The 144,179-nt window shown below is 38.3% G+C and overlaps 3 protein-coding genes and 1 long non-coding RNA gene across 10 annotated transcripts in view; 3 read left to right on the top strand and 1 right to left on the bottom strand.

Annotated features, from left to right (window-relative positions):
- The window catches only part of LOC144246008 (uncharacterized), a 2,493-nt gene extending 118 nt beyond the window's left edge, over positions 1-2,375 (bottom strand). Inside the window, exons 1-2 of the long non-coding RNA XR_013339608.2 lie at positions 890-2,375; positions 1-209 (exon numbers count right to left, since the gene is read on the bottom strand). The exon at positions 1-209 is cut by the window's left edge and continues 118 nt beyond it. This is a non-coding gene — a long non-coding RNA (uncharacterized LOC144246008). The remainder of the gene's footprint in view (positions 210-889) is intronic.
- Positions 2,376-2,442: 67 nt separating this feature from the next.
- CDC50A (cell division cycle 50 P4-ATPase accessory subunit A) lies at positions 2,443-13,900 on the top strand. Its single transcript, XM_021553734.4, has 7 exons — positions 2,443-2,741; positions 7,972-8,088; positions 8,691-8,798; positions 9,052-9,139; positions 9,586-9,729; positions 11,336-11,542; positions 12,401-13,900. Exons 1-7 carry the CDS (start codon positions 2,475-2,477, stop codon positions 12,592-12,594), a joined length of 1,125 nt encoding a protein of 374 aa, XP_021409409.1. The 5' UTR covers positions 2,443-2,474; the 3' UTR covers positions 12,595-13,900.
- Positions 13,901-19,309: 5,409 nt separating this feature from the next.
- Positions 19,310-23,080, top strand: COX7A2 (cytochrome c oxidase subunit 7A2). The gene is made up of 4 exons (XM_021554280.4): positions 19,310-19,362; positions 20,385-20,474; positions 21,926-22,010; positions 22,861-23,080. Exons 1-4 carry the CDS (start codon positions 19,345-19,347, stop codon positions 22,917-22,919), a joined length of 252 nt encoding a protein of 83 aa, XP_021409955.1. The 5' UTR covers positions 19,310-19,344; the 3' UTR covers positions 22,920-23,080.
- A 13,236-nt stretch (positions 23,081-36,316) lies between these two features.
- Positions 36,317-134,326, top strand: COL12A1 (collagen type XII alpha 1 chain). Of its 7 annotated transcripts, XM_085576409.1 has the most exons (68): positions 36,318-36,454; positions 36,626-36,725; positions 39,281-39,388; positions 44,831-45,531; positions 47,545-47,661; positions 48,331-48,474; positions 49,347-49,403; positions 50,069-50,332; positions 50,446-50,610; positions 51,058-51,231; positions 52,058-52,348; positions 52,567-53,169; positions 54,542-54,814; positions 57,071-57,343; positions 58,274-58,546; positions 70,032-70,301; positions 72,167-72,433; positions 74,405-74,597; positions 76,090-76,211; positions 78,813-78,962; positions 79,049-79,168; positions 79,681-79,845; positions 80,035-80,181; positions 80,798-80,937; positions 82,071-82,200; positions 83,227-83,372; positions 83,639-83,768; positions 84,546-84,685; positions 85,420-85,549; positions 86,923-87,062; positions 87,347-87,479; positions 87,581-87,607; positions 87,918-88,060; positions 90,177-90,306; positions 91,160-91,299; positions 91,690-91,819; positions 92,503-92,645; positions 93,444-93,573; positions 94,474-94,616; positions 96,009-96,138; positions 96,331-96,450; positions 97,173-97,319; positions 98,066-98,182; positions 98,611-98,757; positions 98,845-98,919; positions 99,458-99,597; positions 101,359-101,482; positions 101,677-101,820; positions 103,628-103,792; positions 106,447-106,485; positions 106,580-106,718; positions 108,837-108,979; positions 109,346-109,455; positions 114,493-114,642; positions 115,050-115,127; positions 115,717-115,803; positions 116,647-116,700; positions 117,219-117,314; positions 118,712-118,765; positions 119,686-119,739; positions 120,916-120,969; positions 122,057-122,128; positions 126,578-126,613; positions 126,714-126,780; positions 128,336-128,524; positions 129,547-129,615; positions 130,650-130,820; positions 133,243-134,326. In XM_085576409.1, the coding sequence occupies exons 4-68, from the start codon at positions 45,513-45,515 to the stop codon at positions 133,422-133,424; spliced, it is 9,315 nt and encodes a 3,104-aa protein (XP_085432535.1). In that variant the 5' UTR covers positions 36,318-36,454; positions 36,626-36,725; positions 39,281-39,388; positions 44,831-45,512; the 3' UTR covers positions 133,425-134,326. The 7 variants fall into 7 exon arrangements, with proteins under 7 accessions (XP_085432533.1, XP_085432535.1, XP_085432531.1 ...); XM_085576405.1 differs by lacking the exon at positions 44,831-45,531; XM_085576406.1 differs by lacking the exon at positions 44,831-45,531 and having other exon boundaries at positions 36,351-36,494.
- The last annotated feature ends 9,853 nt before the right edge of the window (positions 134,327-144,179 follow it).

Genomic DNA, 144,179 nt, shown 5'->3' with positions numbered 1-144,179 from the left:
GTCTTGTTGTGAAACATAATTAGACAAATTTAACACACCCTTTCTTGCCAGTCCTCTTGCACCTGAGAGCATCAGGTCCCAGCTTCCCAACATCGCCCCTTGATTTTCCTGCTGCTAGGGAAATTTCTTGCCCATCTCTCACCACAGGTTTACAAGCTTTCCTGATCCCTTGAGATCCCAGGTTGCATCTCTCTGGATCCTCTGTGACACTGTGGGAATAAAAATTACTATAGCTGAAGGTAATAATTGCAAACAGAAGATAATAAGGAAAGCATGGTACTAGAGACAATGGGCTTATCCAGGGGGAATGGCAGCAAAAGTTTGGGTCCACAAGACAGTGGAAAAGATGAATTTGGAATGAAATACAGTTTTAGCATAGATTCCACAAGGAATATAATTAACTTTTGTAGCCTATATAATTATTTAGGCACCAAATTAATACTTATCTTTTCGATATTTATCTATATACCCAAATTCCCTACACTATGGCAAGGAGGCCTTTTGTGCCTCTATAGTGAAATACATTTGCACAAGTCAGGTGCTCCCCCCAGTGGTCTTGGCTGATGCTCTCGCTGCTCCAGAGAACTAAAAGGCATTTATTTTACATCAACTGTTCCATAGCCAGCTAAAAAGTCTTCAGATTGGACTACATTATAAACTTATTTAATTAAATAGTTCTACTTACTTTTTTCCTTGAAATCAAGTAAACACATAAATATTTGCTGAATGTGGATTTGGCAGCACTCTAGAGTGACTGCATAGGAAGTCCTCACAAAACAGACTTTAATGCAGAAGTGCCAGTGAAGTGAGAAACATGAAATTCCAAGGTTGCATTAGCTTGAGCAATGCCTGCTAAAGCAGGTCTTCTGGGATGCAAGTACATACTCACACATTGCGTTCCACAAGGTGACTGCTTCTCCATGAAAGGGTTTTAACCACTGAAACAGACGGCCCTGGAGGGGTGGTGGAGTCCCTGTTCCTGGAGGTGTTAAAGGACAGACTGTAAATGGTAGCAAGTGTCATGGTGTAGTTGGCACGGTGGTGTTCAGTCAAAGGGTGGGCTCAATGACATCAGACGTCTTTCCCAGCCTGATTGATTCTGTGATTCTGTTTAGCACAGTCAGATTAGCTCACAAGGGGAAACAACAACATCCATATGTATAAGTATCTAAAGGGTGGGTGTCGAGTCAGAGTGAGCCAGACTCTTCTCAGTGGTGCGAATGAACAGAACAAGAGGCACCAGGCACAAACTGATGCATAGAAAGTTCCACCAGAATACGAGGAAGAACTTCCTCAGTGTGTGGGTGACTGAGCACTAGAAGAGATTTCTCAGAGAGGCTGCAGTCTCCCTGACTGGAGATATTCAAAAAACATCTGGATGCAGTCCTGTGCCATGTGCTCTGGGATGACTCTGAGCAGGGGAGTTGGACCGGATGACTCTCTGTGGTCCCTTCCAGCCCTACCTGCTCTGTGGTTCTGTATTCACTGCACTGATTCACTCACACCGACAGCAGAGCAGGAGGACAGAGCAGAACCACTCCCAAAAGTGGTGGTCGGCACACACAGCTCCATTGACAGCAGCTCTCAAAACTCTCATGCATTATTACATCTCTACAGTGGCACTAATCCTATTTATGAGGCTAGGAAGCCGAAGCTGACTTCTCAGTTTTTGACCCAAAGGACACTGCCTTGGGTCAGCACATGCCAACAGGGAGGATGAAAGGCAGTGCTCCTGGAGCACTGAGTGGGGGATGCCAAGGCTGCGGGCCCGGGTCTTACCCCAACCCTGGGCACGAGGTGCCAGGACCCCTGCCCAAAGTCTGGAATCCTCATCCTCACGGAGCAGAGCCTGCCTGGCCAGCACATAGAACACGTTCTGTGAGGAGCCCATAGAACACGTCCTGTGAGGAGCCCATAGAACACGTCCTGTGAGGAGCAGCTGAGGAGGCTGGGTGTTCAGCCTGAAGAAAAGGAGGGTTTGAGGGAGGACATTATTCTCTCTACAACTCCCTGAGGAAAGGTTGGGTTGAGGTGGGACTGGTCTGGTCTGCCGTGCCTGCAGTGAGGACAACAGGAAATGTCCTTAGCTGAAACAGGGGAGATGCAAATCAGATATTAAAAAAAAATATTCACTATTACGGTGGTCATTGGAACAAGTTGCCCAGGAAGGTGGTAGTCACCATCCCTGGACGTGTTCAAGAGGTGACTGGATCTGGCACTGGGTGACGTGGCTTAGCGGTTTAGGGGTCACAGTGGCAGTGCCGGGCGGATGACCGGACCGGATGATCTAGCGGGTCTCTTCCCATCTCGACCACTCCGAGCCTCCATGACGCCCAGCCGCCATCATCTGCGCAAGCGCGCGGCCGTGGCGCGTCACCGCCCGCGCGCCGCCGTGCCCCGTCCCGCGGCTGCCGCGGCCGAGTGCGCAGGCGCGGTGCCCCCGGTCACGTGTCGGCGGCGGCGGCGGCGGCGCCATGGCGGTGAACTACAGCGCCAAGGAGGAGGCGGACGGGCACCCCTCGGGCGGCGTCGGCGTGCCGGGCGGCGGCGCGGTGGGCGGCGGCGGCGCCGTGAAGACCCGCAAGCCTGACAATACCGCTTTCAAGCAGCAGCGGCTGCCGGCTTGGCAGCCCATCCTGACAGCGGGCACGGTGCTGCCGGCCTTCTTCATCATCGGCCTCATCTTCATCCCCATCGGCATCGGCATCTTCGTCACCTCGAACAACATCCGCGAGTACGAGGTGCGCGGGGCGGTGTGCCGGGCCGGGGCTTTGGGATAGCGGGGCTCGCCTGCCGGGAGGCCGCCTGCGGCTCTGGGAGGTGCGGTCGCCTCCGTCCCCTCCCGGCCTGCGGCGGGGCCCGGGCGGGTTCTGTGCGGAGCGGACGCGGCCCTCGGGCGGCTCCGATCCGCCCAAGGTCTGTGCTCGTCAGCAGCGCGCCCATTAATTACCCTGGGCAGGCACCGAGCTGACAGCCATCTCCGCATAGCTCTTCCGTGAGTTCTGTCAGTGCTCCCGAGGGAACTTCCAGGGAAGTTACTGCCTGCATTCCATCGACACAGCTCAGTGCACGTTTTTTTCCTCAGCAGTACCGATAGTAAGCGCATCATCCGTGGGATAGTCTGTGGTTGTCTATTATTTGTCTTCAAATGCTCCAAAGTAATTGTATTTTCAGGACAAAGCTCTGTGGTGAATCTGTTGCTGTTATTCTTACCTGCACCGATGATTTAATGTTGCTGGTGCTGTATGGGAGACCAGGATTGAAGAGTATGGCTTTTTCTAAATAACACAAACTCGAGTCTGAGTTTATCTGATTTACATTTGATAACCAGCCATGCTACTGTTGTGAAAAGTTGCTGAGCCTTAGCTGAAAACTGAACTGTATATCACAGATAGATCCAGCTGATAACAGAACTGGTTTGTGTTGAAAGGAAATAACTCACAAGGCTTAGGGGTGGACAGCCTTGAGAAGCAATTGACAGCTATTATTAGTTTTGGTGAGCTAATATGACTGAGATTGATTGTAGGGAAGAAGGTGTGTGGTTGTTCTTTGTGTTTTTTTTATTGGAGAGTATGAATTTTTGTGCATTAAATCACTCTAGTTACTAGACCAAGCTGCCACTTTCAAATAAGCAGTGTTTAAGACAGTAGCTTGGCTGGCAAGTTGTCACTGAAGCCCAGTTAGCTAAAGAAATCATGAGGGAGGGAATGGATGGTGTTTCCATATTTCTCTTAAAGTGCAAATAAGGTTATAATGAAACCAATTTTACCCCCTTTTATGTTAGGATCTACAGTTAGGGAGAAAAGCAGAAGGGAAAACCCCAAAAGCTGAAGTGTATTTTACAGCATCCTAATTTGTATGTAAGCCTATTTTTTAGAAAATAGTTGTTTCTTATAACAAGTGTTCAGGTTATGCTGAACATCTGAAAATTGGCACAGGTGCTTCAGAAAACATGGCCTACTTGTCATGGGCACATAAGTTTTTAAATTGTCATGTTATAGCATATTTAAGGGTTTTCAAGACTCTGGGGAGAGAAGTATAAAAATATCCATGCTAACTCTGATTTTTGTTGACAACTGCATTTGAAATAGTCATTTCTATAGTAAAGCAGTATGAAGTTTTAGATAATTGTAATTGGACAAATGTATCCTTTTTCCATTATAACTTAATCTGCGTTGATCTGTGGGAATAAGAAGTGCATCAGTTTCATGAGTCCATAAACATACATGATTTTGTGCCTATATTGCTGCTGTGTGCTTATAAAGGATTTTTATATACTGTTGTTGCTTAAGCAGCTCAGTCAGGTACTCCTGGTAAGTTCCAGTAGAACCCAAAAATCAGCTGTTCCCACCTAACATTTGGTATAAAAGTCGTAGGTGAGCTGGGAGCATTACCAATGCTCCACTACACAGTCAGGCTGTGCATGTACAGCAGCACTAACCATTTGTAGTGGAGACAGCTGGCAGGTCCTCTCTAATCTTCAGATCAGTATATTCAGTCCTCTCTCATCTCAAGATACTCAAGACTGGAAAGAATTTAGTTTGTTTTACTGTATGGAATTACTCTTTCACCGTTTGAAATTCTCAAAAAATTCTCGGCTTTTGTGAGGACAGAAGGGACTTTTGGAGTCTGTGGTAAGTCAGAAGGGGGAAACTTGTGTTCTGTTGCCTGATCCTCATACATGTTTTATGAAGTGCTCATCCAATGGCATTCTACAAGTGAGATTATAATCCTAAAGGCATCTGAATTAAAAAAAAAAAAAAAGCAAATTTAAATCAAAAGAGGTGCAGCCACAAAACACATATAAAGCATTTTACCAATTAGGACCAACATCTGGGCTCTAAACACTGCTGAGGGATGCAGTTTAAGACACTGCTATAACATACATGCTTAGATGACATACATCCCTGCTTAGAATGCTGGCTTTTGTTATAAGCTCCAAAAGTTATTCACAAACAGCTGTAAGTTTAGCTGTGGGAGAGAAGACATCCAGAAGCTACATGCAATGACTAAGCTTTTTTAGAAATGTAATTGGGGGAGGAAGCACAGGTGGTTATTTACACCTGCCTCCGAGGCAATAGCATACCTCTCAAATCTGTAAACTTAGTGTATTGGAATTGAATAGGATGTATAATTTGGGACCCTGAATACCTATTTAGGTTCAAGTCACTCTTTCCTGAAATAAGGTGTGGTAGCCATTAGTATTTCTATGGACTGTGCTGTTCTTCTACAGGTGCAAGGACTGAGCAGCAAAATGTACCTCTTCCATTGATTTCCTTTACAAGATGTCTTGAATTCAAGTGGAAGATTTCCAACAGTTTAGGTGACTAGATCTATCGGGTTTTTGTTAAATTTTCTCTGGCTTCAAAAGGGTATAATCAGTCATTTATCTTGAGTCTGTTGTTAAAATAGTTCATTTGGGTGGAAAATTAATCAGCTATGTAAGTGTCTTTTTGCGTGTTACTAAAGGATGAGAGAGTTATGTATTTCCTGGAGGTGTTTTTTTTTTCCTTTTTTTTTTCTGAATATATGTAGAGTGAATAAGAAGCAGTGACAGAGCATTTTAATATATGAGAAAATGTCAGGAATATACAAAGTATTAAATGTGTAGGAAAGAGATCTTTGTGCTGTGACTGCTGCTATGAAATGCATAATGATAGATAAAAAGCCAGATTGATTTAAGACATGGTTAGGAATAGATAACTGAAAGTAAGTACATTACTGCTGCCTACGTCTTCAGCCTTGGTGCAGTTCCTGTAGTCCTATGTCAGAAATCATACAAAATTAATTAAACCTACAAAGATGAACAGATTTATGGATTGCCTTTTATACAAGAAATGGTTAAGCAGAGTAGCAAAATCACAAATAGTTTGGAGAATATGTGTATGCAGTAATTATGTTATTTCTGTAGGTGTATGTCAGCTGGCAGCCATCAACAGCCTGAAAGGCCGTTGGTGTGGAATAACTTGGATATACCCAATGTCCTTAAATCTGGAGTTTTTTGGAAGGGCTCACTGTGTCTAGTTGTCAGATGTTGGCTGATCCCAGGGGGCAGAACAGTGTGGTCAGGCAGGTTCTTGCTGTGGACTCCACAGTCAGTCCTTAGCTCTCACAGTCAAAGGTATTACTTTGTCAAGAGGTGAAGATGGATGCCTTCATCCTTTTAGAAAAAGCTCTCTTGAATGTAATCTGTAAACGTGGATGCAGAAAAATACACTTGTATTGGCAGTTACTGTACAGGAAAGCTCTTTGATAGCATGCAAGCTGGTAAGTGCATCAAAGCATGGTACTGCTTCAATATACACCAATTTCATACTCCACAGAATTAAGTCAATTACATTTTTAAAAGTGAAGTCTTTAGGTCTTTTGCAATCTTAGTCTTTAGTGTGCACTCTTGACTTGAAACACTTCTCACACTGGCAAGTTCTTTCTAAAGGAAATGCTTGCTTCAGCTTGCTTTAGCAGAACACACCCACCCCTGAGTTAGCCTTCAACAAAGGAGATGCATTGTTCATTGAGAGCAGCAGTGGGGTCTGTCTGCTGCAGCTAAACAGAGCTGGACATGGCTGCTGCAGCAGTGCTATTTCTAGATCAGCCTAAACTTAATATTGTGTTCAGCTGAGCAGCAAAGATCATGATCCTCTCTCAGTCTCCTTCTCTCTGCCTGGTAATAGCTTCTGAAGCTGTCTAGTTTCAGCTAGGCTCATTAGCATGGAGGTTTTGTCTGTCAGAAATCTGGCAGCAGAGCAAATGCCAATCAATAAAAGTGCTTGCTGATGGAGCTGGTTGCAGCTTAATAGATATTGCAAAAATCACCAGAAGAGAGTCCCTGAAGAAGATGCTGAGGAAAATAGGCTTCAGTTCTTTCTTGAACACATCTTGTGTGTTTATTTTAGCTAACCTTAATATGGGTATTGGGACCCATCATAAATCACTAGTTCTTGGCTATGCCTTTCACTACAAACATAAATGAGGACAGACCACTTGCAGCAGCCTTTCATATAATTGTGTAGAAGTTCTAGTTTAAATGCTACTGCTGCTGCACAGTTTTTTTGCAGTGAGGTATATATTCCACCTGACTCTAAATTCTAAAGCAGGTAATTTATGGTAAGTGTAGAAATACATCTTTTATAGGCAGGTGTAAGCTTTCTCCTGCCACACATGCTGGAGCTACACATGAGAAGAGTCATGTGGTCAAGCTACTGATGTGGTCAAGCTACTTGACTTGGCTTGGACTGTAGGGTGAGCTTGTGGCTGCTAAGGCTGAATGTACAGATTAAAAAAAAAATGCTTTTTATGAGATACAATATTCAAGACAGAACATACTGTATAAGCCAGATTAATACTGATCATCCTTCTTGTCCATATGCTGACTATTTTACTATTTCTGACGAAACAATATTGGTGTAATAATCTTTCCTGTTTTAGGACAATATTTTGGGCATTAAGTGATTTTTAAATTTTTTCTTCTAATTAGGTGGCTAAAAATGGTCAACAAAGCAAGTTTTCTAACGCAGTGCTTTTTTTTATTAACTATCTAGACTTTGAAAAGCTTCATCTCTCCAGAAAGCATGTAAAAGCTGAGATCTGCTTTTCATAGTATGTGTGTTTGGAAACATCACTCCAGAGAGTGTCTGCTGATTTTGTTTCGGTGTGTTTTCTTTTGGTTGGTTGGTTTGGGGCAGGGTTGAGGCTGTCTGGGGGGCTTGTTGGTTTTGTTTGGTTTTGTTCCAGGAGTAGTTTCACCTCAGTGTTCAATTTGTTTGCATCTGAAATCAAGCATATGGTCAGAATCAAAAACTCATTTACAGAATGGTTAAGGTTGCAAGAGACTTCTTAAGATTGTTAGATAGGCCTGAATGTGCTCTTGATGTTGAGATATGATTGCAAAATAAATGCCGCAACAACTCTTGCTTAATAATTTTTCTTTACTCTCCCATTGTAAATTAATGACTGCTTTTCCTGTTACAGATTGACTATACGGGAACAGAACCTTCTAGTCCCTGCAACAAATGCTTAAATGTGTCCTGGGACAGCACACCCCCTTGTACATGCACCATCAATTTCACACTGGAACATTCATTTGAGGTATACTGTCTGTGCGGGATGAAGTCTGAACAGTTTATATGATCTATTTCATGTTGAAAATGAAATTTTTGTCACGTAAATATTTTTTTTCAGTTTTAGAGGATTACTTTTAGTTTTTCTTCAAACTTGGATCTGATTTTTGTGTTCCCTTTTTTATCAGGAGGTATGAGATGTTTCTTAATGCCTCCGTTTATCTGGAAATGTAAAACATTAAGTGGAATGCTTGTGTTTTACACATTCGGAGTTACCTTATGGGTCACACAGCTGGAGAGTAGATCAGCTATCCCTGCATGATACAAAAAAATCTCAGTTTACCAGGAATTGGAAATACCAGATAAGTACTTTCTGGAGGCAAATAAGGCTTATGGGTTCTACATCGGACAAGATAGGTTTTGGGATTGGTGCTGGTGAATATCATTCTGATAGCTGGTGGCAAAATTTTGACTTCAACTTTTTAGGATAGTACTTTTATGTACTCAGTATGAAGTTTGAGGATTGAGGTTTTTACTTTATGAATGTTGCTATGAACCTAAGAGTTTAAGAACTTAAAATTGCAGGTTTGTTTGAATGAAGTCCCTGTTTCCCCATCTTGCTTTTTGTAGAGCAATGTATTCATGTATTATGGACTTTCCAACTTTTATCAAAACCACCGTCGTTACGTGAAGTCTCGAGATGACAGCCAGCTAAATGGAGACAACAGTTCACTACTTGTAGGTATTCATGCTTGGATGTGAATGAGCAACTAATTTCTGACTATTGCATAAATCACCACTTAGAGTATTAGTTTCATGGTAATGAGGTACTAGAATTTTTGCATAACACTAGGCAACCATAAGGAATTGATATTTTGTTTACTGAAAATAACTGTAAAGTATTATATTTCATGTTGATCATGTTGTAAAAAGCAAGTTTGTTATATAAACTAGCACAGACTCATTTGCCTTTTTTCTTTCTAACTATCAGAATCCAAGTAAGGAATGTGAGCCTTACCGCACAAATGAGGACAAACCCATTGCTCCTTGTGGAGCTATTGCCAACAGTATGTTTAATGGTATGGTCACAATTTTAAGTTATCATTTATATGTATGTTTTTTGTTGTGTTGCACATTATTCTGGATAAAGATACCGTGGGCTTTTTTTTGTTTTGAAATGCCACATTTTCATTGTTCAGAATAAAATAAGTATCTTGTACTGCTTGTACTTGTTAAAAAAAAATTAGGAGAATTAATTTAATCTCATGGCACACAAAGGATGGAAATACCTGTTGTGAGAATCTGCTACTGCTGTGATGTAGAAACATATATGGGTAATAAACTGCTATCTCATATACACTGATTCTTACAGAACAGTTTGTTATTGTGTCAGGCAGATAGTAAATGCCTTGCTTGGTTATTTTTGTTTTGTTTTCTCCTGGAGGTAATTGTTTCAGTGCTTATCACGATCATCTATCTAATTAATATTTCTGCAGCTGGTCTTCTAATTTGATTTTGTCTTTAGATACACTGGAGTTATACCGCATTGACAATGACACAAGGACTCCGATTACTTTGATCAAAAAGGGCATTGCATGGTGGACAGATAAAAATGTAAAGTTCAGGAATCCTACAGGAGATGGAAACAACTTAACTGCACTTTTTCAAGGTAAAAAAAGAAAAAAAGTGAAATTCTAAGAAAGGCAAAATGCATCAAACACCTTCTGATTTCAGAGTTTTGCCTCACTGACATTTTATTGAATGTGCTAAATAAATGTTCTCTGAAGAAATCCAAGCTAAGGACTACTCTGCTATTTGAAAAGCTGTCTTTAAATAATAAAAGCTGCAAGTCTCTGATAAACGTGTTTGGTTTTTACCTTTACTGTAGTCATTGATTTGGTAGTTTTTAATGTCTAAATTTTTTCTTGTACCCTGAATACTAAAAAATGTGTGATGTACACTGCTGGGATTTAAGCCCACTTGGCAACTAAGCGTCACACATGCCCTTGCTCAGTGGAAGGGAAGATTTGGAAGGCTGAAGGTGAGAAGGCACATAGGTTACGATAAAGACTGTTCAGTAATTAAAAACAAACAACCAAACCAAAAACACAGCAAGGAGAGAGGAAAATAAAACCCAAGAAAAACAAGTAATGCAAAAGAAAATAATTGCTCACCATCATCCGAGTCCCTGAGCAAAAGTAGACCCTATCTCTGCCTTCCCTTTTCTGTGGTATGGGATATCTCTTTGGTCAGCTGGGATCAGTTATTCCATCTGTGTCCCCTCCCAGTCTTTCCTGGACACGTCTCCCATCTCCCCACAGGTGGAGTGAGGTGAGGAGCAGAAGAGGCCTTGATGCTGGCAAGTACTGCTTAACAATAACAGAAACATCACTCTTTATCAATGCTGTGTCCAGCACAAATAGAAAACATTGTTCCATACAGGCCACTGTAAAGAAATTTAATTTTATTCCAGCAAGACCAGTACAAGTTCTATCATGTTTGGATTTCACTTACAAAGAAATCATGCAGTTGTTGAATGAAACTCTTCGTATAGAGATTTCATTTAAATGTTTCTTTGGCTAGGTTATGCTGTTCTCTGAAAAAACGGATTCTTTTTTTTTGTTATTGGAAGTGACTGTGTCTCATTTTTTAGGTTATACACAGTTTGGCAAATAAGTTTCCTTTGGCTACTATGTCTGAAAAAGCTGCTTCTTAGGGCTGTAAGAGCATGTGTGTTTATGCAAGGTATTTAATAACCTCAGGCTTAACCTGATGTGGGTTTCTTGCTTAGTCACTGACATGTTGTCAGTGTGATGGCTACCCTTGGAAAAGCAGATAGTGTACCCTAATACAATGTGGAATTGTATTTCCAATAACAGTAGCAAAAGCATTTGGATATAATTGGAAATGATGTTTACAATATTACGTGCTCATGGTTCAGGAAGTGATTCTCAAATTCTACTCAGGGAGCAGAGGGCCTATCATCTTAATGAAAAATTACTCACCAAGCAGTGCTTTGAGACATGACTTCCCACCTGCATGAATTGTTTAAACAAGTGAACAGTGCTGTTATGAATTATGTTATTTATTTATGGAATCCATACTATTTAAACTGTAAAATAAAAAGTTCTTAAACAGCCCAGAGTGTTGCAATAGTAGTGAGTCAGCCTGTCTTTTCATACTGTTTTTTGTGACAGGAGAATGGATTTTGATGAGCCAGTGTGTTACTCAGTCCTGTATACAAAATATTTATTATTATTTTTGTTTAATCCTAGGCACAACAAAACCTGTGAACTGGCCCAAGCCAGTGTATATGCTGGACTCAGAGCCTGACAACAACGGCTTTATCAATGAGGACTTCATTGTGTGGATGCGCACAGCTGCTCTGCCAACATTTCGCAAGCTCTATCGTCTCATCGAAAGGAAGAATAGCTTTCAGCCTACCTTACAGGCTGGAAAATATTCTCTGGATATTGCTTACAGTATCCTTTGAAAGCAGGCCTTAGCTGGATTATGTGAATATATATCTGCAAGTTATCAGATGGAACTAGCCTTTCTTACCATCTCTAAAAAGAGATGGTATTGAGCTGTGGTTGAAAACTGGCACTGAGACCCAGATAGACTGTTACTATCTTTTGTGCTAATTTTATAGCATTAATAGCATCATAGAGACAGGGAAATCAGATTGGTTGGGTGCTGGGAAGGAATTGAGAAAAGCATGGGAAAAGAGGAAGGAACAGAGGTAGCTGGTAGCTAAGGAATTTAAGAACTGTAACTTCGAGATAAAATGATACTATGTAATGAAAGACTGACTCTGAAGGTCACAAAAATGACAAAGCTGTGGATCAAGTGAAGGAGTGCCATTGTGTGTCATTCTTTTTTGAGGAGACTAAATATTAGGTAGAAATGCAGGAGACTAGAGAAGGAGGATTGTCATAGTTACTGAATTCTGAAGAATTCAGAAGCGCTTAATGATACTTTTTATATAGCTACTGCAGTGTTTTTCTTTGCCGTAAAACTGAGAGAATTTAAAGAAAAATTTCGTAGTAAAATAGACACAAGGACTAAAATTTATATTTCCCTCACTTTATTGAAGCTACTTTCATAAACGCACAAAATCATGCATTTTACTGTTCCTCAGGGTTAGTGTCTCTTAACATGGCTTTTGTTTTGAAGTAGCTGATAATGCCCAGATTAGTTTTATCCAAAAAGAACAGCTGAATGTTTTCAGAGGCAGCAGTTAGTATTTGTAATCTGAGTGAAATGACCCAATATTTTCATGTGCCCACTTATGCTGGGTTTGGAAACTTGCTTCTTGTTTTCCTAAATGTTTTTTTCAGATTATCCTGTACACAGTTTTGATGGACGAAAAAGGATGATCCTAAGCACTATCTCGTGGATGGGAGGCAAAAATCCCTTCCTGGGAATTGCTTACATCACTGTTGGGTCCATATGCTTCTTCTTAGGAGTGGTATTGCTGTTCATTCATCACAAATATGGCAATCGAAACACCAGTGCAGACATTCCCAATTAATCTTGCATTCTGAAAATAAATGTACTGCATGTGCATCAAGGCCAGTCCAGAATGGACCCAGTTTTTGAAAAACAAATCGCTGCTTGCTTCTGTCATTTCTGAGACTGGGTACATAATTTTTACCTAAAGCTCTGCTTTCCCATACTGTGGATTAACTCTTGAAAATGACGGGTATACAATTAGCTCCATTGATTGTATCTCTGCCTATGTCAGAAACAGTTTTTCTGATGTTTGCCTGGGCAGGCCACATGATGCATATAGCTCCTGTTCCCTTGATGCATCTGCTGCTTGTTCGTGTGCTATGTAATGTCAGTATGATTCAGTACATTTAGACTGTGTGGAGAAAGATGGTTATAAGATATTGTAAACTGTTGACTTCCAGAATTCAGGTGTCAGTGCTGTTGGAAGAAGTCTTAAATGTTTTCTTTGATTTGCTGTCTTGTGTGCATGGGTTCCTACATTTCTTGCTGAGATTTTAATATATTTATACAAGTTGTTAAATATTTTTCCTGTGTCCTACCCATCTCTATTATATTAAATCCTTTAAGTGCTTTGTAAACTTCAGCACTCTGGATTCTTTGTATATTTACAATATATGTGCCTGGCCAGTAAATGAGCATCCTATGAAAATACCAGAAAACCTATTTGTTAATTATCTATGTGAGACCCTTTAAAAGATTGGGACATACTTGTTACAGATATAATCTTCTAATTTTCTTCACTTTAAGTCATATCCAATCCTACTTCACTTTTTGCTGGTTTTGCTTTTTATGAGCAGCACCAATCATTAATCAAGAAGAACTTAAAAGTTTTTTTTCCATTCATACATCGGGGTGAATTCCTTTTATTGGGGCAAATTCCTTTTACTCAAGAAGTTTCCTGATTTTTTTAAAGCATATGTATTCTGAGCAGGCTTTGTTTTAAGGGAATTGTATGCTTTTTCCTTATTTTGAGTGAACACCACATGATTTTTTTGTGGTGTTGAGGAAGTAGACTACAGAAGTTCAGAAGTTGAGATGGCAGTGACATTTTTCCCTGAAATGCAGGTTTACCTTGCTGTGAAACATAATTTAAATATTGCAGTTAGACGCAATGTGCAGGTTAGTGTCTTAAATTACAAAAGGATTCACCTTTAGGTTAATTAAAAGTTAACTGCAACGTGTAAAATATTACTTTTTGGTGACTTTTTTTTAGATAATGCACAGAAACTGTAATGTATATGGTGAAGATCACTATATGCAATTAGCTTGATAAAGTATGGAGCATATTAAAAGAGACCTAATAAATTCTGCAAACCATTTAATAAGAGGTTTGGTTTTGTTCTTGAACATGCATTTATTTTTATCTGGATGAAAAGACATTATTAAGTGTAAATGCAGTTTTAAATGAGTTGTATTTCTGGGATTGCATATTTATTACAAAACTGCATGATCCAATAGCTTAATCTACAGGCAACTTTAAACAAAACTATTTATCACATAATCACATGACTGATTTTACTTAATTACTCATGTAGCCTAAGAGTTTAAATGTGTAAGTCTGGGTAAACTGTGGAATGAGGCAGCATTTCCAGTGTGCTGACTCTTTGTAGCTACATATCATAATTTATTTGCATAGTAAAGCCTGGCAGAACAGCGCTTTCAAATAGTGCCTTTTAAGATCTTATTTACAGTGTTGTATTCATGTTGCTGGAATACAGAATAAGGGTAATGTACTCTTAAAAACTTGCAGTTGTTAAACTGGCTTTCAGCTGTGGAGTAGCTGCTAGTCCAAGATAGAGTAAATGAGCAAGGGGATGTCTCTCAATTACTGGTTATTAAAATATTTCAATTTTTAAAGTTTGTGTTTGTCACTTGAAATGCAAATATATTCTGCTTCATTCATAATTCCTATTTTTTCCAAATGGGAAATGCTGTGTCTCCCCCCCGAATCCACGGGGATAGAACCCCTGTGGAGCCCGGCCAGCTGGGCAGTGGGGCGAGGCGGGCAGAGGGAAGGAACTTCTCCTTGGATCCCGGGGGGCTTGGAGAAGCTCCCTCGTGAGTCCAAAGACGAGCTGGTCCCACAAGCAAAGGAAAGAGGCGCTCTCCCTCAGGATTAGTTCCAAAGTTTAATGAGGGCCTGGAGAGATCCCAGGCCACATCTGACCTCGAAGGGCATCCAGAGCAAGAGAGAGTCTCCCGGCCCGGAGCTGCCAGATGTAGGGGGGTGGGGAAACCCGAGCAGGCAATGGGGGAAGGACATGGGAGCAGCTCTCTGGGGGCAAGGCCTCAGAGTGACCACTGAGGAGGGGATAGGGAGGAGTCCCAGCCAGGGTCCAGTTACCCTGTGACCCTGGGGGAAGGATCTGGACAAAGGGGAAGGGTCACCAGGTGATGGACACATCACCTGGGAGGAGACAGAGGGATGGGTTGGGGTTTGATGGACATACAGGTACTGATAGGAAAGCTGGGATGGACAAACAGGTACAAAGAGGGGATATGGAAGGACAAACCATTATGAGGGGATATACAGTGCAAACACAACTCTACAGGGAAAGGTTGCTTTTTGGGCTGTGCTTAAAATTAAAAAAGAAGTATTCTGTCTTCACGTTGTAATATTTTTCAATGCCTTACTTTTTTTTTTTCTTACTGACTATAGCTGCCAGTGTATCTTCAATCTCAATGAAGTGCACCAGGGTAAGAATTGCTGTCTGATTTTTATTGCAATTAAGTGGGTTCTCCAAGATCCTTTAGCAGTAAATACATGGGACAGTGTGCCTGTGGACCTTAAAATGCTTTTAAGAATTCAAAATATTGGTAATATTTGTTAACTCTTCCTTAACTCATGCTAATTTGTCAGGATGTCATGTTGATAACAATTGCGATCTTGGAGGATCCTTGGAATCTTTCAAGGATTAATTATGAATATCAGACCTTGAAGATCACAAGTATTGTCTTTTTTTAATAGAAATCTCTGAGGGAGTAAAGGCCATGAGAGTGTAGGTCAAGTAACATCTGCAAATAGGGCAATGAGTATGGCTGACTGGATTGTATTCACAGGAAATGTTGACTGCACCCTTCTCTCACATGCCTTACTTTAAGTCTAAATCAGGTACCTACAGTAAATTAAAAAAGTTACTTACTGGAATGCAACTGCTGAAGAAGACAACATTGCATAAACACATAATCCGATCTTCAAAGTTCCTGTGACAAGACAAGGGTTTCTTATCTTTCCTGCAAATGTAATCTACCCTTGATATTACTTAAGTTGTTTTCGTTTTTTTTAATTCAGTAACTCAACATGAAACCTCTCCAATACCCCAAAACGTTACACATATAAAAGGCTTGTCTGTATTTAACAACTTACCCAAAATGCTGTCTTTCAAATGAGAAGAAAAAACTATGAAAATTTAAGTCAATTTTATTCTTGTTTGCTTCTTAGCAATGTGGCCAGTTTATAAAAAAGACTGCTTCTGGCAGTGTAAAAATAGACTCTGAGGTTTATTTTCAGAAAGCCCAATTGTGAAAAGTTTTGGGATTTTACTTGTTTGATTAGTAGTAGTATTATATTTTCCTCAGAGCACCAGAAATATTTTAATGTAAGAATTCCCTCCCTTCTAGCACAGGGTGTTCAATCACCAACCATATTGCATTCTCTGCCTACATGTGAAGTGTAATCTTATTTGACAGTATCAATTAAGTCTGAAGACCATTACGAAATGGCCTGATAAGAATTAGCAAGCCCTTACATGACCTGAGTCTCAAGTAAGAAACTACCTCTCCATAAGCCTCCCAGTCTGAATATCTTTAGCCTGTGCTTCAAAGTGAAGTGATACTGTCTGTTGTATTGTGTTATTTGGTTTGTCCCTGTTTTTCCCTCATTTATTGTTTCATCCCAAATTGTCTCCCCTTCCCTAAATGTCAATCCCATCCCTACTCCTCCCAAATCCCTAGAAATTTCTTTGTCAATCCCCATATCCTCTCTTGTCTATCACTCGACTCTCCAGCCCCTCTCTCTTAGAAGCTTCCACGAAGGGTGTTGAGTGACTGGCCAAGGGCCTGGGGTCCCCCTCCTCAGCTCCCCGATATGTTGTCCTGCTTGTCAATCACGTCATGTCCTACTCCCCTCCTTCTGTCCCTCTGATGGTGGATAGACAAACCCCTCTCTTGTTTCCACCCCCTAAGAAAAGGGGCTGCTCTGGTCTCCTCGGGGGCTTTACAGTGTTGTACCCCCGGAGGCCAAGAGGTCCCCAGAGCTACCAATAAACCTTGGACTTATACAGCCTGGATTGTCTCCTCCTGGTTCCTTCCGAGGAACCTTTAGCTGCTCTTCCACACCAAGCATGGAAGGGTGGCCCCTGCAGCCGCTGTGTTGGAGCTAGCAGGGAAGCACCAAGAAGACTCTTGGTGGACACTGCGGCAACCGTCCACCTGAGTTACATCAACTGCTGCTACAAAGTCTGAAGCTGGAAAATTCTCTCTAATTTTGTCATAGGGATGAAATAAAGAGGAATAAAAGTGTAGGTCAATTACTTAGGAAGCACAATAAGTTTTTTAAAAAGTATAAATTAAAAGGGAGTATGAGGAGCTCTTTCTCACTAGACCTGGGATAAAGATAATATAATATAAACAGTTTGAGCAAATGAAATACCAGTTATATGCAAATTTAATTGAATTTTTACCTGAGGTCTGTACCCAAATTTTGCAAAATAAAACGCTGAGATGTTTACTGTTAGAGGTGCAAGAATGTAATTAATCTCATTAGTTCTGTTATGAAAATGGGAAGGACTAGACTGTGATATTCTTGGAAGAAAATATTGTCCCTAGTGTCTCCTACTGAGCCTAATTATACGTGTTACCTCTTTGGCAGGATTTATGTACCCTTGTATTTCTGGTTGAATAGGTAGAACACTTTTTCATGACAAATCCTAAACAGCTAGATTAACAGGCCTGCTTTCTTTCTGGTTTAAAAAGAACTGTTCAACAATGAGTTTTGATAAACAATTTTGTTATACAATGCAATACATGCAAGAGTTGCTCTATTCAGCTAGGAAGAAGCAGTGTGTTTGTTTCTAATGAAACATCTTCATCCTAAAGCATTTGCCATGAGGATTTGCCATTTCTCATTTCCTCAAGTTTTAATTTCTTCACGAATTAGTCAATGCTGAAGAGACCAGCTGTGCTTGCTCTGAGCAGTTATAATGTAGCTTTGATCAGTAGCTAACTCACATGACAATCCTTAAGTATGGCTTTTTTGTTGTAAAGTGTATTTTTGCAGAAAATATCCCTGAAATTTAGATTCAGACATACCAGAAAGTAGCCCACTCAGCAGGAATAATAATTTCTCTGTGAATTATGATCCTTTCACCAGTATCTCAATACAACTGAGTGTATGAAAATCAGAATAAAATATTGTATACACTCATAAGACTGCAAGAGGAATGAATTGAAATCTGTCTTAGAGTGGTAGTAATGTATTTTTAGTGTTACACTGTGATAGCACTGCTTCAGTGTTTTGAAAACCATTTGTTAAATAATGCAGCCAGTTCCATCCTTTGTTAAAGCACCTGTTTGTCCATGACTGTGCTTTCAAAATGCGATTTTTAATATTCCTCACAGCTGAGGCTATACCTATAAATGCTTCTTCATCATTGCATTTTTAGTTTCTTTTTGGGACAGCTCATAAGATTAAGAAGTGTTATGCTGTTAAACATGATCCTTGTTATTTTCATACTGAATTGAGCACTAATTTGTCGTGTTTGACACATGTTCATCATGAAGTTTGGAACCAGTGCAAAAGTATAGTAATGCCAAAAACTAAGTGCACTTCAACTGCAGCAAATCCAGGAAAGAGCATTCCCGACAGTTTTTCAGCATAAGGTTGAAGCATGAGAAGATGCAATTACGGGGCTCGATCTGCAATGCAGAAAAAACCCCAGGCTTCTCAGAGTAGTTTCTTGAAGGGCAAATCATTCTTTCCTGAGACTCGAGTAGGTTTGTATTTCATACAGTTCCGGCATTTCTTCACTCTATGTGATTTATACATCGTGAAACACGAAGCTGAAGTTGGTTGGATTTTTTTTTTTTTTTTTTTTTTTCCCCACATGCAGAGTACTCTGTATCCCAGCTACTGACGGAGCTTGAGGCCTGGGCAGGTACTATATGGGGTAGTTTGGGGTTTTCCGAGGGTAGTGGCTCAACAAAGGATGCCAATCCACCCAAGGGTGCCAGAACCCCTCCCCTGAGTTGGACCCAGGCTCTGCCTCGCTCGGCATTCTTGCCTGAAGTGGCGGCCCCTGGGGATGTGCAGCGAGTCTATACGAACAGGCGCAGCCCAGGGTGCTGCTCTCCCGGGACACGCATCCCGCCCTGTGCACGTATTAAACTTTTCAGCACAAGGAGATTTAAAATTCTGTATGAAGGAGCTCGGGGGGACGCTTCACGGATTTCCCAAAGCGCCCTCTGGAGGCGCAGGGAGGCGGACGGCAACCCCAGAGCCCTGCGGCAGCAAGTTCCCCGCCGGGGCGGTGCGGCGCGGGCCACCGAGGGCTCCCGGCGCGCTCCGAGCGGTCCCCGCTGCTCCTTCCCGGCGCCGGGCCTCAGCCCGGGCCCCGCCCGCCGCGCTGCCCGCCCGGGCCGGCGGGGGCGCTGTGGGCTCTGCGGCGGCGCTCCGGGCCGCTCTCTATGGTGTGTCCGCCCCGGGCGGGGGGGCCGCTTCCCCTTCCGCTGCCCTTGTTGCCGGCGGGAGGTGACAGGACCAAGAGCCGCGATGTGGCGGAACGTGCGGGTGAGGCCCGGGGAGAGCGGCTCGCTGCCGCCGGCGGGGTGCGGGGCTCGCTCAGGTGCCGCCCGGCCGCGGGGCTCGGCCGCGGCGCCGCTGGCCCTGCGGGGGTCGGGGCTCGGGCCGTGCGGCGCTGAGCTTCGGCGACTCGAGAGGATAAGCTTGAGTCGCGGGGCTCGGTGCGCCTAGCTCGCCTCTAAGGAGATCTGTTTTGTAGTGTGTTTATTTGGAGCGGGTGAGGAGAGGAGATGCCTGGTCCCTGCAGCCAGCACCGCCTGTGTGTTTGCTCGCCCTGTGGCTGCGTTTTCAGCCGCGGCAATTGTGTGGCAGCGCTGTGTTGTTGGCAGTGTTGCTTGAAGGAGGCCGAGGCCGCTGGCAGCTTAGAGCTACCGCACTTTGAGCCTTGACATTTAGCAAAGGCAGATTAAAAAGAATTGTATATAAGTCATTGATTTTGGTAGGCTACCCTATATGATCAAGCTGTGGAAAGTGATTCCGGCTCAGGACACAGCAAGGTGATTTAAGCTGTGTGGTGGGATGAAGGTGCCTCCTTAGCGCTGTGAAGGTTGTTTCCTGTGCTGGTGGCTCCTAGGTGAACTGCAGCAGTGACAGGAGTTCCTTGTCCTCACAAGCACATTTTTCAAAAATACTACTGTCCATTTCACTAGTCAGACACAGAAAATGATGCCTAAAACTGAGGTCTAAGGGAACAGAGGCTGAGATTTCCCCTGAAAGAGAACTTGAAGGTTATGCTCCAGATTAATAAATCTGTTGTATCTTACTGAAAGTAATTTTTCCAAGTTTCTCCTTTTCAGGTAGCTAGTGAAGCAGTTCTTTACACAGTTTGCTGAAAATTTTACTGAATTAAAAACTAGCATGTTTTGGTGAAGTTTTGTATATTTGTTTGTTTTTAGAAGCCTTTCTTTTTTGCTGACCCACTTCCATCTTTTTAAAGAAGCATTTTCTACCCAGTGTGGACAGAGCTGTAAAATGTCAGTGTTATTAAAAGTGTTTATCTTTTATTTCAGGCTCTTTGCCGGATTTCCCAGAGAACCATAAGCACTGCTTCACGCAGGCAGCTTGAAAATAGAGTTTCTGAGAATCAGAAGCTATTTCAGGTAATAAATGAGTTGAATAATGTTAGTAGATTAACAGGGTTTTAGTAGGTCATAACTGCATGTTTTTTTCCTAAAGAAGCCTGGTCAGGCTCCTCTTTACATCTGAAGAGAGCTCTCAAAATCAGTTGTATGACTAGAGCTTTTGCAATTAGCAGTTATTTTCTGCAGAGGTTGAGTATTTTTACATGCCTTCTTGACTTGTTGATTCCTTAGTTGTTTTTTTTTTTTTACCCCATGAAATTATTTGTACTGGAGTTTCTTGTAAGCATTAGGCATGGTACAAAGATAAAGTATTCTGAAATTAGTTGGTATGGGGGAGTATGTCCAATGAACAAATAGAGAAAAAGAGTGAAAAGACAAAAATACAGTGAAAAGGTAAACCTAAAATCATACATCTCTTTCAATAGCTTATAGATGAGACCCATAATTTTTAATGAGGATGTGGTATTACCGTATTTCTCAATTATGAAAACTGTAAAGGTCTTAAACGATTGGATTAATTCCTTGAAAATGATTGAATCTTTAAAAATAATTTCTGAGTTACTCTGTTCCTGATTGATACAGCCACTGAGTGAAGTAGTAAAAGCAGAGAACACTCAAGAGAGTAATGCCAGCTGTGAGCCACAACCTGGAGCTGGTGCTTCCTACTGAGGATGAACTGGTCTTTAGCTCAGTGAAAGGGACCAAGTATATTAGAAGCCCCACTTAAATAGTTTTAGTTTTTTATTGTTTTCCTTTCCCCTGAAAGAGAAAGCCAGTCTTGTTGAGACACTTGAGTAAGGAGCACGGTGCTCATTGTGAGCCAAGGGGAAGGAAATGGGAGGGTGATGTTGGTGAAGGGAGGGGGGTCAGAGGTTCAGTTTCTGCTGGCAGAGATCTATAGGCATATCTTCCTCCTTTCATTTGTTTCTTGTGGGACAGCAGGTTAAGCTTGGGTAGGGTGCAGGTCACCAGCACTGGAGGCTGGCTTGAAATCCAGAGCAGTGTCATCTTGATGACGGGGGTAAAGATCACGTGGATCTGGTGCTTCGTTTAACTTTGGGTGGAGCAAAACCGTTTCCTGTATGCCACCAAGTGACAATACAGACTCCTCCCCCTTTTGCTCTCTATAGCAAGGATTGACTATGCTGGGATGGGAGGTTTCTACGGGTGGGAATCACATCCTGTGCACCTGAAGGGTCTGGCTGGTGTCAGAAGTGTTCAGGCATCTGCCACTCACTGCTTTAGATATGAACTGTGCACATGCTTTGTTGTACTCTCTCAGTGAGTCATCAACTGATAGCAGAGTGAAAGCTTTCAGGACAGAGTGGGAGTTAAATAAGGTTCAGTGTCTTTTGAGAGTCAGAAAGATAATGTGGGGTAGTAATTCTGCTGGGTAACTGTAGTTATATTAACACAATATTGCAAGAACTGCATATAAATAGTTAATTTTTGTCACTTGTTTCCATTAGGAGGATAATGGCCTCCCAGTGCATCTTAAAGGTGGGGCAAAAGATTCTCTGTTGTATAGAACCACTGCAGGTCTGACGCTGCTTGGTAAGGCTAATACTGAAATATTTATGCTTTGGTACAATTTCCAGTGCACTAATATTAAAATATTTTCTTTGGTGCAATCTCCAGTATGGATGGTGTTTTCTTTGTAAAGTAATTATGTGATGTCTTCAGTCTCTTCTTTATAACATGCAAAGTTTATATTGAGAGGAAAAAAACATGTTTGGACTTATTGTGTATTCATTTGTGCTTTTTCCAGGTTTAGATTTTCATATGGCTTTTTCCCAGACTAAGTGCCATGGTCTGAATACTCCTTCAGGTTTCATGTATGGTGTTAGTGAAAAACAGAACTACTTCATCTATTCTGCAAAGGAGTAAACTATAATTATAGCACATGCACGAACCAGTTTTCACACTAGCCTGACTCTTCTTAGTGATAAGTGATACTCAGTGTACTGAGTTTTCATGTGCTATGAAAACTAGCAGAATTATAACCAATGTTCATAATACTGTATATATGTAATCTTTATGTTGCTTGTTACCTAATTTTGCAATAGCCTCTAACTTAAATGTGTTGATCGAATGGATTTTCAGTTCAGCTACTTTAAGAATGAGTAACTGTTATTTCATGATTGTGTAGGTTCCACAGACGTGCCACTCCCCACTTTTTTTTCCCTTCTCTTAATTTTTGTGCACCCTGTGGAGATGTATTTAAGGATTTTTTTCCTCTAAAATATGAATCACCAAAAAAAATTGAGTCATGGCTGTGGAAATGTATTTTATTTGAATTGCAGCTGCTTATTGTTCAGAATTTCTTCTGGAACAAACTGGAAGGCTGACTACAAAGGAATTCTGCGTGCTATTCTGAAAATATCTTTTCTGTCTCTTAATTCAGGAACAATGTATACTGTTTATTATCTGCTTGTCTCTTCAATGCCCAAGAAGCCGAACTGATTCCATTTGAGGATGCCTCAGCAACTAACATCTCTTTGTCCAGTTCCCATGTGACTGTGGTGGCAGCTTATTATAAGCAGCTGGCTTAATGATTGGAATCATATGTTAATTGTAACATGTAAACTGCAATCAATAAAGCAGTTTTTACGTGGTGTAGTGGATGTCTGGACTGTATCATCTGTTTTTATGTGTGAGCATTTTTGGTCATAGAGTTGCCAAGCTGGTGAAGAGGTTGCTCTAAACTAGGGTTGCTGGCAGAGGAGAGCCACAGTCCATCCCATTCCTCATCTCAGTTTGATGCCAATGTCAGCCATAGATGCCCAGAACCAGGAAAGGGATTACAGGTCAGCAGGAGCACCTGCAGGGCAACACAAAGGACTCACAGACACTCCAGCCAGGAAGTCTGTCTCCTCAGGGACACGAGTGCCTTCTGTGGGAATGCACACATCACAGGGAATGAACAGGAGGAGTTTAGAGACGTGCTTATACGTGCAAGGCTGTGGTCTCAGCTGCATCACAGAGAAGCGATGGGATGGAAGGACCAGCAGGGAAGATGAGGTGCTACCCTCCATGTTAATGACCAGCCAGGGTGCATGGAACTGCGCCTGGGGATGGATGAGGAGTTGATGGGGAGCTTATGGGTCAGGATTAAAGGGAGGACAGGGACAGATGACATTGCAGTGGGGTCTGTTGCTGTTCACCCGACCAGGAGGACTGAGTGAATGAGTCTATAGATAGACCAGAGCAGCCTCATATTCACCAGCCCTGGGCCTCGTGGGAGACTTCAGTCTGTTGGAGGGACAACACAGCAGGGCATAAACATCACTTGTACTGTGATGGCTCTTAGTAGCTTAATTATTGCAATTACTGGGGAAAGTCATAATGGAACATATTGTAGCTGTGCATCCCTAGTTCAGTTTTGTGTTTCTAACAGAATTTATGCTTTTTTAACTTTCCTGTCAAGTTGCTACTTGTGGGTTATTATGACCAAAGTTTGGTGTTGACTCTGTAACAAATATGGGGCTTCTAAAAAAAACCCAAACAATTTCATCAAAGCAATCCTTTTGTTTCTCAAGGAAACAGTGGAATTTTCAAAATGCAAAAACAAGCTCAAACATCTAGCCTCCCACTACAGTGCTATTTTAAGCCTCTTGTGGATTAAGTTTGTTTCCAATTTTTTGTTGCTATCTTGGAGAACCAAAGTATACTTGTTAAACTGGAGGCAAACTGGAATAGAAGGATGAGTGTACTCAGGACTCTATCTAGTAGAACCAAAAATCTTAAAAAAAGGTGAATAGGGGAATACCCCTCAATGGTAGCTTCTCTGCACAGGTGACTTTGGCCAACTGCATGACTAAAGGAATAAGAAATACATGGATGGATTTGTTGGGAGAAGGTTCGGGAAGTGGGAATGAACACTGATGCCTAAAGAGAAACCGCACGGCACAGTAAACTGTACTACACGGAATGTGAAGCAATCTGGTCTGTACAATGCTGGTTAGGCTTCTGCTGCCATCACATGCCAGGGTTATGTGGCCCAAGATGTAGACCAAGCGATGGACATCTGGAAGACAGCGTAAGGAAAGATCAACATGTTTAAAAAGCCCACATATTTTCCTGCCTGCGAGGATTATGAAGAATTTTGAAAGGAGTAATTTTTCAAATAGTCCAAATTATAAAAAAAACTGTGATGAGCTAGGTAGTAAATTGTGTGTACATGTTTGTGTGTGCAACCAAAGCAGAACGTGCAGCTGTTCGTGTTTTTGCACTGAGCTGTGTCTCAGGGTCAATGTCCCCGGGATCTGCAGCGGGCTGTGAGGTGTGGGGCCGGCAGCAGGAAGGGCATGGGGGTTAAAATCCAAGCTAGGAAAAAGTTTCATCCTACAGAGCAATCACTGTTTACAGTCAGAGCCTTGCAATGTTATTTAAATGAATATCAAATGGCAAAAACTTGTTCTGGCAGGGCTGGGTGCAGTGTCCCCGGGATATGTCCCTGGAGCTGGAGCGGGCGGCAGTGCCAGGGCCGCGCTGTGTGGTGCGGGCGCTCACGGGGAGGCGTCCGCGATCCGCCGTGTGCCGGGCTGCCGGCGCTCCGGGAGCTCTGCTGTTGCAGAGCAGGAGGCAACCAAACAAAACCCACCGCCAGCTGCTCAGCACCAGCTTATGGGACTGCATTAGAACACGAGCGGCGAAATTCCCATCTGCTGTGCAGTATATACATGGATTTCATTGCAGGCTCAACCACATCACGAATTGTGAGAGGTAAACTGGGTGCCTGTATTGACCAAATATTGTCTCTCTCTAGGAAAATACAAAAAGAGAGCTATGATTCTTCTCTATTGCTAAAATATCTGAAGATCTTAACTTCAGTCTCCCTATGGGTATTATATGAGTAGCAACATCCATTACTCCTTGCTAATGTGAAAAATGTTGTAACTATAAAGGAATAAAATGGTCACTGATGTGAAGGCATGGGCTTCCTGCCAGCTTTGTCAAAATGAAAAAAAATAATTCTTCATGCCACTGTAAGAGAAATTAATATTCAAATAATAATCAGATGAAACAAGAAATTAAATCCTCAGTACTGCATTTCCAAGTTCCATAATCCTTTCTGAGACTCCAGATGTACAGACCATGTTTTACTTTCTCCATATGGAAGGTAGCTCAGTATATCAACTCTTAGAATGGTGCCCTGGGCTACATTTTCTTGGCTGCTGAATACACTTATACATCCAATTAGCCTGACACATACAAAAATTTCCCCAGTAAAAGTCTGAGTACTAATACTACCACAATAACACCGCACTGACTTCCTAAAAGACACAGTGAAAAAGTTCAGAAACTCTCTGAAGTAAAAAGAAAACCCCAGGGAGATATCTAAGTATATGATCTTCATTGTACTTCTTGTTTTTTTCTTTTTCCAGATCCCAGAGTAAAAATATCACTTTTCTAATGTTGCTCACCTTAGCTATCACTGCTTTGAACTATAAGAAACCATGATGAATTTTTTTTTCTTACTATGCTGTCACTCCTTACTCTCCCATTCTTTCTCAATTATTTTCAATATCAGAGCTGGAGATTAACCTTCACAGTTGCTAGGGTGAATCAGACTTTCAGAGGCAAAATCAATCTGATCAACCTGACTTGACCCTAAATAAGGTATTTAGGGGATGAGTAAGTCAGAACTAATGTATCTTTTCATGTGCATGCTTGTGCGATTATTTTTTTAAAGAAGTTCCTTTTAGCAATAAACACCACCTTCTCTAATCTAACTTGTCTGAGCCTTTCCACTTATTTTTTCAGTACTCAGTTAATTCTGCTGTAAAAATAATGGCTTGTCCAGAAACACCACCTGAGGAGACTCTTGGCTGGACTGTAGTTTTTCTGAATGTAAGTATTCACAGAATCAGAGGATTGACTAGGTTGGAAAAGACTTTTGAGAGCATCAAGTCCAGCCTATATCCAAGTCTTCAAACTCAGAGAGCAACACATACAGTCTGTGATGCATGTTTTGGTCTTGCCTCAGTATTTTTGAAGAGTTTTTGAAGAGATTATTCATAGGTGTTCCATTAGACTAACTGATCACAGCCTCCCCCAAAACACATCTAGAACTAAAAGCACACTTGTACCTATTGCCTCAAAAATATGCATCCTTGTCAAAAGTGGTCGTTGGCTGGGATTCTTGTTTATAAATGTTGTGACAAGCCAAATTCATTCTCAGGGGGCTGGGGAGGTACTTGAAGGAAAGGGTTATCCCACTGAGCCCCCAGTCAGGCAGTTCTGAGTTTAGATCCTCAGAGAAAACCAGTGTCCGTATACAGCTCATTAAGTTCTCAGAACATTCACTCCCATTATATATAGTCTGCTGAGCCCTAGAGAAAACTGCCAAAGAGATGAATTTGTCCTTTGCTTATGTGTTTCTTTGAGTTCCCAAGCCACAAGTGTGAACTTTCTGAAACATAAGGATCTTTTGCCACTTCAGTCTGGTTTATCAGGTGCAATCTTTTCATCGTCCTTCTGCCTCTGTGGTATTTCATTCTTTTATTATTTTATTAACTCACGTTACTATTTTCATTCATGAAAATGAATGAATCCCTTTCCTTGCTGGGTCTCTGCTCTCTACAAGAAAAGGCAAGACGCTGTCTGGTGGGCATGGAAATAAGTTAGAAAGTGATGATGAGGTAAGATTCAGTAATATTTAAGCTTTATGTACACAAGAACATGGAAGGAGTTGCAATGAAAAAGACCACAGGAGGCTTGGAGTTTTAAAGTTACCTAAGTTAAGGTTTCCTAAAAAGAATTGTTGCAAACTAAGTATGAAATTAACAAGTTCACAGTATTGCTTTAAAAGCATATTTTAGCATAAGCACTCTCCTCTGTGAACAACCTTTGACTGCTAACAGAGTTGTAAAATAAGAGAGAAGTAGAGTGTCAATCTAATAAAATTGTAGCCTTTACCTTAGAGATATATTGTGGAATAGCTCTCTTGAGGCTGCCTGTGAAGTTCACCTAGAGATACAGTTCCTTGTGATTTCACCAGGAGCAGCAGAAGAATGTTTTCCTTCAACAGTAAGACGTTCAATGTTAAAATGTACTAATTGAGTTAAACATTTTGTAGAGGACTTCTCAGGCCCAAAGAGCCATAGTCCAGTTTTAGCAATATCTGAAATAGCAGGAAAAAAAATTAAATACTTTTAAAGAGCTGTCTTATTTTTCCATGAAAGTTTTCCCTTTTAGCCAGGAAATCTGGGCTGTGCAGGATCTGAAGTACATGACCTATCCAAAATGTTCCTTATTACAGATTAGGATTCTTCTAGCAGTTTCTATGTAAATTTTATGGTATCATCCTCATCAATGGGACTGTAACGTGATTCATAGATATTTGGAAATGCTTTTGGGAATAAAAGAGAGAGAGAGGGAGATTCAGTACTGTTACACTTTATTGCAGATATTGAGACAGTTTGCTCTGAATAACTGTTCCTACAGGGTTCCAAGGAGAAGCTTGTGATTCTGGTAGGACCTTTAAGTTACTAGTATGTTTTTAATAATAATTGAGTTATATATGTTTATGTAATATAAAAATAGTTCTACATTGTTTCATCTCAGCATGAGCACTTACTCTGGATGACTAATGTTCTGGGTCCTGAAGTTTATAATGGAAAGGCTGACACACACTCAATCTTATCTATCATAGCACTGTGCAAAAGGGAATTATATGATTAAAACATTATAATGATCTCTATTGCTCAGTGGGCAGTTACAAGTCCCACAGGAGTCAGGCCAACTGTGTTATCAAGGTTTATTCAGTCATCTCTTAGGAGCAGCGGGCACATTTTGCTAAATATAGTGTGGTGTGCTAATAAGTGCTCTGTGTGGAACATTGCACTGGGATCACTGTGCCACAGAGCTGGAGTGCAGTGCATGGGATATTAGCCCACCTCCCTTTGGCTGAGATTTTCAGAAAGAAATGCTTAAACTTAGACTGCTAAATCCATACTCTGACATTTACATAAATAGCCTGATTTTTCAGAAAAGCAATATCAAGAAATTATCTTCTATTAAAATAATAAAATAGAAAAATGTCTTATAACAACAAGGAAATATGTTATTATTTCTGGAAATAGTGCTCAAATGTATGAGCAGATTTCTGGGGAAAGAAGAGGAGAACCACAACTTTTGGTTTCCCCATCTTGATTAATTGTGGTGTGTAAATGCAGTTTCTGAAACAAAGTCGCAAGGCGGTTGTGGTGCAGGATAGACCTCAACACCATGGCTGGTCTGTATATGATATATTTTGCAGAGCTAGGCAAGAATCTCTGTCTCAATCTGTACCTCTCTGTTTGGGTCAAAAGCAGAAAAACAGATGAATAGGACCTGAAAATCACATCTTTTGATCAGCTGCAGGCCCATTTACTGATCTTATTCTGGTTCCTGGTAAACAGATATTTACATGAGTAGACTACAAAGATTTGCACCAGCAGAAGACTTCACTGGCTAATGTACCAGAGATAGAAAGTAAAAGTGCTTAATCCAGTGCCTGAACTGGGGTGCCCAACACCATTTCAAATTACACCCGAGGCATTTGCTTGGGGCTGGCAAATCCAAGAGAGGAGCTGCAGAAGACTCATACACTTGCACTACAGCAAAGGGGAACTATCAGGAGACCTGTAACACCCAAAACAGAACCGAGGGCTTGCCTTTGCCTCCTGGGTGGTCCAGAACAGTTTGAGATGTGTCAGCATATGGGGGTCCTTGTCTGTAGCTGACAGCTCACAAAAGATCTCTGATGCTGCAGAACATTGCAGAGGGCTCTAGAGCCCACTGTGATAGAAACTGATCCAAACCCCATGGATGGTGGGTGGCCAAACTTCTCAGGCACTGCTGAGTTCAGTAACTCAGGTCTTTATCAGCCACTGCAGAAGTTTAGATGCTGGGTTCATGTGTAGGCATGTAATGTACCGTGACCCAGAGCCAAATGCCACCTGAGCTGGCCATGCAAGACAGAGCAGTGGGCACAGCCAATGTTCCTGAAGGGCAAAGCTGCAATAGTGAGGCCTGTGTCAAGGAGTACACATCTTCTGTCTGCCTTCTCAATCACTCCAGAGGTTAGAGAAGTTGACCTCAGGGTTTTTATTAGAAAATAAGGTCCCAAAAGCTACTCCTGGCATAAAGGGAGTAGCAGCAGCCGTTCTTAACTGGGGAAGAATCTAATGATGTAGTAAAACCCCATGTTGTGATGTGCCTTAAACAGGAAATCCCCTAAATACATTTCAAAGGGCACTGGGCAGAGGGCAAAGGAACAACAGGTCAGATTTGACAAAAGCCTATTTAAAAATCCTAAGCAGATAAATTAATTCATTTATTTATTTTTAATTTTTGTTAAACAAATAGGAAACACTGGAACTAGTAGCAAACACATTTCTCTGGATAAAAAATACATGCAGAAATCAAGACAATGCCAAACCAAAGATATGTTCACTAAATTGGACTGACTAAAAGCTAACAGAGTAGCGAGTCCAGCTGGAGAGCATCCAAGAGATTGGAGGAAAGGGCAACATGAGAGGAGACATTTTAACAGCTTCAAGTGGAACCTCTCAGCAAGCTGTAGAGGTGTTGATACCCAAGTGAGAGACTCAACTCCGGCAGGTAAAAAAGGCTGTCAGCGAAGAGTACATGGAAGTTTTCAAGTAACCTTTAAAAGTAGAAACAAAAGCCAATAGTTTTCTGTTTACACAATAGAGATACTGAAGCACAGGGCAACATCTATTTATAATCCAAATAAATCTTGTGTTCTGGTATTTGGAACTGTCCATATTCAACATACTGGGAAGCAGCAGCCACAAGGCTGCGTTAAGAAGTACTGATTTAGATCTGCAGTGTTTTGGTCCATGTATTTTCATCCTTAGTCACTTGCCAATTATGACTTTTGCAAAAGAAAAAGGTTTTCTTTTCAAAGCTGGCTTATGTGGAGTTCATAAATGTTGTGACAGGTGATACCTAGGCTGTGCTTTTAATGCCTTTGAGCTAAACTCTTGCCTGACTCTTTTTTCCACAAACCCTCAAAGTTTCCAAGAGTCCATCAATATCTGTGATAGGTGACATGCAGATGAGATCCCCAGATGGTATGTCTCAGGAAAGTATATATAATTCAGGTTATCCAGCTCCTTAGGCCTGGTGCATTCCCTAGCTGTGTTCTAGCCCAAGTTTTGCCTCTGGTGCTCTTTCTTTTGCAGAGGAGAAAACTGATGAATGCCACAGTCTGCCAGTTTGAATATGAAGAAACTCAGATGGAGAAGCTGGGGGGAGTGGGGAACAGGGATGGTGGTGACCATGGAGTCCACCTCCCACAAAGTTTAGAAATTGTCAAAAAAATTACGTGACTATCATGTACAGACATACTGTAACTGTAAAGGGGTTTTAGCAAGACTGGTGGGATATGTACCTCTGACAGTCACATACAAGAAGGATTCTCCCAGTCTGCCTTCTTTGCTCTCTGAGAGTTTGCAGACATGCCAGTTAAGCAAGCAATTTTTTCACAATAAACCAAGGCTATTTTTATGGAATCAAGAGGGTTGGAACTTGATCCTTAAGGTTCCTTCCAACCCATACCATTTTATTATTCTCCAATCCAAAGATACTGGCTTCTCCAGTGTAGTTGTATTTTTTTATTTCTGATGGCTGGACTCATAGTCATATTCTGGACAACTTGCAACCCACCTAGAACAAGCTATTATCTATTGTCAGCTGCTACAAAACAGCTCCCCAAAGTATGCTGTTAGTACTAAGTACGGTATGGAGAATTTCTCTTTGAAGTCCTGGGGTACTTGAAACAACAGGTCATGTACTAAATGGCCTCTAGGGATCTTTTCCAGCCTCATTTACTATGGTTCTGTGCATTCACATCAGATTCACTTGTAAGAATGCTTAAAGTTTTGAATGTTTGTCATGCTGAACTGAGGATTTGGGCTTGACCTTCACGTCCTCTAGACCTTCTTGGAAAGATACACATTGGGATAGAGTGCAGCAGCAGCTGATTATTCCCCCTGGACAGCTTTCCTCCAACCTGCTCCTCAGTCAGAGGAATCACCACATCCTCAATGCCATTTGTGTCTGTGGGGGAGAGGAGGCCAGCATCAGCAGCTGGCCTGATGACAAGGTATTGAGTCTTAAAATTCCACCCCCCCATCATTAATTATTCCACTGTCTGCAACAAAAGGATCAGGTCACTCATTATCTAATGCAACCTGAACTTTCTGCAGCTTTGAATACTTTGCCCACTCAAACACAAGCTCATCTTCTCCATATGACTACTCACCACCTAAACAGACCCTGCTGTCCTAATAGATTCTGATGTTTTTAATATATAAGTACTAAGAAGAATTATCAAAATGCTCCTGTTCAGAGCTTGGCACTGCACCATTTCATCATTTGTTGCTGATTAATATTGAGAGCTTCTTCATAGGAAGAAATTACTTTGCAATAGTTGAAGTCCTACCAAATATGGGGAAACCCATGGATATTGACCCTTCAACAAATGTTGAATCCAATTAGGTACTCAGTGAGCACTGTATTATAATGTTCTGCAAGTGGCAGCTAGTGGCTAGTGATTTCTAAAAACATTTTAATTTTTCAAAATTATGGGTTTTCTCAGTGAACCATCATTGTTTCACCAATAAACCCTCAGCTATATGAAGATGTCTGCTTAGATCTGCATTCACAATTCTTTGTGGCCAGTCCATTGCCGTGACAGGAACAATTACATTAAAACATACAGGGATACCTGAAAAATATGCAGTCACTGACCTCAATTTATTTTCCTGTCCTCTTTAATCAAGTTTTGTACTGGTTTCATAGAGGAGTGCTTCCTGAACAGATCAGGACTCTGTCATGAAATAATGAACGAGCTTCTTTGAAAGGAAACAACTTTATTTAGAAATGTTACAATATAAAGTGTGTTTGTGTATATATATATAGGACTATAAGATCATTGCATCTATTTTTTCCAATTTTAGTATTAAAGTTCTATATTTTTAAAAAACTTACTGCCTACAAATTAACTGGACTTTCTCAGACTCTCAAACTCCACTAAATACCAGCTTCTTTCTATTTATAACTCTGCTTTTGAAAGATTTATTTGCTTTTCCAGTTCTACTTATCTGGAGCCACAATAATTAACTTTCAGAACATTACATGATGGGAAAAAACAATTACACAAATTAGAGAAATAAATAGTTGCTAAGGAAAACATACCTGGTAAGGCAGATAATTATTTCATGGCTGTCACACTTTCCAGGGATGCTGCTTCTGTAGTTGTTCCACTGAATGAGCAAATTTCGGATAGAACAAATCCTCTCTGGACACTGCTAATATAAGAAGCCAATTCTCATTATGAGAGGTCAGACTAGTTCTGCTCTCTGAATTCCAGCTCTGAAATGAACTTATCCAAATAAACAAACACCAGACTGAGTTTTTCTTCTGCCATTGACTGGAAATCTCACATATAAAGAAGAGCCTGGTGGAAGCAGTTTAATGTGTTTTGTCCTTCTGGATTTTATGAGTGCAGATATACTCCTGTGCAATATTAGTCTTATGACTGATTTAATAGGGAATAGAAAATATACTGGGAAGGCTGTCCATTATGCAGTGTAGTGATGTAATGATAGACTGACCAGCAAAGTACTTCCTGGGCAGATGTACTCTACTGACTGCAAGTCACTGGCAGCAGCACAATTTTGCTTGTATAACAACACTTAATGCTTAATCTATATATTGTTTGATGTTCAAAGAGATGACGCTTTTTTTTTTTATTCTTCCTCTGTGCAAAACATATACTCAAATGCATATATACAGATGAATAATGCATTTACCATATTCATATGTAAAGCAGATGCAACTAACTGTCAGGACAAAACAGAGGCCAAATCTAGTGTGATAGCCACATGGAAATGATATTCAAAGTTTACAGTGCTGAAGTGCAGAATATACAGTGTTATTCTGCCCTGGCAATGCAGTTTGAAGTAACAAAAAAAACAAAAAACAAAAAAAAAAAAAAAAAAAAAAAAAAAAAAAAAAAAGAGGTGTCAGAAAGACAAAGTTTCCTGAATTACTTTAGATCAAAAACCATTTAAAAATTTGTAAGAAATTCCTGTTTTCCTGCAATATTACTATTAGACACCTACACCAGAAATGGAAAATATTATTAAAAGTATAAATATGAAATTAAATGTTGAGTTTTGTATTTAAATTAAAACACTGTTTCAGTGTGTTCAGATTAGATAGCAAACAAAATTGTGGAGTTGGAGTGCAATGGTCATAATGTGTTTAACACTTGTCTAAGAAACAAGCAGACAGGAGAGTGTTAGTAAATGTTTATGCATTTCAGAAATGCCTTCTGCATCACATACTGTGTACTCAGACTATGAATGTACATAGCAACAGTGCTGATTGAAAACAACTCATTTAATTACTGTGATATATGGAAGCACACACTTTAAATGCAATTTGTTGGTATATTTTGCACATAAATGATCTTAGGAGAATCATGGATAGAAGAGTTAGAATAAGGAGTTAAGGATGAGAACAAAATCCTGCTGCCCTTGGAGTCAATTGTTTCCTCTTGCCAGCTCTGAATCTTATCTTTCACAAAGAAATTAAGCAAAACTGGTCAGCTGAGAGGAAGGGGAGATACTCCCCTCAGCAGCATCTAGGTCTGTGAGGGAGAGTATATGAGATTCTTGCAGACCTGAGAGACCCCTTGCTTTCAAAGTCTCCACTAATGTAAATCCAATTGTACCAATACACCAAATTATTTAAACATTTAAAAACAATATTTTGGAGTGATTTAACTTTTACATAGAATAATGAATATTTTCTTCCAGCTTCATTTTTTACATTGATTGCTTTTAACTATTAAGATAAAATCTTGGTTATCCTATGATGAAAAAAATCCACAGTATATTGTAAAAAAAAATACTGTTGTAGTGCACAAGTGATAAAAACACCTCATTTGCATTAATTCACTTCCTGTGGAAGGATATTTCATTGTATTCCCTGATGTCCATTGTTAATGAAACTATTTTCCACATGACATTTATAGTCATGTTGTTGGTGAGTTCATTCAGGGAAATAAAATTTTTAAAATGTATTATTTCTCAGAAATATTGCTTTTCCATATCAGACCTGAATAGGAAGAAATCCAGTTCCCCATGCCAAAAAGATGCCAAAAGAGAAAATCCAGCTCAGCAGCTGGGCAAGGGGGTTTAATAGGTCAAGAGTTTTATCAGCAGAGGAGATGTTGCTTTTGGAAAGTGCATTCTATCAATACCAGACAGCTGAGACTGTGCCGTGTCCCAGAGCGTCAGGAAATGTCAGCACATATCTTCTGGTTATCACTTTCTTTTCAGCATTTGGGTTCTTGCGTAGATGACGGGTCTGTTGCAGAAATGAAGCTCAGGAGACACAAGTCCTCCTGCCGGCAGGTCCTTGATCTCCCAGTCCTGCGGAAAAGTGCCCAGGAGCGTTCCTCTGATAAAATATTAATCTCCGCTATCGGTCACTTCCCCCCCGGCTCGAAACCCCGCCATGACGCTGCCGGTCACGTCGGTCCCGGAGTGCCCCCGGCCGCTCCGAGCGGGGTCCCAAGCTCTGCGCTGAGGCGTGGCCCCATCTCTCCCTCTCTCCGCCTTTCCTGGCCCTGTTTTCCATCTCGCCCCACAGCCCCGGGGCCCAGGCAGCCTCGGCGGGCGGACAGACGGACCGTCGGTCTGTCGGCCGCCGCTCCTGCCCGGCGCCGCCACCGGGGGGCGCTCCGGCACCACGGATGGTCCCGTGCGGCGGGGCCGCGGCGCTCGGGCTCCGGGACGAGCGGGGCTGCGGCTGGGAGAAACCCGCAGGGAGGGGGAACCCTCCCTCTTTACCCCTGCTCCTCGTCATCTCTGTTCCGCGTCCCGAATTTGTGCACCCGCTCCGAGGGGACGGTGACATCCCGTATGTTAGCTCGAAGGAGTCCCGGAGGACCGCGAGCATTGCCGGGGATGCCGTTCCCCACGGGTGTGGGAGCAGCCTCGCTGCTGGCGCGGGGCCCCCTCTGATGCTCGGTTTGGGCCCTCGGGCAGAGAAGGGCCCGGCTATTTCGCCGTGTCACTCTCTGGCACGGCGCGCTGCCGAGGCCAGGACACGTCGGGTGACCCGGGCAGGCTCCCAGGAGTGAGTGATGGGAGACCCTCGCGGAGCCTGTCCCCCAGCGGATTACCCGATTTTGGAAGGTGAAGTTCCTGAAAGCACAGAATTTCAGACATGGGCTACGGGCGCGGATTTTCCGCGGGGTCCGAGGGAGGGTCGGTGCGGCCGTGCGCCCCGTCCCTCAGCCCGCCCCGCCGCAGACTGATCACGGCGCCGGCGGCACTCTGTGCTCGAAGTAAAACTCCCACGTGGCGGAGGGCTGCCGCGGGGAGTGTGTATTTAATGCAGGTTTAATGTATGTATGGCTGCATAGCTTTGAGGCCAGACACACCTGAACCGTGTCACAATGATTAGTATCACCTTTGCCCTCAAGGCTCCCGGCCGCGCCACCGGGAGTGCCCGCAGGTCTCTGCAAGACTGTGCTGGGATCATCCCAGCCTCGGGTCCTCCGCGGGGGCGGCGGGGGCCGCGTGGAAGCCCCAGCCCGGGGACACCCTCCGCGCCGCCGTCCGTCGAAGCCTGCCCGAAGACTCAATTTTTCCACTGCCCTCCCGTGTCCTCCCCATTTGGGAAGCCTGGGGGGGAGGGAGGGAGGGGGCGGCGAGCCGGGCCCCTGCCTATGGGCGCGCTGCCGCCGCGGCTCCCGTCTCATGCCGCAGGAATGCGCGGAGGTATGCGCCAGTTTCCAGAAGTGGATCCCCTTCCTTGCTGGAGCACAGCAGCGCATATATCACCCGGTGGCAGCAGTCCACCTTCCCTGAAGTTTCGTAACCGCTTACGAGGGTAAATTGAGAGTTGGGAACAGCCCTCTATTAAGTAGCAGATTGAGAAGAGGCTCTTCCCACTTGGAGAAGGCAAGTCTTCCCAGACAGACCCCTCGCATCGGGAGCTACAGTAATCGAGACGCCTCCTCTGCGCTCACTGTTGCCGCTGCTGCTGCTCCTCCTTCGCCGCTGCTGCTGCTTGCTGCTCCCTCCACAAGGTGCTCCCGGAGCTTCATCCTTTATCCTGCTCCCTTTACCCAGGTCCGACGGCTGCGGCTCCCGCCGCTGCTGGCACCACCGGAGTCATCACCGGAGGAGCTGTCCCGTCACCGACCCAGGCACCCTGCGGCCGCGCTGGAAGGTCTGTGTGTGTCCGCGCAGGAGCGGGGTCCCCCGCCCGTCCCGCCGCCGACCCCCGTGTCCCGCTCTGTCCGCACGCACCAGGCACGCAGCCCCTTCCAAGGCACCTCGGGCTGGAAGCTGACGCGGGATTAGGAAGGAGCGTGTGTGCGCGCGTTGGGCATGTCAGAGCCGGCTGCCGGCGTGCGGCCGGGCGGGCGGAGAGGCTGGGGCAGAGCGCCCCGGGGCTGCTGGCTGTCAGCCCGGGGAAAGAAAGGCACGGCGGAGCCCGGCGGGATGCCGGCCCCCAGCGCTGCCGGCGGAAGGGTGCCTGGGCAGAAATGCGGGCAGGGGCGGTGCTGTCCCGGAGACGGAGGCTCCCGGCGGCCGGAGGCTCCAGGCGGAGCCTGCTGTCAGCGCCCAGGGCGCCTGCAGGCATGCTACCGCTGCGGCTTTGGCAGGAGCTCTCGCTTCCCTCCCTTGTGTGTGCAGCTGCCGGTGATGCTTTATCCTGCTTCCAGCTTTGATAGGTAGTGGGCTTTTCCTGCGTGTTTTTTTTTTTTTTTTTTTTTTCTGTTTACGTTAGTTTTCTTCTTCTTGAAAGTGTTAATTATCGTGCACTGTGTGGTTTAGAAATACTTTGGCTAAGCTTTTGTCGGTTAAATTAGCCTGAGATGGGACTGGCACTGTGAAAGCTCAGGTTTGACTTTTTCTAAGTGGTCTCTAAAGATCAATGAGAAAACCTTTAGTCCTGACGCGAAGTCTGTTCTGACCCTGTTGAGCCAGGAGGTGTCCTCTGCCGCCTCCAGGGCTTCTTTCACACACCTAAATTCGCGAGAAGGAAACAGCGTTTCTAGGCTAGCAAACGAATGCTTTGGCTGAGGTGGTGTATTTCATGAAACAAAAACGTGTGTCAGGAATGGTAGACCTGCAGCACTGGAGAATTCCTAGATGCCTTTGTGAGATGATTAATTTCTGCTGCTTTTCAAAATGATCGAAAGATGGCAGTCAGAGCTCGCACGACATTATCAGGGCAAAATGTCCTTTTCGGTTGAATTTAGGCGATCCTTAAACTCACTGCAGGATGCTGGCAGCCGTTTCCCACGCAGAGCAGTGATACGATTTTGGAGCTTTCAGAGCATTTTAATACTAACCTTGGCCTTTCTTGTGTTAGTGTCATTATGGTCAATACTGCTCTTCTGTTTAGCCACTGGAACTGGCATTAGACTGAAACCTTTGCTCAGATTTTCGTTAGGCTTTTTGTATTTTCATGTGCAGTTAAGATGTTTGGCTAAGGCAAGTATATACAGCTGCTCAAATGAAGCCTATTAAGCTCAGTGTCAGTAACTGGGAAATTCCTGGCTCTCTGTAGTGTCTTCCCACCAAATGTGCATTGCTGGGTAGTTCTTTAGATGGTAGACGAATATTGTTTTCCCTTTCAGTTTTTTTCTGTGGACTAATGATTTATGTATTCTTCCTTTGTTTTGCTCTTGGAACATTCTTGATAAAATCTGCTGCCTAATTGCTTTTGGAATTCTCTTTCCCCCAGCCTAATTATGATATATGATGCATGAATTACTTTATTCATACAAATTGCCACCTTCCTACTTCTTGAGATAGAAAATCTGAAACAATAGAAACACTTACATGCATATGTAGGTTCATATTAGACTTTACTTAGACAAAGAAATAATTTGGAAGTTTTGCTGTAGTAATTGGCAGTAATTTTACATGAACTAGAGCATATAGTCATGAAGGTATGGCTGCTTGCAATTAAGAACTAACTTGGCCTAATCCCACTTCTTTTTGCTATTCAACCTGCAGTGATTGTAAGACTTATGCCTGTCAGCTTTATATAGTGTATTTTTAAATATATTTTCTCTCAGGACATGTAAATGAATTATCAGATGTTGAAACATCATGGCTAGACAGACGTGTCAAATTTCAGATGTGTGTTACACACACTTCTGTATAACCTATTTTAGACTTTCACAAAATGAAGAATAGTGCAATTGTAGGCAGAACCCCTCAAAAAAGTTTTATTACAGTTTCCAAACTGCCTTGAGACTGGTAAAACAAAGCTAACTAAGTGGTTCAACAGTTATGAAAAAGGAGCCGATTAAAATCCCCAGCTGAAAGAGACATTTAGTTGATCCAAAGCAGGAATGACCTCTGAATTAGCTATCATCACATTCAGCGATGAAGTCATGGAGCTCCCTTCTGGCTCCTGCCTCTGTGGAGGCACAGATCTTCACTGCACTTCCCTGGTCAAATTAACCCCAACTAGCTTAAAGCTTCATGTGCTTACTGTGATTGGAAAGGGTTCAGCAACAAAAGGCACATTATTGCCAGACGAGACTCTCCAGTTAGTCATGCAGATCTTTCATCGTCTTGGACAGCTTTCAAGTCTAGAGGTTTCAACCTGGTCCCTTGGGTGGGGGGCTGGGGATAAGGGAACAAAGTGAAATCCACGGTTTGTCTTTTTTATGTTTCATGAATACACCCACGCAATCCTTTAATCCACATGTATCATTTCCTTCTCGTTTCTTCCCCTCCCTCCCTTCCCCATCATTGCAGATTCATTCATGTTGTTGTGATCTGAAAGGGCAGAAATGAAGACAGCGCTGTGCTCCGCAGTTGCTGCTCTGTGTGCAGCCACCCTCCTCTCCTCCATCGAGGCTGAAGGTAACCTTCTCCTCCCTGCCCTCTTGCCCCACTGACCAGCAAATCTCCCAATCAGCCCTGAGCTACTGGCTCTCTCCCTCTCTGTTTTTGAGTGTGAATACTTCACCTTCTTTCTTTCTCTCCTTCAGAGAAACGCCTCTCCTTCCTTGCCCAGCTCCTTCTGTGTTCTGTTTCTCCCGGCTAATGAGCCGGACCGTAGCTCCCTGTCTCTGTCCCTCTGGTGTGCTGTCCACACCACCCCGCAGAGCCGTGGCCAGCTGCTGCGGCCACCCGGGCGCAGCGCCCCGAGGAGCCCAGTGCCGCTGGCGAGCAGCCCGGCCTGCCGGGGACGTGCCTCTGCCCCCAGAACGGACCAAGAAGGGCTGGTTTCTGGCCTCTTTTAGAAATGTTGAGAGAGGAAACGGAAAACATACTACTCAACAACCCGCAACTTTGAAATAAAATGCTCCAACAGAGTCTGGCTCTCTGCGCCTGTGTGCTTTGTCCAGCCGGACGCCTCGCCCCTGCCCCACCGGCCTGCTGCTGCATCGGCCTCCCCTGCCCGGCCGGGCGACCCCCGGCCGAGCCTTGGGGTGGCCGGGCCCTCCCTCAGGGACGCCTCAGCTCCTGTGGTGGGTCTGACCCGGAGAACGCGCCTGGGAAGGTGCTGCCAGTGCTGTGACACGTGTCACGGGCACCGCTGAAGGGAAGGCTGGGCCAGGCCTTGCTGTGGCATGCATGTGGTACCGTCACCTCCGAAAAGGCTTTCCTTTTCCTTCTCCTCCTCAGCTCCCAGAGCAGTCTCTCTGGAGTCTGTCAGCCCTGGCAGCATCTTGCCTCCAGCTGAAGATGTGGGGAGATTCATCTTCACTGCCACACTTGCCTCAAAATGGCCTGGCCTGGCATTTGCTCCACAGTGGATTAACAGCAACTGTGTCCTGTGCCCTCAGTGTGAGCTGCTTGGCTTTTTGGTCATAGTCATGGCATTTCTGCCAGCAGTGTCTTCCAGGGGAAATAAAAAGGCTGAACGTCCTGCACTGAAAAAACTTGATCTGACCTCTGGGACTTGACGCCATCGTAGGTGTGAACTCCCCTGGTTTTACTGGAAAAAAACAGAAGCCAGCAACTGATAATTTTTTTTTTTTTTTTTTTTTTTTTTGGCCTTCCTTCTCTTTCTGTCTTGAACCAAAAGAAATTCCCTAATCATGGTCTGCCGCAAGCTCCCTTGTCTGGACCTGGTCACCTTGGCTGATCTCTTCAAAAAGCATGGGGTGTCAGAGATGCTTCTGCTGTGTTTGACCCCCAAAGCAGTAGTAGTAGTGTTTGCTTGGGACATACAGATGTACAATACACTGGCTTTCTGGAAAAATGGCATTTTTGCCAGTAGTGCAACATCTGGTCACCCCTAGGAGAGAATCAGTCCATTGCCTTCCTCTCATGCTGTGTTACCATTGGCAAAGGAACCGAAAAAGGCCATTTGAAGTAATTTCAGAGTTGCATTTGAAATGCAGGACGGCCATGCCAGAGAAAGCAGAGAAAGTGTACAGTTCTGATAGAGAGAGTGGATGTGTTTGGGTATTCTTCCCCATCCTAGGAGGGAGCTCACTTAGAGCTGGAGTAATATTGCTGTTGTCCTGCACTATGAATTACATGTATGGAGTACATGAATTCATAGTACTGAATGTAAGTGAAGGTGCTTTCTTTAGCTATAGTGTAGACTAAACCAGTCACAGCTTTAGTACTGTTAAAGCAAGCTACAAAAATATATTTGGAGGAGCAGAGTTATAACAGCAAATCTTGACACATAGCTGGATGATCTTGATTAGATGTTGGAGGATGCACTATTGCCAAGCAAAAGAACGGATAAAACCTGATCTTGAGAGTTGTAGAGGGCTCTTGGACAAAACTAACATTGCTTTGCACTCAGAAATGTTTGATACATAAAATCAATGATCGTGTTTCTATGAGAAAATTCTCCTAGCTCCAGAGTTTTGAAGTACGAGCAGGGACGTGTAGGGCAAAAAATTGTGGTGCTGAAAACAGAGTGAGAAATAGTGGTGCTGAAAATGAAAGTTCAAAACTAGGAGTGCCTTAGAACTTGCTTTGATGGGAACTGCTTTTATAGAGATTTTTACAGTGGGGTTTTTTTTTGCACTATACTGATCATTTTTCTGCACTGTTTTAATTTTGTGCTGCAAGTTTGCGTAGTTTTGTAAATTGCATCTTATTTATTTTAACAAGTTATTTCCTTACTTACTTTATTTGGGTATCATTGCAACTTAGATTCTGTCTGCTCAACTGACTTTCTCCTGTGAACATTTGTCCCTTGGTCTTATTTTTCCAAATTTCAGATCACTTTGTGGCAAAGCTATCCTCCCTCACCAGTCAGTCAGTCCTGTATCTCTTTTCTTGTTTTTTTTTTGACTCTCCATGTACCATTCACAGGACATGCATTTTAAAATTTCTTTCCTAAAGGTGTGGGTAGACACTTGATGAGGTGAAAAAGTGAGAGGAGAATAAGGGAGAGGGTCATTTAATGTAATGAAGATTCTTGATATGATGTGTAAAGATGGGGTGAGAGCAGAGGACAGAAAAAGCTTAGTTTTATTTTCTGCCCTCCTTCAGCTTTCATTTTTCAGTCTCCCCTGGGAGCAGATCTGGAGTTAATCTGATGCTGCTGTCCATAGATTCCTGAACTTTCCAGTACAAAACTGGTTCTTCATCAGCATCACAGCTGCTCTGAAGTCCTTTGTGAGAGCTGTGCTCTGCTGGTCTTGGCAATGAGCAGGAAGTGAGCTGCTGTAATGGTGTTAGAGCTTTTCCACATAGGTACAGCAGAACAGGAGTTTCTAGTTGGGCAGTCACTGTAGGAGTAGAGGGGGGAAAGCCCGCATATAGTCTAAATGCATTCATGCCCTTTCACTGGGGAAGTTGTTTGTTTACAGTGGTCAAGGAAGCAAATCTATTTTCATGCTCAGCATTTTTACTCTTTTCTTTTACAGTGAAATTCTTGTTTTATTTTGCAATCCTTCTGATATCTCCCAGCTTAAACTCCTTGTGTGTGATTCTATATTTTATACTTAAACATAAAGTTGTTTATACTTAAAGTTGTTTTGTGCCTTTTTAGTCCACCACAGCAATACTCCAGTATATTCCATGTCTGTCCACATGTCAGAATTTCTTTCTGTTACAGTATTTTTTTCATCTGTAATCACAAAGAGCCAAGGGCTCTTATTCAAATCATAGTTAAGTCAAGTTTATTGGCATGTGAAGAATCTATTTATTACAACCTTAAGTTACTGCTGTGATGTTGTCATGGCTTCTGTAGCATATCATGTGTCTTAATACAGAGTGACTTTTAAAGGCACAGGAAAGAAATGAGGAAATAATTGGTTTTGCGTAGCCTAACTGAGCTTCTGAAGGTGCTGACTTTTCAGTTTTTCAGGAATTGGTTCAGACCAAGAAAAGTCTGTTTTCTAGCTGGAAGTAGGGAAGGAGGGCATCACTGATCCAGGTGTAGTATCTCTGTGTTGTGCATAAAACAGTTTGTCTGGTGAAAAATCTGTTACCAGGACACCCAGTATAGTAAGTGACAAATAATTGCAGCACAGCAGTTGCAGAAGATTAGAATTTTTGGCTTGTAATAAAGCTGTGTTGAGTACATTAATTTTCATTGACTGAATGATTCAGAGGTGATTTGGGATAGCTGAAACTTTTGAAGTTTTGAAACTTGTTGGTAGAATCATTATTTTATTATCTTTTGATGGCAGTATCTTTTGAGAAAGCAGCTGTTGATTTCAAAGCTCCTAAATAGAGAGCCATATAGATTGACATGTGGAATTGAAATTTTTATATACATGAGGATATATAGTCATCTTAATATTTTTCCTGCTGCTAATTAGAAGCAAAATATGCATGCACGTGTAAGTGCATATACACATACATATGCATATATATGCACAAATGTGTAAAATTCCATACATACAATGTGTATATATATATGGGTCATGTTGAGATATGTATGTCTTTGTTTGTATAGGTATATAGATTTTAAATGAATTTTTTTTCAAAGTACATTTATGAGCTATGCATCTTCAATTTTAATAAATTTCATAAGCATACATAAAATTTAAAAATGCAAAGATACAGATGGCAATGTTTCTTTGTTGTGATTGGCAATGAATATCTAACAAGTCTGAAAAGCTGCTTTTTTTTAGAAGCTGCTCTTTACTACATTTCTAGGCTGTAGGTCATTCTAGTCACATTGACAATGCAGGTTTCAGAGGAGTTTAACTGGGGTCATGACCTAGTTAGTTTTACCAAATTCATGCCATTTCTGAAAAAAATAGCAAATGAAGAGTTCTGGCACCTTCCAGCCTCAGCAGGCCTTATCGCTGGGATGATAAGGCTGAACTCTTCAGCTTCTGTAGACTGTATGATATTTTAACATGGACCAACACATTATTTTACATACTAATTATAGTGTGCCCTTTCCAGTGATGGAATCACAAAATATATTTCACATAGGGATTGTGGATGGCAGCTACTTCCAACTTATATCACTTTTAAACCTGCTTCTAGATATAAATTACTTGGTATTCCATTTACATTTTTTTTTCTGTCTTGTTAAGGCATTCATTGGGATCCTCTAGCAGTCACATTGTGTTATCTGCAAAAATCTGTAAAATTTTTATATTTCCTGTGAATACAAGCTAACATAAGACATATAAGACCTGAATAGCATGGGAAAGATTCTTTGCCCTCTTTTTTTTTTTTTTTTTTTTTTGTTTCTGATTTTTTTATTTTGTTTTTCTTTTGTGGTGCATAATATAGAAGATCCAGTTAAGGAAATTATCATAACACAGTTCTAAGCGTGGTCAAAATTAGTGCTGTGGGAACATGATTGTTGTACAGCAGGATACCTTTTTGCTGCTCTGGAAACCACATAGGGGAACCACGCATTTCTGTGCATCAGCAGTTGGATCACTGTATGTGGCAATACTACAACACCATGACACGTTATGATCATGATCCTGTACCTTGACAAGTCACTGAGAGGTTTGGCAGGGATTTTGATGGACAGAGGTTCAGCAGTGTCACTACACTAAGGATAAGTGCAACTTCACTGCTGAAAGTAGCCTGACATCAAGACTGCTTGCTGGAGTGAAGCTGCACTCACACATAAGATTTTGTTGAGTGAAGTTTTAAGGTTTGTCCCTGTAAAGGGGAAAACTACTACAACAAGGAGCATTTTTTCCTAGATTCTGGTGTGATTCAGTATTGCAAATGTATTATTTTTCCACTGGTGCATTCCCTTCTGGAAGAAGAATTTTAATGAGATGGAGTAACGGTTGCCCTGTTTTATTATCACAATAAGGTTTTTATCATCTAAACATTTTTCTGTACTTCAGATCAGCTTACTGCTCTCAGTCTTATGACCATGGTTTGGTCTTCACCCCACAGCTGGTTTCACTTGGGTGAAATCTGACCCCTGTGAAGGTCCATGGATGTTTTGGAGATTCTATTTGAGTATCAAAAGCTCACAGGCCATCTGGAAGATATTTTGATGACATTGAATCCAAACAGCTTTTTTTTTTCATTCAAGCAAGATTAGTTTTTGGTTTTCTATGGGAAAAGTATTCAGTGCTTGAGTTTGATAAGCCAGCCATAGGCTGAGAATGAATGGATTTAAAGTACAGCAAAGAAGATGGGAATTAGGTGTCAGAAATAACTATGATGATAAAGGCAATGCGGTTTTGGAGTAATTTCTGTGGGAAGCTGTCAGTCTTGACAATAGTGGAGGTTTTTAAGAATGATCTATGAAAACATGTCAGGAATGACACTGGGTGGCCAATCTTGTCTTGACCGTGGGATGGACAAGGGGACTTTCAAGTTCCCCTGCAATGCCGTTGTTTATGATCATCTGGATGAATGGATACATCACTCATGTGTCAATGTACTATTCTTCTTACCTGGCAAGACCCACATCTGAATTTTCATAAAACAGAAAAATATCCTTTAAAATGCTAAAGACTTTTCCTCACAGTCAGCTTTTTCAGTTTATCTGGAATCCGGTCATTTGGATATCAACAAGCTGGGCTGCTGCTGTCCTTCAGCAGTTAAAGCCTAAAGTCTCTGCTGCAACATGCCAATTTACTTGCAAGGTTGGTGGTGCTACTTTTTCCATGTACTGAATTATTTTTTTAAAAGCATGCTCAGGTCAGTTGTCTCTGCCTTTGCATTAAATTTGTCCTGAGCCATTGCTACTGAAACAATATTTTATAATGATATTCTTATCATCTAAATGTATTTTACTATTAACACATGTTGCATGATTTTGATACTAAGTAACTACCCTGCCATCTCTAGCATTGTGATATTCATAAACTGAATGATGAATGAACTGTGCATGCAGGTTAATGGTCTAATCTCACTGCCTGTGTATGGACAACAGGAAAAATAACATTTACTTCAGTACTAGTGTTATCTATTGTATCAGTATTATAAAGCCATATTATCCTATTGTCAGAAATTGCAGAAAATTAAAAGGAAAAAATGTCATATATTTTTAGCTCAGTTTTACTTTTTGTAATTGGACAATGTCTTTTCATAATTAAACATTCTAGCATTTACTACTTTATCTGCTTTTAAAATTAGATTCAAATCTTATATGAAATCTGATATATGATGGAGATCTTCTATGAAACAGAAGATCTGTCTTTTTAAAATGCCTGCAAAACTCTCTCACTAGTAGTTAAGGAAAGTATGGCTGGATCTAATCTTACTTTGTAGACCTATTTAAACAATAATATATAATACACCATGCACTGACAGTGAGTCAGTAAAATACTGCATGAATAAGCATGACAATTTAAAAAAGAGAATATCATTATAAAATATTTATTAAATGTCTTTGTGTAATGAACCTTGTACATGGAGGCTTTGTCCATTGTGGGAAGCTAAAAATCCAATAATCAACATATCATTTACATATGCATGATGCTGCAAATTAGCGTATGTAAACTATTTCTTTCTGTACTGTTCAGTTACTTCTGTCATCAGCTCCTACAAGTTTTATTTGCAGACATTTGTTCAGTTCACTGGTGCCCTCTTTGCCGTTTGCTATAAATTCTGTAAAATAAATGTCCTTAAATATATTTTGATGTTGTCTTTTCATAATTAACCATTGTGTTGTTTGGAACCATACTGGCATTTTATGTTAAAATGCCGCTATTAGTATGGGTACACCTGCTGCAAAGGGAACATAAAAACAACGGTTTACACCTTTGAAATTGAACAGAAATCTGGTGTAAACAGGTAGAATTTTATTTTTGAGAACTTCGCATCAGCTCAAATATTTTGGCAAATTGCAACCACTACTAATGTAATTTATTATTCCCTTAGTTCCTAAATCCTTTGTTGCAATATGCAAAGTATGTCACTTTAGTGGCTTCTAGGAACAAAGGGGTGGAGTTCTCCACATTTTTGTAATATAATGATATATCAGTGTATCATTATTGCTGATATACATTTTGCATGTATATTCCTATCTAGACCCTAACAGAAATTGTTTTATGAACATTAGATGACCAGTCTTTTCCTGTATTCTTTAAATAGTTTATTTTCTCTGCTACGTTTCTAGATTCAGTGAAATTGATACAAAATGACATATGCAGAGACTATATTAAAAAAGCTGATCAGGTCTTTGATGTCTAATTAAGAAGAGTACTGTGTTCTCCAAATCCTAAATGATCTCATGATATTGTAAGCAGGTTGTGATTTGGCATGCTTGTACGGATTGCACCCAGCATGTAAAAAAATTCCTTTAATCGTTATGTGAAATGTTTGCATATGTGGTGATTATCTGTGAACTCATTGTACATGTATCCAAATGTGTTTTCTATTGTGCTTGATTTTGCTGGCCATTCTTGAATGTCTTGGCAACTCAAGAAACATATGTTCTGTGCTGTCCTCTGTAATGCATATACTCTTTGATGTTTTGTCATATTTTGTCAGCTTTTATTTTACTCTTTTTCCAACAATATATCTTTATATTTGTTGGAAACAAATTTATGCAAAGACAATTTTAGTAAGCTTTGCTAAACTTTGTTTTATTTATTCATTTGCCAAAACTTGCTCAAGATTTTAAACATCTACCTGGTATAAATCTTTTGCAGTTAACCCACCATCAGACTTGAATTTTACAATTATAGATGAACATAATGTTCAAATGTCATGGAAAAGACCACCAGATGCAATAGTGGGTTACAGAATAACTGTTGTTCCAGCAAATGGTGAGTTGTGTGAAAATTTTTTATGTGAATCCATGTTTTGAAATGTTGAGTTTATTTTTGCCTATATCTAACTTAGGTATGAGAGTAGCCATTAAAATCTTTTGGAAGTTAGTTATCAAGCCTAGGTAGCAGCAAAGGGCATACAGGAAAAACAGTGATTCTTCCAAGCTAGAGTTATTCTTGCCTTAGTGTTTACCATTTCAGGACTGAAAGTAACATGCTTTGGATGCCTTTGCTTTGCAAGGAGGAAAAAGAAGGTAGAATCATCACTCTGCTCCTCTTCTATGCTTTCACCTTAAAGTACAAGAATTGTATTATGCTGTGTAAGACAGCCATTATTCTATTTCACTTTGAGAAATAATCAGTGTAAAAGTGATATTGAATCAGAACAGGACATGATTTGTTAGATAATAGTACATTTTGTATGTACATTTCAAGTTTCAAATTTCCTGGAATTTATTAAACACTTTAGCAATTTTTTTCACTATTAAAAAAATCATATTAGCCTAAAGTTTCATGTTTCAATATTTATACTTCATGAAAACAGAAAGTGTATCAGTCTAAAATTATTACTGGGTTTGAGATTGCCTGTTGTATTTTGTTTTACAATCACTTATTGATATTATTGGATTTTAAGGCTGCATTGAGTGTTATATATATTTCTTGCAGATGGACCTACTAAAGAATTTACTCTTTCACCTAGCACTACCCACACTGTCATATCAGATCTTATACCTGATGTAGAGTATATTGTATCAATAGCTTCATATGACAACAGAGAGGAGAGTCTGCCTGTTTTTGGCCAGCTGACAAGTAAGTAGCTGCAGTACAATTAGAAAGCCAATTAAGATAACTGAGAGGTTATTCAAAAAACTTGGCTTTGATCTGGTTCTCCAACAAAATTTCCACATACCTGAACTCTCCTTCGATGGAGCTGTCTGAACAGCCTTTTTCAATTAGTCCTAGTAGAATCAGAGAAAATTTGCAGGAGATCAAAGGATGCTAACATGGATATAGTGTCTGCCAACCTCTATAGAATTCTTGGCAGGAGGCCACTACATTTTTTGAGCTATACCTACTTCCAATAAATTTCATCTGCTGAATTCAAGGGGAAGATAATCTCAGTAACAAATAAATTGAACTGGCACCCTGTGTGAGAAAGCAAGCTATATTAATCAAATAATAATAAAATGTGACACAATATACCTAAATGCATACTAAAATATGGAATTTAAGCTTAAATAATTTATATTAATAATCAAAAAAGCATAGAATAAATTTAATTAAATAAAAATGCACAGCAGACTTTTTTCTATGACACATTCTGTATCTCAGGCTTCATGCAGAACCATGGGAAAATTACCAATTTCCCTAGGTGTTAGAGAGGGGTAATACTGGTATTTCTTCTAGGCATGTTGCAGTTAATTTTCAGGAAATAACTCTACAAGATGTACAAGTACAGAAGATTTTTAGATATTTACATTTTCTGTATTTTGTGTCATGCTGAATACTATGTTGTCAAATCTGTAATTGCAGGTGGTATATTCAGAACCTGCATTTATGTTTTCATGTTCTGAGGCTTGTTAGATGCATGTCTCTAATTCCTTTTTTTTTCTTCTAATTTCTTTGATGTTTAAAAATTTAACCCTCTTTCTCCCATTCATTCTGTTTTGTGTTTTGTGTAGTTCAGACAGGTGGCCCAGGCATACCAGAGGAAAAGAAGGTTGAGGCTCAATTACAAAGTAAGGTGCTTTGCTTTTCAACTTATCTGACATTTGTCTTATCTGAAGTCTAGCTCAAAGTTAAACTGTGCTTCTGTACTAGAAGAAGTTAACTTGTAAAGTTGTGCAGAATTAAGAAAATTTGTGAAGGGACTAGTGATAGAAAGATAACCTGCACTGAAAGATTAAAGTGCAAAGCTGGTACTGAAACTAGGGACTTCATGCAAGTGACCTGAGTAAGTCCATGAGTGTCTTGGTCCTATCAGCAAAAGGTGTTGTACTGTGGATAAAAGGATTGCAGAAGAACCTGTGCAGCTACAATGGGGAAATAAAGATGCAAGGCACAAATGGTAACAAAATAAATTTTTTCTGTAACATCGAATTATTGCAAAAGTTTTTTATGGGTATTTTTATCTGTTGTGGCATAACAGATCTTGTGGATTAGCGTGTAAGGTGTCTCAAAGTAGCTCCTTTTTGATAATGGCTGTTAGAAAATTCATATGGATGCTCACTTATGTAATATTTCCCCAAGCAAAATATCCCAGATTAGATGAATCTTTTAAATATCTGTTTGCTTAGGCTTTTACCTACTAACTTTACATTAGATATTTCTCACTGATTTGTAAGAATGAAATTGATCATTTGCTAATAGACTTGGTTTTCCTTTTTTCTCTGTTGTGTTCCAGGATGCTCCATAAGTGCAATGACAGATTTAGTTTTCCTGGTGGATGGTTCATGGAGTGTAGGAAGAAGTAACTTTGGATATATTCTGGACTTCATGGTTGCCCTTGTATCAGCTTTTGACATTGGGGAAGAAAAGACAAGAGTTGGAGTTGTTCAGTATAGTTCAGATACAAGAACAGAGTTCAATTTAAATCAGTATTTCAGAAGAAGTGATCTTATTGATGCAATTAAGAGGATACCTTACAAAGGTGGCAACACAATGACAGGTACAGATTTCCCACATACATGTTTATTCAGCATTTCATTTCATAGTTCAAATTTGCTTTAAATCCTAATTCGTACAAGTCTAAAAAGACACAACTTGTGATGTTGGTTTTAGGGGAGGCTATTGATTACCTTGTTCAAAACACCTTCACTGAGTCTGCTGGAGCAAGAAAAGGCTTTCCCAAAGTAGCCATTGTCATTACTGATGGAAAAGCTCAAGATGATGTAGAAATTCCTGCAAGAGAGCTTCGCAACATAGGAGTTGAAGTTTTCTCCTTGGGTATGTTGAGTTTTTCTAATGGTTGAGAGATTAACTTTCATAAAAAGTTAATTTATAAGTTTGCAGACAGTGTGGTTGATGAATTTCATTATGCCCTCTTTTCATGTGCATGCCTTGAAATGGGTCCCTCCAGAGTGGAACATATCACTTGTGTTAATTTGATGATAATTATGTTGCTCCTGCATGGAAATTGATATGACTGACCAGCATAGTTTCAACCTTGGCCTCATTCTTCACTTACACCACATTATTCTCCCTGGTTGAAAATTGAGTCTGCCACCTCATTTCATTAATCATTATTTTGTAGTTTGATTATTGATCATGATAGAAGGCAGAACTAATTTAAACTCAGCTTTACCCCAGGATGTTTTGATACTTCATGAGTACATTCACAGGTGTTTGTATTTTATGTCTACTTAACACAGCCCTGTCTATTGAAACTTCTAGGTATCAAAGCAGCAGATGCAAAGGAACTCAAGCTAATTGCATCTCAGCCATCACTGAAGCATGTGTTCAATGTGGCTAATTTTGATGGAATTGTGGATATACAGAATGAAATTATCTTGCAAGTGTGCTCTGGTGTTGATGAACAACTAGGTGAACTGGTTAGTGGGGAAGAAGGTGAGACACTTTGTAAAAATGTGTTTGTAGCTTCAGTTTATCCTGATGGCTATTGAGGAGGTTATCCCTACTTCCTTTGCTTTATTGCTAGATTTCATCTATTTCTAGATTTCACTTAGAAAGTTGGAAAACTGGTTTCAGTTTTGTGTCTTCAAACACAGGATAACAGAACCTGTGATGGAGCAGATTTGGAATAGCTCCATTCCATAGTTTCAAAGGCAACACAGTGATGTGCAGTTATCAGAGTCAGTTTGGACACAGGCATCACTTCTGTGGAAAAATGTATTAAAGGGAAAAAGGCTGCTTGGTGAAGGGTCAGAATATGCAGTGGATTAAGAACCAAAGCATGAAAACTGGAGAAAACTGAGAAGACAAAGACATGAAGCTGTATCACTGCAGCTTTCTTGCCCTGTAAGGTTTTAAGTAACTAGTTTATTCTTTGACAAAAACAACAGTAGAGATGTCTCTGCTGATATCGTATTCTTCTCAAGTCTGCATTTGTTCACACTTTCTACTGTGTTCCTGTGAGTGTCACTTTCACTTTTGGCTGAAACAATTTTAGAACTGGGCAGCACTTCTCCTGGAACTTATGCTATACTTGGGGGACCACAAATGCATTGTTCATATTTTTGCCCTCTCACTGATGTCTCATTTGGACTGTCCTGTAATTAATTTATGTCTATTTATGCTAAAAAAAAAAAGCCAAAAGTGATTTTTAGGGAAGATCAAGCAAAGATAACTAAACTTATTCCAGAAATAGAAACTGTTAAGAAAATATGTTTATAATTGTAACTAATATTGCGGATTTGCTTTTGATTTCTTTCAGTGGTGGAGCCTCCTTCAAATCTGGTGGCAACTCAGATCTCCTCAAAGTCTGTTAGAATCACTTGGGATCCATCCACAAGCCAAATAACTGGCTATCGTCTGCAATTCATTCCAATGATAGCTGGGGGAAAACAACATGTACTGAGTGTGGGTCCTCAGACAACTGCTCTGAATGTTAAAGATCTCTCTCCAGACACAGAGTATCAAATTAATGTTTATGCAATGAAAGGACTGACCCCCAGTGAGCCAATAACAATAATGGAAAAAACACAACAAGTAAAAGTTCAAGTGGGTGAGTTTGGAGCCACCTTATTTTCAAATTGTAGCTCTTCATTGATGGAACCTCTGATGCTTGTTTTAATATCATACCTTTATTATTTTTGAGAAACAGCTTTGCTTATCATAGTTTGCTTATAAACAGTTGTGTGTGATACATGAACTACAGATACAATTGCAATGCTGTGCGGCTATTGAAAATCTGTTTACAGTGGTTATTCTTTTCCTTTGCAGAATGCTCACGTGGTGTGGATGTAAAAGCTGATGTTGTGTTTTTAGTGGATGGTTCCTACAGCATTGGTATCGCCAATTTTGTTAAAGTAAGAGCCTTTTTGGAAGTGTTGGTTAAAAGCTTTGAGATATCACCTCGAAAAGTACAGATAAGTCTTGTCCAGTACAGCAGAGATCCCCATATGGAGTTTTCTTTGAACAGATACAACAGAGTGGAAGACATAATTCAGGCTATTAACACCTTCCCCTACAGAGGTGGATCTACCAACACAGGCAAAGCAATGACATATGTGAGGGAGAAAGTATTTGTTACCAGCAAAGGATCAAGACCAAACGTGCCGAGAGTAATGATTCTTATCACTGATGGAAAATCGTCAGATGCTTTTAAAGAACCTGCAATTAAGCTGAGGGATGCAGATGTAGAAATATTTGCAGTTGGTGTGAAGGATGCAGTGCGTACGGAGTTGGAAGCTATCGCATCACCTCCTGCGGACACCCATGTTTACACAGTAGAAGATTTTGATGCCTTTCAAAGAATATCATTTGAACTTACACAGTCTGTCTGCCTACGAATTGAGCAGGAACTGGCTGCTATAAGGAGAAAATGTAAGCAACTACTGTTACTTAGAGGAATGTAGAAAAATAGGATCTGAACCAATATTTTATGCTTATAGTTACCTAAAGAATTTATTTTGATTAAATTGTCCATATACAAATGATAATTTTAATAACTGGGGATTTGCTTCTCGTTTCCAAATATATTAAAAACAACAGGTGAAATTAATGGATAGATGGAAATGAAAAAAATATTGGAGAAAATTTTCCCCCACCCTTGTTAGGTATCTAAAAATCTAATAAAATGTGCGTCTATTGGAATGACCTTAGTGGATACACTCTGCTTTTGCACTCAATGTTTTGAGTAAAAGTTACCAGAGCATTCTTTTTTAGCTCTACAAAATGAGGTGGCAAGTCTAAGCTTGTCTTTTAGATGTTCAAAGGCAATGAAGTAAGGCCAACAACTCTAGAGGTAAATTTGATTAAGTTTTAGGGTAAAATTAATGGCCCTCTGAAATGGGTTTAGCCAAGACAACTTGAGACAGCAGGTGCTAGGTGAGAGGGATTACAGTCAGATGACTGTAAAGACTGAAATGAAGTAGCGCATGAGGGTCTTCACATACATCCAAATTAAGCCAGCATGGATGATGTTTAATATTCAAAAGTTTTCTAAATGGTCAACTTTGGTCAGATAAAATTACTTATGATTAGTTGTACCCACAGTGCCCCTACCTATGCTTAGTAGGACACTAACATTGAAAAGACCCCATTGTTAAAAGCCCAACTCTCTTTAAAATTAAACCTTTTGTTTCAGGATAGCTTTGAGGAATAAACCAGAAAAGCAGCCTTTGTTTTAGAAGGCTTGAAGTTTTAAGATCCCCACTGACAGGCTGACTAGGCCAAGCAAAACAAGCCCAGGATGTCAGATTTGTGTCTGTGCCTTGTGTCAAATTCCTTGTTCCTCCTTTGACTTCATTCCTGAAAAAATACTGGTTTTTATTTTGTCTTATTTTTAATCTAGATCTGAAAAAAACCCCAACAATGTTTAGTTTCCATTGAGGACATAATGTTATTGCTGTTCATTGGACATATGAAATAGGGAACTCAACTTGATAATCAGATTCTTAATTAAGTTTTCATAAATATATATATTTTTTGATGGACTGTTTTCATTTGATCTAGAAATCATTAAGTTGGTGCTTCTACTTACTGTGAATGATTTTAGGCAGCCTAGATATGGTCTTCTTGAAATTTGATAGATATAAGCTAGTGTAAAAAACAAATCTTGTGCATATGCAACAAAATATCTGTTAAATTAGAATAAATCAAATTATTGAGGAACATTTATTATTTATTTTAGAAATTTTGTGTTTAACATATTCTGGCAAGCATGCCTCATATGCACATTTTTATTCCCACACAGCTTATGTACCTGCAAAGAACATGGTCTTTTCTGACATAACATCAGAGAGTTTCAAAGTGAGCTGGTCTCCAGCTGGATCTGAGGTTTTGTCATATCTCATCAAATATAAAGTAGCAGTCGGTGGAGATGAATTCATTGTTTCAGTACCAGCTTCAAGTACTAGCTCTGTTCTCACCAACTTACTACCTGAAACTACTTATGCAGTCAGTGTGATTTCTGAATATGAAGACGGTGATGGCCCTCCCTTGGATGGAGAGGAAACCACCTTAGAAGGTAGGATTCCCATTATTCTCAGACACGAGGGAGTCATATGTTCAAATAAGAATTTGCTTAGCTGGAGAAGAGGAAAATGAGGAACAGTCAACTAAGGCTGAGAAGCTGTATTGCAGTGCAGGATGAGAATTAACATTACTGTATCTCAATGCATTCAGTAAAGATTTAGTATTCTAATAATATGCAAACATTAAGTTGCTAAGATTGTACTTTTATTTTTCCGAGGTTGGATATGTTCCTCTGCTGTGTTCCTCTGCAGTGTTCTCCTTTCAAATGAAGTAGTGCGTTCTCAATATTAAATTCCATGGCATGAATTATTGTCAATATGGACTCAATTGGATTAGATGAACATTGTAGATTCTTTCCAACAGAACTATAAATTTCTATTTGACTCTATTTAATAATTATGAGACAGATGCAGAAATGCATGTTGAATTCAGTACATTTAAAGACAAATGTGTGCCTATGCAATTTGCTATGTCTACATCTAATATAATACTAATAGAAATCTTGTTCTATATACAATAGGCTTAAAAAGCCTTGAGTTTTGGTTAACTGTTTTGTTTTTATCAGAAACTCATTGGTCTGATCCAACAATTGATTCAAAAGTTCCATTGATGTCAGTATGTGTTTTATGTGATCAGTGGCTGTAAATTTAATCATGGTAGCTTTACTTTTTCTTGATGGAGTTGCCATGATGCATTTCTCCTGATTGAAAAGAGCAGTGTGACAGTAGATTTGATTTTCTATTCCAGTAGTTGAAAACTCAGTCCACTCTAAATGATGCTTTTAAAAGTATTGATCTACTCTTTTTCATTATTCCATGCTGTCATTTGTGACCTTTGGTGACATAAATGGTTCCAATGGAGCAAAAGAAACAGCATGAAGATTTGTTAATTGCTCTTTCCTCTTAAGACTGATAGAAATAAACACTTATAAAATTGCTTAGTTTGGATGTTAAGTTTGGTAGATACAGGTTTCACTGTCAGTGTGCACATTTCCATGACTGTACCAGTCAGAATATTTTGGCCACGCATAATTTTCCCTTAGGAAAACAATCTCTTGGCTGATAGAACATGTAGCTTGTGTGCATAAGGGACAGGAGAAGGAAAAGATTTAATAAAAATAATCTGTCTTCCCATTTGTAACTGATACTACCTTAAATAATTATTAACTGTGATCTGATGATATCCCAGAACTCTCTCTCAGAAGAGAGAGTTCTTCTACAGCCACATAAACATCAGCAGCTCTCCATGCAGATCTAAGTAGCAGTTTGAGCCAGATGGCTTTCTTGGCAATTAACTTTGGTTTCAGGCTTTTAAAGGATTTGAGGTTGAGTATTGTGTTTCTGATTAATAGAAAACAAGTTTATTTTTTAAAACTGGGATTATTAATTACTCCAGTCATAACTTTGAAGAACCATACTTATGGAATAGAGATAGCAAACATCAAAAAAGCAGAACTTTTTTTTTTCCCCTAAGTGACAATGCTATTTACTGCTAGGCAGCATGCAGTGCAGTAGATCTGTATGTCTGTTGGAAGAGTCTTTTGCTGTGCCCACTGGGTGCATCTGAACTGCTGTGCTTTTTGTCAAGGAGTAGGCTAGGTTAAAGAATTCACCATAGTTTTTCTTTAGTTTATAGGATAACAAACCATTTCTTTGAGTTAGAGACTAAATTCAGAAACCTTTTTTAAACGTTAGATGCAACTCATCTTGCAATGAATATATTTTTGTTTGAAAAATTCAAGGAAACAGAATTGGTTTGGTGGGGTTTTTTTGCTGTTTGTTCCTTGTTTGTTGCAAATAGGATAGCTGCCTGTGTGTAGTCAGGTGTATCTGACAACTGCTACTTTCCATCTGTAAATGGAAAGGGTGCAGAAGCAAAGGGCTGCAGCAAGGAAACTTATACCATTTATTGTGTTAAGAAGTTTCCTCACTATGCCCAAATGTCCCTTACACAGTTTAGTTCTATTGTTACCATTAAACACAGTCAGAATGTCTTAATTTTCAGAAGCAGTTGTATAAACTGGGATGAATGTACTTTTGGAGACAACATAGTTCCACTGCTGAATGTAACTATGACCCTAAATTTTCAGAAATTACTAAAGGCGTGTATACCCTAGAGCAATGGGGGGGGCAATATAAGCAGTTTTGGTAAACTGGATGAGCTAACAGAATTGTTGACATGGTTTTGCTTCAGATACTGCTTCACTAAAAGCAAATATTTACAACTTACATGTGTATATTTTTTGTAGTTAAAGGTGCCCCTCGAAATTTAAGGATTACAGATGAAACTACTGATAGCTTTGTAGTTGGCTGGACTCCAGCTCCAGGAAATGTCCTACGGTACAGGCTTGTTTACGGACCACTTACTGGAGGAGAAAGGAGACAAGTGACTGTCTCAGCAAATGATAGGTCAACTACTCTGCAGAATTTGAACCAAGATACAAGATATGAAGTGTCTGTTGTTCCTGAGTATCAGTCTGGGCCTGGGAATTCATTGACTGGATATGCAAAAACTGATGAAGGTACATGATCAATGCTGTGAACATAGTAAGCATGAGAAAAAGCCACTGCATGTTGACATATTCATACTGAAAAGGGAATAAACCATATAGTCTATGTGTATTATCATAAATGAACAGAGAGTTATAACATTGCCCAAGCCTAGCTGAAAGATAACTTAAGACAACAGAATTTATCAAAATTGCAATATTTCATTTTAAAATACAGTATCTTGAACCTGATGTGGCAAGGTTACTAGAGCGAAGGATCTACTTGTATGTTAAATTAATTGTCTTTATCATTCTTCATATTATCAATGATATAAATTATATTCCTTATATACCTTTTGAGCAAATTCAGACTCTGCACTTTGTGCTGAATGTTTAGCAATAAGTTAAGGAAACATTTAGTTTTCTCAAGTTATTATCGTAGATTTAACTTATGTGAAAATGCATGATCCTTTAACATGTATCATGACATATTAAATAAAATCTAGAGCGTACAGGCAGTATGACTGTCCTGATCATTGTTGAAGTTTCACTGACCAATTAAAAAAATCATCAAAAAGACCTCTTTAGGAAACCAAAACATGTTAAATTCACATTTAATTGGTCATCTTTGCCTTGATTCTGAAGACAGTGACTTCAACATGGATCTTTGTTGAATCTGAACATATCTAGAGGTGCTAGTATGTATAAGTGCTCCAGGATTGAGCCTGCTTTAACAGCAAAAAAAAAATGAAGTGGACTTTATTGTGCATTTTTGCCTAAGGAGGGCAGGGATGGGAATGTACAGTCCTGATTACAGTAAAGGTACACTGTATCAGTGTCGGTCCAGCCTATTAGAGAATTATTTTTAACATAAAATCCTATGTAGTGTTAGTTTAAGAGATTAGACTAAGAAATTAAGCTTGCTTCAACTTTTTTTCAACATCTTTTATTTAACATGTGCAGTCCGAGGAAATCCAAGGAATTTGAGAGTTTCTGATGCTACAACATCAACAATGAAGCTGTCTTGGGGTGCTGCTCCTGGCAAAGTGCAGCAGTACTTTATAACATACACTCCAGTCGCAGGAGGTGAAACTAAGGAAGTGACTGTGAAAGGTGACACTACCTCTAAAGTGCTGAAAGGCTTGGACCAAGCCACTAGGTATGCACTGACTGTGTCTGCCTTGTATGCCTCTGGAGCAGGAGATGCCCTTTCTGGAGAGGGAGAAACACTTGAAGGTAATTATTTATTGTTTCTGTTATTATTTATTTATTGTCTGGCTGATGTTTATGGTGTCTTAAAGTGTCTTTGCAAGTTTTCTGTAGAAGTAAATATCTAAATGAAAAATAGATGTAAAGACACTCTCCTACTTTATATGGACTTTCCAAATCTTCTGTCCTCAAAGAAAAAAAAAAGTGGGTTAAATCACTAGTTGTGGAGGTGACTCTGTATCTTTTGAAAAAGCTATTGCCAGAAGCACCAAACACAACTGACCTTACTTCCACACCAGTCTCCATTAAATATTTTGTTATATAACTATCATCTTCCAAGCTGATTTACTGGCGTATTCTTAATGTAACAGGATTAATTAATGGGGTTAAAGTGTCTCATATCTCATAGATATGAAAATTTGCAGCATTTCTACGGTACTGAAAGATGTTTGAAAGACGTTCAGGGACCATTTTGCATCAGAGAAACAACATGTAGTCTTAGGCATACAGAGTCAAATCCTGCTTCTAACAAAGGAAGCTGACCATAAACAGAATGCTGACAAAAGTGTAAGTCAGACCCAAAGCCTTTCTTATAAGGAGGAAAGGCTGTTCTTTCTCTGACACTGAGCAGATAATTTACCAAACTAATTCTCTGTGAGCATTCTCAATGTGATCTGTAGATTGTCAGAAGTTAGAGAAAGCTTCCTCGTAGGCCTTGAAAGGAAGTGCGACTTTGCTCTATTCTGGCCAGGAATGCACTGCTGAAAGCTGGCACTGCAGCTATGTTGGCATCACACTTAAAAACATCTTATGGATGAATTATGTGGAATTAAGACTTGTCTGTTGATGCTAGTCAGGTTATAGTAGGAATATACTCGATTCTCAGTTTCTCCACTAGTTCAAATTTTATTTATGACATAGGTTACAAAAAATCCAAAAAACATATTTTAAATAGGAAATTGTAAAATAAAATAATTTTAAAGGTCAGTTTCAATGATTCATCAATGTGCTGAATTCTTCCTACTAAAATGTAGGCACATGAACACTGCCGCTTGCAGCATGGGCTCCCTAGGATTCTTCTGTGATTGATGAAGAAGGGCAAACACTTCCAGTAGGCAGATAGTCCATCTGAGATATCATTTTTCCTTCAAATGAGCATTTCTCTGTCTACTGACTATACAAGGAGTAACTGGGAGATCTAGACACCAACTGCTTGTCCATCCCACTGCCTGAGACTTGCTTACCCTGATGGATGCAGCTGTCAGAGAATCAGGCACCTTGCAGTTCATACTGAAAGTTTCCTAACTCCCTTGCTTTCACTACAAATGCAAGGTCCAGAAATCTCCTTTTGTAGGAGAAAAGAGCCTATCTCCTGCCCAGAATATTGCTGAGATCCAGGTTAATGAGATCTGGTATCAATATTCTTCCCATACTCTCCAGAAAAGCCAGAGATGATGAGGATATAATGAACTTCCCTGTTGGTGGTGATGCTGACACTTTCTAGGTCTAACATATTTTGGAGGGAAGAGGGAGGGTGCAAATGTAGATTTTGTGCTGTGTGGGACAGTTTGAATTCACCTCCACACCCCAGCAGGTTCACAGAATTGCAGAATATATTGGGCAAGAGTCTCTTTTATTCTTTCCCCTGAACAAGAGCCACTGTCAATCCAGGAATACAAATTTCACCCTCAGAACAAAAACAAACTGGGTCCCAAGCAGACATAGGAAACTGACAGCCTGCTTTCTCCTCTGTGCTATCAGTGTATAGAGGAATGCCTCAGTCTTCCTTTGCAAATTTTGAGAAGCCTCTGTCTCACTGTTAAACAGACTGAATGGTTCACTTCCTTAGGGACATACCTCGAATTTTAGTAAAGGTTTGACCAAGTTAGCTGTTTACATTTGGTGGAAACATTTTCATTGAGAATGTTTGCAGTAAACTTAGAAGAGCTCCTTTATTAACAAGGAGTTGTGGAGACATCAAGTATGTTTCAAATTCATAAAGTAAGCTTAGCATTTTATCCTATCATAAAACTTGAACAAAATAAAAATCTCTTGGGGCACTGCCTAGAGCTTCAGTTAAAACACATCCTAGAGAGAGCGGTGAATGAAATACAGTAGAATCCAAAAGCCAAAATCATCAGAAAAACAGAATTCAGTCTCCGGTACAGATGGTCTTGTCCTTTCAGTGCTCCCTGCCCTGTGTCTCCCTTGAGGGCTCTGATTCTTATTTGGACTTTATGCATTGAAAGATTGTTAATAAGAAAAAAAACATTCTAGACATTGGTTAAAGAGCCAAATAATTTATAAGAATATTTGCCTCTGTCTTAGGAATAGGCTTATATGCAACCAGACTAAGTTTAAAATGGGTGTTGGACTTAAAAGTCACAGAAGCATTTCTGTAAGAAATTTTGCTCTAAGCCATTGAATTAAAACATTACATTAAAAATTCAGTGACAGATTTTTTTCTTGGGATAAATATGAAAAAGGAGCATCCTATCACTCAACTGAATGACTTCTTATCCAGTTCTTCAGCTGGGAGGAAACAAATTAAAAATTACTTACCATTTTGACATGTATAGCTTTATGACTTAAGTGTAAATTCTTTGAAGATTCAGCAAGATTTGAAAATCCTATCAGGCTGCTCTTCAGAAAGCATTACTTTTAATATTAAAACTGTCTCTTAAATTTTCTTGGTTAGATAAAATGTTAGTAAAAGCACTGTAGAGATGTCAATCCTTACTGGGTGATCAAAGGGAAGCAACAGAATACAAATTTATTTTTGTATGACAGCAAAGACCTAATTCATGATATTTCTTCATGGAATATCTATTGTGTATTTCAGTAATCGGCATATCTGCAGTTCCATGGGGCAATAAAAGTACTTGAATTAGGCCAGAACTCTTTGAACATAGTCATAGATATTTTAAAAGATTCTCTGACTAACAGTATGAAAGGTTTTCAGAATATTTGTTGCAGCACATAAGACAGTATTTCACTGTATGGCCCTATCTTACCACAGTGAAGGATAAAATAACAAAACCTTTAAAGAAATTGAGACAATTATGGATAAAAGAGTTGCAATTTTGGAACTGAAAGGTAACATTCAAATGTCAAAGCTCAGTATAGAAGTTTACATAAAAAGAGAAGTCATGCTGGTTGGGAAGCTAAAATAAATATGGCTGGACCAGGATGAAAAGTTACATAGGTCAGTGAAGTGAATACTTGACTAATGAGTAGCTGAAATAACTTGTCTGACTGAGGCTGGAAATAGGACAGGTCTTAACTTCTGGAGAAATAAACTTATCAACAGTAATGACAAAAAAGCTGTGAAAGGAAGCATAAAAAAGTGTTTAGTATTTTAGTTAGTTTTTCCATGAGCCATGGTGTCTGAGAAACAAAATAGTGTGGTGTGTGTTTTTCATTGCCAGCAACCCAGAAAGACTGAGCACTTAAGTATTTTTCTGTATCAGGAATCCCTATGGGGCTTACTTGATGTCTTCACCATATGAATTCTCCCCAAACCAATTCAGTCAGTGGTGCCATAGTTGCTCATCATATCAGGAGCTAGGCTTGAGATTGCCTTTCAAACTGGGATAGTTGCTAGCTCATGGAATTGACATGCAGCCTAAGAGGAGGAGTTTGGGTGTAGAACATTTCAGCACTAACAGAAAAGTGAGAAAAGAAGAGTTGGATACAGTACCTTCTCCAACTATCTTATAGTCAAGTGGCAGGAAATAAAAAATCCAAACTCTCAGATGTTTATGGAATTTTACTGAATCACTAAAAGGTCTCTTGTGATTAAGGATGTAGGCAAACATTTTTCCTACTTTCAGTTATGATTTATTTTGTTCTGCATGTAGTAGTAGAACTCACATGGGCAATTACTCTCAGACAAGAGTATCCTTCAGCATACAGGAAAAAACCAGAAATTTTTAGGCTGCTCTAACCTGACCTGCATGGACATCTCTGCCCAGGAATTCATTGAAGGCCCTTCAGTTATGTTTGTTATCTCCAAAATATTTTGGAGCAGTTAGAATCTACCCCATATTCATCTGCTTTCCTCTGCATGGTAGTTTTGCAGTGTTTTGAAATTGCTTGTTTGTTTCAGGATTCATGGGAAAATCAATCCACAGAAACCCAGAAACCATTCTGTGTACTTGATATAATTTACTATCTGGGTAATCTCAGTTTCTCCTTGTGTTTTTCTTTTTGCTAAGCATATGCTTGCCCTTATTGATTCTTTGCATGAAACAGAGAGGGCAAATAGTCCGCCAAGTAACTGTAGATAATCTCTTTTATAAACTGTTTGCATAGCTTTCTGGTCCAGCCCAAAGATAAACACATGCCAGAGGATCAGCATTTTATGAACTGTTCACAGACAACACAGTGTAGAGAGTTTAGCAAATGAGTAATCAGAAGATGACTCATTTCTGAGAGTGCTGTTCCATTACCAGGTAATTGTTATTCAGAGAGGATAGATTTATTTCTCTCTCTGTGTGTGTGTGTGTGTGTGTGTGTTTGAAGCAGGAAAAGGGAAACATTGTATTTGCCCCTTTGTTGAAGGAGTATGCTTTCCTTCTCCAGTAATCCAGATTTTAGGAAATGTATACCCTTCTCATCTTTTATATGACCTCTTTCAGTCATTGGCTGATTTTGTCTACAGTTATTAAGTACCATCCAGAGGTGAAAATTCTGGAGCTTTATATTTCATACTGCATTAAATATAACTGCATGTTCAAAATATGTGCTGTAGAAAACTCTCCACTTTTATTTTCTCACTTTCAAAAGTGCATGGCAATCCATCACTGGGCAGCTTTGGTTGGAACACTTCTATAAAGGTGCCATGTAAAAATTTTCCTCAGACATACTTTTTGGCTATGATTCCCCTCAGCTCACAAAAGTTGTTGAAACTGTTAAATTAAATCAGTGAAGGCTGCCATTGGCCTTGGGGTGGAACAGGGCTTGTGACAGCTGGGGGTACTAAACAAATTTGCACTAATGGTTGTATTTGATGTTAAGTAATACAGATTGAAAAGCAAGCAAGGAGCACCCATGGAATGTCTTAGGGAAAAGTCTTTCTCTTATCTCCAAACACTCCAAACAAACCATTTGGCTTTCAATATTTCTTGGGATTGTATGATCTTTACATACACCAGAAATAAAATACAATGAGAAACATGGTGAAGGCAGTGAGTTTAAATGCAGCAGACAGCGGGCAGTTTGTAAGAGCTACTGTTTTTGTAATCTGTTTTTTAATAAGAGAAGTGGTTTTAAGTCTGGAAAGAATTTGATTTTCTGCCCAAATGCATGCTGTCAGATGAAAAGAACATACTGTACATTAGCTGCTAAGCAGATTAACTTTCATAAATTGCAGTCATTTTAAAGACTAAAAAATTCATTGCAAGATTAAGCAATCAATACAGAAATGCTTAATCCTAATTAATGAAAAACTTGAAAGCTGAAGATCTGGTTTATGTGTCCTTTGGCTGGCAGATATATGGTTTGCAGAAAAGTTTTTAGAATATTTGAGTAACTGACTGTAATCAGGGAAGTCATTACACTTTTAAATACAGATTTCAGAGAAATTTAGAAAAAACGCTGGTTCAATTTTTTTCTCCAGAAGAATATTCAGTAACCAGGTTTCCATCTTGCTTGCACTGAGAAATTTCCAAGTATTTTCACTTATATCAGTGAAGATCCTAGCCTAGACATGCTGTTAGTAAAAAAGAACAAAGTTCTTTGGCATATGAGGTTGCTGGTCTCCATTAGCAGAGGTGTCAGCCCATTTTGTTTCTTATATCTGTGCTTTTTAGAATAAGCAAAGAGACATATTGTATTATATTCAGGAGAGTATAAATAAATTTGAGAGATAATTATGTCATTATCTCTTCTTCTTTAGAAAGAGAATCTTTGTTTCAGTGATATAAGGCCCAAACCTTCCATCCTGTTTGAAGACTATCTATTTGTGTTGTGAGAATTAAGCTGTACCAAAACAAGATATGAAAAAAAAGTTGTCATGACTGGGTCATTTTCAGTTTGAAGTGATTTTCCATTGTATATATTTCTTATAGTTTAGGTTTGGGGATTTTGGAGGCAGGCTCGTTTTTGGTCAGAAAATGAGTAGCAGTTCTTTGCTAAATAAATGGTTCTTTTTTGCAGTTTCTGTAGTAGCATAAGAATGCTTTAGAAATGAATGGCCTCCTAGAGACAGAACAGTACAAATTCAAGTGACATTTTCTTACAATGAGATTTTTAGCCTATCACAGGCACTTTACGTAATGGTCAGACAGTGTAGTGCTGCTTCCGTCCTGACACAAACAAGGACTCATTGTCCTCAGGAGACTTAATGCTGTATCATGCATTTTTAAAATTATACATTCCAAGATTTTTGAGTGTGGCCTTTGAAATAGACTTGATAATCTGAGGAAAATTATCTTAGTTTTATCTAGGAAATGAAGTATGTATCAGAAAAAAAAAAACCCCAGTGGGGGAAGGTTGAGTGAATAATAAGATATTTCTTCATAGTGTTAACGGAATAATTTTTATAAAAGACAGATAAAAAATTAAAGGGACTGAATGTGAACACCTCTTGGCATTATCGTATATCAGGGACTCAGGAGTGCTCTGGCTAAAGTTCCTCTAACCATTGTTTTGGGTTAGAACTCTCCTGGTTGGCATCTTCTTGCCTTTCTGCAGAAGAGAAGAAATCTTCTTTAATGGGGTCATGTGAGGAGGCCTCTGTGTAGTAAGTCTTTGGCTTTCCCCTGCACTGTGGCCACATCCCCTCTCTACCTGCCTGAGGGCTACTTGCTAACCACTTTATGTCTTGGAGGGAGAGATATCAGCCCACCCAAGTGGTTGCCTCCTCCAGTGCTAAGGAGAGTTTGACCATTATAATATCATCTACTATCTACTATCTAGAGTATTACCTGCTATCATCTCATCTGATACATGCACTGTGGCAATCTAGCCTGCTGACACAATGGGATACTCCTGACTCAATAGGATACTCCTGACTTTTGCCCATTGTAAGCAAGACAGGACTCAGGCCAGAATATTTTGGTCTGTGCCTCTACAAGTGAAGGCTTAGTTGATTCTGACATTTTAGGATGCTAGCTTATAGAAATCCTATGTTTAACTTAAATGAAACATGTCTCTGCACAAAATTTACCACTGCAGATTGATTTCGAAACCTGGTTTTAAAAAAACACATACTGAAAGCTGTTTAAAGTTTGGCCCCAAATTGCATGTAAAAATACCACTGAGATCAGCTGGAGTTGTGTAAATGTATCTGAGGGGAAAGGCCATTTGAATAAGGACATTTGATTTTTATGACTGTCAACATTTTAATTTTAGCTGATTCAGTCTTGTGTTCAATAACAACAATGATTGCTGGAGAGCTACAGGAAGTAAGCCAAGTGGACTTGGCATTCCCAAGAGGGAAACTGCTTTAATATCATATTGTGTCTCTGGCACACTACAGTGGAAAAACTTAATATGGAAACTGGACATTTCAGAAGTCCAGAATAGGATATAAAAGCACCTGACTGAAGGTTACCAAGTGAATTTTTGAACGTGTGTCTGCTCGAAGCGATGGTAGAGATGTACAGGGGACTGTAGGCAGTGAAATATGCTCTGAGCTAAAAACTGCCAAAGTGAATCTGACAGTCTGAAGCTGGGTCAGCTCTCCCAGGCAGGGGTTTGACCTGTCCATGTAAGCACTTTGTTTTCCTGTGTACATACTCACCACAGTTTACAGCTGTGCTTACACCAGCTGATTTGGTTCTCCAAAGCATCATAGGACTCATGCCTGTTGGGGAATAATTTTATTAAACCAACTCCCTCCTTGTTTGCTGATGTCTTGGGGGCTGTATGAAGTGATGAACATGCATTAGCTTCCATTTCCAGTCAAGGAAAAGCAGAAGTCTTTTGCTAGCCAGGCAGCTTTTCCTTCTTATGATATGCATTGTCTCTCCATGTTCCTTAACCATCCTGTTTAAACAAGCAGGCAAGAAGTGGATGTTCAACAAGCATTTCTGAACACATTGACCAAAGAAAAAAAATGAGTGTTCAAGTATTGTAGATTTTTGTGTGTACATGAAATATAAGCAAACTACCCAGGTATTTGTTTTAATCTAAGGGAAGAATATTTCAAGGTCTCATTGTATGTTTGTTAGTGGCCACATTATACCATTGTAATTGTTGAGGATAATTGTGTTTCTTGACTCTGAGTGTAGCTGCTTTGATAATATTTCATGGAATCCTAACAGTTTAAGTCTTACAGTTGGACTGTATCTTAAACTTAGGTGTTCTCCTAATAATAAATTAAAAAAAAAAACACTGTGGGAGATCAAGTAAAGCAGAAAAAAGCTGTGAGTGAACTTCCACCTCACACGTGAGGTGCAAATCAAGTTAGCGTGTTATGTTGAAGAAATGTTCTCAGTTGCAGTGTAACATATAAAATGTCCAATTTCCCTTAGTAGGTAAGTTGTCTTGTCAGCAGTTTCCAACTATTTGAAGTAAAATTTTTCCATTTAGTTCTAGTGGTTTGGTAGAAATCCCAGTTCCTTTTCCCTCTTTTACCTTGACTTATAAAAAAGACATTTAGTTCCAAAGAATGTTTCTTTCAGAACCAACATATTACAGTAACTGCTGTTCATTATAATTCATTCCAAACAAATTATTTTCCTCTGTTATTTAATGACCTCAGTAATGACTTAATCAATAAGGGTTTTAAATAAGAAGTTATTTTTGCAGTATTTCCAATATATATCATTAGCTGTAGTATCCAAGAGTAGACTTGCAAAAAATTGTGCTGTGGCAGCAGATACTTGAATACTGAAATCATGTTGTGGCAGAGCCATGTTTTAAAGTAGCCAAGATAAAGTGACTTGTATATTTATATTACATTAAAATATGGAAAGAAAGGTTTTTATTGTGAGACATCTGTGCATTCTATCAAGTTAGGTTTTCCATATTTTTTCCATTTGGATTGCCTTAATATTTTTTTTATTGTATGAAAAAGCCAAGATTTGAGAGTAGGAGCTTAAGAGCAGACAGAAAAATTGTTGTAATTTACTTTTGAAGGCAAATCTTTTTTTCAGGCTTCCAGGAAAATTGTTATTTGGAGCTAAGATTCTTCCCTGGCTTTCATTTAATGCAGTCACTGAATTTGGTGAGACTTCATGAAGCATGAGATGAATTGGGCCTTTTCACTATAACTTTTTCAGTATATGCAATCACTACTGTGAAATGTTAATTGAACTTTACCAAAATCTCTGTATCTTAACCCTTTTTGGAAGAGAAGATGCCATAAATTGTGGTAATTTATATTATGTAGCTAGAAATCAGTTTGAAGGGTACAATTTCAAAAATTGATGCAGAATTAGAGCAGAAAAAGAACTGTCTCCAGAAAAACATGATAGAATGTCCCTAAGACTGAATTAAAATCAGAAAGCCCCCCCCACAACACATATTCTGTTAGTTGTATTTGAGAGTCATGTTTGTGATTGTTACAGTACTCTAATTCTGTATTCTGTGTAGCTGGTGAATCTTTGATAGGTTGACATTAATTTCTATTCATCATTAAGTCAGGTGGGATTAGTTGTCTAACTTTTAATGAAGTTGCATCGGCAATGAGATGTTTCTAAAACAAAACTTTTTACAGATAATATTTTATGCTCAACTTGGATTGTGCTTGGAAATGTTGGAGATTGTGGTAGAAGTAAAAGACGAATATGAAAAGTGAAAACTCAGATTATGACTTTGAGCAATTTGCTGCTCAGCCTGAAACTGCGTCAGGCTTCTGAATGCAGTGAGGTCTGTTCTTGCAATGAGACTAAGTAGTGGAAATTGGATAAGTATTGAATTCTTCTGTGTTAAAATAATTTTTATTCTGCTCCTGTGGCTGCTATGGGTTAGTGCAAGGATGTATTTTTATCAGTGAGGGTAAAACTTAACTGTGATGCCATGAGGCCACCCCAAGTGTTTAAGTCCTCTTGCTAAGCAAGAGCCACTCAGGAGTCCTGTACAGTGAGAAATCCCACAGAGAATACACATTAAAGAACCGAGTACTTCTTTGTCTATGTGGATCTGATTTCATAGAGCCCTTTTGCAGATTTTTCTATGATGAGGCTGTTGCACTAAATCCACCAGTCAATGCTCCTTTCCTGCTATCAAAAGAAAGCCATCGCAACAGGAAAATTGAACATATGTTATGATTAAACTACTGTATACATATGTACTAATTAAACTAAAATTAAACTGCTACATTAAACATCTTAAGCAGAGGCACTCCTTTCACTGCAACACTTTAGACCAATGAGCTTCACTTTTAAGCAGGGGAATTACTCTGGTGTGTTAGGTGAGACTCAAATATCCATTTGACACTGGATTTCATAGACTAATGAGCTGCTTCCTTTGTTCTAAGCTGACTGAAACGAAGTACAGGGAGGAAAGATATACAGGTCTTATGAATGGAAAGATGGAGAGTGTTTTCTGCAGTAAGTGTGGGATGATGTAAACACATGCAAATTAATTGTGAGCATAAAATGAAAGAGCTGATCTGGTAAGTGGGACTCTGGAATATGCCAGTACTAATAAATAACAAAATAAAGTTGTCAGAGAAAGGACTCTGATTAGAGGCCTGGGCAGTCATCAAGGATCTGAAGTTCTATAAGGTAAAGTGCCAGATTTTGCACCTGGGATGGGCAATCCTGGATGTACAGACAGAGCAGGGAATGAGATGCTGGAAAGCAGTGCCATAGAAAGGGACCTGGGAGGTCCTTTCTGATGGAAAGTTGAATAGGAGAGGGAAGACAGGAACAGACACTGATCTCTTTTCTGTGGTTACCAGTGACAGGACCCAGGGAATGGCCTGAAGTTGTGTCAGGGGAGATTTAGGTTGCATATTAGAAAAAGGTTCTTCATCCAGAGGGTGATTGGGCACTGGAACAGGCTCCCCAGGGCAGTGGTCACAGCACCAAGCCTGAGAGAGTTTGAGAAGTGTGTGGACGATTCTCTTAGGAACTTGGGACTCCTGGAGATGGTGCTCTGCAGGGCCAGTAGTTGGTGATCCTTCTGGATCCCTTCCAACTCAACAGATTCTATGAGTCTGTGAAAAGCCTCCATTATTTAACCCTAGGAAAAAAATTACACACATAACAATGAAAATGAATGAATGAAAAATTACCTAAGTGAGCTGCACCACATTTACGCACTGGCTTAATGCCAGGTCCTTGAATGCTGTCATTTTTATTTTGCATATTCTAAAGCATGACTGCTAAGTATCTTCCCTGGTAAAAAGAGGATAATTCATAGTCCAAAGTTAGCTTTAAGTATTTTGTTGAAACCTTCATCTATTTTCTCTTGGGACTACCATTGTATGTTATTGAAAATAATATTGATGGGAAAAGTTTGGTTTATCTCTTAAGATCATTTGACTTTTACATTTGTACTTTGCTAATTTTCTTATTCGTGTTTAAGAGAGAATTTGCTGTTTTCCTTCTTGCAGAACGCGGTTCACCACGTAATTTGGTTACCACGGACATAACCGACACTACAGTTGGGTTATCATGGACACCAGCTCCAGGAACAGTTAACCATTACAGGATAGTATGGAAATCACATTATGATGATACCATGGGAGAGAAGAGAGTCCATGGAAATACAGTGGATGCTGTGATAGAAGGCTTGGAGCCAGAGACTAAATACAGGATTTCAGTATATGCAGCCTACAGCAGTGGAGAAGGAGACCCAGTAGAAGGAGAGGCTTTTACTGATGGTAAGAGTAATATATTACCACCATATATAAAATTCTGGTTTTGATGAAATTATAATTTTTAAAGAAAATGGATCTTATTTTTCCTTTTTTTTTTTTGTGAAAAGTTTCCTAAACCAAAATGCCACCTCACCTCAGCCAATTTTGACATTTTGTTGGACCATTAAAAAACCTACAAAAATCTCTTATATGTCATATAGGTTTGAATTCAGCAAGAATTATTTCCAAGTCAAGATATGATTTGGTATGCATATTAGTCTGAATTCAGCCAATTATAGGCTTGGCGTGACTGCTAAAAATCAGGTGAAGGAAATACAGATAGAGCAAGAAGGAAAGATGGGATGCATTCCCACAGAATCAATGAGTTTCCTTTCCAAGTTATTACCCTTCCAATCTTCACAGTCCTCAAATTGAGCCTCACTGGGTGATTTTGATGTTTGTTATCTGCCTTTTTGGGGCTTTTTTTTTTCTTATTTGCTGAACATTATGTTGTGTTTGTCAAAGCAGGCTCAAGCCTCTCCTGCAGTGTAGGAAAGTGGAAAAACACAGAGACTAGGGATGACTTATTTCTTTTTTGCAAGAACTGGCAAGTAAAGGAGTCAGAATGAATCAAGGGATGTCCTGGACAAGGCTTAACATTTCTATTGTTTGCCTAAAGGGGCCATGTGAAGACAAAGCCTGAGGGAAGGCTCTGGGGGAGCATCATTGTGTTTACATGTTCTTATGCTCTGTCCTAAGTATCTGTTTTGACTACTGTTGGAGACAGACTGCTGAATTACGTTAACCTTTGTCCTTGACCCAGTGCAGTTTTTCTTAAGGTTTTGGAAGAGTAGTGATTGCTGTTGTTAGTAAGAGCTGACTCCCCAGGGTCAAAGCAGACTGCTGACCCACAGCTTCCTTCTTGGTTCAAGTACAGCAGCACTAGCTGTTCGAGCTTTTCCAGGTTAGTTGGGTAGCCTAGCCTTATCGTTTGTGCTGACTCTCTGTGTGCTGACTGAGGGAACGCTGTTGGGTCTATCAATAGCCCCAGACCTGGGGTTAATAGCCTGAAACTAATACTGTATCTTTCTGGTATACACACAATTAGAAATTGTCAATTCCCAGGACCTACAAAGCCTACCTTACTGTGTGTTGAAATACTGATGGATTCCACCATGCCAAGAGAGTTCAGCTTTGCCAAAACCTAGATGGCTGATTTTGGCTGACAGCCAGCATTGCATACCTGTCATTTCACTTGGAATTATTTATACCATTTGTACAGTCTGGAAAATATATCTTAGAAGCTGAATGTTGCAATTGTTGAGAAAATGCTTTATTAGTTCAAGGGCCTATTTCAGCACATATGCTATGTTGTGATGAGTGATTTTCCAAGCATTTGGAAAGTCACTCACCTCTATTTGAAGGACAATTTGCATGGGGTTCAACAACCAGCTGTTTAGATATTCACCAGTATGTTATCAGACTTGTAAAGTCAAAACTTTGAAAAGCTATAGGACATTGTGTTCATGAAAATCAATGACTTTATAATTTATCACTTTCATTTGAGTGCTGAATCCATTATTTAATGGATTACTGAAAAACATGACTACATAAAACTCCCAGTTATGCTGTGCCATCATGTGATTTCTACTTCCCTTTTTATTTCTCAGTAGTGAAAACCACACTTCTGTTTGTTTAGTCCATTACAATTGAAAAATAATTAACAATGTCCTGTGAGATTCCCCTCTGTCTTCCCCACAGTCAAATACTGGAATTTTAAAAAGGGCAATTTTATTTTTTAATGCAGTAGAACTAATTTTGTAGTCATGCATTTGAATATATCTGTATATGATAAAGTAAAAATTTATCCATATTTTTACACTGAAAAGTGTCACCAAATGCCAGGACTCTGACAGTAGACAATGAGACAGAAAATACAATGAGAGTTACATGGCAGCCTGCGCCTGGGAAAGTCTTGTCTTATCGTGTGAACTACAGAGCACGCAGTGGAGGAAGACAAATGTCTGGAAGAGTAAATGCTCCTGCTACCAGCATAGTGTTAAAGCGACTTAAGCCCCGTACTACGTATGACCTAACTGTTGTTCCAATTTATGATTTTGGACATGGGAAATCAAGAAAAGGAGAAGGAACAACAGGTATGTACCACAAGTTTATACAGGATTTCATAATACAAGCTTTGTGCTTAAAATTAATAATCAAGAAACATAGAAAAATATGGTGGAGTCTGCCAAGATCATGAATTGACAGGAAAATTAATGAAAATATTATAAGTTAAGAAGAGAGTTTGATTTTTTTTGAAATTCCATTGTGGCATAGCCTGAACACAGCTTTTTGCTGTTGATATTAAAAGGTGTAAGTACAGTGTAAAATCTGTTTAAAAATACTAGAATTGTTTTGAAATGCTGTCATCAGAAGTTCAAACAAGGTGTTTTGTGAGGAAGACAGGCTACTTAATCAAGTGTTGTCAACTGTTGCATATTTTGCCTTTTGCTTGTGGGTGTTGATTAAATAGCTACCCAGCATCCTGTTATTTAGGTTTGTTTTCTCTGGTCACCATGTTTTCTGTGGAAAACACAAGATACTTAAAAGGGGGAATAGATGATTTTGAAGATTTATCTGTGTAAGTCTGACTTCACAGTCTTTTGGACAGGCGGTCTTCTCCCTCAGAAACTGAAACTTTAAAATGTTTATTAAGTCTCAGTGAAAGCATTTTTGTGGTAAAAGCAAAATTCATTTTCTACTCTATCTTTAGTATGAATGTGATGCTGGTCTTATATTTTGTAAGGAAATATTCTCTATATGTTCAGATCAATTAGATTTAGTGTCAGTTTTCTGCTTCCATAGATGGAAAGCTATTACCTAAAGAGAATCTTCTTCAAGATGTTTCTGCCTGTCTGACACTAGTGCCATTCACTGAGGTACTCTGTAGATAGTTCATGCCATTCTCTGTTTTCTGAGTATATGTTATATTGAATGACAGGAAGTAAGATAAAGGTATCCTAACAGTGGAGATATCAGCACCTTAGTTACTAAAGAAAGGTTTCTTCTTAACCTAAAATGTGGTTGATATAAAGGAGTAATGAAAACTTGATCAGCTCTTGACCAATAAGTAGTTGTTTAATGCTGAAAATTATACTGAGATAAATTTTAGATCATCCAGCTGCTTTTGATTTTTGAACTCTTCGTCTTGATACAGATATGCATTTTCTTTCAGTCTAAATAACTGGTGGTAAACACTCTTTGGAAGCAAGTGGGGCCTGAGTAATCTTTTTAGTTGAAGTTATCTTGATAACTCGAGGAGTATGATGAGAGATGAGACAGAGAATATGTACTTTCCTTGTGAGTAGGAGTGTATCTACTGTTTCTCAGCAGAATTCACATTTTGAGGACATTTATGATCTTTTGGCTATACCTAGATAATTGCATAGGCACAGGGACAAAGGAATTTTTTTCCCTCTGTCTTTCAGGCCAAAGCTATAGTGGTAGCTTTTTGTTTACTCCAATTCTCTTTTTTTTTTTTTTTTTGAACTTTGAGCTTACACTGATGCATTATTTTCCATGAGTGCACTTTAAAGTTGCACACAAGCAAGAGTTTCACACAAGCAAAAGTTGCACAAAATGCAGAAGCTAGCAACAGCTTGTTAACCATTGCCTGTGGGTACTGCCCTGCAGTGGGCAGCTGTTAGTCTCCTGTGGAAGTTGCTCTTGACCTAAAAACCTCAAGCTGTTTGGCTGGCACTCCTCAGAAGAACTGTTTTTTGACACACTGCCACACCAGTGGCTGGTGAAATTGCTTTAGCTGCCAGGCAATTTATTCCTCAGTACACTGACTGCAGAGGGAGCCTCAACAAGAGACTTAGCCCATGTACCTATTGGTTAGACAGCTAAAAGTAAGTGACAGGAATCTCATCTTTTATCTCTTAATACTTGTCTTTGTGTCTAAAGAAATGAACAAAGAGCTTAGGATTGTCACTAATACTAGATTTGCATAGACATATATATATATATATATATATATATATATACACACAAACTTAAAAGCATACTTGTTGATTTTTTGCCATATGCAGACCCGATCTAAACTCTTTTATTTCCCACCCTTTCAGCTTCTCCCTTTAAGCCACCTCGAAATCTGAGAACTTCTGATTCAACTATGTCAAGTTTCAGAGTAACCTGGGAGCCAGCCCCGGGGAGAGTGAAGGGGTACAAAGTAACTTTCCACCCTACTGAAGATGATGGGAGTCTTGGAGAATTAATTGTGGGGCCATATGACAGCACAGTTGTATTGGAGGAGCTTAGGTATGGATATTCCCTTATATTGGTCTTTGTTTTGTTTTGTTTCCTTTAAATAATTTTAGCCTAGGGTTTTGTTTAATCATGATCTGATATTGAAATGCTTGGCAAAATCTACTGTAAGTTAAGTGAGTAATTTTGTCAATTAGCTATGAAAATTCTGTTATGCCATCTCTGAAATGTACCTGACAGGTTTCTTTCTATGATTATTCATTTACATCACTTGTGGTGTTCTCACAGGAACTGAAGGAGGCAAAGATATAATACGGCTGAGGCGGTATTCCATATTTCACATATAATGAAGAAAGATAATGAAGGATATTTGGGGTTTCTAAAGTTTCTTGTCCCATATTTCTAAAAAGATGCTTAGTTTAGCTCTGGATTAATTTTCTCAGAGGTTTGGATTTTTAAAGCAGGCTTCACAAGAATCACACAGTCATAGAATGGTTCGGGTTGAAAGTGATTAAAGATCATCTAGTTCCCACCCCGTTGACATGGGCACCTTCCAGTAGATCAGGTTGCTCAAAGCCATATCCAACCTAGTCTTGATGCCCTGGGATGGGACACCCACAACTTCTCTGGGCCACCTGTTCAAGTGTCACACCACCCTCACAGTAAATAGCTTCTTCCTAATATCTGATCTAAATCTATTTTCAGTTTAAAGCCATTACTTTCTGCCCTATCACCACATGCCTCTGTTAGAAGTGCTGCTCCAGCTTTCTTTAGGCTCCCTTTAGGTGCTGGAAGTTTACCATAAGGTCTCTCCAGACCCTTCTCTTCTCTAGGCTGAGCAACCCAAACTCAGCCTGTCTTCACAGGATAAATACTCCATCCCTCTGATCATCTTTTTAATATTTCTCTGGACTCATTAAAAGAGGTCCAAGCCTTTCTTATATTGGTGGCTCCAGAGCTGGATGCTGTACTTTGAAGGTGAGAATCAACTCCCTTGACCCTCTGGTTGCTTCTTGTGATGCAGCTCAGGCGTCACTCCCAGTCCCTTAATTTGCTCTCTGTGACCTTCCAGCAGTGTGGCTGGAGCACCTTTCAGTGAAAACTGAGGCAAAACTATAATTCAGTACTTCAGCCTTCTCTATATCCTGGGTATCCAGGTCTCCCATTTTCTTCTGGAGGGGGCCCATTTTCTCCCTAATCTTCCTTTTATCATCAATATACCATAGAAACTTTTTTGTTGCCCTTGATGTCCCTGGCCTGATTTAACTCTATAAGGACTTTAGCTTTCCTAACCTAATCTCTGGCTGCCTGGACAATTTCTCTTCACAGAATTAAATAACTTGAATGATTAAGGCTATAAAATTAAGTATAGAATGTAAAATCAGCTTTTAAATTGTTGTAACATCAATGTCATTATTTGGGCTAAATGTTTTAGCACCTTCTTTTCCATGAAGCATTTTTTCCTTTGAGAATTTAATAAGTGAAGTGTTTAGCATTTAACTAACCAAATGACTTTACTTAAAGTACACCTCTTTGACTATTTCAGGGCAGGAACTACCTATAAGGTAAATGTTTTTGGGATGTTTGAAGGAGGAGAGAGCAACCCTCTGGTTGGACAAGAGATGACCACCCTTTCAGATACTACTACGGAGCCATTTTTATCTAGAGGTAAACAACTGATTTGAAGAAAATGCAGTCTTTATTTTGGATAAAAAATAGGTCAAAAGTTTACTACATTTTTCTTTTGTTTTTCTAATGTGCATACATACTTGTTTACAGGATTCATTATACTCCCTTCCCTGATGACATAAACCCTATTCTGAAATGACCACAAAGCATGTCCCAATTCACAATTCTAGTCCTCTGCACCCTCCAGATGATCTTACAAAGATGATAACACAGGCAACCTGTGTTTTGCTGATTATTCAAAGTCATCTGCATTGCATTTTCAAGTCGTCCACATCTGTGTTAAATCACATAAGGTCAAATTTTTGAACAGAGATCGTGGCTCATCTACAGGGGTCCTCACAGGAGTAGAACAAGGAATTTTAAGCAGATTGTTGGCCCTTTGCTTGTCCTTATATGGTGACTTCTTGTTTTAAGACTAAGATCATATGAACAAAGATCTTATTGTTGCAAATGTCCTGGGGTTAATGTATATTATTAAGTTCATATTCAACATAGTCATTGTTTAGTATTTTGTTTCTTTTTCTATAGTAGGAGGAGACTTTTTCACAAAGGCAGTTGCAGAGTGCTCTCAAGTATGTCTTTGGGAGCTGCTCACTGTATAGCTAGTAAACCTTTCTTTCAAGGTTTTTGTGAATGTTATGATATTATCTCCCTTTGGTGTGGTTAGTAGGCCTCTGCATGTTAATATTTGTGCTCAGTGTACTCTCAGTCCTTCATGGAAAGCATAAAAAAGCAGGTCTGCTTCTGAATAGCCAAGTATACATGAATAAGTAAAGCCTTTTCTCCTCTGTAATTTCAATTCTTGCATAACCATCAGAGAGAACTTGGTGAGGAGAAAGAACCTAACTGCAAAGCCCTTTCAGAGTTAAATAAAGAAAAAAGGTTTCTGACAGCTGACTATATTGTTTTTGCTTAGTCCACATTAGGCTGTGTAAAAAATACTCATCTTGTATATGACTTTATTGAAACATTTTTAGAAACTTCCTAAATAATTTGTGTCCTACTCTGTGTGATAATAGAGGGTCAAACTGAAAAAAAACCACCCTAGGACAGGCCATCGGTGACATTAGACTAAAACTTTAATAAGGCTGGCAAAAAAAATTGCACAAAGAGTGGTTTGTTATTTTTCATTATAGCAGCTCTCATTTCTGTCTTCAGTGTTGCACTCTTTAAGCTAATTAGTTTTATTAATGCATGGATTTGAGTCATGGTTAATGTGAAAAATTAATTTATATCTTGGACTGCAAATGTAACAGTAAATTATTTATTAAAGGGGGGTGAAATCATGCTAGATCTGGCACATTTAATAGAATTTTCCATGTGAGGGACTATAATATGTTGGAAGAAATATAAAAGTCAAAATAGATTAACTTTTTTATTGTACATAAAGTTAACTTTAACTTTCATATTAAAGTTATGCATGCAATTTTTTGAACTAGCATGTTTTGACTTAAACCCTACTCCCATCTGATTTTATTGTCCTGACTAAAGACTAGATCTATATTTTCTGTGCAGAAGAGGATCATGCTTTTAACCCCCAGGTACATGGAATAGTTATATTCATGAGTCTACAGTGTTGGATCAATTCTGTGGAACATATATGAAATCACAATATCTTTCAACTATGATGAGTGTGGATGATTTTTCTCAATGGGATTTCTTCCATATAAAGACCAGAAGCTCTGATGGCAGGAAGCCAGAAAAGTTGCAGCTGGTAACAAAATCTACAGGAAAAAAGAGAGAAAGGATTTAGTTTTTTGTGTTTTGTTTTTTTGGTTTTTTTTTTTTTTTTTTGGCTAATGGCTGTGGATAAAATTATTATGTCTTTCTGTTTTGTATAAATTGTTATTTTCCCTGTGATGAAAACAATATGATGCATATTTTATTTTGTAATTTGTAAACTGAAGATATCTGAAATAACCTTCTACCCTTTGAGAACATTGCAGCTTTATATGAATGTTTGTTCTTGTTCCCTCTGTATCTCTTGACCTGTGTTTATGCTTGTGTGTCTTCTCTGGATTGTGCTCTTTCTTTTCTGTACATGCAAACTTCTATACCACACGTATTATTATGTCTTTTTCCCCTGAAATTTGAGGAATGCTGTTTACATGAAAGTGATTGTAATATATGCTGTTAATCCTACTATTACATGGTTGAAAATTAATCAGTAGTTTAGCTATCTATATATGACAGACCAAACTACCATAAAATTGTATAATCTAATAGTGATTACTTCCATATCAGTGGTTCATTTAGTAGTCTTTTACAAAACTTCTGAAATCAAGTTATCCACTATATTTAAAGGCCAGAACAGACAATGACATGACAAAAGAGAGCACTGGCCTTGACATTTGCAAAGGCTTATTTTTAAAGGGAAACATACATGAAGGAATTTAGACAGCTTTTGCCATGGAACCACTGACTAGTGTGAATAGTGCTCTCAAATAGGTCATACTTGACAGAGTGCCAGTGAATAAAACTAGAGCTATTTTGGAAGCTAACTCATGACATATGTCATCTAAAAGGATGGGGAAAGAAAGCCATCATGCTAAGGCTATATTTTTCTGGTTGACACGGCAGGTTTAGAATGTAGAACCAGAGCAGAAGCTGATATTGTGCTACTGGTGGATGGCTCATGGAGTATCGGGAGGCCAAATTTTAAAACCATCAGGAACTTCATTGCCCGTATTGTTGAAATTTTTGATATTGGTCCCGACAAAGTCCAGATTGGTAAGTTCTCATATGTTGAAGGAAAAATGGAGCATAACTGCTACAGAGACACAGAATGATTGAGTAAATGATGACTTTTTTCCTAGGTCTTGCACAATATAGTGGTGATCCCAGGACAGAATGGAATCTCAATGCTTACCGAACCAAACAGTCTTTGTTAGAGGCTGTAGCCAACTTACCATACAAAGGAGGCAATACTCTAACAGGTAAGTCACAGGGCCAGGATTTCACTTAAGCTATAGTGAAAATTATTCTAGTGGCTGACCCTCATATTATTCAGTGAATCCAAATGTGTCTGTGATGAAAGGGACTTAACAGTTCAGCTCAGTATGGTTGGAAGAGGTCCAGCATAGTCTTGTAAACTCAGGAGAAATGTGTTAGAAGAGGTTTTGGGTGATGAAGAGCTTGTGTTTCTGTTGAGCCTATAAGAAGAAGAAAGGTCAATTCCATATCAGTGTTGGGGTAAAGATAACCAGCAACCAGGAGGAGTAGTGGAAGTCAGGAGGGTGATGCACACCAGGTAAGAGAGCACCTGAATAATGCCAGTTGCTGTGATCTATATGGTGAGCTGCAATTAGATTCAAAATTCTTCTATATGGAAATAAACTGTGGAACTATGTTGTCAGAGTGAAGTCACTAGGATGCACTAATTTCTTTTACTGTGACAGCTATATGAAAATAGTTTGCAGTGATGGTTACTTTGTTTGTGTCATGCTAGGAATGGCCTTGGATTTTATCTTAAGAAACAACTTCAAACCAGTTGCTGGTTTAAGGCCCAGAGCTCGCAAAATTGGTGTTCTCATCACCGATGGTAAATCACAAGATGATGTAGTTGCCCCTTCAAGAAAACTCAGAGATGAGGGAGTGGAACTGTATGCAATTGGTAAGTATTCTATGATGGGGTGGCTTGCAGCAACCCCCACCTGCTCATCTGCTAAATGCAGAGAGAAGTGACCACATACATAAGTACATAAAAGGTTATTCAAATAATGTGTTTAGGGACTTAATTGCATGTTATTGTGCTTCATGGCCCTAATTTCTAACAGGTTTTGCTTTCTTCTTCTCTTGAAAGGTATCAAAAATGCAGATGAAAATGAATTGAAGCAGATTGCAACAGATCCAGATGACATCCATGCTTACAATGTTGCAGATTTCTCCTTCCTGGCTACCATTGTTGATAATGTAACCACAAATCTGTGTAACAGCGTGAAAGGTCCAGGTACATCACATTTTCAGTCTGTTTCATTCTTTATCCATTTATGTGCTTGCACTGCTAGTTCCTTTTTATTACTTATTGGGAACACTGTGTTAGCTGTGGGCTGTTTTTTCAGCTGGTGATATGAGGAAGTTGTGCAGACCACCTGGACTACCCTGCAGGGGTCCTTCCTTTTCTTCCAACAGTGACTGTGTTATAACTAACGCAGCATGACGTTGCTGGATGTGCCTTCTTTTTCTCCCAATAATCATGAAGTATCTTTCTTAGTGTGTCAGCTTTTTATTCATTGTGGCATGTTTTTTGATGATACACACCTAATAAGGAAAATTTTAGCAGCCCTGCTCTTTTCAAGTGTTAATGTCTGACAGCCCAAAACCAAAGCTGAGCATGAAAGACCAGTAATGTTAGATGATGGTTCTTCAGTGAAACACTGCTGTTGAAGGTAGAATAGGAATTACAGGGAACTTGTTTAATCTTGAATGTATTAATATGAGCTATCTCTTCATGCAGTTGTTTTAAGAATTCCTGAAGAGAAATAAATATAAGTAACTACACAAAATGGTTTTTTCCCTTCTGATAAGATAAATGAATATCTTTTTAATTTGCTTCCCTCTTGCAGGTGATTTGCCACCTCCTTCAAATTTAGTTATTTCAGAAGTGACACCTCGTTCTTTCAGACTGAGATGGAGCCCACCTCCTGAGAGTGTTGATAGATACAGAGTTGAATATTATCCTACCTCTGGAGGTAGCCCTAAACAAGTAAGTATTGTATGTTCATATTTTACATTGATTGTCCAGTATAACCTTGGGCTTCCATATCACGGTAATATAATTCTAAATTTGTGCTGAGCAGGATGTAAAAGCTACGTAAAAATGCTCCTAAGGTCAAGAATATAATGCCTTTGTCAATGTTACACAAAATTACAAAAATTAGGAGCATATATATTACTTTGGTTGTTTTAGTGTCATGAATCCAGAAATATAACATATTTCTTACAAAGAGTTGTCTTCTATTTCCAGTAACTCCTTTATTTTCATATTCCACTGTCATATATTAGTTAAAATATGTTTGTACCAGAAATTTTCTGACCATACAGGGTAAGCCCCCTGTCCTTTTTATGCACTTCCTTCTTTGTAGAGAAAAAGACAGTGGGGGATGCAGGTTGTAAGAAGTACTTAGATTAACACTATATGACTCCAAACTGTTTATTACACAGGATAAAACTTGTGGTTACTACTTCTCTACACAGAGAGCTGGCAACTCTTGGTCCTGAGAAATCTGAATTGCTCATTACTGTATTTAACCAAACAGAATAGTACCTAGGAAAATGAAATGTTTAGAAGAACAGTTAGGTGCCTCTGCGTACCTAGCTCTGAACATCCCATCTTTGACTGTGTCTTCAAATCTTGAATTTAGCTCATGGAGACTTAAAGATTTGGCCTTTGATTAAAGTTTGAGCTGTTGTTCCAGTGCACACTGACTTTGCAATTTTACTTCTTCCTGGCATTTCTGTTTTACAAAGTGTTTCCAATGCCCTGTGCTGCAACCATCTGGATTATCCTGGATTTTGAATTTTTTATCAAATTTTTTCCCTGGTCCATTCTTTATGTTCTTTAGTGATGTAAAAGTGCAAACCATATGTGAGATAAGAATGCACTGTAAGTGATGCTAAGTAGATCCAGCATAATTTAAAATGTGTCCACCTGAGATTTTCCTACAGCTTGCTTTGCAAAAATAATGCTATATTGTCAGACAAAATGTATGCAAAATTAGGACCAGAATTATCTCCTTGTCATTGATTTCTGCAGTTTCACAAGGAAGGATTGCTTTTATTAGAGATAAGATTACAAACATATTTTTCTTACAGTGATTAACATTGCTTCTCTTGTAGTTTTATGTAAGTAGGATGGAAAGAACAACAGTTCTGAAAGATCTACAACCTGAAACAGAATATGTGGTTAATGTGTTTTCTGTGGTAGAAGATGAAAGCAGTGAACCTCTGATCGGCAGGGAAACAACTTGTAAGTTAGAAATGGGTCTTGAATAACATGTTAACAGCCAGTTTGGCACCTGGGGAACTGTCCAGTACAACTTTCAGCACTAGGGCAGTAGAACTTTCAGCACTATGGATTTTCTTCTTAGCAGAAGTAAAATATTTAATTTGAATTACCAAACTGTATAGTCTTACTCTGATTGTTTAGACCTTGTTGTCTTGAAGACTTCAGCAAAGTGAAACTATGATGTGGGAGAAAATATTTGTCCCAGCTTCTTTCTAGGCTCATAAAGCATGGCTGTACAAAACTAGAAAAAGAGACATGAATTACAAGACAGATTTTATAAATTCCTGAAATCTGATGAAAAATTGTTTATGCTACATAATTAATTCCTGCTACAACCAGAAAGAATTATTTCTAATTAGCAAAAGCTAATTCAACACAATTATGCCACTTCTATGAGTTATAGCTCAGCTATGTTTCTCCTTTGAGCTGTCTACATTGATTTCAGGTATATTTATGCTGTATGCAATATAGAGTGACTCTTCTGCCTCTTTAATAATGTTGAATATCTGCTATTCATTTCACTTATTTATTTTGTATTAGGCTTGTTGAAAATCCTTAAAATGTGTATAATTTTTATGAAGTCTGTGTTACTTTTTCATATGGTTTCATGGAAAATTTTCATTTATTTTAATTTATTTAATAATTTGAGAAATATAGAAAACAAAAAGAAAGGACAAGCCAGTTATATTGTTTTGTATTTGAATTTTCAAGTGAGTTAATGTTGCTTTCTAAAAGATTAAAATGTTTCAGTGCAGACTACTTGTTAGAGTTTTTGCTGCGTGTGTAGAAAATCTGTGGCCACATTCAAAACAGTATTACCATTACCTCATTCTTATACTAAGTATTTAAATGCCACTGTTTGCATATCACCTGTCTACTACCCATAACATGCCCTAATACCCATATGCAATATTCTGTGGTATGACCTGTGATATAAAATATTAAGAAGCGGCACAAAATAAATTAATATATATTTTTATTTGACAGTGCCAATCTCTTCAGTTAGAAACTTGAATGTTTATGACATTGGATCAACTTACATGAGAGTGAGATGGGAACCTCTCAATGGAGCTACTGGTTATTTGTTAGCATATGAACCTGTGAATGCTACAGTCCCAGCCACGGAGAAAGAGGTAAGAGAACTTGTCTTTGCTACCTGTACTCTACCAAAAACAAATTAAGAAAAAATGTTAGACTATCATAGTAGTCAAAAGACTAGCATGCACTTCTTGAAGTGCAGTGAACTTACTGGGATATTATATACAATGACATCAGTCAGGAAACTGTAAATATACTGTGAATCTCACAAACAAAATTCCCTTGAAGCTAAATCATTGTTTGCTTTTCTGCCCTTGCTTTCTTCAGTTTTCAAACATGTTGTGTTATTTTTCATGCGCAGATGCATGTGGGACCATCAGTGAATGAGGTGCAGCTGGTAGATCTCATTCCCAACACCGAGTACACTTTAACAGCTTACGTATTGTTTGGTGATATGAAGAGTGACCCACTCACCACACAGGAAGTGACATGTATGGACATCTTGATTTTTGCTTTTTTATTGCTTCAGCAATGCCTAATTTTAATTATATTTCATGGAACAGTTTTTATATCATCTGTTTCATTTAGAAGACCATCTTAACCATGTATTATGCATTTTCTAACACTTACACATTTCCCAAAGACTTCAAAGGCAATTTCAATGAGGAGGGTCCAGCTACTAAAAGGGGAACAATATAATTTTTAACTTAAATAATGAAGGAAATCTTGAGATCACAGTGTTTTAAAAGGTTTCAATTTTGCTTGTATTAATTTAGAAACCTTGTTCCCAAATTCAGACATCCTCTAAAGCATAGAAAATACTAAAGAAACATGCTATATCAAGAAAAAAAAATCTAAAAATGGCTTCTTTTTTATGCCTTTCCTTAAAGATTTCCTATTGGCAGAGGCATGCTTCTGGTCTAGATGCATGCAGCATGGCTACTTTTATGTCCTTAAAATTTTTAAACAATTAGCCATAGAAAAGTGACTGTTGTCACAAAACATTATGGTCTTCCAGTTACTTCTGGAAGTGTTGTGCTCATAAGTTACAAAGGTGAAACTACGATATTTTTTGCTCATTGCTGGGAGAATGAGCTTCTGAACTCTCTCCTCTAATGCTCAGGTCAATGAACTTTTCAGAAAGTGGTTGCCTCAATTCACTGAAAAGACTTTAACTGAAAGACATGAAAAGAATTCACTTCCATCTGTGAGAGACCTATACCTCTGCTATGAATAGCATTCATTTACTACTATCATTCTTTTTACAGTACCTTTGCCTGGACCCAGAAGTTTAACAATTCAGGATGTTACTCACAGCACCATGAACGTTCTTTGGGATCCTGCCCCAGGAAAAGTTCGAAAATACATCCTAAGATACAAAATAGCTGATGATGCTGATGTAAAGGAGGTAACATTTTTAAAGGACTAGGAAAATTTTATTTTGAGAAGCTAGATTACTAAAATAATAGTAAAGGTACTATTCTAGCTTACCAGTGAGACTAAAGAACATCAGTTCATAGTGATTGCAGTAAGGAAAGGGTATACATTTCTTGGAAACTGAATGAACAGTCTTCCTTCTCCTCCTCCAGAGAGGGAAAAAATCCTCAAACTGACTGACGAATTTTCATATCTTTTGGTAAATAGCCATTTCTATGCTCTATTTAAATATTGTACTGCCAAGGTCTGAGAACAGCTTACAATTAAGAAGACAGGATAGTGGAATAAAGGTATGTTAGGCCCTTTGCCTACTGACAGAATATGCATGAGCATTGTTAGAGATGTCTTTTAGTTATGTACAAGCTTTCCTTAATTGTGCTGCTTGTATAGGCATAAACCAGCTCTTGAAGAATTAAATTTGTTTTTAAAGGAACCAGAATTTCCCAAAGGTTCAGTCTGCATCCTTGTTTCCAAAGGAATAAAACAGTGAATGATTCCACAAGTGCTATGTGTATCTGATATAATGTTTTGCAAAGGAATTAGTAGAGAACACTCAACATTCAGGTGTAAACTTAAGAGCAAATGGTAAAACTTAGTGCAAAATACTTCTTTGTTTTTCAGTTCAGGAACTTCTGCCATTAGACCAAATGCAGAATAGGAAATAGAGCAATTTACAATTCTTTAAGTCACTATTTTTATTCTTAGGTGGAACTTGACAGACTCAAAACCAGCATTACTCTCTCTGACCTTTCCTCTCAAAAACTGTACAATGTAAAAGTTGTCGCAGTATATGATGAAGGGGAATCCATACCAACAAATGCAGAAGCTGTCACTCGTAAGTTTTCCTAATAATAATTCTTGTGGTTGTATTTGCCTTATGTTTGATTTAAATGATGCGTGTTGCAATATGTTACTGAATTTAGGTGGAGCTCTAATCTGAAAAATACTTTATTTATATTTGTAGCATTATTTGCAATATAATAAACAGCAGAAACCTTAGATGAGTTGCATCTTACTGCAGTGAACACTGACATTGCAGTCTGCAGAGAGGTGAAGAACCACTGAAGCAAAACTATTTCTATTTACAGACTGAAGGAGAAGTGTAGGTGTAGAATTGATAAGAAAATATGAGGACAATAGGGAAAAGGTTTATCAAATCTTTGCAGGAATCTAGGCAAGTGAGTAAGAAGCTGGGCCATATACTAGAGGATTAGAGAGACACAATCCTACCTCTGATGCAAGAGAGTTTTTGCATCATGGAATGCTAAAGCCACCTTTACTTTTAGAGAATCATAAAGGCAGCATTTGAATAACCTCACCAAATGGACTGCACAGGCTGTAAGAACTGATCTTCATATAAGAGATGTGAAAGACTGAAAGGAGAAAGCAGCTATCAAGGAAGTTCTCATCCTAATCAAGGCTTAGGATTTAAGAATATAGTGAACCAGAAAAGCTACAATAGAAAAGAGTAATTTTACCTTTTCACTGGCCCTCCATCTGGTGTGGAAAAGAAGAAAAATCCCATTCATATTCTCTCTCATTTTTTTTTCTGAATTTTTCATTTGGTAGTCTAATGTATTTAAAAATGCTTGGAGATTTCCTGCTTGCTGTTGTGCTAGTCTTTGCTCTGTACCTGTGGTTTTGTGTGAATGTGTGTGTGAGGAAAGAAGAGGAAAGGTCTGCCAAAGAAATTATTTCAAGTTTAATTCTCTGGTTGTACTTATTTACATATTTTTTCCCAGTGGCTATAATATTTCCCCTCCATAACCTTCAGTTAACCTATGTGAATTCTTTCAAAATAAGTGGTGACTTATTTGGCTTATAGAAAGAATTTTAAAATTTGCGAGAAACTCATGCAGGAACCTGACCTGTGTCTATGGGAGTTCATATTCACTCCATGTAACTCCAAAATGCAACCACCAGGGCTTCAGTTGTTTTGAGTAGACATGTGAGTTGCTGCTCTGCTGAGGTCTGTTTTATCTGACAATGACCTAATGATGTGACCTTATAAAGGATAATTTGTTTAGTGTAAGTGCACTGGGTTATGTGACAGCATTTGATTGTAGTCATTAGAAGAATGGTATCTGAGAGATGAATCTTCTACATAATCTTCTAAATCAGACATTATTTGTCTGAGTAATTCCTTTGTTTAACTGTATTTATTTTGTAGCTACATTTTGTGGAATATTTTTCTTTTTCTCATAATAGAGCCTGTGCCAGCACCAGTCAATCTCAGAATCACAGATATAACTACGAATAGTTTCAGGGGTACTTGGGATCATGGAGCTCCAGATGTCTCTCTATATAGAATAACATGGGGGCCCTATGGAAAAGCAGAAAAACAGGAGGTAAGAATAGACAGCCACCTTAAACTTTTATGGGCAGTATCTCAGAGGGTCTATTTTTAAACCCAGAAATGTAATTGATAAATGGTCTATAACTTGGAAATTCAGTGAGAAAGTGTAGGATGCATACTTACAGCCATGTTCTTACAGCCATGTTCTTACAGCCATATTCAGTGATATTACTGAGTCAAAACTCAGTTATATCCCACTCTGTTTGCCTGTTTAATTTGTATGTTTTGGTTTTGTTTATTTATCTTTCCCCCCTTTTTTTTTAATTTCTTCACAAGACTATCTTAAATGGGGAAGAGAATAGTTTGGTCTTTGAAAATTTGAATCCAGATACATTATATGATGTCTCAGTTACTGCCATCTATCCTGATGAATCAGAAAGTGATGAGCTCATTGGCAGTGAAAGAACATGTAAGTAAATTAAGGGATTCTGCATGTTGTTATTCATAATTATTGAAACAGAAGGCATACACATACAAGAATTCTGAAAATTCTTTCTATTTTTTTCCTAGTACCCTTGGTACCTATCACTACACAAGGTAAGAATCTGAATTTCCAGGTACCATTTTATTGAAGGAAACTCATAGCTCTCTTTTTCTAAACTGTGATGAATGTTGACATTAAAAAGCTGAGATCATTTAATAAATATTATTGCGTATTTAGAAGAATACTAAACACTAGATTACCACATGTTTATTATTTTACAAACATTACAGTTTATGTTCCTCTGTACTTAATACGTTCTGCTCTTGATCAGGCATTCACACAGCCTTAAAAGTAAGATTGAAGTGTTTGTCTCTGCTCTTTGGTGAGCAACATATTTATTATTTTCTTTATTATGCTTCTCAGCCCCAAAGAGTGGCCCACGAAACCTTCAGGTGTACAATGCAACTTCACACAGTTTGACTGTCAAATGGGATCCTGCCAGTGGTCGAGTGCAGAGATACAGGATCATTTACCAACCTATCAGTGGGGATGGCCCTGAACAGTCGGTAACTAATTTTGAAGTGCTAAAGTTATTCAACCTTAAATGCAACTTTCTGCAAAGTAATCCATTCAAATAATTTCTTTTCAAAGCACAACACTGTATTTACTAATTACCTTTTATGTGAAGATTTATATTTTTAGTGAGTAAGTATATAATCCTACCTTTTTTTCCTCCCCTTTCAAATCCAAGTTACAATACTCTTAATTGAACAGCAATAATTTTGGATGCATCCTGTTTTCTCAAAAAATCTCATAATCATAGACTCATTTAGGTTGGAAAAGATCTTTGAGTTCATAAATTCCAACTGATTATCCATGGATAAAACTAAAATAAAGTGTGTTGAGGAATAAGTCAATCAGCATCTAAGGCTACAAGTCACGGATAGAGGTGTCAGGACAATCAATAATATGAACTACCATGACTACTTTCATAGTCCAGAGTTTTCCATAGTTCCCATAGTGTGGTTCCCATGTTATCAGAAGACTGCCATGGAACATGCTGTGAACAGTTGAGACTGTCTCTCACCACTCTAGGGTCAGAATAAACACACAGAGGTAGCACTTGCAAGGAGAATTACATGCAAAGCATATGCTAATGAAGTATTTAAGGTATTTTAGACTCTTTTACTGTGATGAGAAGCTGTAATGCTGTGGGGAGACAGTATTTTAAGATCAGCCAGCTTTCCCTGTGTTGTCAGCACAAATGGTTTTGGCTACTGGCAGCCTATGCAACACAGACTGGGAATGGTAATTCAGTCAGGCTGTTTATCAGAAGTGTGGGCTACTTAAAAATGCCTGATTCTGTAGTGGGAGGCTGTTGTGGTTACTGTCAAATGAGTCAGAGGAACAGTCTCAGATGAGAACCACATTCATTTAGCTCGCCTCTGCAATCGGAGATCACACATGTTCAGAAGTATATCTAGGAATATTTACTTTAGAATCAGTTGGATATTTACACACCCATTTTAACTCTCCTGAACACCATGCATTTGGGTTGAGGTAATTGAAATGTATATTGAGCAGTCAAACAATATTTTAGTGAGAAATCACTAGAGGAATAAAGAACAGCAATAAGTTTAATTAACATCTGTAATTAATTGCTGGCAGTCGAGTAAAAAGGGAATTAGGATCATTGTCTTGAAATCTGTGCAAAGAATACGATTAATAGACTTAATTGCTTACAGCTTGTTATAGAGTCAAGCAGTGCCTGTTGGAGAAAAAAATCTCTTTTTAAAGAGAGCACACAGAACTCTCCTAGTCTACTCACGGCATTTAATGTCTGTTTGCAAATGACTTGCAGTCACATGATCATAATGCCTTGTCTTTTGCTACTCTGATATTTTATTAAACTGTAGGTGCTGGGTAGGCAGTAGAATAGTTCCCACCAAAGTATTTAAAATATAATTTCTGGGGGGTTTTCATTGCCCTGTCTGACTTTTAATAGTCTCAGCACCAAGAGGAATTGAAGATAGAAAAAAAGGTCTGCAAAATCTGCACACTGAACTGGAGAGACCATCAGGATCATTTAGGGTCAGGTTTTGAAAGGCAATCAGATATTAAAATGTAGAGGCAGCCATAGTGGGGTGATAAAAGCATTTGTGCTTTGAAAGGAGTTTTATACACTTGAGTACAAAAAAACTCTTTGATTGTAAGTTAAAGTAGGCTGCTTGTAAATTAAAATAATCTACTGCTATGAAATGTGAAGATGTGTAAATGCTTTCTTGTTGTCAGTTCTTCATCAGCAGATTATTTGAAGTGTTATGCTGAACATGTTAGCTGAATAGGCTTTGAAAATGATCTTAAAAGTACAAAGAATGATAGAAGTTACATTATAATTTGTGCAGGTACATATCTGTGGGCTTATATATAATTGTGGTTGTATTTAAGTTTAGAGATTTTAAAGAATATTGGCTTTGTGTCTAAACTTGCTAAAACAAATATATACTAAATATTACTACTGTTCAATGTCTACTGCCAGTGTCAGTCACAAGAAAATTGCAGCATTTGATGCATCACAGTGTTTTCCAGTCTGCATCAAATGATTGTGTTCTTTACTGTAGCAATAAGCACCAACAGAGAGTATAAAAGGGATTTTAATATTTTCCTTTTGTTTTACTGCAGACTACTGTTGGGGGACGACAGAACAGCGTGGTGATACAGAAGCTGCAGCCTGACACACCATATGCTATTACTGTGTCATCAATGTATGCAGATGGTGAGGGGGGGCGAATGACAGGACGAGGCAGAACCAGTAAGTAATTTCTTCAGGTCTTATGAGGTACAAGACAATATTGATGTATTGCTTTTCAGAAGAGCTGAGAAAACTTTCATATAATTTGTATTTGTAATTTTTCCTTTGGTGGCTTTCAAGTTTCTGAAGTAAGAACACCTGTTAGTCTACTGGTTGTACATAAACCTTGGACCACTGCCTTTGACTGGATGCCTAGTTTTTACAGCTGAGAGAAACCCTAATCTTACTATGGAACTTCTTCCTCATTTTAATTTGATTAATTGTTTTATGCCATTATTTAGTAAACACCTTAGAGCATCTGAGAGCATGTTACCCTCATATATGTGTGCTTTTAAGCAGCTTCAATTGAGAGGCTGATCTTCATAGTGCATAAAGTGTGCACTTTAGGACTCTGCCATTTTATATTGATGCATTATTTTGATTCTGCTATAGAAATCACTGAGTGATTTGCTATCAGAGACACTCCAAGGGTATAAAACCCATTTCAATGTATTTACTTAAACAATTGTATGACTAGAAGATTATTAATTCCATTTCATTTACTTTAATTATGAGCTTGCAGTAAAAAGTCGGACACAACAATGGACTTGGTGAGGAATGAAGAAAAAATCCTAGTGAACTCATTGCATAATTCCAACATAGTGTCTAGAAATAAACTTTTCTGACTAGCATTGTTGTGTTGGATAGGGCTGATGTGTTCTGATTGATGAAGATAAATAACATTTAGCATGTGCTATGAAACCTATTTTTAAAATTTTAATGTAATGTAAGGATATATTACAGAGGCATGTTCTGACAGCAAAAAGGAGATAACAGAGTTCCACATTTCTGACATCTTATTGATCTGTTTCAGAACCTCTCACCACTGTGAAGAACTTGCTAGTTTATGACCCAACCACCAGTACTCTGAATATTCGATGGGACCATGCAGAAGGAAGTCCTCGTCAGTACAAAGTGTTTTATGGACCTACAGCTGGAGGTGCAGAAGAAATGGTAAATTTTTCATGTGGATCTCACTAACCATCTCAGAAAAATTACAGCTCATGGTGGTGGTGAGAGAAATGCTGCTGGGTGAAGTAGGTCTGGTTTGCCTATGCAGTGGCTTTTTTTCTGTTCATAGCCAGTCTGTAGAAAATGCACAGCACCTCCATGGAAGTTCCTCCCATATGTATTAAAGATGTTTGATTTCATATACTAGACCATTCTCAGCATGGGATTTAAAACCACACACAATTTTCAGTTTCTTTATCCCTAGGGCACTGTGTGTGAATGTAACGCTGACTTCAGGGTGTGCAAAAGGTTATAAAGTTAGCAGATTTCATTTCTACCCATTTTTACTGCTAAGTCATGTGACTGTAAACTTTTGTATTTTTAAATTTATAGACCACAGTACCAGGAAATACAAACTATGTCATCCTGAGGACTCTTGAACCCAACACACCTTACACTGTAACTGTGGTTCCAGTTTTCCCAGAGGGGGATGGTGGGCGTACCTCTGACACTGGACGTACCTGTAAGTAAAATGGCCCTTTTCAAGAAGATGTTAGAATTTTTTAATGAATGGCCTCAGATGATTAGAAATTGATTTTACATTAAAAGTTTACCTGCTTGGTTATTTTTGCAGCTTTTAAACTTATTCTGTTTCTTTTGCTTATTTGTGGGGGGGATTTTGGTCCACTTAACTCAGGCAAGCTTAGCTCCAAAAGTTGTGCAGCACATTTACTGTTTACTTCACAGAACAATAAAATAGTAATTGCAGTGCTAGTAGAAATACTTGTGAACAAAGAGTAAATATTGGTGTTAATCCATGGTAATGTCCATGTATGTACTGAAAATTTGGGCTACTAATGTCAGTTTGACCTGATATTAGTAGCCCAAATGTGTAGTTTATGGGTATTTTTCATACATATCTGATCAACAATAGGATAACAAAGTGTTATGATAATATTTTCAATTTGCAGTACAAACATGTACTTTGCTGCTTGGTATGGAAGTTTGGAAAGACTGAATATGGAGGTTCTTAGCTTTGTAAATTTTGGGCTAACAAAAGTAATAAATTTTGGGCTAACAAAAGTAATGTGTTTATCTTGGGCTGAGGTGCTTTCAGCTTCTTTTGAGCAATGTTGTAAATTCATTTAGAAATGGAACTTATACAAGCAACTTTGTAAAATGTATTTTAAATTATCCTTGATCTAGTGGAGAGAGGAACACCAAGAAACATTCACATTTACAATCCCACACCAAACAGCATGAATGTCCGTTGGGAACCTGCTCCAGGTCCAGTACAGCAATATAGAATTAATTATGCTCCACTGTCTGGCCCAAGGCCATCAGAATCTGTAAGTAATTTAGCTTTTATACTATTAGTCAAAAGTGTGTAGAGAATATTGCTTCCTTCCATGAGTGTAAAAAATAATAGTAAACTGAGGCCAACTGTCTGCCCAGGAGAGTCTCTGCTGAAAGCACAGTTTTTATAGGAGTCTAGTCCATTGTTAATAAAGGCTTAATTTGGTAAAATGAAAGAAATTAGACTCCCCCATTTAGAACTCTGCATTGAGGATGAAGTATCCTTTATCATATTGCGGGTAAATACAAGTTTTTTTTTTCCCAAGAGAATTGGAGACAACACATATTATTAGGAATTGTGTAATAATGAAACCAGATGCCAGGTTTATGTGATTTTACCACCAAACTATCTGCTTACCCCAAATCATTATTCTTTTTTGCGGGTTGGCGAGCACTGAAATCTGGATATGGGTAAAAAGGTACCCTCCAGGTGTGAAGTAAGAATTCTTGGATTTCTATAGAAATAAGTGCAGTTTTAAAATTACGACCATAAATGTACTCACACAAAATGTATACCCATATAGTACATGTAGTTGTACATGATTTTATGTAAGGAATTTTAAGGACTTTTTAGTAAAAATTGTGTTTGCAGAACAAGAGCTCCTTATACGATTTTTTCTTTCACTGCTATTGAATTTTTATCAATATTACATGTTTATTTTAAACTGATGCTATTTTTCTTGGACAGTGAGTTTCCAATTTTTCTATATTTCATTCAAATTATTTTCTAAAAAAGATGGTATAAGCTGAAACTTTATTTATATAAATAAATAAAGTTGTTTCTGTTTTAGATTGTGGTGCCAGGCAACACTCGTGATGTGATTCTTGAGCGCTTGACTCCTGACACCGCTTACTCAATAAGTGTTATAGCTCTGTATGCAGATGGAGAGGGAAATCCAAGCCAAGCACAGGGAAGAACATGTAAGAGACAGTCAATGCTTGTGTTATGAAATATATGTCAAAACTGGTGTGTGAAGAACTTATAAAATTAGTTACCATCATAAATAATGTAAGCTATTTAGTGCAAGTCTGAATTAATGCATCTGAATTATGCCTGCAGCAATTATAGGCCTCTGTGGCAGGGAACTTTTGCTATGCTGTCTGTCAGCTGTGGTACTTTAACAATTAGTAATGTAATTTTAAACTGTGAAATAAGTTTAATTTGAATGTGTAAGAGTTAAAAAGCTCTTTCCAAAATCAAATTACTGGTGAATAACAACTTATCTTTTGTAAAAAAAAAAAAAAGTCTATTAAGATGGGTAGAATTGGTTGTCAGTAGGAAAAAAAGGGATTCATGTTCAGTGTCTGATATAGTAATTGTATGTGTTGGCTTCCCCAGCCCTTTGTTTTTTGCTGCAGATACCTAAACACCAAAATCTCCTTGTTGAAACTTATCTCACAGGATCTTGGTTGAGTTATGCTTAGATTCTTTAAAATTCATACTAGAAGTAACAGGTGCAGAACCTGTCAACAACAAGAAATTTTTCTTCTATGTTTTCCCTGTAAATTCCCCAAATTCAGCTAAAACTTGAAGATGTGACAGGCTATAGTTATACTTGTCTGAAGGATTTTGAGAAGCAGAATGTGTGTAGATGCTCACTTTTCACATCTGGATGTTCTCTCCCTTCCATACCGCTCCAGTTCCTCCAATTGGGCTCTCTCTGTTTAAGACCTTCAGGCACTGCTGCATGACCATGTACTTAATCTCCCCATCTATATTTATTTATTCAGGTTTTTCAGGGCAGCGTTTGAATTGATGAGGGTGACACTGATTCTAGAGGTATCATGCCACATATAACCTTCTGTATTTTCATTCTTCAGTGCCTCGCAGTGGTCCAAGGAATGTGAGAGTATTTGATGAGACTACAAACAGCCTTTCTGTACAATGGGATCATGCTGATGGGCCAGTCCAGCAGTACAGAATCATTTATTCACCCACTGTGGGAGACCCTATTGATGAATATGTAAGTTCTGTAATTCCTTAGTAAGCACTGAGATGTTTTCAGTCAATTCTTTAGGCTACAGAAAAAATAAGACACTTGTTCCACATGAAGAACACTGTGCAGGTTTTGTGGCTTTTCTGGTCATTGTTGTCAATGTTAGAAAGACATGGTTTGTATAAAACAGGGTTTTTTTTTCCCATGAAGGTAAGAAAATATATGGTTTCTTGAACAAATATGTGTGTGAAATAATGTTAAATATGTGAGTCACACATTTATCAGAAGATTCTGAACAGAATCTGCTTCCTGGCATTTTGTTGAAGTGTGATGCATTGAATAGCCATCTATTAATTCATACTGTATTCATTAAAAAGTCAGTGTTCTAGGATACAGAATAAACATAAGTCTGCATTTCATAAATAGAAGATAACTGACAGTCTAATAAGATAGCAATGGTAACTTTGATTCTGCATCAAACTTGCTGTTCTGAGTTTCAGTATGAATTGTGTTTCATTTCCTTAACCTTAATGATAACACAAGTTATTCTGAAGCTTATAAAATTCACAGAGTATTTATAGCAAATCTAAGCTCAGATCCTATAGAGGACAATAGCAGAATTCCTCCCAACTGCCACCAGCCAAAATGACATTTTTATTGCTTTTATATTACTGTATAGCACATGCTGAAAATTCACAGTTTGAAAATTCCCTACTGGACTCATTAATCAGGACACACATATTGTCAACACACATATCTTCTTTGCAGAAAAGATTGGACAATCCATAAAAATAGCAAGTCTCAAACAACTGAAAATTTTAATTGAGTATTCATAGCAAGTACTGACTGGCATGCACTTTTGAGATAGATACCTTAAGTTACTTCCCTTAGTTTCAGTGCTTTATGTCTTTCTTATGGAACAAGATCACTTATGGCCTTATACCTACATTTTCATTAGAAGGGAGCAATAGTACATGGCTCCATAAGGAAGTTGAGATTGAGGGATGCATAAATAGGGACATTTTTATATATCAATATATTTAGAGCTTCTCTCTCAGAATAACTTGTTTCTGCCAAGGGAAAAAACCACATCATTATGACTTTTGTATTTCTATGAGGAAAGAGTACTGAAATCTTGGTGGAGAACTGCAGCATCTCAGTCTAATGTGAGGTTTGGGATTCAAGAGTCAATTTGATTTATGTTTTTGTGATGTTCACAGTGTTTTGTAATTCAAAATAACAAATACTGATAATTGTTTATAGGCTGTTACCCTTAGAGGTATCCTTAATGACTTTTTTATGGTGGACATAAAACAGAGTGTGTCAAATGTCAGAACATATTTTTATTTCTAGCTATTGTCACTACTGATCAGTTGCAAGAGTGTGAATGTGTTTCCCTCTGATTCTTTTGTGTTCTAGACAACAGTTCCTGGCATAAGGAATAATGTGATACTACAACCACTACAATCAGATACACCATATAAAATTACTGTTGTTGCTGTGTATGAAGATGGAGATGGTGGTCAACTGACTGGAAATGGCAGAACTGGTAATTATAGTTTTCATATTGATTATTCTTTTTTAAATTTAAGAAATATTCCTTGAACACCTCAGCATTGTAAAGGTTTCCTTAAGTTAATTATGTCCCTGATGTGATATCTGCAGAGTAACAATCTGCATGTCTAAAAATTGAAAACAATTCCTAGCCTAATTAGAATGTTTTTTCTTTCTTTCTTTATAGTTGGCCTGCTTCCTCCTCAAAATATGTATATAACTGATGAATGGTATACACGTTTCAGAGTTTCCTGGGATCCTTCACCATCCCCTGTTCTTGGCTATAAAATTGTATACAAGCCTGTAGGTAAGAATACTTTTTCATTCTGAGTATACCACTTTCAGAACAGTGAGTAGCTAATGGCAGACCAGAGTAGAAATCATATGTATAATTTTGTGTTAAAGGATCTATTTATTTCCTCTGTTTACCAATTTTCATGAGAAGTTTAATCTTATGATCAGTATTCTATAATAAACACAAACTATCAATCGCAGTTTCATACATTCAATTACAGGGATTGAATTGTATAGTTAAAACTTTATACAGTGACTTGATTTGTTTTTAGCCTCTTTAATGCCTCTTGTCCTTCTAAGGCTATGAACTGGTCTATATGAGATGATATTGGACAGGTATTTGGGTACTAATGGCCTGCAGAACTTTTGTTGTATGTGGCCTTCAAACAATATACATATCTTTCTAGAAGCTGAACACAAACATTGCACAATAGTTTGTAAAACCATGTGTATGTTCTGTTTGCAACATTGTAATATGTAATATGCTAAAATTTAAGAAATCAATATGCTTTATTTTAGAAAAAATGAGGTTAACATTGATTGATGTATAAGAGATGGAAGTTTTGTAACTCATGTAATCAGGATTCTTTCTTTCTTTCTTTCTTTCTTTCTTTCTTTCTTTCTTTCTTTCTTTCTTTCTTTCTTTCTTTCTTTCTTTCTTTCTTTCTGTCTGTCTTTCTTTCTGTCTTTCTTTCTGTCTTTCTTTCTCTGTTCTTAATGCTTCCTTAATTCAAGGTTCAAATGAGCCCAGGGAGTTTTTTGTGGGAGAAGTGACTTCCTACACTTTGCATAATCTGTCTCCCAGTACTACTTATGATGTGAATGTTTATGCCCAGTATGATTCTGGAATGAGCATACCTTTGACAGATCAAGGCACTACATGTAAGTCAGAACAATTTTATTGTAGTCATGCTAGATACATATGCTGTTCTGAGATAACATTGATTAAGAGAAGATTTTGATGGCTGGTTGCTAGGAAGCCTGAGCATCCTCTCATGGAGAATACTTGTCATCTGTCCATAATGTACATCTTAAAAACAATAATTTTGGAAAGAGTAATGAAACTATATTTTAAAGCAATGACTTGATGAAATAAAATTTTCCAGTCCATTTCCTAAAATGTTATTAAGTTATACTTGGCGTCAATCTTTACTTGTCTCCAGGGGACTACAGAATCTAGCAAAAAAAGCAAGTCTAGGCTTTTTGATACTCTGCTTTTACTTCATAGGAATGTCCAGTGATTTTGATGATGGCCTCAGCTAAGAAATGTCTAAAAATTTCTTCAGTTATGATGAGTCAAGAATCCTGACTCAGGACATTCTTTTTGTGCTGCTATATATATGTGTCAGATTTTTATTTTTGAAAGTTTCTTATTTTGTAAAGAAATTAACTTCATGTGAAAACTCATAAAATGGGCTGTTACCCATTGTGGGATCTGGGGTCTTTGCAAATAGCTAGGTGAGGATGTGTAGGGTGTAAAATAAAGAGATTTGACTGGAGTTGCTCTTTCTTTCTGCAAATATTTTTAAAAATAAAGTTCCAAGCACTGCTAATATAATTTTCATTTTGGTGTGCTTTACCTATTAAATACTATTTTCCAGAGAAAAAAAAATTCTCTCTTTCCACAGTATATTTGAATGTCACTGACCTCACAAGTTACAAAGTGGGTTGGGATACTCTCTGTATCCGGTGGTCCCCTCATCGGTCAGCAACTTCCTACAGACTGAAGCTAAACCCAACTGATGGTAAGTGTGTTCTTTTTTTTGCATTTTCTAGAAACATAATTGTCTAATGTCAGTGACAGCGCCACTTATTGTGATTGTGGCAAGTGCCAAACATAATGATACATCTGGTTGAACTTTAAAGCTCTCAGCATAACCTGTTTTTCTTGAGTGGTGAAAAAGCTGCAAAGAGGGAGTACTGCTTATTGTCAAGTGGACTACACCTACCAGTTGGCTGGTTTCACATGTGCACTGCAATTGTACTTTCCAGTGTGCTCCAGGCTTCATAATCACCACACAGTTTTGATCTAGAAAGGTTGTTATGGAACGAGAATAAGAGTGCTGTCCCAATCTCCTCTCCAGAAGTTTTTTTCATTTCTATACTTATGTATATATACCTTAGAAGGGAAGTAATAGGTTCTGACTTTTTTCCACTGGGCTTTTTTTGACAGGTTCCAGAGGACAGGAAATCACAATACGTGGGTCAGAAACGAGCCACTGTTTTACTGGCCTCTCACCAGACACAGAATACAATGCTACTGTCTTTGTTCAGACCCCTAACCTTGAGGGACCTCCAGTCTCTATGAGGGCATATACAGGTAGGTAACAGATACTGTGAACTTTAAGTTTTAGCTATAGAATTTGTCTTGCTTCAGCTGTAGAATAAAATTATGATTTCATTTCAGTCCTCAAACCTACTGAGGCACCAACTCCACCACCTACACCTCCTCCACCTCCCACAATCCCTCCAGCTCGGGATGGTATGTTTATTTCTAGAATTATTCAATATTTTTGTATAGTTGCTGTACTACTTCATAGTTTACCTCCATTTTTCATAACTTTAAGTGGATTTAAAACAGCACAGCATTTTAGGGAAGTGAGGATTGAGACCCTTCCTAATGCCATCCCTTTGCTCTAGAGCTTTACTCGACTTCCACATTTCCTGTTTTAGAACAGCAAGATGAAAACCTTTAGGGAAATTTATTGATATTCTATAGCTCTGCAGAAACTCTATGAGGTTATCTGCTCTCAGCAGACAATTCATGTTTTATGGTAGGAAAAAAAAGTAATTTACAACATTTGCATTTTATTCTTGAACTCTTTCATGTTTCTTGAAGTTTTCTTTGATATAGTTTAAAAATGTTTTTGTGTAGAGTATTATTCATGTGCCAGGTTGAATGTGTGGTAGTAGACATTTGCTAAATATTTTTCATTCTTGAATTTTCAAATTTGAAGCAATAATTATTTCATGGTGGTATGGTTGATGTATTTTAAGGGTTCCTTTTCTTGGACTTTCAGTATGCAGAGGTGCCAAAGCAGACATAGTATTCTTGACTGATGCTTCCTGGAGTATTGGTGATGATAATTTCAACAAAGTAGTGAAATTTGTTTTTAGTACAGTAGGAGCCTTTGATTTAATCAATCCTGCTGGAATCCAGGTAGGTTTGTTATTCCTGTTGGGTACATTTTGTAGGGAAATTGAAGATTAACTGATTGTTACATTCTTTCAGAATGCTGTCATTTTTTGTATTAGATTGTTGTAAAAGACATGTATATGGGTGTGCATGCCTATTATTTATTAAATATATTTGGTATTTTATAAATAAAAGGGAACTTCAGTTTATTTTGAGATGTTAATATTCTGAAATACAAAAGTTACAGTTTGTGGGAATCCTCCAGGTAGAGAAATTGAGACAATGTATAGTCAGTTTTATATTTTTGTTTATTTGCATACAGCAGCAACAACTGGCACACTGCTTAGTTCTTATATCCTAGGTTTTGTCTCTGTCATATCAGAAAAATTTTTAGGGACATTCTGACTTTTGATTGAGGGCTAAATTTTAAATTTTCAGTGTAAAAGATGAGTCATGTGCCTGCAGGGTTCAGCTGGCTTGCCATTGCTCAGCTCCCTAGAATCCCACTGCACTAAATGGCAGATTGCCTTTGAAAAAGGCACTTGCAGAAACCTTTTCATGCTATGGTAACATGGGTCCACTCCACAGTGGGCATAGTAAAAGTATGAAAGAGGGTCCTCCTAATGAATTAGTGCATTAGGAGAGAGTAAACAGTAACAGCTAATAAGGGATTGACTTTCAGGAATTCTGGGCTGCTCACAGTTGTGTCAAAGTAACTTCCTGTCAGGCTTCTTACCATAAGCATTGCACCATTATCAGTTTTCTACTTGTAGGAAGCTGGATGAAATCAATGTGTATGTAGGTTCCCACAACCATTTCTCTTTCACTAGATGAAATGAATAACATGAGGTCTGAGAGAGTTTCTTATGTGGTATTTCTGGCTGCACAGAGCTGCAGGTGCAATGCATTTTCTTTGGTTAGAAGGCGGACAGGATAGTTGCATTGTTAAAGATCTGCTTTTAATCTTCTAGGCATATTTTTAGTCATTTGATTCCCTATCTTTAACTCTCTAGACTTTTTAAGGAAATGATACTCCTTAGAGTCACTCTGTGTCAGACACTCTTTACCTTTCTTAAATATTAAAAATTTCTAATCTATACTGGGTAGTTTTCCTTTTAATTTGTTTCTGGTTTAATATATTTTTCTTACTAATACATACCTGGAAGTGGAGAAGACAATATTGGTGACAGACACATATAAACACTAATGTTTAATAAAAAAATGAAGTCACATGCCACTTGAGATGCAACAATCTCAGGTTTTTAATTGAAAATTATTAATTTTAAAAGGGGAATTTACTACCACAAATGTAAATATATACATATAGAAATATTTCTATATAAGGCAAGAGAGTATACACTTATATGTGTATTCAACTTTATTGACATTCTATTGACAAATAATTTTTTATCCCTAAAAGAAAGCTGGAAGAGGTTTAGTAGCTACTGTACATCTGCTCAGAAATAGAGAATAGGAATATATACCTCACCATAGTAATAGCAAGAATTTGATCATTTGCATTTAAGGCCATATTACATTTTATACACAGAAGAGAAAGAAAGAAAAAAGGAAAGATGGAAAAAAAAGAAAAGATAGTTGTGTGCACATGTCCATGATGTTGACATATAGAAAATATATATATATGTATACAATCAGATACATATGGAACAGGATTTTTTATTATTTAAGAATTATTAATATACAAACTTACATACTTCAGTGGAGAGAGTTGACCTGAATGTAGAGGTATGAGACTGAACACTGTGTTGTCATATTCCATTTCAGGTTTCATTTGTGCAGTACAGTGATGAGGCAAAATCTGAATTTAAACTGAATACATTTGATGACAAAGCCCAGGCCCTGGGAGCTCTTCAAAACATTCAGTATAGAGGAGGAAACACAAGGACAGGTAATTCTGGGCTGTAATTATATTTATTTAAGATAAACTATTTTCAGAAAATGTGTAATTATCCTAATATGCATGGCTGAAGAAATAGGTTCTTCTGTTGTGTTTTAGCTCTGTGGCTGTTGCCCTTATGAAATAAAAGAATTCTTCGCTTGTGGATAATATGGATGATTCCTTGTTTATTGTACACGTTGCAGGCAAAGCCCTAACATTTATCAAAGAAAAGGTTTTGACTTGGGAGAGTGGCATGCGGCGAGGTGTTCCCAAGGTACTTGTTGTTGTCACAGATGGTCGGTCTCAGGATGAGGTGAGGAAAGCAGCAACAGTCATACAGCACTCTGGTAAGCAATCCACAGCACCTACCTGGCTATTTATTTTCTGTATTGCTTCAATTATCTGGGAATCATTTACTCATCCTTTACAGACTCGGAAATGTATTCTGTGTATTTGGGAAAACCTCAGCACAATTCAAAGAATTTGTGCTCTCTGGACCTAGACTTACATTTTCTTTCTTAAGCCTTCTCTCTGGGGAAGGATGTGGCTTCCCAAAGATTTCATATGAATATTATTTCAAAGATGTGATTTTTGGTTACTTCCTCTTTTTGGTGTGTGGACCCCAGAAATCACTGGGAAGTGTACTCCATAGTAGTGTTTATGTTTTAACGGGCCTGGTTTGCTGAGGTTTATGTTTTATCTGGTATCAACTAGTGGATCTTCAGTTTAAGTAACTGTTTTTGAAGGAGCTGGGTCTGAATAGACTCTTCTGTTGCCTTTTGAGCTAAGAAGCACTTCCTCATCAGATTTAATGATTGTGGTTTATGTGAGTGTATTAAGCTGTTTCTGACCCAGCACTCGGCATTTTGCATTTCAGTGCATGAACCACCTAGTCCTGATCTCTGAGCAGGGAGATGTTGTACATCCTTATGGGAATCACATGCATGTAAAGCACAAGTGGTCATCTTCTCTGTCTCTTTAATCTGGAAGAATTAGCTCTGTCTAAATGGTTTCTCAGTCTCCCTGGACAATATGTTCATTGCTTAACTGTGCTATTGGTAGGAGACCTTTGTCTTGCATTTCACCTAAGTCCTTCTCCATGCTAGTGAGATTGTTGTCTTCATTTACCTAGTTAACCAGGAAATAAGCTGATCACTGTACACTGTAAGGGGTCTTTGTATTTAAAACCTGTTGTCATCTCCTCTTTCTGTCTTCTCTTTTCTAGACCAAATGAACTTATTTCCTTCAATGTCATGTTGATCGTGATTTTGAAACCCCTTATCATTTTTAGTTTCCTCTCTACTTGCTTTGTTTTCTACACATATCAAAGCATGCTTAAAGCTGGACAGAGTATTTCAGCCAAAGTTTCATCAAAATTGGCTACAGGGGAATAATTACCTTCTTTTTTTAAAAAAAAAAGTTACTTTTATAGTTTGGAATAAATGTGAATCCCAGTTTCAGCCTCCAAGTGGCTTTTCCAATGTCTGTGCAGTTTCTCTTCAATGAAATTTACACCTGGTGATATAAATGATTTCTATGGTCTGGTTCTTATTTACCTTAAGACATCTGACAACTAAATGTCTAGTCTAAGGTCATCATGTAGGGTCCTTTTATGACTGGTGAAGAGAGCAACAGACAGGCATCTATGACTTTTCCTATCCTGAATTCAGCATGTGAGGGAGCTAAGATGAATTGCTTTCTGAATCTGCCCATGTCTATCTGGCAATTATAGAGAAAAATTAGTCAATAACTTGGAAAGTAGAAGTTGGTCTCTAATAAAGAGAAACTGAGAGGCAGGAAATGCAAGAGATCAAAACGGATAGACAGCTGGATAAGTAATGATCTGTACAGTTTTTGGCCACAGAACAGATTTAAGACACTGGAGAGTTGGGAGAATTGTATTGTGTTAATGAGTGAGGTGACTATGTAGCCAAGAGTGCATGAGATTGGATGATGCCTCAGAAAACAATTAAAGAGGAGAAAGTTGTGAAAGAAAGATGTGAAATATCTTTCAGAGCTTTGACAGGGTGAAAAGAGATCTGGAATATGTGCTCATAGGTAGCTCGTCACAAGTCAATGGTTTGTGCAATATTGACATAAAAAAATGTAAATGTATGTTTATTGATTTTCAAGTAACAAATGTTATTTTTACAGGCTTCAGTGTCTTTGTGGTTGGTGTGGCTGATGTGGATTACAATGAACTGGCCAAGATTGCCAGTAAGCCCAGTGAGCGTCATGTATTTATTGTTGATGATTTCGATGCCTTTGAAAAGATTCAAGATAACCTTGTCACCTTTGTGTGTGAGACAGCTACCTCAAGTGAGTAGAAGACATTGTTTTCCTTTTTCCCAAATTAATATGTTTGCTTATATACTGCTAAAAGTGAGTGGTGGGCTGACCTTGGCTGGATGCTGGGTGCCACCAGAGCTGCTCTATTTCTCCCTTTTCAGCTGAACAGGGAAGAGAAAATACAACGAAAGGCTCATGGATTAAGATAAGGGCAAAGAGAAATAACTGAGCAGTTACTGTCAGAGGCAAAACAGACTCAATGTGAAAAATGAATTTATTATCAATGAAATCAGAGTAGGATAAGGAAATAAAACCAGGTATCAAAAACCTTTTCCCCACCCCTCCCTTCTTCCTGGAGTTAGCTTTACTCCCAATTTTCTTTATCTCCTCTCCCTGAGGACCACAGGAGTACAGAGAATGAGAGCTGTGGTCAGTTCATCACATGTTGTCTCTGCTGCTCCTTCCTCCCCAGGGGAAGTAGTTTTCAAACTCTTCCCCTGTTTCAGTGAGGGTCCCTACCATGGGAGACAGTCCTCCACAAACTTCTCAACATGGGTCCTTCCCATGGGCTGCAGTTCTTAATGAGCTGTGTTAGTGTGGGTCACAGAATCACCTTGTTAGGTTTGGAAGGGAGCTCTGGAAATCATCCAGTCCAACACCTCTGGTCACATAGAGCAGATTACACAGAAACACATCCAGGTGGATATTGAATTTCTCCAGAGAGGGAAATTCCACAACCTTCCTGGGTAGCCTGTTTCAATGTTCTGCCACCCTCAACATAAGAAAGTTCTTCCTCATATTGAGGGGAAGCTTCTTGTGTGGCCTTTGCTCCTTTTTCTGTTGCTCAGCACTCCTGAAAAGAGTCTAGCACCATCCTCTTGATACCCACCTTTGGATATTTATATGTATTAATGAGATTCCCCTCTTAGTGTTCTCTAGACCAAGCAGGCTCACCTGCCTCAAAGAGAGCTGCTCCAGACCTCTCATCTTCATGCTTCGCTGCTGGAACTTTTCCAGTAGCTCCTAGTCTTTCTTGCACTGCGGAGCCCAGAACTGAACACAGTGCTCCAGATGTGGCCTCGCTAGGGCTGAGCAGAGGGGCAGCATCACTTCCTTTGACCTGCTGGCTACTTTTGCTGATGGAATAGGATACTATTGGCCTTTCCGGCTGCAAGGACACTGCCAGCTCATAGTCAGTCTGCTCCCATGTCCTCTTCAGCAGAATTGCTGTCTAGTAGGTCTGCTCCCAGTGTGAATATGCTTGCTCTTGTTGAACCTCATTAGGTCCCTTCCACATGGTGCAGTCTTTCAGGCACAGCCTGTTCCATTGTAGGTCTCTTATGAGATAAACCAGTACTGCCAGCAAACCTGTTCTGGCATGGACTTCTCTCTCCAGGTGCCATGGGTCCTGCCAGGAACCTGCTCCAGTATGGGCTTCCCCCTTCAGATATTCACCTGCTCTGCCCTGGGGTCCCCCAGGGGCTGCAGGCAGATATCTGCTCCTCTGTGGACTTCCACAGTCTGCAGAGTGACAGCCTGCCTCACCATAGTCTTCACCACAGGGAAGACGAGGAATGCAGTGGAATCTCTGCTCTGGTGCCTGACAGAGCTGTTGCTCTCACATATTCTCATTCCTCTCTTCAGCTGCAGGCTGTTGTGCAGTTCCAACACATATAACCCCCAACCCCAGCCACCCTCCCTTGTTAAATTTGTTATTCCCCAGTCACTACCACCACTGCTGATGGGCTCAGCCTTGGCCAGCATCAGGTCTGTCTTGGAACCAGATAGAACTGACTCTGTTAGACACAGGGGAAGCTTCTGGCAGCTTCCCACAGAAATCACCCTTGTATCACCCCCATTACCAAAGCCTTGCCACACAAACCAAATACAATTTGCCATCTTATTTAACGTACATCAGAAGATACGTTCATATTAAAAAGTTAAATTTCAGAATAACTGGATATTGTTCAAGGGAGCAAGTTGCTTTTTAAAATTTTGAAGTGAGTATTATGTTTTATGTAATCTAATCTTGCATTTCAAAAGTACTAGTAGAAGAAGAAAAGAATAACAGTCACTGACAAGGTTAAGAAGTAGAATGATGCCTAATGTAAACTGCAGGGCACAGCAAGTAATTTACCACTGGAATACGTAAATGGTGCTAAAGATGTATAGCTATAGTGTGTGATGCTGTTTTAAAATTATCTAAGTAAAGCTTAGTTGTTTATTCAAGTGAAATCCTTCTATGGCAAAAATAAGAAATTCTCAGGCTTGTCATGTGCAACGGCATGTTCCCTAACTGCCTCATTTGCTGGCTCCTGAGAAGACACATAAATTTGCAGTTATTTCTTGAGAATCTGACAGCTATTATGCAGCTTGACTCATGCCTTAAATATTAATGGAAAGACTGTGTCATTGTCCTCCTTTCTTCTTATGAATTATAATCCTAAAACATTTGGGGTTCATTTGTCATTCCATACAATTTTTCAGAGTAGAAATACCCTACTAAAAGTGATGAGTAAAGATTTTGACATTACATCTACCACAGCTCATAACAAATGTAACAAAAACTTTCAGAAATAATAATAGCATAGACTTCTTGGTAATAAATTTTTCTGAACTATACACATGTTCATATCCTGTTAGGCCTAGTAGTTTTGAATTATGTATTGTTTCATGTCTTTCAGCTTGTCCCCTTATTTACTTGGATGGATACACTTCACCCGGTAAGCAATTGTCTAATATTTTGGCATAGGTTCATTTGTGTCTTTTGCAACTCTACAAAGCTTCTTATTTTTTATTTTCTTTCTGGACTTGAAGGTTTCAAGATGCTGGAATCATACAATCTAACAGAGAAGCATTTTGCTTCTGTACAAGGAGTTTCACTGGAATCAGGCTCTTTCCCAAGCTATGTAGCTTACAGACTTCACAAAAATGCCTTTGTTAGTCAGCCAATACGGTAAGTAAACCTCAAGACTTATATTTAGGGTGACCAGGTGATGAAGGATTAATAGCGTTTATAGATAGCATTTGTGTGTTATGGAAGATGGATTAATTTAATGTTCTTTTTCTGAGCTTCAAGAAATACACTCTTGAAGAACATCTACCATTGTTTTCATTACATGCTAATCTATTTCTTCCACTGCAATCATAGTTCACTATTAATTTATTTGCTTATTTTTCTTTGAGATTATTTTTCTTAACCATTCAAGTTGCATATAATCCACAGTTTATACCTAGGGTGTTGAACACCAACCTCCTTAGTACAATGAATTCCACATTGCTGGACAGAAATGGTTTCAATATGGAGGCATTAGCATCACTTTTTCCAGAAGCATTGTTCTTACTGCAGTAGGCAGCACATTGATGCTGTTTACTTAGGGTGGTTTCTCCTCTACTTGACTTGCCTTATTTGGCAAATGGAGCAGAGTTTTCAAGGGCCTGTGGTCTTAGAGCTTGGTTATGGATGGGTAATATGATGGTTATTTTTGCCAACATTTTTTCCCAAAGTGAAAAAGGACTTAGTTAGCAGTTAGTTTTATTAGAAGTGGAGCAGTACCTTTCTCCCTTTTAAATTTATTTTAATTAGTTTCTCTCCCATCTATTTAAGTAAGTTTCAAAAAAGGTTATTCTTGTTCAGAGGAGATGCCTAAAAATATCCCATTGTTCCTATTAAATTTAGGAAAATTTAGTTTTCTCTTCATGGAAGTCTTTGAAATCGTCTGCAATCCTGCCAGATTGGGTAAAGATAAGATCACAAGCACAGAAGCGGAGGTTTATGAAGAAGTAATTTATTTTTGCTAGCCTTCTGAGATCACAGCTTCCAAAGTGGAGGATTTGAGGATTTTTAAGTTCATTGTCATGCCATTAATACCTGTAAGAATGACAGGTCTCCAACAGCATAGATTTTTGCAGTCTAGGGAAATATAGATAATACCAGTTTTTCAACTGTCTTGCATTGATAGACATTGCATTTAGGATAAATTGATGAAAAGACAATAAAAAGATAGGCTTCATATTTATTTCAGTTTTTTAGAAATATTGTGGTACATAGTTTAATGTTTGCTCAAGAGGTGGAATAGACTTGTCAGAGTATTTTGGGCCCTTATTTTTCATGAGAACCCAGAAAATAAAACTCTAGACTGAGTCAGCAAAGCAATAAACTCATAGAGGCATAGTTGTTTCCATGTCTGAAATAACTTGTTATCCAAGTTATAAATTGTATTGCTATATCTACTTTAATATTTGAATTCTTGTATTGTGCTGTATGATGTTGTTACCTCAGTGATATGGTTTTTATTGCAGTACTCCTAATTGTATGGATTCATAAGCTTTGTCCAACATACAAAGCAGCTTCTCTTTTCATTTTAAGGTTTTTGTGTTTATGTTCATGTGACTAAATCTTCTGAGCTCCATTATAATGGTTAAGGAGAAGCAGTGATTACCACTTTTCTTGCCGTCCTCTTCCTCCATTCTCTCCTTTCCCCTGCAGAAAATTCTGGAGGCGATTTCATGCATGTATTTATGAACTTTTGGCTCTCTGCTTATTTAATGTGTAACAGTCCATATATCAGAAATTTAAACCTGAGCCACTAAAGAATGAGCTGGAGCCCAAATGCAGCATCAATTGCAAAGAAGAATCTCTGTATCTGTGCCTGAAGGGCAGCAATAGTTAAATGCTGTTGCCTGAGTGAAGCAGGCCAGATGAAAAAAATGAATAAAGCTGTGGCCTGTTTTTTTTTCCTGTACTTATCAACAATAAATTTAAAATGTGTAGTTTATATAGAATTTTGCCACAAGAATACATACCCAAGAGATCTTGGTCATATTCTGGCATCCTCTTTAATTGTGGTGCTGGGACCAACTGAAGACAGTTGTGAGTTCATCTTAACAAATCATAGTGTTTTTATATCACAATGTTTTTTTCTATGAGGGAGTAGTTAAAATGCTCTGTTCCACTAAGTGCTGTGGTTTCCCTTTTACTCTTGTGTCTTTTCTTTGAAAATGAGCAAATGATGATGATCTAATTTCATCATGTGTTTCCATGTGAAAAAATGTCTTTGTATTGTCTTAACAGGGAGATTCACCCAGAGGGGTTGCCACAGGCATACACTATCATTTTGTTATTCCGTCTTCTGCCTGAATCCCCCAATGAGCCTTTTGCAATTTGGCAGATTACAGACAGAGATTACAAACCACAAGTTGGAGTTGTGCTTGATCGTAAGCATGATTATACATATTGCATGGAGAAGTTACATGTTATGTTACTTTGCATGTGTTCTTATCAAATATTTCCAAGCCCAAAGCATTTCTACATGCTAAAAGGATTATACATTTTTAGTTTTAAGAAATTTCTTTTAAACTTTGTACATCTATAGTTCGACTAAGAATAATTAAACTGCATTTCAACTTTAGGGTTAACTCTAAAATCAAAATACATCTATATACTTACAGGTCATTAAGATAATCTATGATTTGTGTTTACCCTAATAAGGGGTAAATTAGATCTTTATCTATAAGGTTGTATTAGTATGGTGTTTTCAGTAGTATGCATGAAATGAAATGTATTATTTTTATTTATTGCAGCTGCCAGCAAAGTGCTGTCATTCTTTAACAAGGATGCAAGAGGAGAGGTTCAAACTGTAACTTTTGATAATGATGATGTAAAGAAAATCTTTTATGGAAGCTTCCATAAGGTAAAGGATTGAAATTATGATGTTGCTTTCTGAAGCACTGTTCTTTTAAATAGAAGAAAGCCAAGCACAAGTCCCTCTCAGGTGATTGTATCTGGTTTTTGGATGGTATTTTAAGCTGACATAAGGACCTGCAGATCATGTAAAACAAGATCTAAGAAGTTATAGGTCTTCTTTAAATCAATGTAAGAGATATGTCAAGAATTGGTTAAGATTGTGCAAGTGGAGGGATATATCTGAAGAAGAAACTATAGTCTGGTTCCTGCCACATGAAAGAAGAAGAACAAAAGTTAAAGTGGAAGAAAGGAAAGGAAAGGAAAGGAAAGGAAAGGAAAGGAAAGGAAAGGAAAGGAAAGGAAAGGAAAGGAAAGGAAAGGAAAGGAAAGGAAAGGAAAGGAAAGGAAAGGAAAGGAAAGGAAAGGAAAGGAAAGGAAAGGAAAGGAAAGGAAAGGAAAGGAAAGGAAAGGAAAGGAAAGGAAAGGAAAGGAAAGGAAAGGAAAGGAAAGGAAAGGAAAGGAAATTGTGGTGAGAAAAGATTGCGTGGGAGTAATGATTTGAAATTATTCAGAGCAGAGGAAGATACAGCCAGAGAAAGTGAGAAGGCAGGGAACCAGTGTTGGGAGGTAAATAACATATTGAATAAGATTTGTATGTTTAACAAACATAGTACATGTGTATGTATATATTTAGTAAATATTTTTTTTTTCTTAAAAACGCTGGGCTTAAAATATTCCGATATCATGTTGACTGAGGAAACAACAAGAAAGTGAACGCATAAAATGTTACTTTACAATTTAGAATGAAACTTACAGGTTTTGAATTGACAAAATGGCTAGTGAAATCTTTACATGTGTCTGCATCTGCCTTCATTTGTCATAGATTTGTGCTTGCATATCTAATTTTGTACACTAAGTTATGAAACTTTGATGTTCCTAATCTTCTTTACCTCTAGTCATGAGAAAGTGCTTGACTCAGGCTACATGTACACCTAAAAATATTTTTAAAATGTTTTCTTGCTGTGTTAAGTATATATGTTTAAGGCAAGAAAGTGAGCTGAAATTGCAACATTTTTGGTTAGCTGAAATGCACATTCTCATATTTTCATTTATCTCCCTTCTATTTAGTTAAATTCTCATCTGATGACTAAATATGGCTTGAGTATAGCATTTGTTTTCTTTATGATACCATCTTCTGCATGACTTGTCATTACCAGCATTCCTTTGAGGATACTGATAAGGGGTTGCCTCTGTCAACTTCCAGATACTGTAGGCCAAATTGTCAACTGAGCTTTGCTAGACTGAAAGCCAGGAAAGATAACTGGTGCCAGCATTATAATGTTTTGTGACTTCATCTGTTTAAAACACAGGTGATTATGAAAATAACACAGTATAAAAGCTATTGGTTTCCTCAGAATTTGGAGTAATTCCCCCAAACTGGTCTTATATCCAGGTATTATTGTTTTAGAATTTATGCCTGGTTAGTTTAGAATTTAGGCCTGATTATTTTTGACTATATGAAGAAATATTTATGTCATTGATTTTGTAACTGATAGTTAAGAGTAGCTTTGGGTCATATGTACATTAAGCAGCCTTTATTTTGCCTTTGACATTTGCCTTTTTTTTTAATAGCTTAGTAGGACAGGACAATTTTAAGGAAATATATGAATCTACTGGGTTGAGAAAAACTGTCAGTAAAGGGTAGGATGTATCTTGTTTTGGTATGAGGGTTGAGTCATCCCCAGGTACTGTTTAGATGCAAAGCATTGTGTAGCATGCCTCATTTTAGATAACACTGTGAGAGCTGACACATCTTCAGGTCAGTAGTGTGGAGCTCTCTACATCTCTTAAATATCTGTTGCTGATTTAGTTGATGTTTAGAATCACATTTTCCTTATAGTTTCTTTAAATCTGATAGAGCTGAGCAAACTTATCTGACAGCACTTGCAGTGATATTCTGCTCATTTATCAGAGCAAATGGGGAAAAATCTGTGACCCCTCCTAGCTGCCAGAAATTAGAAGTTATGTAAAATTGTTTATTACACTTGATAGTAAAAAAAAATTACAGGGCAAATAAAAATCAAAAATTTGGTATCATTTTAATAGCTAAATACACAAATACATATGGAGAGAAAGTGATCCTAAGATGCCAAAAAATGGACAGGAGTAGCAGTGACTTTCAAATTATCTTAAAGCTTTACAATTACAAATTCTTGCTGAAGAGACTATTTCTTAAAAAAAAATTCTCAGTTACTTAATGCAATGTGTAATTCCCCATCTTTTTTTCCCAGAAAGGAATCAAAAGTTCAGATTTTGATAGTATTTAAAGTAGCTGGAAAAGCCTTGGTTTAGAGCTCTATTTGGGAGTTTTCACCGTGAAACAAAGATGACTTTTCTGGCTTCTCTCCAGATGATTACTAAATTTGCTGTCTCAGTCAGGTTGTTAATGATGGCATAATGAGCTTCCCCAGCCCAATTGCTGAGAAAGCCTTATGTATCATCTGTAATAATGGATAGCAGTGGTTTCAGATGGATGAAGGAAGGAAGATAAGATTAACACATTTCTAAAGGTACGTTTGCAATTTCTCCTACCATCCTGTTTCAAAGAAATGGTGAATCTTTGCAATGCAAGGAGAGGTTTTCCAAAATATTAAACATTTTTGTAGCTTTCATTTGATGACTTACTGGCTCATTCACTAAAGTACAGTTAACTACACCTAACTGTGGGGAAATTTACTTTGGCGTCCTTGAACAGTCTGTGTAGTAGAGCCATGGTGAAAGCTGTTGAATCTGGCAAGTTCAATAGGAAAAATTCTGACTACCTGAGACAGTCATTAAATTTCCAACTGATGTTTTGGAGAGACAGACAGCTTCTACTTGCTTATCCTTACCACACTAGAATTCCTTTTAGCTTGCCATTTTGCAGTAGTTAGCAAAAGGAAATTTGATAATGAGAGTATCTTTTTCTCCTGATATACATATGGGATATACATATTTGCTTGGCTTATTGATGTGATTCACTTAGCAGCAGATCAGAGCACCATCAGACTTTATCTTATAAGGCAGTTGGAGAGAAAAATTAAATTATGTTTTATTTCCTAAAATGTCATAAATAAAATAAATAGTCAGAACTAATCAGAACAGTTTCTTTATGATGGTGTGTTAGAAACTGTTGAAAACAAAATAAGTTGGAGTTGAGTACAGAGACGTGTTATTTATTGTAAACACCAGATGCCTTCTTTAATTAGATTTATTGCCTAGGCCGTGAGATTCAGGCTGGAATTCAGATCTGGCAGTAAATGTAAGTTTAACTGACTGAGTCAATGACCTGGGAGAGCTCTCCTTATTTTTGATTGTTGGGATTGCTTCTTTGGATGGATAGCTGATGCTCAGCATTTATTCCTGTTTGAACCTTTTCAAGCTGATCACATTCAACATTCTGATGTAGATTTACCCTTTCTAAATTGTTTTTTTGTGCTAATGAAAATATAATAATCTATATTTGCTATGCAATGTGTTTTATTTTATTTAAATTGTGACAAATACTTAACATTCCAGTAGAAGGACTTGCATATTAAGTACCTGTCAGAGCTAGCAAATTACATCTGTGATGTGTTTAAACTGGATGATGCAGTAATAATTTTTTATTATTATTTGTTCAATGAATATGGTTGGGAATTTTAATTAAAATCCCCACTTGTATACACAGCACTGAGATAAAAAGTGTAAGCACATAATTTTTAAAGAGTTTAGATAAGCTGTGCTGATGCCTTGGAGACAAGTCTGCATGGGAAAATATTCAAAAGGGAAAAAAAAGTAAAAATTCCCAGGAGATTGTTCAGGCACTTATTGACTCAGGACATTTAGGGGAATCTCTCAACTTTATGCCAATTTTTAAAACAGTCATCAAATAAGAATATGCTTCTGTATGTTTATGTACTGTGATAAGAGAAGATTTAAAAAATAAATACATACTTCAGGGATTCTTTACTCCTGATCTTAATGTGTTGATACTTTAACAACTACATAGATATTATAATGATGTATATGAAATATGTGCTTTCAGTAAGGTATATAAAGCCCCTGAAAACTTCCTGTTGCCTGAAAGTGCTCTTTTATCAACTGCGTATTAGACATGCTCAAGTGGCCCTTGCTTATTTCTCAGAGACCCCTAAATATTTTCTGTGCTGTCAGAGAAATGCTGAAAATTAACTTTTGTAACATTTGCCATAAATGTTTGGAAAGATAATATTTGCTTAGGTTTTGTATGTTCCTCTGTTTAAGGTTTACTATGTTTTCCCCAAGCACTTCATTCTTGTCTCCTGGTAAACGTACTCTCTCTTCATTACAGTTATTCCTTTCTTCCTCCTAGGTGTCTTCTATTTCCAATAATTAATCTCTTCCTCTTCTCTGTTTCCCCTTGTTTTGGCATATGTTTTTGTAACCAGATTTCTTTCATGGAAATTCTCTCTTGCATCTTCCATTATTTTGTCTTGTTCTGGGCAGTTTTCTCCGGTCACTTCCTGGATCTCAATGTAGTTAATACCTCTGGTTGAGTCATCTGTGGAAACTGAACTCTGTATCTTTGGGTCTGAAACAATCCAGCCTCTGAACTACAGAGTCAGTTAGCCAGTGGGCAGTCCCAGGCTTATAAACGTCTTGTGTGGTCCCAGCCATCAGAAGAGAACAAGAAATGCTTATATTCACTTCCTCTCAAAAGTTTTTATTTTTTTACTTTTATGCCATCTTAAAAAAAAAATAAGGCAAGTTTTTAAAATAGTTAATAATAGTTCAACTATTACATTAAATAGTATTTCTTAGCTGTGCTTGTGTGTTCATCTTATTGACCTTCAACACATTCTAAAGAGATTATAAATATAATAGACTTTCCGTAAGTTTGAATGTTTCCACCAGTTGGAAGTAAAGGAGGATTACTGGGAATAAAATTTAAAACAGTACTATTGAATCAGTTAAATGCTATTAAGGTGTTAAAGTAACTGTGCCTGTGTGCTGTGTCTCAATATTTCATTAAACTTCTTTTCAGGTCCATATTGTTGTAACTTCATCAAATGTTAAGATTTACATTGACTGCAGTGAAATAATGGAAAAACCAATTAAGGAGGCTGGCAATATCACAACTGATGGCTATGAAATACTTGGGAAGCTTCTAAAAGGGGACCGAAAATCAGCAACAGTAAGCAACAAATATGAATCCATTCATCATTGCAAGACTTTGAAATTTTCTGAGGAGAGAGATTAGGGATTATTGGGAAAACACTGTTGCATCCGAAGCTTTCAAGCATCTGTACTGTCAAACCCAATGTACTTAACTGAGAAGTTTAGTCTTTACAGCTTCTTGTTCTAGCAGAATTGCAAGAACAAAAATGTAGTAGCTGGAAGTTGCACTCAGGTAAACTCAAACAAGGGCAGGAATATTTTTCTATTAATAGGGAGAGCAGATAGTAATTGAGTGCATTTACTGTGGATACTCTATCATTGGAAATAATGGAGGAGTGATTTTTAATGGTAATGTCAATAGATTTCATACTTAACAACACACCTAACTTAATGATCTTTCAAGAGTGTTACTTTCTTTTACAGTTAGAAATCCAGAATTTTGACATTGTGTGCAGTCCAGTTTGGACTAGCAGAGACAGATGCTGTGATCTCCCTTCTATGGTAAGTATAAATGAACAAGAGGCTATCCAGAAAAATGTTATTGACAGTAAATTTAATAATATTACTATTAGGCTGCTATTAAACCTTGTACTGACAACACATCTAAATCACAGCTGTCAGAGCAGCCCTTCAACTTATTTCAAAGTTTTGTGTCTGAGACAGTATAGCTGTAATGCTAGATTTGAGCCCCTTAGAAATTGTATAAAAAAAGTTTGTTATATTTGTATTCCAGTGATGTTTCAAATTCTGGGCATTATAAATGGGGAATTTATTTATTTATTTATTTAATCTGTTCTTGGAGTGGCATTCAAAAAGTAACTCCTCTTTGTCAGCACAAGCTGATTGTCAAATGGATATAAATACTTGAACATTTTGCTCGTGCCTCTATCGTTAATGCCTAGCATAGCTCACAGAGAATATTTCTAAAAATATAAAAGATCCTGTAGAAACATTTCAAAACCACAGTTTAGCTGAGTTTTACTTGGAAACAGGGTAATGGAGAAACTTCCTGCTATTGTTTCAGAAAAGCATGCTGCCACTGAGTACATTTCTTTAAAAGGACAGTAATAAGTTGTGATTAAATTTTCAGAGAGATGAAGCAAAGTGCCCAGCTCTTCCAAATGCTTGTACCTGTACTCAAGACAGCGTTGGACCTCCAGGACCTCCTGGACCAGCTGTAAGTTACCAGCTGTAACTATTCACAATAGAAAAATTCTATGATTTTTATATTTATGGAAGTAGTTTTATGTTGGTCTGTGGTTTTGTGAAACAAATGTCAGTCAGAGACATAGTTTCTATCAATATATCCTTAACAACATGCTAATCCATCCTCTATTGATGAACTCCCACCACATCTAACTTGCTTTTATGATGTTTTCCTATATTTCCAGTGTGATCACTGAGATTAGCTTCTCATTGTTTGAAAGGCTGAAAGACTCTGGCCCAGTCTCTTGCACATCATGTACAAGACATTTTTAATGGACTGCAAAAATATCCTTCCTAAATACAGAGTCCAGATTTCACTCCAAGGAAAGAGTCTTTACTCTGTCTGGGAAATAAATGACTTTTTTTTTTATGGGGACAGATATTAATTTATGTAATGGACATAGTCCTATCAATTGCTTTGAATATTAGAGAGTAATAGTCAGCCTAGTAGTCATATTTTGAAGCTATCAAAAGTGCTGCATGAGGAATCTAAAGCCCAGTTAAGTTGTCTGGTAGTCTACTAGAGATGTATTCAGAGTTTTTGATTAATATAAATTGAAGTTTATGTCTGCAGAGACAAAAATCCAAATAATTTTTCATTGGTTGAATTGGCAAGGCTGAAGCTGCTGTGGTTTTCCTGAGTTCCTGATGCATATTTCATTCTACTACATTTTTTAGCAGTACAATCTGTACACTTCAAAATTTTGGGTCTTCACTTAAGAGTTTGTTAGAGAGAATTCATAATGCACATAAGTATTATTCACCTTTGCTTTCTGTGTGTGAAATATATTTTCTTTCCAAATACTCAATTTAGGGTGGCCCAGGCGCTAAAGGTCCCAGAGGTGAAAGGGGTTTGACTGGATCATCTGTAAGTATGTTTCCCAAAATTAAACTATAATGGTATTACTACAGGTTTACCTGTTGAAAATTTTTATGCTTCGTTTTAGTCTAAGAATGTAGATTAAAAATTTAGTTAAAAATATGCCTTTATGATACTTACGTGCAGCCTACCTATTTGAGACTATATATCACAGTCTATGTAGCCTCAAAGGCCTTGACCACATATCAGGATACTGGGATTATGTCATGAGAGTGTTGATACACACTCTGCAGCATTATTGTTCTCTCATCTGTACAGAGGACATGGCAATACTTCTAATTGGCACTGCCAGAGGGCATGTATTGGCCTGAGACTGCCAACATGAATCAGAGAATAGCTTATGAAAGAGTGTGCCTCTTGAACAACTATTTCCGCTGTTGTTCTGAAGTATTAAATGTGTCTTCAGGCTTCTGACTTACCTTAAGTGTCTAACCCAAAGGATTTTGCAGTTTTGGATTTCAAACAGGACTGTCATTTACAATGTTGTTTTAATTCTCTGCTTTAAGGGGCCACCTGGTCCTCGTGGTGAGACAGGTCCTCCGGGCCCTCAAGGTCCCCCAGGTCCACAGGGTCCCAATGGGCTGTCAATCCCAGGCGAACCGGTGAGTGCGCCTTTTGAACACCATCAGCGGGCAATTTGTGTGGAGCCAGAGCTGCCCATGGGGATGGTGGTCTTGGGAAGAGGGTGGCAGCTTTGCCAGAGCATTTGTTTGTCCCTACAATGCAGTAGTATTGTGAAACGCACCTCTTTCTGAAACAAGTCTCTTAATAAAATAGTATTTTCTGTCCTGAATGTTAAATGTGCTTATGGGATTCTAATGAATGGAAAAGTCTGAGTGCAGCAATGTGAGTTGTGCTACTCTGTTGTCAGTCTTTTCTGTAGAGTTGCTAGGCATTCCAGTTTAAGGACTCAAAACTATCAAACTGTGATAGAGAAAAATGAAGCATGCAGTATTGCTGCAAAGACTTTTTCACAGACTTATATATTCAGCTTCTATTGTCTGGCTTAAATCAGTAGCTAGGGGTTTTCTTAGCAACAGCATCCATATTTTCGCAAGATGCCATTTCTGATTTCATGTGCATGCCTTCAAAGTCAGAGTAATTCTTATTAACACTGATGAAGTTTCACTATGTTCTGGTTTTTATAGAAGACTACATGCTTGACTCTTCTTTGTGAATTTATTAAGGCTATTTTTGCCATATTTCAAAAATAATCACCCTAAAAGCAAGAATATGATTCTGATGTTTCCTATTTAGGATTAGCTTGAATTTTAATATATTCAGGAGTTTTTTTCATGAAGTCTTTGATCAGAATATAAAGTCTATGGAAAGAAGAAGCAATGTCTAATTGCATACTGTGTCATTTTTTATTTGAAAATTGGTTACCTGCTCCATCTCTAATGGAATTTGGGAAATGGGAAACAAATTATGCTTTAAGATAGACATTAGGAACACCTGTTTTTTAAGGACAAAGTAGAATGATTTTGTTACCCTGTGTAGTTTCTTTTCATGCTTTTTTTTGGTTATACACTGGGAGGAAAAATTTATTAAAGATGATCTAGAGGTATCAAACAGCAAGAAAGGAAAAGCATTCCTCTTACATGTGTAATGTAAATAAGACATTTATTTGTTCACTTGAAAAAGTCTAAAGAATGAAAACACCAACATTAATGGAATTTCTCATTAGCTAACAAGAATTTAGAGCACTTTGAGTCATGTACTTTCATTTTTCATATCAATTGCGAACCACATTCTCAGTCTATATTTACAAATACCAGTTGTTAATGCTGGATTATCATGCAAGCCACTGTAAAAAAAATAAATATTTTATTGTCAAGTTTAGCTCATGTGGATTTGGACTGTGCATTTATACTACAGTGCTGTAGCATATACAGAAGGCCAGCTATTTGTGCAAGGCAACAAATTGCTTCTTTATATCCTCGTACTCTTTGTGTCCTAGAAGTATGGTGTATTCTGTAATAATCTGTGAAAATTATAGGGTCGTCAAGGAATGAAAGGGGATGCTGGCCAGCCTGGACTCCCAGGGCGATCGGTAAGTTGATACTTGGACAAGGTGATTTTGCTCTATTCCTGATTCAATTGGCTGCTGGATAGCTGTCTTTGACCTCACTAGGAGCCATAGGCTCTTCTCATATCTCCCTGGGCCACAGGTTTGGAAACACAGTTACCTTACACTTAGAAATTTGAAATGAAGGCAATAGTAAGTCTTTCACAACATCAAATGTGAAAAATCCAGCTGTGCTTGGTCAAGCCAAATGTCCCTCTGGACAGCTGAGAATGCACAATGACAGACTATTTGATTAGGAAGAGTACTCTGATAATTCCCCAGGAAGGTCTCTCATCTTCTGACCACTTGCAGTTAAATGTCTTCCTATAATAAAGATTGCAGAACCTTTGCTGCACCCTTCTTTAGCAATGTTGCCTAATTACTTTCTACTTTTGGAATTCAAATAGCTTTGGGACATTAATTGTATGCTTTCTGAAAGAAGAAAACAATATTAAAGTTCAGTTACTTGTAGGTTTCTGTATTGTATACAAGGAAGAGAAAAAAGTTCTTTTTTAATTTGCCATATTTATAGATTATCTAAGATCATTGATCTGGACATGTCATGGCATAATGAATATTCCTTGGTTACTACTTAATTTTACTGATGATATAAAAAATTACATGAGGAATGCTTAAGTGTTGTGGTGGACTTAGTTTCATGTATCAGATAAGGTCAGTCATGGGCCAAGGGCCTTGTATTCTTTATCTGTTTCATTAGTCCTTATAACCCTGAGTAGTATACTATTAGGGAGTAGTAATGTCCTGTAGGAAGCAATGCTACATGTCAGTGTACAATGACATTAGACAGAAAGGAGGGAAGAACATATATACTTGATATATATGGAATGACATAGCAGTTGTGTTTGTTCTGTCATTATACAATTTCTCACTCTTTCTCCCTCCAGGGAACGCCAGGTTTACCTGGTCCACCTGGACCAGTGGGACCTCCAGGAGAAAGGGTAAGTTTTCCTCAGTTTATGTTCTGAAAAGACCAAGTAATGTCATTTTTATGTTTTGTTGGATTTTTCCCATTCTTTATATATCTTTCAATATTCAAATCTTTTTTTCAAGAGGAGTCCTTTTATCAGCATCCCTTCTGGAGAGACACAAGCAGAAGGAAAACACTTCAGGGGTGAAAATCTCTCCAGACAGCTATTGGTAGACATATAGGTTCTGTAAAAATTGCCCTGCTTCCTCCCCTGACTAGATTCTCAGCTGCCTTCACCCTTAGAGCAGTGTGTCCCCTGGGCAGGGCTCTGCTGAGGGACTCAGCCCTGCTGTCTTCCCCACATTGTTGCTGCTACAGGGAATCCCTTTGAAACTCTGCTTATCTCAACATCTGGGAGATGCCATATTCATAAGGAATCTGTCTGTGCCCAACTTACTGTGAAGGTTAGACTTGCCCCTAAACCTTTGGCTTCTTTGGATGGAGAACTCAGAAATGTCTTCCTAATGAAGAGCATGTACACTGGTTATTTCATTGTGGAGATGCAATTCCATTATTTAAATTGGAGTCAAGTAAATCTCTTTTGTTGTCACAATGGAATATCACTTTTAAGATGACTGGAGCAATTATTTGCCCTTGCAGTCAAAATTAATAGCTGATATATGCATTTATAGCTGTCCTTTAGTGGGAATTCATAGCTGGAAAGGAAAATAGATGACTGTGTGATAGCCAGTTGCCAAAGAGGATACTGTTGGATTGGTGGGTCATGGACCATCAACATCAACTTGTGAATGCTATATTGGATTACTGAAATGGGATTTCTCAGCCTTCATTCTTGCAGGGGAAGTATCTGAGAGCGAGGGGGCTCTCCGGTTAAGTATAAACCTCTGATGGTCCAGTTAAACTGTGAAAGAGAGAACAGTGAAAAGAGAGATTTTGCTCCACTGGGATAGAATAATGATTCCTTTTTAAAAAAATATTAAAAAAAAATTATTTCCTTTTCAGTTACTCGAGAGCAGCTGAACATCTAAAGTGTGTGAAGCTCATTGTTCCATAGCCTTCTCCAGCATGATTTGTGATAGCTATTTTATAACTTGTACTGTGGATAGGTTTTAGAAGAAATGCTAGTAGTAATCAGGGGTATTGCAATTATATAATTTTCTGTAATCTTGCTTTTGTTTTTGAATAGGGTTTCACAGGAAAAGATGGTCCCACAGGTCCCAGAGGCCCACCAGGACCAGCGGTAAATATAATTTTGTCTTTGATATATTCTGAATTAAGAGACCTGAGCCAAGGGAGAGCCACATTGACATGTTCCAATTCTGAAATGGATCCTTTGCTCAATCTTCTAAATGGGTCTGAAAAACTCTTGGTAGAAGGTGAGCAGATAGCTGGGCAAAACATATATTCCCAAACACTCGTAACAATGATTTTGAAACTGATTTCTGCCAGGGTAAATAAGTGAAAAACTAGTTTATCCAGCTCTTTAGCCATGATCTTTAAGTGAATAGCTAGGTCTTCTGAAACCAATTGGCTTATTGCTTGTACACTGGTGAAAACAAACACTGTTAATACAAATTTTTCTTGACCAGGGTATTTGAGGATTAGTTTTTGCTTACAGAGCTGCTTCATTGTGTTTTGTGGCACCATGCTAGAAAAGAGGCTGGCTGTTAGAGAAAAGCCTATGTTGGATCAGACAGCCTGAGATAGGCAATTTTCTGCAGCCCCGTGTCACCAGGTCCAACCTATAGCAAGTTGGAAGGTGCATTTCCAGAAGGCAGATGAACACAGAACACATATTTGCATTACATATGTAGACAGCACTCTCTAAGGCAGGGTATTATCTGCGCTGGCCCCACACCCCCAGAATTGTCTTTCTTAAGTTCTTTTGTGAATGTGCAGATGAGCTTTTGTCCCGTAATCTGGTCTTTTAATATTTTGTATTTATCTACTATCACTACAATGGCTTATGGTCTTCTTTTTGTGGATTTTTATGTGGATCACAGATCTGCTAGGCAAACTTAGAAGGCCAAACTGTTTTGTTTGCTTTAGGAATCAGTCATTGAGAATGATACCAAAAACATATACACACTGATACAGTGTCAAAATGCCGTTAAACTGTGGTGTCACATAAAAGAACACATTTCCAAGAAAAAACAAACTATTTATTCCATAAAAAATTTTCAAGCCTGATATGTACCTAACAGAAAAAACAACGTGATAGGAACTTCTTTCAATATTGCTTAGTACTCAATACAGTAACACATTTCTTATTAGTGCTTAGGTAAATGTGCATTTCCACAAATCATTTTACATGCCTTCTGTTACAGGGTGCTCCCGGAGTTCCAGGAGTTGCTGGCCCAAGTGGAAAACCAGGGAAACCAGGAGATCGTGGGACACCAGTAAGATAATGATACACTTGGAGTATCAAATTTAAAATTACAGTCTGTTGATGAACATGAGACTTCTGCTGCTTTAAATAGTTGTCTTGCACTTATGATAGTGGTTAATACAGTGGAGCTGACCTAAACCCACAAGTCTTTTTTAAAAAATAATTTTATTTTTACAGTATGCCATTTTGCTGAGTTTAATAGTTGGGGCTGGAAATTGTGGTCTCTGGTTTCCACTAAGAAGATTGTAGGCTATTATATGCCAAGACATATATTCATTCCTACACTGCATAAGCATGGAAAACTAGGTCAGCAAAATGATTGTAAAGTCTTTACACTAGTGCATATGTGTGTAGTAAAAAAGTGATAAAGTGCTGAAGGTAGACAATCTTTGATAATATTACATAATCAGTTCTGTTTTGCAAATGTTTCATTATTTTTACAATGTTATTTCACTATTATTTAGGAGTGGTTTCTGTGGGTTCTATTCAAACATTTAAAGTGCTTCCTGAACAGGGAAAAAGATCAGGAGGTGCTGCCTCCCACCAACAGTTTCAGAGAAATTTAATTTGATTCATTCATAGGATCTCTGAGAAATTATCCTTGAGTCAGGAGTGGAGACAGCAAGTGAAATGAGAACTCATTCATTACTTGTGGATAACATATGGCAGTCATCTAGAATTTTCTATCCTGCCTCAGTGTAGTGGTATATAAAAAAGCTGGATAATTTGAAAGAATATGTAGTATGCTGGGAAACTTGATTGCCATGAAGTGGAAGCTCCCAGGAGCACCTGGAAGCTGGGTCATTTTCTCATGCACAAATTGAATTCAATCTGTGTCTGCCAGATTCTATTTCTCCTTGTAGTAGAGGACATGGAGTGTCTTAGGAAGGTCTTGACACTTTCCTGCCTTTAGACGTAAACGGCTAATGGGATATTTGTGCTTGGTAATATGTTGAATAGACATGGCTGGAACACAAAGTGCTGTGCTTTGTTCATGAGGGAGTCTTAAATTGTCAGGTGTATCTGATTTTTCCTTCACCTGCGACAATTGATAACTGACCCAGTTCAGAAGTAAAGATGTTCTGAAAGTAAATAATGTATTTAGAAGGAAATTTGGCTACAAGCCCAGTTTAAAAGGCTTTTGCAAAGCAAGACAATCAAATCTTGTCCAAGCACCATGTTTAAATTCTCCTGTACTCTAGTTCTTAAGAGTTCCTTTCAATTAGAAATAAATGTTTTCCCCTGCAGTCTTGTAATGGGACACTACGCATCATATTTACCATTTCTAATGTTTCTAGAACAGATCCCAGCAGGAATTCTGGCTTGTACCTTGGTACAGATGTTTTATCAGATTCCTGGTGGACAGAATTTCAAGGCCTTCCTTTGTTTGCAGTATTACAGCTGCCAAAGGTGCAGCCTGACAGCCAAATGCAACTTGCACTGTCAGGAATCATAATTCTGCCTGATGAGAAGGATAATGAGGCTTCACTTTGCCTCTGGTAAATACAATGAATAAATAATTTTTTACCAGATCCTGCCAGTTTTTCTTCTACCTGAACAATCTGTATTGCTAGTACTATTAAATGAAAGTGAAGAGCCCTGCAAACTGAGGGATATTGCATTCCAGGTAAAAGGTATACAGTTATCTGCAAATTATGAGCAGCCTTGGTGTTCTGAAGTTACTCCCAGTGAATGTGGTCAGCTGGAGCTCCTTCCTGATGTATTCAATACCACTAATGTGCTAAGCTGAGGCAAACCACACTGTAAACATTTCTCTACCTCACTGTGTACTTATACACTAGAACAACTAAATCCTAGAAGTGTTAACTGAATTTTCATGGAAATAGGAAATTTGGCTTTTTGGTCTGCTTACAAATAGCTCCAAGAGAAACTTAGGTGTTTTTTCCAGTGTAGCAGCAAAATGACTGAAAAAGGAACCATAAGAATACAAATGAGTTGGTAATTTATTGAGAACTGTATGCAGATTATCCTTGAGTAGACTAAAATATCTGTTAGAGAGTTAGAATTCCATAGTGGTTCATACACATATCATAAGGTAAAAACCATCAACAGTAAGAAAGACTCATTAAACTAGAAGAGGATATTGGTTCAAGAAGAAATGGATATGTTTTCTATGAATAAATATAGTGGTAAATAGAAGATGTTGGACTATTAGAGAGGAGACGTTCCAGTGCTTATTTTATAGACTGGAAATTGTAATGATGGGTAGGCAGACTAAGTTGTGTTAAGGTAGAGCTGTCCTGTTTATAAAACAGACTCTCTGACAACAGGGTCTGACTTAGTTGATTTAGACAGTTCCTGGGAAAAAATGCAAGGCATTTAAATTTAATAAGTAAGGTGCTATTAAACTGAAGTCTCCAGGATCAAATAAACTGAAAACCTTTTGAGGGTAGTCCAAATCTGTTGTGAGTTACATGCAGGTTTTGAGAATTTTGCATTCGCTGCTGTCATGTGTTCACAGCTTTTGCATCCATCTATGCAGATGTCCTAGATGAAGCCTCAAAAAGGCGCTGCTTTGGGAGCAATGAGCTGGTGGTTCTTGAGGAAAGCAAACATTCTTTTGGGAAAAACAATTGAGCACATTATCTTTAAAAGTAAAAATAGCAAAACTTCCTTTGTTTTGTTCTCCTTCAGAAGTAGAACTATGCTGCAGCCCCAGCCTTCATCCCACAGCTCAGAAAAATCCCACATGCAGCATAAACCAAGTTTTCCTTGCACTGACCCCAAGTGACTCCCTCGCTGCAGGATAGCAACAAAACAGAATGCCAGCAGCAGCTGCTGTTTCTCAAAATGCTGTCAAGCAGTAGGTTAAACTGCACTTTTTTGTCTATTAAAAGAAAATGAACTGAAATTTAAGAGGCATATAACCAAGTGGGAGGAAGATGCAAATAGTAACTCAGTAATTGCAATTGTAATATTTTTTTAAAAATTTATTTCTAAAATATCCAGGTGCAAAATGCACTTTATTGTTAACACGGCCAGTCTGCCTCTAATCTTCAAATTTTAAAGTTAGTTCCAAATAGGCTGTAGACTTCCAGCCAGAAGGCTGAATCAGTGTGTATTTGCAAGGTCACAAATTGAGTAACGAGGCTAATTTTATTTCAATGAATTTTAAAACTGACTGACATAGCATTAGCATTTTCCTAGCTGAGGGACCTTGTTGCCTTGTCTTGCCTTGCTTTGCCTCCCCTCTCTGCCTCCCTCCTTACCTAGTGAATAAACAAAAGGCATACTGTATGATTTGCTTCTGGTAGAAGGTCATAGTATGAAAGCCATAGAAAGAATGAGAATAAAACAAGTATGTATTATGAACACGTACACAGCAGATAATTTCAAAGGAAAACACTTGCAGGAAATAGAAAAATTGGCAAGCTTCAAACAGAAAGAAAAGCATGAATAGTTTCTTTACCACTTTCCTCTTCCAGATTTTCATGTAATAGACTAGTGCAATTAAAACCCTACAGTTCTGTTCAATGAATATTTCAGGTACATGTAATAGTTTATGAATGAGATATTAATGTTTGCTTATTTGGGAATCAAATTAAGGTTTGTTTAGAGTTTCAATACGTCATCTTTTACCACAATGTTAATTACTGAAGAATGACAGACAGAAGTGTCATATTTTCCTGATGGTTTTAGTTGTTACTATTTTTTATGGTATGGCATTTGCAAGTCCATAGTCTGTTTCAGCATATGGCTGTAATAAACTAAAACTAAAAGACAAACATTTCCCCATGGACTTCACAGAATAAGAAAAGTATAGATGAAAAGCAAAGGACAGAAGAGAAAAGGATATTCATCAGCTTCATGGGTATATTTTATACATATTAGCAGCTGCCTCATTGGTGGCATAATTTATTCCAATGGCACATTTATGGTGTCACCATTCTAAATCTTTCATTTACATCTGTACAATTAATTTTGCAAGAACGATCTGTTATTCATGATGCAAATGTACCGTATGACAACTACTTAACTCGATGATGGATGAACTGTCTCATATTTTCTGTGGCATGTCATGGGGTAGGTGTGTGCAACTCTGCAGCAGAGAAGCTCAGAGACCACACTAAGCTCACACCCTGACATACCCCAAGGGCATTTGTCTGCCCAAACCCTCGACAGAAGTCTGTGAAACAGTGTCACCACATTTGAGAGGTGTCTGCTGTGACCTCAGTGGAATGATTTGCTGTTTCATGTTGTTGAAATTAATTGCGGGTACTGCAGGAATGTTATGAGAAACAGCTGCAGCCCACACTTGGCCTTTGCTTTGTTAATGGTGATAAATACATTCCTTAAAGAAATACTACACTGTAAAAAGCAGCAACACTCAGGATGTGTGTGTTACTATATAGAGAGCCACACAAAGCAGCAGATGACCAATTGTTGGGGTGAAATAACATAATCCTTCAGTTGCTTAATTTTTACTTATTCATTTTAGGGTGCACCTGGAATGAAGGGAGAAAAAGGCGACAGAGTAAGTCTGCTTAAAAGTCCTCATAATTTTAAAATTAAACACCATGTCTTTAAAAGTACAAAGTACTAATGAAACACTTGTTTTGCATTTGATTATTTAGGGTGATATTGCTTCTCAAAACATGATGCGAGCAGTTGCAAGACAAGTTTGTGAACAACTGATAAATGGTAAACAGTGTTGCTTGCTTTGTATCCTATACAAGTAATTAACTACTTTCTTAAAAAGATAAAACAATGGTTTAAATTTGAAGTGACAGATATTGGCCACAGAGCACAGCAAGAGCTTGATAATCTGATAGCTGTCCAATGCAAATGATTTGGTGGAAAAAATGTAGCAGCAAATTTTTGCCAGATCCAGAGGCTAACTTGATAATCACAGAATAATAAACTGAATTGGAATTAATCTGTGATCTTTGGAAATACATATGCAATTTTAACATTCTGGTGAGGTTTCCTTTGTAATTTTGTTCCAAAATTACTTCATCTTTTAAATAAAATCGGTATATATTTTCTCATTAAACATGTTTTAACTTCAAGAGAAGGGAATCAGTGAGAAAACGATGCTTACTGCAGGTACTTTGACAGCAGGGAAAGACAGATGAGTGGTGGAGTAAACACTGTGTACAGAATAAGTGATGCTATGCAAGTAGAAAAAATATTTATTTGGAAAAGGACTTAGAATTCAATTTCAGTCCTCTACTGCCACATAGTGCAGCGCTGCAGCCCATGAAGTTGCTCTCTACAGAGGCGTTCTTTCTGATCTTGAAGCAGTGCTTTTGCTATCAGTAGACCTGCCAAAAAAGACAGAGGTAAACTGGTTTTCAATATTATATTAATTACAAGGTTGAGTGTTGACTGAGGAAAGCAGATATACCTTTTGGATCTTTAAGAGTGCCTGTGTACAGGAGGAGGACAGTATGTCCTTTGAAATGTCTGTGATGGTTGCTAATAAAAACATTTCTATTCACCATCACGGAAGAAGTAAAGTACATTTGTGAATATGAATGAATAAGGATATGCTTATAAATAAGGATATCATGTCCAAGATCTAACATTTCTTAGAGCGTACCTGCCTCATTTTTTTTGTGTTCAGCTGATGTTATGCTAGGACAGTAGGACAGACGCATTATACTAATCACATGTGTCTCTCCATTAAGGCTTCCTTCCTCCATAGCCTCAAAATGGTGTTTCTTTTGTTCACAAATCCTTTTTTTTGGAAATGAAATTTGCCCATATGCAGAAGGTGTATAGGTGCAAGCCTGCACATCCTACAGGCTTAAGAAAATGACTTCATAGACTGTGCTGCTAACTCTACACATGAATAATTTATATTGCCTGTAGTAGCTGCAGAAGTCTGAAAGTACATAGAAATATGATCCTAGTTTTAGAAGTGGAGCAAATCCTTTCTGTTTCTCAGAGTAAAAACAACCCCTAAATAGAACTCCAAGAGCAAGAATATTGTAAAAAATTGCCTCTTTTTTGATTTGAATAGTTCTATGATAATTGTTTTAATGTCATTGGCTTCCAGAAGTTCCCTTACTTTTTTTCCCTGATCCCCTCCCTCCTCCATTTATGTTCAGTTTTCTTATCGGATATTCATCTTAAGTCTTTCTAATTAATCTGTACTCATTTATTGAATAGAAACAAGAATGGGGTTTAATTTGTTCCTTCCCATTCTCATAAAAGATTTTCACTCATTTCACATTTTATTTTTCTTTTGAAGGTCAAATGAGCCGATTCAATCAAATGCTGAATCAAATCCCGAATGATTATTATTCAAACCGAAACCAGCCAGGGCCACCAGGTCCACCTGGTCCCCCAGGAGCTGCTGGGACAAGAGGAGAGCCTGGACCTGGAGGAAGACCAGGATTTCCAGGACCTCCTGGGGTTCAAGGACCACCTGGTGAAAGAGGTGAATAAATTCCAAGGCAGCTGTACTGGGGACATAGTGCAGAGGTTGCCAGAGGAGCAGTCTTCTCCTTTTACCATGTTGGACTAGGAAGCCCTGCTAGGCCAGTTGGATTGCCCAAGGGACACTGATGTACTGATGGACAAGATTAACTCGATCAGTGTTTTCCTGATTCTCTCTTGCTCAGGTTTCATGAAATACAATTTGGTATAGCATTTTGGCTGCTGTCTGAGACTTCCACATAATATCCCAGGAAAGCAAATGTTCTCAGATCTGTTCTGGCACTATACAGCTGCATCTTGAAAGGCTGTTTGGAGTAAGACAACTCTTTGCAAAGTAGAACAGTGGTTAAGAGAAAAAACTAGTCATTAACAAGTATAAATGTAGGACTTTAAAGAATTAGATCAACACCCTTAGCTCCTTACAATATTCTGAGGGAAGGAAGAAGATGAACTGAATGTAAACATATGGGTAAACCTATTTTACATCTATCTTGGATCACTGCAATCACATGGGGTGTCCGTAGTGTACTCTTTTGTGGCCTTTGCTTATTTCCACTACTCTACTATAGCACAGACTCGGTGTTATGTTTTCTAGGATGTATTTTATGCACTCTTTTAAAAAAGCTAGGAATAAATTAAGTTATTCAGAAGAACTTCTTAAACTTTTTTGATTATAACTGCTCCTAAGAGAGTGCAGAAGTATACAAGACTGAAAATACCATTCTGATTTTAGTTTAAAATTAAAATCTGTGGTGCTTCAGTATCTCAAAACTTTTCTATGTTTGAGAGAGTTTATTCATGTTAAGTTACATCTACATCCTATTTTATTCTTCAGTTACTATATTTATATCCAAATTATTTTCCCAAATTCACATTTGAACATATGTAGAACATAAATTTCAATCACTCTTGTTGTATTAAATAATGGGAAATAAATATTAATGTCAGTGAGAGAATGTGAAGAAATATATGTTGATGTGGTTTTCTTTCTTTGATTTTAATTGCCTTTGTATTATTCTGTAGGAATCCCTGGAGAGAAAGGTGAAAGAGGGACTGGATCCCAAGGACCACGAGGTTTGCCAGGACCACCTGGTAAATATTTTTTGCTTAATCAGATTACATCAAAGTAGGAGAAAAGCAAATATTTCTTCATAGAGAACCAGAGTTGAAATGGTGAATGAAATCCTTTGCCCACTTCATGTTTTTGACATATATTAGAGTTTACTCTAATAAATTTGTGGGATATCACCACAAAAATAGCAATTTAGAAAGATTTTTGGACATGGCTAATAGGTGTTTATCTTTTAATTTAGTCATCTGGCATGCTTGTTAATGTGAAAATGTGTTTCATGAAAATACATTGTCCAAATATTTGACAGCTATTTTTCATAAGTCTTATCAGATGATTCTTTTGTAGTATGTAGGTTTTTTTTTTTTTTTACTTGCTGGACTACAAAATACTCCTGAATGCAGAGTTACCAGATAATAGAGACAGGTTATTTGATTATTAATTTTGATTTTTGTGTTATGAAATTTTGTTTACACCTTAGCATGAATCAGCTGCATCACTTGTTTCTGCTTGTAGTTTATTAGGCTAAAATGGCTTTTCATTACAGGAACCATAATATGCTTGCAGCAAATTGTAGCCCCAGTTATTTGAAGCTTTACTTTTCTGCTAACCATAATAAGATTGGTTCCAAAACCAACATTACCTCATCTATCCTGGGGCTACTGGGCAGTATAATTGATGTACTCCTATATTTTAATAGAAATCCAGTTTCCTTGTTTAATCTAGTAGTTTCCCTTGAGATCATCATATCTTACACAAAGGGGAAATTAACAAGAGAATACATTGACATTTCTTACTTGGCTCAAACCTTACTAAATTAGTTTCTAAGAATAAATACTTAAATAAGCCACACACAGGGAAGCAACTCATGATGAGTCACATTTCTAGATTTCTTTTGTATTTCCTTTGTTGACCCCCATACAGCAAAGAGTGCGAGTGCTTTCTCACCAAAGACAGCCTGGGCTGTGTAGTCTAGACAGAAGTATTATTAATTGTTTTATTGTTTATTATGTCTCTTAAAGAAAACAACCTCCCAACCTCTCAATTCTAAAATTAGGTCCACAAGGAGAATCTAGAACTGGTCCACCAGGCTCCACAGGATCACGAGGACCACCAGGGCCACCAGGCCGTCCTGGCAATGCGGGTATTCGGGGTCCCCCAGGGCCACCAGGATATTGTGATTCATCCCAGTGTGCTAGCATCCCTTACAATGGCCAAGGATTCCCAGGTAGGTTATGAACAACTTAACCTTGCCCTAAATAGCCTTCACAGATGTGGCTGTTGATATTGAACTGCTTTACAAGAGACAGTCCTGCTAATCTGAACATAGTGAGTCAGGAGGAGATGGGTGCAGTGAGCAGGTCTGCCTCATTGTAATGTGCAAGTATATGAGCAGCCATTAGAATTTGGTGTAGGATTACTTGATGCTATGCATGGTTTGTTTTAAATAGGAAGTAGTGAGTAAATATTTTAGCCTTGGGGTTTTTTTTGCTTTTGTTTCTGTTTTTTTTTTTTTTTTTTTTTTTTTTTAATGTAGATGGTTACTAGCTGGTAGTGTTGCTCATAGGATTTAAGTGACGAATTTCTTCTCTTCTTTTTTCCCCCCTCTATCACCACCCCTTCCAATCGTCTTCAGAACAAGGTTGAATTCTCCATGTTTCTCTTGAAAAATAAAAGGAATGCTGTGGTTGGCAGTTTCCATGTGTCTCTTTTTGAGCCATGTCAGGATTATTTATACAAAATTGATTACTGAAATAAAATTTTTCCATAAAGGAAATCTGTTTGGTAATAACAGTGCAGACAACTGAAAAACTCCACTGTCCTACAATATCTACCCAGTTAAACGCCATGGAGTCTCTGATTAGCCCTGAGTCATATAAGCCTTCCACTTTGTGACATTGCTCAAAGCAGTAGGCTGCTTCTGGAACCAAAATGAAGGGTCACAGTGACCACCAATTTTTGACTGGAAAGATTCTAATATATTTTAACATGGGGATCCTGCAGGACCACAGTATTGTTAACAAATTAATATGTATGCCTTGCCAGATTAGTGTATGTGATACTACTATTGGATATGGTTTGCTGTTAGTGTAATTGTGCATGTATCCATGAAAAGCAAAAGAAAAGAAAATATATATATATATGTACACACTTGCAGACTCAGTGATACTGGTTAAAGAGCCAGGTGGTTGTGCAGATCTCACAAAAAAATTCTTATTTAAATGAAAAATAAAGAAAATTGAGTGTGTGATTCAGCAGTGTTTTTTCTAGCAAGCAGCTATGTATACATATATAAATATATGCCAAAGACTTAATTGTTATGTATTTAGTTGGATGAAAGTATGTTTTTGCACATCAGATGGACTTTTTAAAAGACTAACATCATCTTTGACCTGTTTCAGGTTTCGGCTAACACATTTTCTAAGTCGCCAGTGCTGCTTACAGTTTGAATACATGAAAATCCTGTTTCTGAGATGTTTGCGCACGTGCTTATTAGAAAATGAGTCCGTATGGATATTTCACCACGGATATGGTTCTTGAACCATGTTGACCTCATAGAACGGGGAGATACTTTTACTAACACAACTCATGAATGAGATAAAGGACAGTGACGTCAATTCATTAAGCCTATTGCATTTCAATAATAAAATAGACAGTCTTTCTTTTTAAAAAAAGACCTAGACCACCAAAAAAACCTCAATGGCAAAGGAGGCTTGTAAAACTACTAACCAGCAAAGGTAATGCCATTAGAAGAGAGACAGATTTAACCTGGAAAATGAGAAATAACTTATGTAAATAGTAAACTAATTGTGGCTTGTAGATGATTTGTATGGGACTGTATCCACTAAAATCTGTTAACAACTCTATGTGATACTTTTGCATAAAAGCCTGCTGCTGCTTGCTGTATGCCAGAATAACATCTTTGACAACTTATGAAACCTACCTGTCTGTTGCTTGTTACCAACATGTCTGAATTGGGGCATATACCTTTTTTAATGTGTAATCTTGTTGGATCTGTAACTGCAGTTATAAATACCAAAGTTTTATAATAATTTTTCTTCTGTTTTGCTGTAGTTTTTGGTGTTCCTGAAGCACCAGCTGTAACTCGGTTTGTTACGAGGAACAGCACGACAAAATGACATGTACTGTATATTGCCGCTGGTGATAGTTATGTCTATACTTACTTTCCCATTCTCAGAGAAAATTAGCATATGGCAAACCCATCTCTTCATTTTACCTGCTCCATGTCTTCTTTTAATTATGCAGTTTAAAATAAAGCCCAATGCTTAGATTTACTGAAGTAGCTGTAAAATAGTAATTTTATTTGATTTTCTTGGTTTTGTTTGGTTTTTTTAGTAGTTTTACCATGATTTGTCCCTTGCATAATTTATGACTCTTTCTGCACTGCTTTGTTTATTATAAATACAAAGTCTTTAAAGATGACTTTCAGACCTTTTATTATTTTACTGCCAAAAAAGCATTCATGAGCAAACCTGAGAAATACCCCCAGTGAAATAATTATTTATATATTTATTATATGAAAATAAGGTTGAACTAACATTATGTAGACAGACTAACTTTCATTGCATATGTGGATTCAAAGACATGTGGTAACTATTATGTTCAATCGGACAACTATTTTCAACCAGAACCATACGTGCCTGAAAGTGGACCCTATCAGCCTGAAGGTGAACCCTTTATAGTACCTATGGAGTCAGAAAGGAGAGAGGACGAATATGAGGACTATGGAGTTGAAATGCATTCACCAGAATACCCTGAGCACATGCGCTGGAAAAGATCACTGTCAAGAAATGCAAAAACAAAACCGTAAAAGATCTGTGTGTCGGTTTTCTTTGGTTTGCTGTTTTTTTTTGTTTGTTTGTTTGTTTGTTTGTTTTGCTGTGCTTGCATTTGCAGATACACACAGGGAGAGTGCATCATTCTGTTCTGGTCTTTTCAAATCAGACGCACCCCTGTTTTGTATCTCGCTTATGTGGGGATAGCAATGTGTGTACCCAAACACTTCATGTTGCTCTGGAAATGCTTGTAAAATACTGTTGCTTATAGTGGTTGCATACAGATTAAGGTGTGCATTCAGTTATTCCAGTGCTGCCTTTTCATTAAAATAATGTAACAACAAATTCATTAAAAAAAAAGAAAACCAAAACAGAAATAACCACAGTGCTGTTGCAAATTTTCTATGGACTGTCCGCTTTAGCTCTACATTTTTCTTCTTTTTCAAATGCATGTTTTCAGTTCAGTCAGATCACAGGTCTGCAATATCTAGTTAAAGAGAACCAAAAATTTCCCTCTCCTTCCAGTATCATTGTAATTTTCTTCTATTCTGAGTTACAATCTGCAGAGCATATACTGCTCTTATACATCTCCTCTAAACACCACAAACATTAAGTAGCTGAAATCATTGTATCAGCTGGGTACAGTTTAATAATGACTGAAATCTCCTTGTTTGTAGACACAGTTACATTTATTCTAAATTGCAGTCAATCCTGCAGAGATGGAATTGCATGTTTATGTTGTATATTTAGTATGGATTTTTTTTTTTTCAGAATACAATGTTTCTTAGTTACCAAAAGCAGTTGGAAATTGTTTGCAAGACTATGGATATAGAATTGCTGCTTTTATATTTTAACTGCAAATTGTGAATTTCACTGCCTTATATTATTTATTTCTGAAATGAAAGAGGCATTTTTCAATAAAACTACTGAAAATGTATGTGTCTATTCATTTTTTGAAAGGCATTGTGGGACTGATGTATTTGTATTGTATTAGTGTTACTTGCTCAACAATCTGGAAATGCCAGATATCAAAAGTCAATTAGAATGGGAATAGTCTAATAGGTATTTGGGCTGTGGTGGCTAGAGGCAGTGGGGTTGAAAGCAGGAGATGCCTCCTCTGTCTGAGGTGTGAATAACTTTTAAGAAATTCAGTCTGCAAGGTTTTTGATGAGGAAAATGAGATTGACTGTGAGGATTAAGTGCTGTCTTTTGGGGGATTTCTGGTGGATGGCTGCTGCAGGGAGAGACTCTCCACTTGAAGAACTACTTGAACTGCAGAGAGTGCCTGAAGCTACACAGCCTCTCATTGCTGGTGTGCTGCGGCAGCACTGACGTTAGCAAAAAGCTTGAGGAAGCAGGGTGTGGTGTCTGCCAAGCTCCTTCCTGCAGGGACTGTAGGAGAGCTGACTCCTCCCTGCTTGGGTGCTCATCTGTGTTCACAGATTTTGATCTGACCGCAGTAGTGGCCATGATGGAGCTTTACCTGCAGAGGATGATAAGAGTGATTTGGGAGAGAGCAACAGTGGGCCAGGAGAGTTACTTGCTAACTGAGGAGGAAAGAGTGGACTGTGGTGATGCTTCTTTTCCATGGTATCTCCACTGTCTTCCTGATAAGTAGGAATGGCTTTTGCCATAGGAGCTGGCGCAAAGCCTTTTGACATAACTAGGAAAGCCGGAGCTGTGTTTCTTAAGATCATGCAAGACGTCTGTCACAGAAGTGAAGGTAGATGTGCTGGCTGGCTTCCTGATCACTGAATCTTACCCTGCACTGGAAGCTGCATGGTAAATTAGTGTCCACAAATGGAAATTACTCCATAGACTGCCTGACTTGTTATCAGTGAAATGAAATAAAAACAAATGGCATTTCAAAGAGTGATCCAGATTGCATCCACATGTCTTTTAGACTAATTCTGGGTTGAACTGGGTTGAGGAAGGAGAATCAAAGCTATTAATTCTTTATGTTTTTTTCTAAGTGTTCAGCAGTTTCATGTACAATAAAGGTATACGTCAGGCAGTAAAAGCAAAAGATACTGGTAGAAATTTGGAGAATTTAAAAGGTTTATATGAATTGTATCTAACAATAATGTCATCTTGCACTGATCTTGCATCTGTCTGTTTCTGGCATTGTCTCTGACAAATTTAAATAGATACCCATGTATTCATTTAAAAGATTCCTTTCTGTCCTTTAAACAGAAAATTTTACCTTTTTTAAAGCATATATTTTAATTTTTTTTTTTTATTTCTTCACAAAATACACCAAATGCCTGCCAAGGATGCCTTGTATTTTTTTGTGTTTTTATCAGTATCAATCCTAACAGAGATGCCACTATTTGACTATCTGGTGGCCTGAAATATTTAAACATTCAATGAAACCTGAGCCTATTGGTAATCAATATATTTTTAATGGCAAAATTCTGCTCATAGGTCTGTAGGGTAGATGTAAGGTCTAGGTTGTGTGCTCCCTACAGAATTGCAATGTATGAGTTGTGACCATCTGTGTACTTGAGATAAGTGCTGATAAGTGTTTATGTTTCATTTAAAATCTCTGTAATCCCCAAAACTGGTTAACACATCTTTCACCTGTTTGAAATGTGTCAGATTTCTGACTTCATTTTGAAGCAAAAAGAACTTTGACTGGGCCATCCAGAATATAAAGAAAATACTTTAGGTGTTTGGGCAGCTTATAAACGAGTGTTTACTGTTTGAGGCCAACAAAGAAGAAAACTTATTTCCAGGAATTCTCAGGGGAAGGCTCTAAGGAGGTGGTAGAGGCTACTGATGGCACTTCTGGGAAAGCTGTTGCAAAGGCAAGCCAAAGAAATCCTGCAAAAATACAGATTCAGTGCAAATACAAACAAATTTCAGTTTCTGAATATTTCATATACAACTGAGCAGTTTACATAGTCTGGCAGGGAAAGCACAATTTTAATTGCATAGACATTTCCTTTCATTTTGGAAAAAGCTGTGGATTCAAACAAGCAGGTGGGAAAGGGCTGATGCTTGCTGACAATCAGTATGGAGCCCTTGATAGGATGAGGGAGTTGGGCGTGTTCAGCCTCGAGAAAAGGCAACCTCACCAAAATCTGTGAGTGCCTGAAGGGAGGGTGTCAAGTGGATGTTTCCAGGCTCTGCTCAGTGGTGCCAAGCAACAGGACAAAAGGCAGTGGGCAAAAACTCTTGTACAGGAAGTTCCATCTGAGTATGAGGAAGAACTTCTTTACTTGTGAATGACTGAGCACTGGAACAGATTTCCCCAGAGAGGGTGTGGAGTCTCCCTCACTGGACATATTCAAGAAACATCTGTATACAATTCTGTTCCATATGCTCCAGGATGACCCTGTTTGAGCAGGGAGGTTAGACCACATCACCCACTGTGATCCCTTTGAAACTTGACAATTCTGTGACTCTGTGATTTTGTTATTCCGTGTTTGCAGAGAGGAGCTTAATGAAGACAGCCTTTGTTCCACAAGCCCCCTGCTCAGAGAGCAAGTGCTTTGCATTTCTGATAGCATGGATAGCCAAACTGAAAAAATACCCAATGTTACTGATTTATGGAGGCTAAGTATTGTGGTAATGCATCTCTGCTAAAATCTCTGTGCAATAGTGGGCAAAAATGGAGCAAAGGAAAGGATGTAATAGTGCTGTCCTTCATTTTTACTTTTGCTGTGGTTTTGAAGTACTCTGTTGAATTCCCTAGTGTGACAGTGCAGAGAGACTTATAAAAGAAGAAGATACAGGGAAAATAACTGATTTGGCCAGACACAAAGGGTTACCCGTGAAGGTTCCTCTTTGTAGAAAAAAAATTAAATATATATATTAGTGATAAATTGATCAATCTCTATAGATTAAAGGCAATAATTCTTATTAGCAAGTTTCAAAAATATGTTCTTCTATGTAAAACATATTAAAGAAGGCACATAATCCTTGAGGTTGTCCCTTGCTGTTAAGAAATGAAATAATGTGTTGGCATTTTTTGACTGCAGCTCAGATCACAGCTATGAATAGGAAAAAAATATGGGAAGATGTTGCACTGTGAGAATAGAAATTGTTTTAATGTCAATTTTTAAATAAGAATGAACACCTTGTTTATAATTTTATTTTTGATGCACCATTGAACTTACTGGTATGAAGGTAGTTGTATTTCTGGTCTTCAAAGTAAAAAAGATCATACCTTATATAGCTTATAGCTATATTGAGAAAACACAGCTTCTAATAAAGGGTTTATTACCTTCAGTATCCTGCAGAAGGCCTCGCAGTTTTGCCTTGACCAACTAGCTAAAGAATGCTTACTGATCACTTTCACGTTCTGGAAAAGGACTTGAGGATTAAAAGAAACTCTCTTGAATGCTTCTCCAGATCTAAATATTTCTTAGATGACACTCAGCTAAAAAGAATAGAATACAACAGTGATTTTAGTGCTGATGACTCTTGGCATCTGAAAAAAAAAATGCTCAATTGTGTTTTCATTGATTTATGCTTAATATGTTTCCACCTTTTTGTTTTTGCTATTTTGTGCAATCATTGAGTTAATTGTGACAGTTACACCTCTGAGAGTGATTGTGAAATTCTCTTGTATGATCAATTATGTTTTTTCCACCAAACTTAGTGAGGTTGCATTTTTACTCCTGCCTTGAGTGAACAAATCTGTTCCCTAAGCTTGGAGATTTAGAAAACCCTTAGTAGTCAGAGATTTGCTTTTTGATGAGGAAATGCAGCAGGACTGTATCGAGCTGTTACACAAGCACTGGTCTCAGTTTCATTTATGTGTCAGCTTTGTGGTTATGAATTTCTTTATCCTTGAGCAATCCTGTTTGTTTCTGAACTGTTTGTAAAGAATAGTTTTGTGCACAGTTTGACTCCCCCATCTGTCATTCCTCTATAGACAGTTCAAGATGTCTTGAGGTTTTTATTAATTACCTCCGTACATTTTATTTATGAAGCTTATATTTATTACTTCCTAGGCTGATGCAAGCTACTCACTGGATTTCAAGAGTTCCTAAAGTTTTAAGACCATGACATTTCTGGGTGCTTACTTTGAGACACCCATTGATCTCTGAGTTTCAGAAAGCAATATGGCCCTAATAACTTGTTCTCTTTATTGAACAAATCAATGAAAATGGGACAGTGAAGAAATACCATACTTTCTCATTTTCAGAGTGTGTTATCCCTGTAAAGTTCTGAAGTTAAAAATACTGAAGGAGAGTATTTTCTTCCTTCATCTGCAATGAGAGGAGAAAATCTTCAGATGCACAGGAAATACCAGAAAGAAGAAAACAAAAGCTGTCTCTTTTTCCATTAGAGAGGTAACATATCCAGGGCCTACTGTCATGAACCTCACCAGAATTATTGGTCTCTGAGCAAGAAACAGAGCTCCAGCATTATAAAAAAAAAGTATTCTTGTCTGGGATAAGCAGAAATATATAAAACAGATAAATACTCTGAGCAATACAATTTTTGAAGCTGCTAAACTGAAAAAAAGTGGGATGTTTATCAGTTTTAGTGCCTAGATGTTTAAGCCTCATAGCAACCTCTACTGAAAAATTGCAACACTTTATTCAGTGTTTGCAGCTTTGGGTTCTGTTCATGACAATGAACAGAGCAAAGTAATTAAAATTACTGAACGTGGTACAGGAGCATTTTTGTGTCTCATGTTATGCCAACATGCCAACTTGGCATGGTGTTCCTTCCCTTCTTCCATGCCCTCTTTTCTTCCTGAGGCTTATGTGCTGTTCCTCACTCTAAAGGCCTCCTGCCTGTTTAGCTCTGGGAAATGTGAAGGATAAGGGCATGTTACAGCTAGTTCATCTGAGGAGCACCAAGGGGCCCAGGGCCTAGAGCACCTGGTGATTGCATGAGTTGGGCTTATTTAGCCTGGCAAAGTAAAGTCTGACAAGAAGAAATCTTTCTGCTCTCTTCCACTCCCTTTTGCCTTCCTGCTATTCCACGGACTTACTATTTTTCTGGCAGTACATGAACAAAAGGTTAAGAAAGTCTCTAGGGTTCCTGAATCATGTACTCTATGTGCTTGCATTTTGCTAGTACCCATCTTGCATCCAGAACTCCAAAGCAGGGGATTGGACACAGAATTTTAGAGTTTTTTATAGCTGATACTTTTATAAGTATTGGCCTTTCCAAATCTATCTGTATCTTTTCGAACTGTTAGACCTCTTCCAGCTTTTATACTTCTGTTGTGATAGATTAACAAGTGGGAAGTCTTCTGGGTAGATGATATTAGTTTCTTCTTATCAGTAGCTTTACATAGTTGTCAACTAAGAAGTGAGATGGTTCAAGACGGTATTTAAATTCAAATCTATTACTTCTATGCAATTTCAAGGAACAAAAGTACTTTTTTGATGCACTGGAAAACAGTGGAAAAGATTAAGTCTTTTAACTACAATTGCCTTTAATCTTAATATTATTTTGCATTATGGGTAAATAAGCAAAGATATAAAACCATAACTAATGTTTGAATAGAAAGCAGGAATCCTGGCCCAGAATCCATTCTTAGATGTTCATCCTTTAATCTTCAGTTCCAGAAACCCTGTTCATGTGAAAAATGTCACCATAACATCAAATAAAGGGTAATCTGCAGGCTTGTTTTCTTTGGCAGTTCCTCAGAATACCATGAATACTCTCTGTTGTTATTTGGCAATGCCCTTGTGTACAGACATTTTACAGAAAATGCTTGTAGATTGTAAAATCCCAGCTAGTACATCCTCTAAGGTAGTATCCTGCAGTTATATTTCTCAGTCTCCTGATTGGATCTCTTTTCAGTAGCAACAAAAGTCAAAACAGCACCAAACATTTCCTATATCTGTCCAGTTTCTGTCCAGTCTGAAAGATGTGTCTTCCTTTTATGGCACTAGCTTCTCCTACAAATGAGGCAAGAAATTTCCTGGTGAAATAGGAAGCTTTCAGAAAATTTAAGAGAAAGATGTTTAAATGTATAGTAAAGATCAAAATCTTTCTTTAGTAGTATAAAATTAAAGTGTTTTCATGATTTATAACAGTGCTGGGGCAGGGGCTGAATGCCCCAGGCTGGGCTGAAATGGCATCCTGGAGCATAGGAGGGTGGGGAGGTCCCCCATGTTTGTTTGGAAAGGGCAGTCAGGCTCAGCATTTTTCTCTGAAACTACTATTTTCTGCTCATGCAGTGTTTTAAAAATATTTAGTATGGGAAATCCTTAAATGATTGCCACTGGGACTATTCCTTCACTAGATTGGATGGTAAAACTGTACAAAACCTTTCCCTTAGGACAGGTTTCTTGGGCTGATCCTACTAAGGCTGAAGATGTGTTAGGAGGGACAGTGGCTGTTGACACTGGAACGTGACTCAGCACAGCAGAGTCTTGCTGAAGGGATGGAAGAGAATGAGTTTTGTCACTAAATAAAGATGAAAATGAGGCCTCTCTGGAAACAGAGAAGTGGAATAAATTAAGAAGTGAGATATTGCACACATAATAATTGAATTACAGACACTGAAATAAATGTAAAATTTAAGAATCTTTGTGCTGTGATTAATTGAGACTTACTGGGAAAAAATGGTGAAGATTGTAGCTGATGATCTACAGAAATATAAAAATAGAAGTAAGAGGCCTATGCTTTAAAATAAATGTATTCACCATCCCTTTCTGGCAGACGATACACAGGCACAATTTATGCATATTCTAAACATACAATAACTGAAAGCAGAATGTGACTGATATTTTTTCAAAAGGGAATATATTAGAAATGTGAATGATACCTATATCCTGCATTATGTACCAGTATATAGAAATAGTCATAGAAATGTAGAATGAATGAGTCACAGGCAGTTTTTATAAATAAATATTTTAGACAATTCTCATTGAAATTAGCTCTAAATGGAAAGACATTAAAAGGAGGCATAAATGATAAATCTTTCAGCCAAACACTGACTGTATCAGGAGTGATTTACTGATTTCCTAAAATAAAGATTTTTTTTTTAACAACCTTAACCATTCAGCTGTGTGACTGACTCAGTCCATTTTTGATGTCTCAAACTCAGTCTAAATACATTACTTAGAGTTGCAACTTAGAATTTTAAATTTCTCTTTCACATAAAAAAAATATTTTTTTAGTTCTGAATCATTCTGTGTCTCTTATTCAGATATGAATGGATAATATCATGGCTATATATATATATATATATGTGTGTGTGTGTGTGTGTTTGTGTGTGTATACACACATATGATTAGGTCTCACAAGAAGAGTTTTTCCCATTTTCTGTATAGTAATACAATGTATTTTAATAGATCCATCTTGCACACTGGAGTAAATGAAGACTACTTGAGGTCTCAAAACCAAAATATATTATTCATTCCTTCTTAAAAGTGCTTCTAAGATGGTCTCACAAAATGTGGTAGTGTTCAAACTGAACTTAGAAATGCTAGAGAGGTTAAAAAACCCTCTGGTTGGACATGTGCAAGAACAGTTTCATTTCATATCAAGGTATAGGTCTTACCTAGAAGTGATCAAAAAAGGCAGATATCATTGTTGTTACCTATCAACAGTTTTTGTCAGACCTTTTGCATGTATTGAAGTCTTCAAAAATGTATGGAGGTCAGAATATAACACATTGGTTTTTGTGATAACTTACAACACTATAACTTTCATTAAAATATTTTTCATTTTGGAAGAACACTTCTATGATACCTAGACACTCCACTACATGGTAAATTAAGAAAGTGTAGTCAACTGTGCTTTTTTAGAACCCCATAAGATCCAAATAGCTTACATTTACATTTCACATGTAAATGGCTTTGTTTTCCCCTTGTTTTGCATTCTGTGTACACAGAGTGAATAGAATGATAAATTAGGATCATTATGACAAATTATGATAATTACAATAAAATATTTTGTGATTCTTAAGTTATATATTCACTAGCATGACTTATATACATGTTTCTCATATACAAGTGATTTTGCAGTTTTGAGAATGGCTCCAGCTACAACAGCTGGGAAGATCCTACGTTTATACCAACATAGTATGGCATTTTGTTTCAGTTTAAAATTCACCTTCCTTTATAAACTGCATTGGATTGTGCTTTTGCTAGTCTTTCCCCAGTTTGCCGACCTACAGAAATTGCTGCAAAAGGATACTTATTTCTAAAGCTGAATTAATCAATTCAGCTTTGGCAACCAGATTTTACAACCAACATTTCTCACTTAGAATGCAGTTTTTTGGCACATTACATTGGACTATGGTTATGTTGTAACATTAGTAGCATTGTGCATTGTAATGTGGGAAAAGCCACATCTCAGTGTGGTGGAAATTCCACTGGAGAAAGAACAAATTTCTTCCAAACCATTTGAGTTTTGCCTTTAATGAACTTATTGGAAATGGATCAGCATGGAATTTCATAAATTATGGCCAGATTTCCAATAGGTCTCAGTACCCTGAGTTAAGTTAGTTTTTGTATCCAAGAAAGTTCAGCTTCTGTTTGGCACAGGGGCCAGTTATACTCTGGTTTCAGACATGAACTAGCTTTCTAAAGAAGTCTGTTTAGCTGTGCTTATCATGGTGCTGAGCCCCAGCTAGCAAGATCTGATGACAGCAGAGTATGATAGCAGTTTTTGCTGAGATCTAGTACCACATTAATACATCTAAGTAACTTCTGAATGGGAGGTGACTTGTAACTCCTCATCTTCAGATGCAGGTCGGGATAACGTGTCTCTATGCAGCCTTAATTTAAATGGTCATGTTTTCAAGAATTCCTTCCACATAAGTACTCATTGTAAGACTTCCATGAGCATGCATATTAGTTTAGTACACTTGTTAATTTACTTGCCATCCATAGCTACAGTAAACTCATTCCCTTTAAATCATGAAATTGTGCTTTGCAGTCACCCAGTGCTTTCCATGAGGAAGGAGGAGGTGCCTTCTTGCAGAAAAGTGAAGAGCAAAGAGTAAAATATGAAGCCTTTTGTTAAAATATTTTCCTCCCTTATGAGCCAACCAGGACATCTAGACAGAAACTGCATAGCAAGTGCTCTGTGGTGGGGATCCCATGTCTAGTTTATGTTTTGGGATATAAAACCTCATTTCCTGTTGAACTTCATCAAGATGAAGACTGGAAAAACATAATCTTTTAGTGGGTGAATTTGGATCTCTTAGATAAATATGTTATGTACATTGTACAAAAGCAAAATGCAGAATAATTTTCCTGTGGGAAATTATTAGTGTAGAAACCAGAAAATTCTCCAAGGATAAATACAATAGATAAAAGAATTTCTTTCGTCTTTCATATTAAAAGTATCCATCCATCTTTCCTAAGAGGCAAGACACATCTGCTCAAAATTTCTCTCACTGAACAGAAGCATATGAGCTAGCTTATATAAAAGCCAAATTATTTTAGCAAAAGATGAGTAAAAATGAAATCAGTTTTGTAATTATTATGTCTCTCTGTCATCATATAGATTTAAATGAAATGTAGGTAGTTGAACAAGAGCAATTTAAAAAACACCATAACCAGCAATTTACCTCTCTGCCTTTTCTTGCACTTTAACATTTACAATATTTTCAGATGTTGCTTCCTTCCAATTGTGATTTCATGTGTATTGAAAAATGAGGTCAATGTTAATGCTGCTATTCTAAACTGGGGAAAAAGTTGATGTAGTAAAGCCCCATGTTGTAATCATCTAAACACATTTCAAAGGGCATTGGGCAGAGGGTAAAGAAGCAGCAGGTCAGATTTACCAGCTGGACATTTACACTCAATAAATATAATGGCAGCAGATGGAAGAACCTGGCGGGACTGTTCATTCTGGGC

The sequence above is a fragment of the Lonchura striata genome, chromosome 3 (genome assembly GCF_050655825.1).
Source record: "Lonchura striata isolate lonStrDom1 chromosome 3, ASM5065582v1, whole genome shotgun sequence".
NCBI lineage: Eukaryota > Metazoa > Chordata > Aves > Passeriformes > Estrildidae > Lonchura > Lonchura striata.
Note: the sequence above shows the minus strand (reverse complement) of the source record. Positions and strands in the feature narration are given on the sequence as shown.

Bases quoted from the DNA above. Each gene is read 5' to 3' on its own strand.
- CDC50A (XM_021553734.4), top strand. From the start codon at position 2,475: ATGGCGGTGAACTACAGCGCCAAGGAGGAGGCGGACGGGCACCCCTCG. The intron at 8,799-9,051 runs GTAGGTATTCAT...TCTAACTATCAG, and splicing joins GAGACAACAGTTCACTACTT to AATCCAAGTAAGGAATGTGA. The intron at 11,543-12,400 runs GTATCCTTTGAA...TGTTTTTTTCAG, and splicing joins TTCTCTGGATATTGCTTACA to ATTATCCTGTACACAGTTTT.
- COX7A2 (XM_021554280.4), top strand. The intron at 20,475-21,925 runs GTAATAAATGAG...TGTTTCCATTAG, and splicing joins AGAATCAGAAGCTATTTCAG to GAGGATAATGGCCTCCCAGT. The intron at 22,011-22,860 runs GTAAGGCTAATA...CTCTTAATTCAG, and splicing joins TGCAGGTCTGACGCTGCTTG to GAACAATGTATACTGTTTAT.
- COL12A1 (XM_085576407.1), top strand. From the start codon at position 39,316: ATGAAGACAGCGCTGTGCTCCGCAGTTGCTGCTCTGTGTGCAGCCACC. The intron at 96,451-97,172 runs GTAAGAATACTT...CCTTAATTCAAG, and splicing joins AATTGTATACAAGCCTGTAG to GTTCAAATGAGCCCAGGGAG. The intron at 115,128-115,716 runs GTAAGTATAAAT...TTAAATTTTCAG, and splicing joins GCTGTGATCTCCCTTCTATG to AGAGATGAAGCAAAGTGCCC.